This window comes from Lathamus discolor, chromosome 5, assembly GCF_037157495.1.
Source record: "Lathamus discolor isolate bLatDis1 chromosome 5, bLatDis1.hap1, whole genome shotgun sequence".
Lineage (NCBI taxonomy): Eukaryota > Metazoa > Chordata > Aves > Psittaciformes > Psittacidae > Lathamus > Lathamus discolor.
In genome coordinates, this window is record NC_088888.1 from 92,369,704 (window position 1) to 92,488,719 (window position 119,016).

General features: G+C 37.7%; 1 protein-coding gene across 2 annotated transcripts; it reads right to left on the minus strand.

Moving 5' to 3' along the window:
• Positions 1 to 7,796: 7,796 nt before the first annotated feature.
• On the minus strand, positions 7,797 to 97,825 carry PXDN (peroxidasin). 2 transcript variants are annotated; one of them, XM_065681559.1, is made up of 23 exons: positions 97,514 to 97,825; positions 68,586 to 68,657; positions 66,934 to 67,005; positions 60,316 to 60,387; positions 52,954 to 53,025; positions 52,282 to 52,353; positions 49,254 to 49,423; positions 48,041 to 48,158; positions 45,840 to 46,009; positions 44,642 to 44,914; positions 43,187 to 43,303; positions 41,709 to 41,867; positions 39,265 to 39,377; positions 38,146 to 38,302; positions 34,694 to 34,802; positions 34,100 to 34,257; positions 27,858 to 29,361; positions 26,884 to 27,018; positions 24,327 to 24,535; positions 15,228 to 15,348; positions 12,673 to 12,805; positions 11,405 to 11,518; positions 7,797 to 10,761 (listed from the first exon to the last, which is right to left on the minus strand). In XM_065681559.1, exons 1-23 carry the CDS (start codon positions 97,717 to 97,719, stop codon positions 10,639 to 10,641), a joined length of 4,449 nt encoding a protein of 1,482 aa, XP_065537631.1. In that variant the 5' UTR covers positions 97,720 to 97,825; the 3' UTR covers positions 7,797 to 10,638. The 2 variants fall into 2 exon arrangements, with proteins under 2 accessions (XP_065537631.1, XP_065537630.1); XM_065681558.1 differs by lacking the exons at positions 7,797 to 10,761; positions 11,405 to 11,518 and adding an exon at positions 11,938 to 12,583 and having other exon boundaries at positions 97,514 to 97,806.
• Positions 97,826 to 119,016: the final 21,191 nt, after the last annotated feature.

The following is a 119,016-nucleotide window of genomic DNA, read 5'->3' on the forward strand; positions in this document are numbered from 1 at the left end:
GACTCAACTTCCACTTCTGGTTAAAGTTTGTGGACATTTTGTAAATGGTAGTTTCGTCTTCCTTTGGTCAATCAAATTCCTATTCAAAGTAAAGGAAAAGATAGTAAAAATGAAAAACAAACAGGAAAAGGAAGTAACGCAGAAGAAAGAACAACAGTTAGCTTTCTCTGAGACACAACAGACCACTAGCAAGCTTGAGAAAATTTTAGAGGACTTTAGAGAGACCTGCATTATTATATGTTTTTCACAAATGGGAAATTTAAACATTGAGAGATTAAATTAATTTCCCAAGCATGCCAAAAGCTAATACAAGAATAAACTCATCCTGTATCTTATCTTCAAGGCCATCCTGCCTTCAATTATCTGTTCAAGACTTAGCCAGACAATGGTTAAGAGATGTTTTCCCCTCTTTCTGGCTTGGTCAAGAACATCTTTTAGGATCAAGACGTCAACTAGTATCAATATAGAATCCAGCAACTCTGGAGACAGGAGGGCCAGCAGCTCCGTTACCCACATGTCCTTTCTATGCATCCAGCAGCCCAGATGGTTTCTTTAGAGCACTTCTGATAAACAATCTATACAAACATGTTGCAGCCAAACCCATTTATCTTACTCATTCAAAACACAACCTGTTTGATCTGTTTAGCAGCAAAGCTGTTAACTAAATTCCATTTAACTGCTTGGGATAACTTAAAGCTTGACTGGAAGAATTGAAAAGCATTTTATCTCTTTCGAATTCTAGTTTGCACAATTCTACCTCTGACATTTACTAAAAAGAAAAGTTGAATTTTAGTTATATCATTTGTTTAAAACATATAAAATAGTTCTTCCACCATGGTATTTCTTTCACAAAGAATGGAACTTTCTAGATACTGATGAATAAATCAGCATAAAAATGTGCTTAGATAAGCTGCAATTCTTGCAAATAAGCAATATATATTTTTTATTATTTTTTGTGCATCCTGCACTTAATTTTGTGGAAATTTTACCATGAGCTGAACAGATGAATCTCTTTGGCGTACTTCAGGGATTATTCCACTCTTTGAGGAATTGAATAGAGTTGCTCAATGCTCAGTAACCCTTTTTCTTCTCCAAAACTGCATTCTAATTAAACCACATCAAACAACCTGTTCCTACCATTTTCCCAAATATTTCCTTCAAAATAATTGTGAATTGTTATCTTGTCACTTCATGATGGTCGATTTACAAAAGGTCTTTTAACCTCCCTTATGAAACCAGTCCCGGTGGTATCATAAATGTTGTTTTCCTATTAGACCCACCCCCTTAGTCAGAATACTTTGGACACAATTTTCTATCCTTTGTCTAGTTGCAGGCTCACCAGTGTCATGTAAGAGAAAGGCATGCAAGCCATAGGTGTCACTAGATAGGCATAAAAAACATCATATGCATCATAGAAATAAGTACATGTAATCACTACAGTCACAGCAGACTAACTCATAATGAAGTATTTCGTAATTAAAAGAAAATACATGTAATAAAAGAATACCATATTCAGTGGAAGTTTCCTTCCTGCCTACAGCTAGAAATTTGTGTATTCCATGGAGATATTTTAACTAATAGGTTCTCAAGCTTACAAGACAAAAGGGAAATATGGTTTTTCTGCCTGATTGCCAGATATTTTACCCAGGGTCTGAGAGAGAAATGTATTCATGTAAGTCATAATCCCGTGCATGCTTCCTCAGTGTGCTGTGCCAAGACTGATGTCACAAGCTTTGGGAATCTTCACTGAAGACCAAAATGTGTTAACTGAGATTGGAGATAGCAGTCATCATCCTGACAGTCTGGCAGGCTGCCTAGGAGAACTTGCTATATCTGCTGGGAGAGTTATGGATAGCCTCTAAAGAATGAATGATTTCCTGAAATCTAGCCAAAACCACATAAGTTATTTTTTACACAGATTTCAATTTCATTTGTAGCTAGACACTTACAGGAATTGACCTTGTGTAATAAAAATGATCTAGGAAAAAAAAAAGATCTGGGATAACATCACCAAGGCTTTTAATATAAAATAACAAACCTGATGATCGCCTGCAAAAGAAATTCCTTTAGTCCTTAGACTGTAGACACATACTGTCCCTAGCAATCTAATTAGGAGAGATTTGTAAGTAAATTGGTTATACATGTTCCTTGGGATATTTCTCTTTTCGGGAACTCCAAACCTATAAATTTTCTGTTTATCCAGCTCTGTTGTACTGGGGATGTGTAGAGACAGAAGACGGGCCTGGAAGGCTACAGGGTATAGGATTTCTTCCTAATAAAAATGTATTGTTCAGTGCTGTCATACTGACCTGAGTAGACTGAAACTGATCTCCTGATCTTGTATCTTAAAACACCATATTCCTTCTCCTTAACATACAAAATCCAGAACTACAGGGATATAATTATTTGGAGTGAACCCTTGGCCCAACAAGGGTTGATTGCAGGTCCAACAATGCAGTGTCAATGATATTACCACATTGGCTTAGCACAGACAAGATTCCAGCCCTGTTTTTATCTCCTATTAACAGATTTTTATGGGATTTCAGAAGAAAAAGAACCCCACCTGGCTGGCTGAAGATAGGAAGGCAAAATAGAAAAACGTTGCTACATTTAGGAAGCAGTTTCTATAGCACTTTCGCAAGATCATACCTTATTAAAACCTTAAGTGCCTGAATTTTCCATGATCCCATAAGAAAATTAAAGAGCATGATTTTAAAACAACTGAAATGAGCTGGCACAGTCATCGCTGTGAGACTTCTTCAGACCAGTCAGGACTACTATCTTGCTTGCTGTGCAAGTATCTGTGAAATTATAACATTTTCTGTAAAGTCTGGGATGAACACTCTTGTTTGTATTCTAGAAATGAGTAACCACTCTGTCTTTGGTTTACAAAATGAATGTGCGAATGGTGTGGTATTTGCATTTTCTTTTTCTATGTAAAATATCTTTTTTTTTTTTTACCATTTAAAGTAGTAATTAATAAAAAAATACCTTGTAGGCAACTTTTCTGTGTATAAATATATAAATATAACAATATGCCAAATAATAAATACTACAGGTTTTAAGGTGGCCAGTTAAATACTAAATACTGCTAACCTAGAAGACAGCTAAGATGGTTTGCAGAGAAGCAAAACCATTATCTGTAATTCTGCATAAAACAGAGAGATATTCCTTTCTACCCCCTTGCAAAGAAACAATTATCAAAAAACCCACCAAGAATGGTACTTACTTGCAGTGTTAGTCTCAACAGAAACACTGAGGCTTGAATGAACTCAGGTCTTCATCTGTGAATAATTTTCCAGAGCTGTGGTGGAGTTCACTGGCACTGGGAAGTTCCCACATCTGCAAACCACGGCTGTTCAGTAGGCCAACGAGGCATTTTATTTTCCAGTGGTGCAAATCCAGCACTAAAATATGCAAAATTCCTGACCACGGTTATAGCTTAATGTAGCCCAAACGCTTTAAGCTTCTAATATAAACATTTCCCCCAGCTATACTCTTCTGCTTTTTCGTTAAGTGTGAGCTATGCTTGTTCTAATTTAAGTTAAATTAAAGACAGAACTACAGGCTGCAATACAGACAAGCTTGTGGCCTGAAAGGGAAAGAAGAGACAAGATCATCACTAGGAACACACAATCTGCACAGTATGTTACTACAGTATAAATTCTGACTTTCCTTCAAAGCCTCTTTCTCAAAGCTTTCATACATTTAAATAGTGCATCAAGAGTGAAGCAAACAGCAGCAGATGGGGAAAACCAGTGACTGCCACCAGCCTTTCTCCTTTTGTGAACAACTTCTCACCACAGAAAGGAAGCAGTAGCTCAGCTTTTATTTTTCCTTTACTTTCGTGCTCTCGAGTATGGTCAGTCATACTTGGCTGATTTTTGCTATAAGGAATGTAAAAGAGGGATTTACCTACAGCTGCATCAGAATGTCTATGCCAGATTTGAAATCTTGAGTAAATTATTTTCCCTAACAAAAACTAAAACAATTACAGATTAATCTGGGTTGCTTTCTAGTCTGAGTTTAGCCGATTAGTGTAGCACAGTTAAATGTAAAATCATGCATGGGGCAATGAAGAACTTCCCCAGTAACAAAACCGGGGGCTAGAAAATACCTAAAAGCAGCTTTAGGATCTGTCTGAATATGAATAATGAATTCTTCATTCTCAATATGCAAAATCCTTGATCTTAAAAAAGGTGAAAACGGAAGTTTGGAAATCCACGGTAACATTTGCCTGCACCAGAAATAAGCTGTTATTTTCTGACCTCAAAGCACCTATTGTTTGTATTGTCTGAATTGACTGTTGATATAAAAGAAAATCCAAATAATCCCATGGCAATCTCTAAATACTCTCAGTATAAGAGAATAGCCTGGCAACAAGTAAGGCTATTCATGCAACCATGCCAAGCCACTTCAGCTAAAAGAAAACATTTATTCTGCTCCTACAGTGTCTCCAGTCTGCTGCACTGCATTCAAGAAGGCCCCTTCTACAAAGCCTAATTAAAACAAAAGTCATCTTTTTCTGTGTCAGCATGTCAGGTTTTAAATGAAAGTGTAGGTTGCAAAATAACTTAATTTCATCCAGAGGGAGAGAAAACCCGAGAGAGAAAACAGCTTGAGTATTCCTTCAACAACTGGGATTGTTCTCTATACATGAAAGCTGTCACACTTGCCTCTCACATGTAGCAAGAAGATGGCTTTCTACAGTAAGGATGACCTTAAGAAAAAATGAGCCCTCAGCTTGGTACCTCCTAGCAGAGTTTGTTGGAAATATGAAACCGGTATTATGGAAATTCATGACAGTGCCAAATCTGTCACCTAAGCACAGGAAAAGGACAGGAAGCCCAGTATGCCCTTTGGATGTTTCTAACTGGCAGACTCTGAACCCCCATCCAAGCATCCCATCTAGGTGTTTGACTAAGTCCTTGTTCATCAGCTAAGGTCCTGCCATTCTGAGGGGTTAGGCTGAGGGTCAACCCCAATAAACTTTTTAGCTTGTGGTCTTGAGATCATATTTAAGTCTTAGCTGTGAAAGCATGGAGGACAAAAAAAGAAAAAGTGATCTTCACTGCAAGAGGGGCAATGCCTCACAGTGGAGATAAGGGATTAAAAGCCTGCCTTACTCTTTTCTCTAGTAACTGGCCCAAAAAAGAGTGAAATTGGTTTCCAGTGCTTGGGGCCTCTACTGCAGTCTAGTATACGTGTTGATTCTGTATATTTAATCAGTTCCTACCTTCCTGATGAACTGCTGCATTCTGCCTGAAAAAATTCAAAGTACTCTATTTAATCTTTCATTCTTTCTCCCCACCAAAACAAAGTAATGGTTTCTTTCCCTTTCTCAGGACAATTCCCGATTCCTTTTTACTGTGTGGACACTTTTTTACTGCACTGATCCTTGGAATAGCTGTAAGCCAAGTTAACAACAGACAACATCTCATAAAGATATAACTAGGCTATGGGATTTATTTTGGCAACACAGCAACATTTTTAAAGCATGTGAACTTTGGGAATGTAAAGTTGTATCACTAAGGGAGGCATCAAAGACACAAACATCTTTAGTGAATGCAACAATTACATGTATTCCTTTATCACAGGAATTGCTGTTCTGTTCTGTTTCTGAATATAAACAGAGATACTAATTCATGGCTTTTCAGCTAAACACAGCTGGCCAGATCTTCCTGTAACTTAGACATATCTGATCTGTACTCTGCTCTGTCTGTTACCAGGCCGGAACACTAAAGCACAGTGAAAGGACCATTCATAATACTGCCAGGTGGACAGCAAATATGTTAGGTAGAAAAGTATGCTGGAGGTGCGGAAGCTTTCCTGCCATGTCACAGCAGGCTACATATGAAAAAAAGGAAACAAACTACTGCATGAAACTAAGCAGCCAGGATAATTGCAAAATAGTGTCTAAATTTTGCGGTTTCTTTTTTGTTCTTTTAACTGTAAGAAAACTTCTTGGCAATTAACCATGTTGAACCCTGGCTTTGGTCTTCTTTGGAATAACACAAACCCATTTACTGAAATAAAACCTCTTCAGGTCTCTGCCTGGTTTACTCTAAAAAAAAAATAAAAAAATAAAAGAAGTTTTAGAAATGTAAATAGTTCAGTATTATCAGATTAGCCTTAGGAATTTATGAGCTAACTATGTCTGTTAAAAGAAACATACATGCTTATCTAAGGTACTAGACAAATGTATACCAGTACTTTGCCAAATTAATTTTATCTGAATTTGGGGACAAAAAACCTAATCTGATTGACCTAAAATTTTTATAGGATAGTGACTGAATTCTACTCATCAACATTTTGGAAGAGCAACTGGATATTTCAGCTGCCTGATGGAAACACATAAATGAATCTACTGCAGCTCTGCTTTTCTAGATTTGCCTTATACAATACTGTGTTAGTTTAAACCCAGTCAGCCACAGTTTCTACTGCCCCCGCCCCTTTCTTTCCTGCTCCTCCCCCTCTTTTCATTCTGGGAGAGATGGGGAGGAGAATCGAAAGAATGTAACTCCCATGGGTTGAGATAAGAACAGCCCAGTAACTAAGGTATAACACAAATCACTACTGCTGCCACCAATGATAATAATGATAAGAGAAATAACAAGGGAAGAGAATACGATACCACTCGCCGAAATGAGCCAGACCGAGAAGAGTGAGTGCCCTTCTGGGTAACTCCCAGTTACCTCCCTGGGCATGATGTGCTGTGGTATGGAATACCTCTTTGGCTAGCTTGGGTCAGGTGTCCTGTCTCTGCTTCCTCCTGGCCTCTCCCCCTTCCTGGCAGAGCATGAGACTCACAAAGTCCTTGGTCAGAGTAAACATTACTCAGCAACAACTAAAAACATCGGTGTTATCATCGGTGTTCCCAGGCTGAAAGTCAAAACACAGCTCTGCACCAGCTACTAAGAAGGAGAAAAACTGACTGCTACTGCTAAACCCAAGACAGATATTCATATTCAAACTATAGTGAAGAACAGTTAACTGCAACCTGAAAACAATTCTTAACTCTGTGTCTTGGAGTCCATCTTTCACTTCTCCCATTTCACTGTAAGACAACTTAGAATTATAGCAATTGCAATGATATTGTATCATAAAATGCTGTGCTGTATGAAGTTGTGAAGAAAGATAAATAGGTGGCTCTAACAAAAGAACTGACCCAGTGCCCTAGAGAGCCTAACACCTCTCCAAAGGATGGGAGTAATTCATCATTTGTTCAGCAGTAATTCCTATCTTGTGATGGAGAAGCAAGATGGGAAAAAAGTAAGATCTCTTCTGCAATAAGACTTATTTTGAGCTGAGATTTCATGAACCTGGGTGTCCATTTGTGAAATAATGTGAATAAAGAATGAATGTAGAAACATGTACGTTGGAAGACAATTCATGACTGGATCTATTTGAAGATGTGGAAAAGTGAAGAAAATGTGTAAGAACAGGCTGTAAGTATTGTGACATCCCCATAAAAATGGGGAAAATGCTCAGCACTAAGAGTTTTCAAATACACATTTGTGCTAAGAAAAAAAGTATTTTTTAATATCCTTTCTGAGTTTTCTTCCCATCACCTAGAACAGAACAGTGAATGGATACCTCAATTTTATGTGTCATAATATTACAGAACTACTGAACCTACATGACTCATTAGCTTGTTGCTTATTTCTCAGAAACAGAGTCTTTATCATGACAATCCTGCATAAGTTATATGGATCTGTGATAAAAGTCTACACACTGCACTATTCAGCAAATAATCTACATAAACAATACATGTTTCAAGAAGAAATCACTTGGAATTTACTTGGAAATGTGGCCCATTTTATTTTAACTGAAAAAGCATTCATTATACAGTGCAAACAGTTCTTTGGTAAATTTACTGATTAAAATAAAAACAACAAAGATTTTGTTTTAAGTAACATTAAAAAAAGAAAATAAATATGTAAAATTTGCAACATATTACAGCAATATTCTCACAGTGGATACTGAGGAAATGGTCATCAAGCCATTGGCCACTGTTTCAGAAATGTTAAAATCAATGCTGATTCTGCAGACACTGCAATAAAACTGAATTAGTACAACCCATGACTGATTACATTTTAAACTGTGGATAAAGACTTGTTTTTCCTGAATGGTTTATAGTCGGATGGATGGCAGAATAAAACTCAATATTACAGTTTTTTAAGCATACCCAAACTCCTAAGCCGATTTTATATACCATAGGAATAAACAGTGAACAACAAAGAAAACCTCCCACTTTACTCTGGAGGCTGGAGAAAAGGAACAATCAGATACAAGGTACTACTTCATAATGCATAAATGGAAACTCTCTTCTCCTATAAGTGGAAATCTTGAGAAAGTTTATTTAATAAAAAATTGGAATAAAAGAATGCAAGTAGTAACCAGCTGGATGTATTACTGCCTTATTTAACTGTTTAGACAGTTAAATTATATTCTGTTTAGCTCCGCAGTCCTTCATCTTTGAGGAATTCCTGCTATAGGTCAATGGGAGTTCCATCTGAGTTGGAATTACAGGACGAGGCACGTGGTTTGGACTCTCAACAAAAGCCAACAAAATACCAGAGTATCAAAGAAATACAGGAATGACAACCTCTAGGAACCATATGATACTCAAACATGCTCGCCACACACAATTTCTAAAAGCATTAACATAGAAAATTACATAACTCAAAACGTCGTATATAAAATCAATTAAAATAGTCTTAAAAATATAAATTGTAGCTCCATGTGTACCACACACCTTCAACACACCACTCACATGTACATATTGCTCCTACCATAGCATGAAACAAGTTTCTGTAGTAAGCTTTAAAGATACACCAAAGTTTGAATGTGTGTCATGGTATCAGTTTATCAAATTAGAAATTATTAATGTTAGTAATCAGAGAAATTATGTGCCAAATTATTATAATGGAACTCATATTGCTGTGCTAGGTTAGTTATTAGATAGATATTTGATCTACCGTGCGATAATTAAGTATTCAGTCTGTTTACATAATCCAAATGTTTAAGATGAGAATGCTTAATTTTGTGCAGATTTCTTTGATACCCAAATCTCTGTTCCCAAATCCAAACACAAAAAAAAAAAAAAAAAAAAAATCAGAAGTCAGTGAACTATATAACTAAACAAGAGCTCTGGTTCTAGTTAGGCCTGACTTAGGACTTAAGGACAGAGCAATAAATTCTAACATATTAAGTGTTCAGGGATAGAATCAATTCTGAATAAACACAAAAAAGCTGTAAAATGAGGTATGATAGTTGTACTTCACTGAATATAATATATAATTCGTGGTAAAAAAAATGTAGTTCATATTCTAAATTGTATTCTAAATGTCACAACTTTGAAATGCTAACGTAGACATATACTCTATAACTTTAAACATTATTATTAATGGGAAATAAATCCATTGGCAGACCCTTTTTAACATGACTGATAAAAATATTGAGGTAAAAATATATATGCATTAGATGAAACTGGAAAAAAAAATCAAATACCTAGTTAGAAAAAGTAGTCAATCCACAATTAATCATGATGCTTAATTTTGATTGCTCTTTTTTTCAACAAACAGTGCCACAATATAATCAGGAACATATGTCTATTGACAGTATGCACAATGAATCAGTAGGAATCTTAGTATACAACATGGCATGTGACATTGTTTCACATTTTCAAAACAGGGCCACACAAATGAGTGAGCTGATCTGAGATCATGAGAAGAATGCTTTAAAACTGGACTGGATAGTCATGAGAATGTCATTTACAATGACTTAAAATAGATGAAACAACAACAACAAAAATAGTTGCCAAGCAATTAGATATGTTTTGGCAAAAAAGGTTATGTTCATTTAGATCAAATGCTACTCTGTCGTGTATGTCTTCCTAGAATGAGGAACACTGTCAATTACATCTGTAATACCCATTCAGCTCCCTTCTGTACCTTCCAATTACATTTATTTCTATTTCCTTACTAATTCTAGCTTTTTTGTTTGAAAATATTGATTAATTTTGCTCCTCACATTAATAAAAGGATGTTGAAAGGTGTCATGTAGGGTTTTTTTATTTTCTTGCTGGCCTGGACACAGAAACATTAGTGTGACTCAACAATTTCCATACACAGGTGTCTGCAAAACCTAACCCTCTATGGCATTACTTTGGGCACAGTGACCTCATGTTTTCCTTTTCCCTGCATTTGCTAAATAATAACAAAGAGCTAAACATCAGACTGGTACTGAAAAGGGATAGTAAACTTTCAATGTTGTTAACTAAAGATAGGAAACAAGGTGTCCATTTTAGAGTAAGTCTTAAACCCAGCCATTTTGGGTATGTAAAACTACCTGACAGTGTTCTTTTAAAGTAGCACCAGTTTGTCTGACCTGAGAAGTTTAACACACAATTAACTTTGACCTGTTTGCTCATTTCCCTTTTGTTAATTTTTGCATTGTGATTACCTTCATGGGCAGAAAAGAAAACGATACATTATGTTACACTGTTACAGCACCATTAGAATATCGTAAATCTTGATATCTTGCTGTTGTTAAGACTGTAGTTACCTGTTTTTGCCATCAGCAGGCATTGATATGATTTGAGGAGTATGCACCCTAAATTCTTAAAAAGCAGACTTATGGCTTCCTTTTATTAATATTTTGTTCTAAGCAGACTGGACAGCAATCTCCTTCAACCTTCACAGGTGCTTCGCAGTCAGTTGGTGGGCATGATTCTACAAAACAGGTTATCTGACCAGCCTGTGTCAGGAAAAGGTAACAAAACCAGAACATACTTAGTTACGTGTTCCAAACAAGAGACACATTTTTCATATCAATGAAGAACAGGTTCTCATTCATCCTCTGTAAGACCTTGGCTAGTATGATTAATTTCACATAGCTTATTTCGGCATAAACTCACCATGAGTAGGCTCTCTGTGTTATACCACCTTTCATGGAACAATACACCACTTTAGCTAACATTCAGGCATAAAACTGGGATTCTGAGTACTGACATATTTCTGTTACTACCTTTCTTGGGAAGTTTTACCATGATAAGGGAAAATTAAAAACTAGCACCAAGTTAGATGAGCATTTATTGCTTTTCATGCATTTTAATGGACTATTTCAAGAAGCCTCTCACTTTGCAGTTAATTTTGCCAGTACAACTATACATAAATGAAAATGAAAATATAATAAAAGCATATAAAGGCTGGATTGCAAACCAGTTTCAAGGGCGGGCATATCTGAAGAATTTTTTTTTTTTTCCACCAAATAAGAGAAGATCCATAAATAACTAATTGGCAACTATTACTCAAATTAGTAAGCACAAAACTGGAACTGCTGTTTTAGAAGAAAAAAAACATTACAATTTCTATCTAAAAATGGATTTTGACATACTTACTTTGCATTCACACACAGTGCAAGGGTCCCTTTTCCAGGTTTCATTGCTGGAATATGATTTACCCTTTTCATCAGTGCAATCAGTTTTACTGAGGTGTGATTCAAGTTTTTTTATCTGAAAATATTTTTTAAAGTTAACAACTGAATCAAAGAAAGCTTTTTATTTGTGCAAGATATTCCGTCTTTCTTCTCATGCTACATAACCTATGATAAACAGCTGTTGGGTTTTTCTTCTCAATACTTAGTTTTCATAATGCTAAAAGACTGGTATCAGTAGCCTTTCAAAAGGAAACTAACAGAAGATACATCTTTCCTACCACTGGCATATACAGCTAGAGCATACAAGGGGAAGCAAACTGCATATGACATATATAGAAAGACAAACCTAAACTTTCAAAAATGTCTAACTGAAAATGAGATTAAATAAACATAGAAAGAAACAAACAAAAACCACTCCACCTTAATTATAAATGTTTGGTTGGATTTTTTACTATCTCTTTTTTTTCCTTAATGATGAAAAAAAAGAAGTTATACAATTAGTTTACTTTGCAGATTGTGTGCTTCCTGCAAACAGTAATTAGGAAGACACAATTTTTAACAATCCCTGTGGTTTTTTTTTTCACATCCCCAAAAGACAGAGAAACTGAGTACAACAATGATTAAATAATACCATCAAAGATGCAATCAAGTCACTGTGCAAACAAATATATGTTTCATATCTATAAATGACATGGAAAAGCTGCTCCGGAGGAACTTAATTATGGTAGGCAAACATTGTGGCCTACTGCAGATTTGTCTGCCCTGCACTTACGGCGCATAGTTTTAAAAATGAAATCCGCTATGGCTGATTTATTCTGAATAAAGAGCTTGTTTGTGCCCCACTGTACAGTGATCTAGATCTTAACTATATTTACAACTTTCGTCTGGCAAATGACTTATTATGAAGTCTACATTTTAATCATAGTTTTAAACAGATTCTATGTATTTCAGATAGGAAGAAGATATTTTATATTAACTCTAAAGATGAATTTTTAGAAAAAGGCTGTTTCCATGTTTAGCATACAATGATTACACAAGGCTTCAGGTTCAAAAGTCAAGAAATAAAGAATAGTAACACACCATATTCTCTGTTGTGTTTTGTTTGAGATATTATGTGGTGGGTTTTGGCTGCAGTGGATGTCTAAATATTAAAAAACATAAGAGGAGTGGTGTTAGGAAAACATTATAAATTAAAGCTACAATTAGTAAATATTCATTATAGCATCTTACCTGGTTTCTGAGGCTTGAAATAGTTTTTTGCATTTCCAAAACAAATTCTTTGAAGTCATTCACTGCAGGCATGTTTGTGTTTTCATTAGAGGCTGATGTGGCATTACGAAAATATTTACTCTGTTTCACAGAACTGCAACGAACGAACACGAAGTCAGGATATGCATTTAACCCATTTTTATTTGGCTAGATATTTTAGAACACAGCAAAAATGTAAATGAAAAGCAACTAACAGATGTCGGAACTGTATGAACCACAACAACCACGAGACCCACTGGGCTGAAGACAGGCTGAGGTCAGGTGAACTGTGGATTACTGTTACTATCACTTGAAACAGGGAATTCCTTCTACTGAGAAGATATGTATTTCATACAGGGGGAGACACAAAACTGTCATCACTGACACTTGAGAGCATCACCTTAAATTCACTGGGAAACCTCTTGAGCCTCCAAATATTAAAGCAGACAGTAGTGAAAGACTTAAAAAAAATGTTACTTCCAAATATGAAATTCCCATTTTGCATTCAGATTCATAGGTTCTCCCTCTCTATGCTCATTAGAAAAATGTGCATTAATATGGCAAAGGAAAAAAGTTATTTTTAATAAATAAATTAGAAGCGTATGTGTGCATATTCCTGACATTTGAAACCGGTACTGGTTATCATACACAAAATGCAGACTTTTGTCTATAGCAATTTCCAGCTGATTTTGGTAAGAGAGGTACAACAGTAAATTGTGTTAATTAAATTGTTAATAGGAAACAGGTAGCAAAGGAACTGTCCATAACTAATAACATATTACTTGGCACCACTTAAGAAAACATGTAGTCAAAAACATGTCTAATACTAATTATTAAGTCACTTATTGTGTTAAGATCCTTGAATCAATACAAGCATTCCTACTTTGTTTGCATTTCTTCTCCAGAGCTAATGGATATGCAAAGAATGAACTAGCAAAGAAATCTTCTATCCTATAATACGGCTCACGATTTATAATCTTTCTGGACAAACTAAAACAGTACCTGGCAGTTGTTCTAGCTAGTTTCCCACAGTTTTTCATTTAAATTTAAGAAAAAGAACTCTAAAAACCATAACATGCCAGAATTCAAGTAAACCAGCTGCTGTTGTATAACAAAAGTTTCACCTTCCCCACCTGCTCATGTTACTGAAAATGAGAAGCTGAGAGGGAGGCGGAGAGGAATCTTCTCACCACAAATGCAACTTAAGCATAGTACTGGGCATGAGAACTGATAAGAACACTAAAGGACTGAGGTTGCTTTAGCTTTATTTATGCTATAAGCTATTGCAAATTTACTATTTTGTAGTCCTAATTAGTATTTGGACTCATAAATTTTTGAGCTTCATTTCTGAAACAGTCAAACGACAAGTTAATGAAAACAAGCTGGTTTTCAGATATAAGCGCTCATTTTTTTTCTTGCTTTCATTTTTATTTAATTCAACCCTCCTATAGTTTCAAAATTATGGGACTAGCATCTTTAAGAAGCGCATTTCTATTTTGTAAATTTAAAAACTTCTAACAGTTCACTTGCGAACACAGACAAAACATCCTTCTTCAAGAGGTACTTCAAAGGAATCTTTCTTTTCTTACTGTCTATAAGTAAGTTATATTTAGCTGCTGTCTTCTCTTGTCCAAAATCATACACACCTAAAAGGCCCTTTTCCTTCAGGACAGCTTCCTATCAATTAAGTGAAATATAATGATGGCATTTCTTCAGTGCTATAATATCTGCATGAGCATTTGAAATTGCTGAAATAAATTTACCTGTCTACATATCTCTCTAACTGCTTTCCTTGCAAGAGGGGGTAGAGTCTGCCCGGCCATCTTAAGTCGAGCAGATAATTTTATTTGCTAAAAGAACACATGATATATGGAAAGAGCTATAAGTCAGAATACTCCCGAATTTGCTCATTTAGAATGATCTTCACAAAAAATGCTTGCAGAACTCATTTCATTTCACTAAGTTTTTGATTCCCTGGAAACTGCAGGAAGCCTGTGTAGTTAATTTGTGACTGACATAGAGTATTTTGAGGATTAGTGAGTTATAAACCACATTTTCTGTAGGCCTACTGCTCTCCATTCAGCTCTGAGTATTTTGGTACTAGAAGCAATCCCTATCATTATAAAGTTTTGTGCTAGCATTATCAACACTTAGTTTCCTCCTATTTCTACAGGAGGACCTAGCAGCTCCAAGAAATAAAGGAAATAATTTAGTTTAGTTACTGCAGCACACTAGGAATGTGGCATTCCAAAACCCCCAAATTATACTTCATTACTGAGTTTTTTCATGAAAAGCACAGGAAGAACAAAAGCACTCTACTGCGTTACTCACAGAGGGCCTTACAGAAATTTGAGCTTGAAAAAAAGAAAAGTGGTTTGCTGCTAGCAGATACACAGAAATGTAAAAATTAAATCCATCAATCAAACTTGAGAAAGCAGACACTGGGAAAAAATGATATGCACTCACAAAGAAATCACTCAGTTTCCTTCCATTTTGAAAACAAAAGTTTCATTCTTCTTTAAAAAAAATAATCTCACCTTACTGTTTTGGACATTTTCATTTTCTTCAAGGGCTTGTCCTCTTGAAAGCTGTAATCAAGAGAACGTCTTCCCCGAAAGTGATACGAAAATGCATTAAACTGTCCTCTAGTTCTACAGTCTGAAATTAGACAAGAAATGACACAATTTAAACTACAGTATAATTCAGCAGTTATTATATTAATATGGTTTTACAGTGTCTTCTGAATTGGCTAAGGCAATTCATACATTCAGTCTGATCCCTCTGGAATCAGTTTGATGGCAGTTGAGTATGTCTCATCCATACAACTTTTAAGCCAACTGGATGCAGAGAATTTGATTATTCACAGACAAGCTATTTGGTATGAAACAAAGAAATAAAGATTATTTTCACAAGTCTATCAGTGCTACTTTAACTGTTCTTTTTACTTCTGAAATTTCCACTCTTTTGTCTTTTAATTATTTTCTGCTTTTGGAATGGGCAGTTACATATGGAGAAAACAATGACAAAAATACCAGCCTGTTGCTTCCTCACTTATTCCAGGCATTATTATTTGTTATTTTTGGCATCTGAAAGAGAATTCTTAATTAAATCCTGGAGAACATTTGCAGACATGCTTTACCAGTTGACCAGCCCCATTTCCAAATTTGAGGACTTGTAGGTATCATGAATCACTCACACCCCAAGACATCTTCCAATGCAGAATAAAAACCTCAAGCCTAAGAAATCTTCTAAGATCCTAAGACGATGTCTTCATGGGATGAGGCATGTCTTTCCTTCAGTTCACTTTATTTAGACTTCCAAACACAATGAGTATTTGGAAGGAGTCCCATTTAAAAAAGAAAAGCAAAACAAAGAAAAACTGGAACAGCACTTTGGAGAGGAGACAATGAAAAAACAGAAGTTTTCTCATTCCTGTTCATAGAAGCTTTAAAACAAAAAGTTATAACGGGCCAAGCTGCAGCAGGAACCAACAGCCTGTTCAACTGTCAGAAGCAAAGTGTTTGCTAAGAAAACAGAAGGGAAAGCTGAAATACAGAATCCCATAGACATATCTCAGCAAAGTCTGGTATGAGCATAAAGAGCCATGAAAGTAACTGAACAAGGGCAAGAAGAAAGTTTCCCTAATGTTTCTCTTAACTTGCGCTGGAACAAATTTATTCAGAAAGTCAGTAACATTTTATAAAGTATTTTTCTGGAATTTTTACCAGTAGCTAGATTAAAAACCTAACTTATTAGCACAAATTACTGCACAAGCTCCAAGTCAATAAGAGCCTCAAAACACTGATGAACTGGGCAATTCAAGAAACAAATGTAAAGTTGCCCTGTGACCAAACAAAATAAGTACACTGGATTTTTTTAATTGTATATGATTTATATTTAAATTAGATTATTACAATTTCCCTGTTAGGAAAAACTTAAGTTTGTCCATAGTTTAATATAAATAAAGATGGGGTGAGGGAAGACTGATAAAAAGTACTGATTTTCAGTTCAAAACCAATATCCAGAGATCACTGTTAATCACAGAATCATAGAATAGAGTAGGGCTGGAAAGGACCTTAAAATAATCTAGTTCCAATCCCCCTGCCGTGGGCAAGGACACCTCACACTAAACCATGTCAGCCAAAGCTTTGTTTAGCCTGGTCTCGAACACTGCCAAGGATGGAGCATAAATTGTGGAACACAATTTATCATTGTTGAACACAATTTATCCTAAATTCTCTTTCCCTTTTCTTTCCTTGGTGCTTGTCCCATTCTTGAGTAAATTTATTACCTTCCTTCTATAATAACAGCACCACCAAAGAACTAGATGATATTTACTGCCAACATGTTGTTCAATCTTCTTGTGTGTTCTGCTGTTTCTCACACAATATTCTTGCTGCCCACTCAGACACTAAGCTCTTTCAGACGGGAACAGACTGCTGTGTCTGTAAGATGCCTGGCAGAAGACTTTTTGATCACCCTTAGACACTTCTAAATTTAGTCTGGTGAGAAAAGGGGTCACACTCTGAAGGGCCACTAGAGAAAGAACTAGTTTTAGTCAGACAAATTTTTTTTCTCAAAGCAATCTGCTGCTTAAAGTGTTTCCTGAGTGCCACAGAAATATTAGTTTCTCTTGGAAGCAATTTGTGAAAAGTTTCTGTTACCCGCTTTTATTTAATGATTGCTAAAGTCATCTTGCACAACGCAGATTTTTTAATTTTTTTTTTTTTTTACAACAACGCAATGGCTCATTGTTTTTTCATTCCTAGGTTAGTTTTTAGAAAAAAAGGTCTGAAATTCTATGAAGGTTTTATCACCTTAGACTGGTAAATATGAGAACCATATGTCCAGTGGCAGCTTCAAGTACATAGACCTGACATTTCTATAGTTTTCAAAACTCAAATACATCATCGTGTCAAATGAACAACTCTTGTCCTTGCTTTCTGTTTAATGTGTGAGGAAGAGGAAAGACTGTCATAATGAGAGGTACAGGGCAGAATGTTCCAGCTTTTAGAAAGCTTGAATCAAGAAATTTCTCTCTTTCTTAATTTTTAAATGAAGAGTACCTTGTAGCAGTAATAGTAGGTGACAAAAATGAGGCTAACATTCTGCTTTTTTCAGCCTACTTAAAATTTCCCTGAATTAGCTCAACCCAGTCCAGTAATGCATTTTCTGCAGAAAAGCTGAACGTTTAAAAACAATCTGAGAATTCTTTTTCCTGTATGGAGAATGCTTTCTTCCAGAAGCTAAGTATTGTTACACTGCACATATCAAGATAATCCATTTGTATGTGGAAGCCACATTCACATCTGCAGAAAATCCTGTTTTCCAGAATGTTTTAAAAATGGGCCTATAATATAAACTGGATAGAAAACCTCCTGACAATTAGAAGTTTTGATCACTCTTAATTTTGAATCACTTCTCACATTTCAGGTCAAGGAGAATGAATCCAACAGCAGATTACATCAAAACAACTTTAGAGACTATGTTAATGTGAAGAAAAGCACATAAAATGTAACCATTGCTTCTATTTGATAACACTTCATTCTCTGACATTTGTTGTAGTGAATTAAGCTGTTGCTGCTGCAAGCATTTGCATGTATCTGAGAACTCCTAGTCATGCCAGTGGGAGCAGCAAAAGGGAGGAGAAAGACTGAATATCTGAAATGTCAGAACATTTTTTGAGTAGATGTTTTCACAGAGCAGCTATTTAAAAATCACACAACACAGGAAAGACTCTTCACCCAAATGACGCCCTAGCTCAAAATAGCTGGTTTTGTTATTGCTGGACAGGCCACATCCTTACACATTACAGTGCACCTCTTAATTTTTCCTGTTGAGTAACACTTTTAAATAAATGATAAATTAAATAGCAGCAAAAAATGTAGTACGTTGGTCTAAAATTCTAACAGCAATCTGCTGAGATTGGAACAGATGCATTTTGCATAAGCATTATTTAACAATCTGGACAAAAGTACTGCTATAGAAGGAAGAAGCTAAAAGTGAAAACCCAGACTGTAATCTCCCAGCTGATGTAGTCGGGAGTTCTAATAACAAGGATGTTCTCTGTAGTTGATCTCGAAGCTCACAGACTGATGCTATCAAAAACTAGAGGGCTCAGGCACAGTTGGGAAAGCAAATATCAAGATAATTTACATAAAACAACAATATAAATTGTTAATATATGGCTAATGATAACCTAAAGGCATTTAGAAACATATCAGGTCTTTATGATCTAAATAGGTTTTGGATGGCCTGCAGGAATATAATGAACCAGCATTAGGATCTTGACATCAAACCAAAGCAAATCCAACCACCCCAGCAGTAAAGTTGAACAGGACTAGTTAGAAAACTATGCAGATCAAAACCACGCATCTTTTGGAATATAGATATCAAATATCAGTAAGGGAAAAATAATTTCAGAGTGAAAATCCATGCAAATTTGGAAATTTGTAAAGTAAGGATGCTAGGAACTGACCTGCCCAGTGCAGGTATCAGTGTCTTTAGAAAGGCAGTAACAGTCCACAGGGAAGAAGGAAATATTCCAACTACTTAGTTTTGCAGAAATCACTGACATTTCCATTAGGACACTTCCCTATCCATGTTTCCTTTACAGTCAAGAGACATCAACACAGGAAAAAATTGCAGCCTGAATTGTCCGGCAGTGGGAGTTTGACAGGCTGGGATATTGATTCTAAGGACTTGTTCAGGAGTTTGTGTTTAAATACGGTGAATGACAGCCTATTCTTTCCCTGTCACTTTTCACTGGGTATGGCAACTACTAACGTGAGACCTGTGGTAGCAATGACAAAGTAATGCCATATATTAAGTCTCCTTATTTTCAGTTTATGAATTAGAACTGTATTTTAATGATCATGGATACCTGAAAAAGATAAAACAGTCTTGGTTTTGAAGAAATATAAATAAAAATACTGTTTCTCTCAATAAAATTTCTAATCATACAGAAATGTTGGACTGTATTAAATGTACTTCTATTCCAAGAAAAAAAAGGATGTAATACTCAAAATTGCAGACCATGGGACATTATTTTAGCAGTCAGGCATAGTCTGAATTGTTATTAAGCTAATAGATACTGTCTTTAAATATAAATCTAAATGTAAAAATATACATTTGAATGTAGAAAGCAAAAAATAAATATGATATGACAGAAGCAAACCACAAGATCTGTGTAAAGAGAAAACACGTTCAGGCATAAATTGCATCATTTTGGTATTTTGAAGAGTTTCGGTAAAAAATTTCCATTATCACAAAAGATCTTGCAGTCTCACACTGAGACTGCAATTAACATTCGAAATTGTTAGTCTCCCACAGCATTTAGTGCTCAGCTCGATGTTGTTTAATATTTTCAGTGAAAATAAAAGGCCATAATAAGAAGCACGTAGCAAGATATAATACTAGAAGTAAAAGCCAGACAGTCTCTAAATTAGAATAAACCACAATCATTAAAACAAACAGTTGATGGCTTTCTAGAAGCAATGTTTAAATTGAATGGATTAATGTGGTCAAACACAAGAGCAATAGATGCCATAATTGCTGGTCTGGTTTTAAAATGCAAGAGTTCATAAATATAGATCTATCCTACTGGAAGACCAGATCTAAATGCTCTTTGGGAATGTGTCCTAAATCTCCTAATGAAATTAAGTAGAATTTAAACACTTCTAATCATAATTCATATAATGGCGTTTTCCTGAGTTATACATGAAATAAAGACTACCTGAGACAAGAGATAAGTTGGTTGCTGAGAACCAGTTAAGAAAAATCATCTTCCGATATCAGTTCATGTGTGTGAGGATGACTTACATCTTGTCTGAATTACTTCCTCCTGATTCATTGTTTGACATAAAATAAAAAGCTAAAGAAATTTTTAATTTTAATAAAAAAAAAACACCTCATGATGGAAAACATTTCAAGTTTAATTATTTGGAGTGAAAATGTGTTCACATTTCAGCCAATATGTCCTTACACCTGATTTTGAGACTTTTTTATATAATTAATCTCACTAAAATATTTGGTATAACCATAACAGTATGTTTATGTTTGAGGGAGAAGACATTTGTCATTTCTGTGTTTTGGAATCAGAACTAAGTTATAAAGTCAGTAACAGTAATCATGGAAGCATACACTCAGTGCTTTAAAAAAAGCTAACAAACAAACCAAGCCCCCCAAACCAAAAAAGGTGGTTCCCTCCACCCCCAACCCCCAGAAAGCCTGGGAAAAAAAAAAAAAAAAAAAAAAAATTAAAAATCTAAAAGTTTCTTGCTTGGCAAATCTGAAGCTTGGATGCTCTTTGCTCAAATAAAGAGCCGCTGTAAATCTGCAATAATTCCTCCACCATCTCTGACAAGACAAAGAAAGGTAAAAAGCAAAGGAAACCAGAAGAAAAAATTGTATAGTTCAGTGGACCCCCTTTTTCCCACCATAAACTAGCAATTCTGTTGTATGATTCTTTAACTGAACTCTAAAGGTTATCTCATATTGTTATTATAAAAGGAATAATGCTCTACTTTATAAGAAATAAATACTAGCTTTACTCCAGAAATCTAAGAAGCAGATTTTTGTAACTAAGAAGTTTTTCTGTTCTGCATATGGAAAAGTATTTTGACTTGAACAAAACAGGAACGATAACAAAAACAGATGTGTTTTTTAACCAAGCTAAAACAGCTGAACATATGGGTCACTTGCTAAACATACACAAAGCGCAATGAACAGTATTTTCTGTATTCTAAATTTTAACTTAGGATAATTATACTTAGAAGTATTTTAAACGTGGAGAATGGTTTAACTTTTCTTCCTTTAAATAATAAACAATAATAAATTCAAAGAAGCAAAAGTAAATGCTGTTCCTGATTGTATGCTGTGTATGCCCACTACACCTCAGGGTAGTGATGAGTTCCTAGTGTCACAGAATTAATTTTTTTAATTAATTGATTAAATGTGGATTTCCACAGAAAGCATCACACCCATTCACCCACATGAGAAAGCAATGCAAGCTATGCATACTTCATTTTTAATTCATTAAACTCCACACAGACTACAGCAGAGTTCAGAAGAAGGGGATACAGATGGGCTTTTCTTTTTAAAGAACACTAGTTATTTGCCCTTTCTTTTGCTTTTCAGTTGTCTAACTGTGCTGCATACAGTAGTATCTGGTAGTAACATTCTCGAATGAAAATACAAGCTAGGTTGTTGAATGTCAGAATACTCTAAAGACTTTCCAAAGATAACATCTGCTCTAGAAGGCTAAGTGATAACCTAATATTTAAAGAATCAACATGTAATTTCTTAGAAGAGATTTACAATTTTTCAAATTGATATAATTAGTGTATTTGTGAAACTGTCTGTTAAGCTTTGTGAACCATACTAAAGTGAACTTATCTGAGTGATAGAGTAAGATTTATTTGTTTATGGTAAAGCATTTGAAGAGAGAATTTATTTTCTCTCAATGCTTCTGGCATAGGTCAGTGTTATTTTGATGAGACTCTGGACTTTGCATTAAAATTGCAATGCATCAACTATATCTAGAGTTTTATAAGCTATTTTCATTTATTTAGAATGGCAAATGCAGTAAATACTATTTTAAAAAATCTGAATAACTTAAAAAAAAAAAAAAAGAGACCTGAATAAAATTATTTCAGAGGGAAATTGCACAAGATTTTGTTTATTTCTCCTAGTCTCACACAGGTAACTGATGTTTTGAACCAAGTCTCCCAAGGAAGAATATACTTAGAGAGTGATTTATTATTTAAAGAATTGTTTACTGGACAAGACAATACAGCAGTCAGTTTAAAACTGAAATTGTGCAGTATCTTTGAACAGTAAATCTCTATCTACTTTTTTTTTTCCTTAATGATACCTAAGTTTCTTCTCATGGCAATACAGTCATGCTAGTTGGAGTCCTTCCTCAGTAATTACTGTATCTGTACCAGGTCGAAAGGACAACCTTGATCAGTTTACCTTTTACCTACTGCCTTCAATTCTGAGCTATATCACTAAAGGAGACTTTTGTCATCAGACACAATTATATCGTATCAAAAGTTAAAAGGACACTACTGGAAGAATGTAACCTCTTAAAAATACAATCTACGGGTTCTTTATTTATGCATATCTTTTGACAGAATATTGAATAGCCTTCTTGGCAGTAGTAAACTGAAGACAATCAGCAGTAGAAAAGATTAAAAACTCAGGTCCCAAGACCTTTCTTCAGCAAATCAGCAACTCTACAAGATACTGGTATTGAAAGTTAGGTTTTTACTAGGTAAATTGTAAGACTCTAATAATCATCAAATCAACAGTACCATTACCTTCTCTAATAAAAACAAGTTTTTCCCAGTTAGTAGTTTCACAGCAATTTCTAGATAGAGTTCTACAGAGAAGCTCCCAAAATTCCTGAATATACTTTTTCGTTTGAGTTTTGCCAAAAGAAAATGATAACAATACTGTACGGAGATCTCAACAGAGAAAGGTCATTGTCCTCTGACGTATTTTGTTGTTTATGCTGCTGCAAAGCATTCTGCAAATCTGTGTGATCCAGAAGATTCTCCTAGAGAAGGGATCTTCTAACTGTGTTGCAGATGCAGTGAAGTCTGATGTGATCATGGTTAAAGTGAGGCCCTGCAGAAAATCTGTATGTGAGATACAAGCCAACATACAGACTACCAAGGAACATGGAATACTTGGTGTCCTGAGCATCATGCAGTTAAGTAAGCCCTGTTTCTAGAGGTAAAAAGTTTATTTCTGAAGAAAAGCACATCACTCCCCTGTCTTAACTTTTGAAGGAGATGCCAATGAACACGAATACTGTCGTGGTTTAAACCCAACCACAAACCTCATTCACTCACTCCCCCCGCTTCTTGCCCTCCCCCTGCTCCTGGAGGGACGGAGAGGAGAACTGAAAAGAATGCAACTCCCATGGGTTGAGATAAGAACAGTTTAGTAACTAAGGTATAACACTAATCACTGCTGCTGCCACCAATAATAATAATGGTAAAGGAAATAACAAGAGGAAAGAATACACCACCTCAACACCAGTCAACCAATAACTCACCCCACTCCCCCCAGCCGAGCAGTGACTGATACCTTGTCCAACCCTGCAGTCCCTAGCCCTTCCGGGTAACTCCCAGTTACATCCTGGGCCTGACGTGCTGTGGTATGGAATACCTCTTTGGTCAGTTTGGGTCAGGTGCCCTGTCTCTGCTTCCTCCTGGCTTCCCCTCCTCCCTGGCAGAGCATGGGACTCAGAAAGTCCTTGGCCAGACCAAACATTTAAGCACCAACTAAAAACATCGGTGTTATCAACACTGTTCCCAGGCCAAAAAATCAAAACACAGTACTGCACTAGCTACTAAGAAGGAGAAAAATGACTGCTACTGCTGAACCCAGGACAAATACTTATTCACAGAAGTAAGAAAGCACATGCAATGCTCAAATCTCTGCTATGTTTAGAATGTGTCTATTTAATATGTGGAATGACTGCTCTCTTAACAAAGGCTGGGCTCCAGATTTGAGTTTGTAGTATCTTAGTAAAAACTGAACAAGTCAAATATCTTCTTAATATAAAATGAACAGATGTTAAACAATGCTCACATTAATACATGCAAATCCACCTGTATACAGACCTTCACAGCAATCTTGCCACATCCTGAGGTCCAGTTTAGGAATATCTTCACAGCTACTATATCCATGTGGGAATTCAGCCACCTTAAAGACATCATGTTGTACCCTGGTTATGTTGTCTCCATTGTCACACAAAACTCTGGCAAGAGATGTCTGCTTGATCTGAGTGAGCTGAGCAGGTGTGAACACACCTGGGTTCTCATACCATAACCTGTAATCTCACAGAAAAGACAAGTTTGCTAGTGAAAAAACAAAACACACAGTTTGCCAGATACTGCAATAGTGTATTTAGAATGATATTAATTATTCCATAAATCCTGTTCTCATCTTTACATTGTATCTGAGGGAGTGATCCAGACGCTTGGTGTCACTTCAGCCCTAGTTGGTGTCATGCTGGCACTCTGAAAGGGACAAAGTCCTCAATAAATCCCGTGATTTCTGTTCTAGTCCCATTTCAATGTTTTGAGTATCTTTGAACATCTAGAATGAAGCTAGACTACCAAGTGTAAGATTTTTTTAGGCAGAGCCTTAAATTACCATAGATTTCTATCTCCAGGCAACTTTCTTATGGATATCAAAAAAAATTGACAGAATTGCTGAGATTAGAAGAACGGTTAATCTAGACTTAATTTGTTATCACGATAAGTAAGATTGTTTAGTTTACTAAGGATTTTTTTTCTGTAAAACTATTTTAATAACTATACTAATTCAGGGACTTATTAGTAACTGAGCATATGCTCAATTAACTCATTACATTCAAGAAGGAAAAACTATGGTTTTGAGTAATTTATATTTCATACATAAAGGGCTAAAAGCCTGTTACCGATAGAAAATATAAATAATACATCACTATGAAAAAGAAGCCGGCCTTTGGGCAATAAAATGTTTTAAGTTACCGTCCAGGATTTGAAAAAAATTTCCATTGTATATTTTTCAACATATAAGAATTGCTCACTGTGATATCGTTTACATCTCACAAAACTTTATTTATAATTCCATATTCATACTTTTCCAACCTATTTCAACCAAAAATAAGTAGGAGGCTCTTTAAACTTTATAAAAAAAATTATAAAAATTTTATACTAAACTTAGAATGATCAATAAGTTCTACCTACTTATTGTATTATTTTCATAAGGCATTGGACAGTGCCTAATGAATTTCCACGTACTAGGATCAGAAAACAGACTCTGAAATTTCCAGCCTGACATGAAGTTAGGCTCCCTTCAAACATCACTCCTTTTCCTTGCATGAGCACATTTGTTTTGCAAACAATGCTGGCAGCTTTGATCCTCTGCCTACTATAAAGGCTTTTCAAAGAAGTGCAAGTTGCTTTCATTATGCCTAATAATATTTTACTATTTGCTGGCACGTTGGTTCAAAACATTTGTATTCTTTGGACAGCAGAATCCCATTTCTTCAAAACTCAATGTTTCCCTACAGTTTGTAAATATTGTTTCAGAAAAGGAAATGAAAAATCCCAAACCAGTATCATTACCCTGTTGTGACACAAATAGGAGGTACTTGTCTCCAACATCTGGAGCTCATACTGCATGTATTTCTCCTTTTAGTCCCTCTGCCTTCAAGCATGAGAGTTTTATGTTTCACAGCTTAATTTTTAAGCAGATTTTACGTAAGAAAGCTGATTTTTTTTTTTTTTTAAAGCATACAAAAAGGCTTGTGTTATTGATTAGGGAAATAAAAAAGCCTTTATACTATTTTAAGTAGCAACTTTATAGCTTATATAAAGCAAATAACATTAGATAAAGCGAATCAAATCCAATTTCCTAATTCTTCCTCTGTTTCCCTTTCACTATGGATGGGACTAATCAGCATAACTCTTTCTACCCTCATGCCATGCAAGATCCAAGATCTGAGGTCACAAATTATGTTAAAATGAAGGAAATGTTGATTTTCAGATTCTGGACAAGTGTCCTGAAAATATGCAAAGGAAATCCGGCTGCTGTAACAATAACAATGACTATTTTCTTATTTCAGGTACTGTAGAAACAATAAATAAGAAATTCCTCATAATGTGCATGTAAAATAATTTAAGAACAACTATCAAATTATGTTCTTTGGGATAACCTCCTGCTTTTGAATCTCCTTTGGTGCACATACTGATGTTCTCTTGGTACATATGAAACATACGTATTTCAGTTATACACACTGATAGTTTTCTTAAGTAACACAAATAGTGAAAGTGCCTCAACAGCATAGTTTCTTTGCCAATAAAATAAATAACAATTAAAAGATATGAGAAAAATCCACTTTTCAGGAAGATAAGTGACTTGAATAACTGGCAAAAAGAAACTTGGCTGTGGTGCTTTTTGCAGATCAGTATGAGAGAGTCAACCTAAAAAGTAACAGATTTTTAAAATAAATAAATCTAAAAATGTTTTAAACCTGTAATCTTCATTTATCAATTACATATTAGAACGAAATTTATATATACATAAATCAAAATAAAATGCAGTTTGGTTTGGAAACAAGACATTGCAACTGTTATTTAGCATCCTCAATTTAAAATCAATGTTGATTTCCATGGTATTTCAATTTACCTGTCTCCATTTCGAATGCGCCTAAACTGTATGCTTAACAGACACATCAAAGTTGGCCCTAGTCGGCTCCCTGGAATTAAGTCTTCTACCATTAGAGCTGGAAATAGATCTATGTTCAATGGGGAGCCATACAGCCTATAAATAGAAAATCACAAATATTTAATATCAAATATTTTACATTTACAAAATAACCGCTATATGGTAAAATTAAGGGCAAGAGACATGAACAACACACGGTAAAAATGACAGTGATAATGCTACAACTTTTGTGAACAACCTGTGGGTGTATACAAAAGAAATCCTGCAATGTAAGTTGGATATGAGTAATAGCATAGGTATCTGCAAGTCCACCCCACAATTTCCTTTCTCCTAGTAGCTTTCTTTTGATTTCTTGGAACTGCTTCTTTTTCAATAGCTTGTCTTTCCTGCCCCTCTGTAGACTTTTTATTTTACTTTAGCTACGACTAATTCTCGTCTTTGGTTTTGTGTAGATAAGCTAAGGATGGCAGGTAGCTGAAGACTTATTTTCAAACACTTGAACTAATGAAGAACAGATTACTGGTAAGGAAGGATGTCCACCTGAAAGTACAGTGAACAATATTTCCATTTGCTTTAGTGTACAGGAATGGATGGAACTAAACATGTAAATACTGGCATGAGACTGGCATTAATACGATCTAACATTGAACTAACAGTCATATCTGACAGCATCTATAAAACCAGACATTTTAAATTAACCATTTCCTGAACACATACAGTATATATTAACTTCTCATTGTTCACAGAGATGTAGAAGTGAAGAAATTATCTGCTTGTGGGAATTTTCCACATCTATTTTCTGGTTTGGATGGAAGCTTCTTAAAAAAATCCTTTATCCCTTTCTTCATAAATATTTTCTTTTAGAGAAGACATTTAGGTACTATTTTTGCATGCACATTTAGATAATTGATTGCTTTTCTTCACCTCAGGCTCACCTGCTAAGTTTCTCCCTGATTTCAGGATTCTTAATTTCATTTTTCAGATCTTCAAAAGTCTGAGCTGAAGAAAGATTACAGTAAACTCTAAAATCATGGTAGGGAGGAATTCCATGATCTCTGCCTCTCTGAATATTCATAGCTGCCAGATCTAAAGCCACAGTACGTGCCATGGAGAAGAGTCTTTCTGTTAATTCTGTATTGAGTAATTGTGATGGGACACGCATCTTACCAGCAACACCAAACAATCCCCTTAGAAGTGGATCAATGCCTCCTTCATTTACAATCCGAAATGGAGAGAAGAATGCCTTATGAAGAGGTAGATGGCCTTGTGGAATAGGTTCAAAGTTTTCATCCAGTCGGTACAGAAAAGGATTAATGAGTGTGTGACCAAACCTAAAAGCGGCAGTTGCAAACTCATTAGTTATGCCAGAATTAACACTGGGATCATAACCCTTATATTCGCCAAGCATCTTCATGCCTACCTCTCCAAAGATCTTAGGTAGCCAGTGGCTAAATGTTATGTGTTGCAATTCTGCACCAACAATTTTGCGTGTTTCGTGATATATTGTGTCACCATCCCAGTGTGGATTGAGTTTCAGTAGCTCTGTGGCAATTCTGTTGTGTTCTCTAAACCACAACGTGTGGATGCTGGTAAGACCCAGCTGTTCATTAGAACGCTGATCACCAGCTAAAAAGCAGGGAATTGGGCTCTCATTTTCATCTCTCATACATTCAGTTGGTGGGCCAGTAGCAAATGGAAGAAGGGACTTTCCAGATCTCTGTACAATGCCCTGTCTCAGAAGACCCCTTTGACTCGCCAAATCTCTGATTTCTAGTGCTTCATGATCTGAACTGCCATACACATTGGATGCATCGATGTACGAAGTTAGCTGGTTGATCTGTTCTCGTGGGTACACAGAATTCATGAGGAGAGATGTCATGCCACTTCCACAAACTGGACTGGAGCGTACAAAAAACATGCAGCGTGCACCATTTCGAACTCTGGGATCATTTGGTGGTATCATGATTGAAAAGCACGGAGGATCATTTGTACAAACTGAACTGCAATGCTGACCATCTGAAAACCTGGCCTCACTTAGGGCAGCCACAGTGAGGTCAAGATCATGGTCGAGAAATTGACCCCACTGCATAAGCATGTGAGTGTACTGGTCATCAGGAGTTATTGTTTCTGTTCCAATCAGAGTAGTTGAAACCAAGCGAGGCATTGGGAGTGGGTAGCCATTAGAGAGCCTCTTGGGTTCAATTCCCCGAGGCAAATTAAATCCATTTTCGTAGACTGACTTTAACAGACGTTCAAAGGCTGTCAGAGAAGCACCCCACATGGGATGCTGAAGGTTGTTGCATGTTCCATCATGTGTTCTGTACTTCTGGTGGAAGCACATATCTGAGCAGTTGTTCACTCGTCGATGGGCTGTACATCCTGAGAGATTAGCTATCAGATTCAAGTACTGTGGGGATACAAGATCATTATAGTGATAACCTGAAACCAGAAGACAGAGAGAAAGTCAAAGATTTTTTATAGACTCAGTGTCCAACAGATTGCAAATTTATTTGAAATGTTATTTTACTATTTTGCATTTCCTACCAGATTTAATATTCCTATTGTTTAAAAAGAACAATAACAACCCATAGGTGTACTACAGCATTATGTCATTTGAGCAACAACCACTAGTAGGTCAATTTTTACAAAATGCTCACAAAAAGAGCTCATTACTACTTTGTCATTTAAGAAACAGAGATCTTTCCAGAAATAAAAGCCTGTTACTAAGGCAAATAGGAAATTTTCCCCATGTTAGTAAAAGCATTTTAAAACTGTCAGTAACATTTACAGGAATGTCGACTTTATCATTTGAGACTTGATAATTCACTGAACATTATCGTTTTGTTACAGTGAAAGTTGCAGAATTGTAAGGAAAAATTAATAATAATGTAAAAATATATATAAAAAATAAAAAAAAAAAAAAACCAAACACAATAGAAAATAACAACAGACAACATAACTAGGCAATTTCCAGGACAAGGGGTGGGGTGTAACGCATATTCACATTATCCAGGACTAGTTTCTACAGAGAACTGGTGCTCATTTAACACCTGGCATAGGTTTCCTCTGCAATCCACGCCATTCTTCTCTGGGACTACACTTATTGTTTTCCTGTATTTTTTCTCAGTTCATAAAAAAATAATATAGAATCATAGAATAGTTAGGGTTGGAAAGGACCTTAAGATCATCTAGTTCCAACCCCCTGCCATGGGCAGGTACACCACACACTAAACCAAGGCTCTCTTCAGCCTTGCCTTGAATGTCACCAGGGATAGGGCATTCACAACTTCCCTGGGCAACCCATTCCAGTGCCTCACCACCCTAACAGTAAAGAACTTCTTCCTTATACCCAATTTAAACTTCTCCTGTTTTAACCCATTATCCCTTGTCCTAGCACTACAGTCCCTAATGAATAGTACCAAATACATACCGCAATTCATTGCAATTATGTTTTTATAACGTCTAACTAAGGCTATGTGTTACATGATTTCTGCTGTGGCATGACAGCCTGTGAAAGGATTGAAGACCATAAGGCATTCTAGTACTGTGCTGGGTGACTGCAAATAGCAGAACATCCAGGCTGCGCCTTGTCCACACTGCCTATTAGGAGACACTCTAAAAGTTATTTTTTTCCTAGAAACATTTGGGCTTCATTTCAGGAGAAAAGAAAAATTCATTAATTTCAGCTATATCTACATTATCAACTTGTTCAGACCAACAGAAATGTGTCTGCAGACTGAAATTCTTGATGCTGTGAAAGACATCCCTACAGTATCCATTGTGCAACAGGAGCAGGCTTCCTTCAGAAAAGCTTTGGTTTGCACGCCTGGACTAAATGCTGCCCTGCACCACATTTTCGCTTAATTTGAAATGAACCTACACTGTTCAAGATCATACCACAACTCACACCAAAGCACAGTAAGTGGGGACAAGTGGGAGATTCACTTCAAATGGGCCCTGCTGACCCAAGGCATAGACACACCTTGAGTGATTAATGGATATACAGTACGGATGAGTGAGGTTCCAGGATCCAGGAGAGAGCCCAGAAGTGGAATATTTGGCAATGCAGTTGTATTTTTAGCTAACTAGGAGCCATCATACACCACAGGTCTTGATCTGGAAAGCTTGCAGGCAAGAATAAAATCGAACAAGTAGAATAAAGGCAGAAGACAAAAAGGAAATGTGTGAGCGCACATTGGTCCTGTGTTCCCACTATTATCTACTTAGTCAAGAATATCAACTGAATGCTGTTTCTGCCAGAAGCTGGTGCAGGCTACTTGCACACGGTTGGGAAATGTTCCTTTCAGTCCAGAGCTCAGTCCCAGCATGCCTGCAAAGACTCTGACCTTCATCTACAGTCCACAAAATAAACCTGTGCTAAACACATTGGCTCTCTGCCAATTTCTACAATGCAGGGCAATTTCAAACAAACCACCTACAGCCCCTCTTTGTCTTTCCCTTCAAAGGGACTGGATTGCTCAGAGATGCTTAACTGGGACTGAACCTGTGCTCAGTCAAGGGATCTATGTTTTCTCGGCCTCAGGCTACATGTAGTCTGCATGGTTTACAAGTCAAAGCAAAGACATTAGAGAACCTACTGCTTGCATTAGACAAAACTAACCTGTTCTTGTAGACATATGTAAATTATTTTACAGAATGCTACAGACCAGGAAAAAGAAAAACAAACCACAGAGCAAACCCAGTAAGTGCCACTGAGTAATGGAGCAAAATACGCTTTTTAAAGATCCTACCGATTACATATTATAATATGCTGGCTACTAGGGCAATTTAATTCTTAAACTATGCCCAGAAAACATATTTTCTTTACAATAACACTCCTGTTAAAACCATCTTAAGTCATCATGGTGCTCTTGCCTTATTATTATTATTCATGTAGTCTTTACATAAATATTTGTGGTTGCCCTGGTTGCCACCCACATTTCTGAAATCAAGTTTTTTAGCAAAACTCAACCATGAATATTTTGGGTGGAATGGCCTTCATTCATTACCAATTTAAAACAAAACATTCAGCTTCTCTGTTTAGAAGTTCAGGTGGGATGCAATGTCTAATCTACATTTTAGATTGGATCACTTTCTGAGGAGAGTGGAGGCTGCCATAAATGACAGTCTCAGACCCTTAATTACCCCTTGCACTGCAGGCACAAACTCTGGCTCTGCTTTCCAAAAGGCTGGGTGATGAGCATTTCTCGTGCTTAGAAGATAGCTAGTTCAATTCACATAATACTAGCTATATTTATTTCAAACTGCAAGGAAGTTGTTTCATAGAATCACAGAAATATTAATTAGAAGGCACCTCTTACCCAGACCAAGCTCCAGCCTAAAGCAAGGCTGTCTCCAGCACTGGATCAGCTCAGCTATATCCCTGTCCAGCAGGCTTTAAACCCTTCAAAGACTGAGAATCCTCAGCCTATTAGAATAAGTTGTTCCAGTGCTGCATTGGCCTTCTGGTGATAAACTGTTTCCTAACATTCAATCTGAACCTCCCAAGCAGCATTTTGTAGCCATTCCTCTTGTTATAGAGTCTGGCTCTGCAGAGGAGAATTTGGCTTCAAGGTCTTTTTTTGGAATATTCCAAGATTTTGCATTTAAAAAAGTCTCTGAACCGGAAATTGTCAAGTTTCTCAATTGTTCCCAGTGCAGAAGTATTAACTAACACCTTTAATTGAAATTTTATTATTAGAAATAAAACTGAGTAAGGACAAATACGAGTATTAAAGTCCGAGTTAAGGTTATTTAAATAAAACCAGATTTCACTATTGAAGTTTCCCCTAAAAGACAGGTTTCTATGAATTTTGTAGGGCTGAGAAGCAAGCTCTGGTTGTGAACAGAATTTCCAGTATCACAGAAAGTTGCCTGATTTTGTGTTCATTAATTTGTATTTTTACACCTTAATGCCAATTCTTGGTAGACTTTAAGTAATTGTATTTCACTATTATAAATACTAGTGAAAAGTAGTCTAGCAATTCTCACACACCAGATTTCATATATTCCTAGTATTATATCCAATATGCTTTTGCATGTAATCAGTGAACTAAATTAAATCAGGTTGCCCTTATAAAACACAAGCCTTCAAATAATTTTGACCAAGATTTAGTGGTAGACTATTACTCACAAATTATTTATTCAGCTCTAATAATGAGTAACAAGCTTCTTTTACTAGCAAAGGTTACAGTACTCCCCAAAGCTTGCAGTTTTTGGTCTTGTAAATACTTGCCTAGGTCACAGTGAGAGTTAAAAGTTTTTTGGAAGTTACAATAAATACTCAATTATAAACATTAAAAAGAATATAATAAGTAAAAAATATTTCCTCTACATTTTCAGTGTAGCTTTTGGCTATGTCTCAAAAAGTCTATCATTATTTCCAAATGTTTCAGCCTTGTGTCTCAAGCCTATTTGCACACATCGCTACACACATTATTTTACATCCTCCAGCTGGACTTCCATGAATTTGAACTTGGACTTCTCTACTAAAAGGTAAAAATGTTAAAGCTTACATTTTTTTTCCTATTTATAAAAAGCAGCAAAATCTGTATTTCTCAATATGTCAAAAATTCCTTGATAAAGGAAACAATTAGCTTAGTTTGACATGTACTTAAAAAATGAGGAGCAAATAATTTTTTATGACTATTGTGGTAGATGCAGAAACCTTGCTTGGTAAAGTACACAAATCCTTCTTGCTACATCACCCTTCCTCCTCCCCAAGCCACACCACCACTACATGGTTTTACTTAAAGAAACAGGAAGAAAATACTGATTAATTTAATTACAGAAAAGTCTGTTCTGCTATGAAACAATGGTCCTAATGAATTAACAGCCAGGGAATTAACAAACAGGACACATTATGCCCTTCCATTATACTAAATTTGACCAGTAGAAGAATCTGAACATGATTTTTTCCCTAATATGTCAGTGTGAGATAAAAAATCTCGACTCAGAGCGCTCAAACAAACTTAGTTACACCACAATGCAGGAATGTGCAAACCAAGGACCGAATTGGGCAAACATGTACATACATTTGGTAAAGTTTTGTAAATTCAGACACACCACTTATTTCAATGTTATGGTTCTGCAGTTGGGACCCAGACTCAGAAAACAGTGTAGCGACTTAAGAAGGCAAATACACTTCAACTCAGAGAAATAACAAGAGAGTACTGACTTGTTCCATTCAGGTCAACCATTAGACCGTCTTGTACATGATCTTGAATAAGCTGCAATGTCCTTTCAAATATTTCCCCAGCTCTTGCTTGCTCAACAGTGTATGGATCCCTTGGGTATCGAAACAGGGCCAGCAAATCATTTGGAGAACGAGGACGACTGATGGATAATTAGAAAAAAGTAGTAAACGTACACAGGAGTTGTTTAAAATAACAATGCTACATAAATCGTGTAAATGTTCAGCAACAGGATTAGTACATACCTTGATTACTCATCTCAAAATGGAATGCAAACAAAAAAAAATATTGAATTAAATAATACAACATTAAACACTTAGCAGCAATTAAACAATTAGCAGCATTTTAATAAAGATTATCTCAGCAGAAAAACTGCTGCAGTGAATAGAAGTCTCAACAGGAGTGTTTAAATAATAGGAATCCTTATGTGTGAAACTGTTAGTATTCCCAAAACTAAACAGATGTCAACAATGTCATTAAAATAATAAAATGGCTTCTTGCTTAATAAATCTTCCACTACTTCTACTAGTATATACAAAATTTGACTTCTCAATATGAAAAAAAAGGGAAAGGGTTACCTGTCAAACAGATGTGTACGTGTTGAATTTATTGCTCTGTCAACAGTTGCAATTGCTTCCACAATCGATGTTTGCACAAAAGGATCTCCATTTCTGCTGACATTAGGGACTACAGAAAGAGGAATCCATATGTTATGGCAAAAATGACCACACACACAAAAAGATACTTCTATAAAACAGAGTCTAGACACGACATCATTTCATTTGTACAAAGTAAACTCCTGTTCTTTAAGCATTAGCTTGTCCAAATATAAAATTCTTACCCGTTTTGGAATTCTATTAAAGAATATCACAGTACATAAAAAATTTATAACATTTATTACATAAAATTTATAACTGACGTTAATATAAGCTTATACAACTGATTGCTTATAATTCTAAAACAAAATGAAGATAAGTACATACAATGCTTAACTGTCCACTAGTTAGTCTGAGAACTTCAAGTAGAAATTACCTAAGAAAAATTAATTATTAAGGGTTTTTTCTGGTGTGGTGTGCTACTAGCCTTCAGGCGTTGATATCAAAAGCCTGACCTATATCCGCTGAAATCAATGCAAGTATTCCAGTTGAAATCATTGCTTTCAATTAGTACTGAATTTGATGTAAGAATTTAAACGGTTTACAGAAATGTGTTACAAGTGGAAAACACTGACAGTCTTAGTCTGCCTTTTTGAACACACGCATCACATAATTTTGAAGACGTTTCACACATAAAAAAAAAAAATCCCCAAAACCCCTGAATTTAAAAAACCCACATAATTTTATATATTCCTGAATAGCTACAGTAAACTAACATTGCTCCTCTCCTGAGCTTAGTCTAGTAAGCAACACACATTAATTTTAAAGCGCTGGAAAAATTTTATTTATTTCGATCACTACTTTGTTTTCTACTTCAAAATTATCTAGCTTTTTAATACTACATTTATAATCACATGCTTAAAAGCTATTTAACAACTGTGTAACACTGGAAATTCAGTAATGCATAAGCCCGTTCATCTGCTTTTTTATGCAGTACTCAGTTGCTGCTGGATGTTTGTACAACCTATCTAGGGCTAATAACCTTCCTTTTAGTCTAAACCAAGAACTACCAGATCCAGGGGCAACAACTAACAATTTCCAGAGTGTGTTTAGATTGGAGAAGCCGCACAGGAAGTAGGGTAAAGTAGGGAAGAAGTCCAAAGCAAATACACTGGAATAAAATCAGCAGATGTACAAAATCAGCTGACGTAAAAAATGTTGTTTGCAAACTTTTCATTACTTCCTTTTTTATTGTTTTCCTAGGTAATATTTAATTATTCCTTAATAATGAGCAGCTTAGGCTGTGTCTGTATGAGTTTCAGAGTCTAGACGTGGGTAATCAAACTTAACCACGTATACCGTCAAGTAAAACAGCTCCTGGAACTCTATAGCTGTAGCTGATGCCCTTTTCTCTCCCCTGAGGCCAGCTGTCATGGGCTGCTGACAACATACTCCCATCATCCAGCAACAGCTGACCCTTTCCACAGTGCCTAAAATGGTAGCACTTGATGTGTCCTAATTACCCTCTGTCCTCCTCGCTTGTTGTTTCATAGCAACATTACAGAAACTATCAGTTAAGCTACTTAAAAATTTTAAGGAAAAATACAATTTACAGGTTTGCTACTCAGTTGTTTCAGACGACGCTTGTGTGCCATGAACCATCGTAACACTGCAACATTGCAGACTGTAAAATGTGGGGGCTGGTCACCTTTCCTATTGCTGTCTACAATAGATGTAATCTTAGTGCTCATTTTAGATATATGTTTTGCAGAGCTATCATTCTGATTAATGGTACACCTGGTCTGAATCATAAATCTGGGTCATAGAATCACAGAACTGTTAAGGGCTGGAAAGGACCTGAAGATCATCTAGTTCCACCCCTCTGCAGGGACTCGTTTCGTTAGACCAAGCTGCTCAAAGCCCCACCCAATCTAGCCTTGAACACCATGAATGTTCCAAGAATGGAGCATTCACAACTTCCTTGGACAACCTGTTCCAATTCCTCACCTCTCTCACACTAAATTTATTCCTTCTACCCAACCTAAATCTCTACTTTGAACTCACTACCCCTTGTCCTATCACTGCAGTCCCCAACGAAGAGAAAGGTGGTCAGATATTAACTGTACTGTACTTGTTTTTTGTTTAGAATATTTGCTGCCGGAAGTTCTCTTTTTAAACGGATAAATATTAAAAGTTAAAGCTCCCTGTAAACCTTTCACATGATTTTGTGGGGCAGGGCAGGGGAAGCAAAGTGGCAATTTTTTGTAAGCAGTGAAAATGGAATCCATATATATCCCACCTTACACTCAATCCAGACACTTTTACAAAACTACAGAAAAGGACAGAAGGAAATTACATAAAAAAAAGCATCTTTCAAATATTATCAAATGTGGCCAGCAAAACTTGCCCGACAGTTTCTATACACTTGCCTTTATTCCATCTCAATTTTAGGAAAAGATTTTTACGCATTAGGAACATTCATAACACATTAACTTTGTTTAAAAGAAATACTGACACGCAAGTTTCTAGGCATTTCTGGCTAATGCCATCATTGATCAAGAGAGCAACTGTCACTACTTATAATCTGTCCTTGCTCCTCTGAGAGCTTCATTTTAACAGCAACCATAGGGAACAGTTTCTGGTATCTCACTAGTTTTAAGGAGAAACATCATTTACAGTTTCAGACTGTGTCGTATTTTCTACTGAAAGACAACAACAACAAAAACTACAGAGTTTCCTTTTGAAAATGCGTCTGAAAAATCAACAGTTTTACTCAGTGAGTCAGAAAAGCATTAGTGTTAATCCTTAGCATCTTTGCATTATTACAAATTATTACATATTAATGATTAGTAACTATTATTTTCAATTATTACATTAAAATAATAGTAATAAACTCAAATACTCTCCTTTTCTTTCTGTTTTCTCCTTTAGCTTCTTACATTCATTATGACTTTCCTGAATTCTTTCACAATGGTTGCAGTCTAATTTTCAACCAACTACTGTATGTGCCCCTTTAAAGATGACTCAAGGCCTTTTGTCAAGTTATACCTAAAGATTAGGTTGTGTATTTGACTAGCAAGTTCTAATAGGTCCAGATAATATTTCAAGAGGAAAGTAGTATGACTAACTGGAGCCCAAAGCATTGTTTGTTTTGAAGCTTAACTCATAGAGACATTTTGGCTGACATATTCCCATCTTACATCTGTGCATACAGTTGCCTGAATTAAATGACGAAAAACCAAAACAAACCAAAACAAACAAAAAAAGCAACAAAAAAACAACAAACCAAACAAAAAAAGAGGAGTATGGGAGAAAAACTGAAACATGAATAAAAGAAAGACCCCAATACTTTAATAACTTTTTTGCATCTTATAAATTAAGCAATTAGAATGAAACTAATAATCTAACTCATACCTCAGATTTGTACACCTTACCATTAACAGTAAGCACCATACTAACAGAGGAGTACCCTATGGTATTCCGGGCAACACATTCATATCGACCTTCATCAGCTGTTCCGACATCACGAATGGTAAGAAATCCTTCTGGACTAACATGAAATTTTCCACTCTCAGTTACCTGCACTCCATCCTGCAGCAGAGCACAATGTCTAGTTATTCTAAATACTCTTTGTTTTCAAAACTGAATTTTTGTGATCTTTTTTCTCTTTCATTTTTTACAGAGTTTTTGTTTTCGTATTTCTATTTTGCATGCCAAGATAATCTTCAAGTAGATTTACATAAACTTACATAAAAACTCACACACAGTTGACAGAGTTGCATGTACTTCTAAATTGTACACTGTATTTATTCACTTTTAAAAGCATTAATTATTGTAAATCAAAGTACTTTAACAGTTATAGGTCCTCACGACATAAAATTTAAGACCCAAAAATAAGATAGCGCCCCTTGAGAACATTTATATGTATCAATTCTTCATGTACTTGTACATGTATTTAGAAGCTGTTTAAGGTATACTAAAGTACATTTTCTAATGCTCATTAATTCAAGATAAAAATAATCAGGAAGATCAATATCAGTAATCCATTAACTCATCATTAACTCTGCTAATAACTCTACCAGTTTGATATAATGATTATTGCACCAATGGAAATCAAAAGCCACAGACAAGTTACGAAAGAGTCACTAAAATATGTCCTGGTTGAGATGTCAACCTAATAGTTTAAAAGGGCTCAGCAATACAGTATTTTCATTGCTTTATAGCTATGATAACAGTTGAAAGTGCAAAATAGGTTATTCACACAGAATTGTCACTAAAATACATAGGCCTTTTAAGGCTTACATTATGAATTTTAGCTTGTCCATTTAATGACTTGCATAACCATATATATACACACACATATATATAAAATTCAAGTTTGGTATATATATATACACGCTCTGTGTTAAAAGAAAATTTGCTGATCAAACATCAGGTAATGCTTTCAGACACCAGAGCAAGCAATAATTTGACAGAGTGTACTTTAAAAAGCTCTTTATGAAAAGATGGAAAGGCCATTGCATTTCTGCAACAACTGAACAAATGCCTAGTACCTTATTCCAGGTAATTACTGGCTCTGGCTCCCCTTGAGCACTGCACGGGATCTGCACATTTGTGCCAACCTCCACTGTCATGTCACTGGGAATGCTGGCAAACACAGGCGTCACTGAAAAAAAGGTACATTGACAAAGTATGACATACAGCTTGTACAAAAGATGATCTAAAAACAGGTAAGCACTGTTTATTTTTCTCAGTTACCCAACATTCCTCAATCTATAATCCTATTGTCTGCAAGTTTGTAGTTGCTTATAAGTTTGTCTTATAGACAAAATTCATTAGACCTGAAGTATGCTTTAGAGTGATTTTTAACAACTCAACTTCAAACAAAGCCAGCCAAAACACTTTTTGCCAAAACCATTTAAGTTCCACAATTTAAAAGCTCTGAAAATATTTCCCTGAATAGGTAAATCTGAGTAAAGTCACCAGAATGAATATCCCATCAACTTCTGTAATTTTTTCAAGTTTTAATTTTTTAAGCAGCAACAACAGAGATTTCTTAGATGATAAAAGCAAAAGTTTCCACAAGTCATTCAACTGCGATTCCCTCAGCCCAGCTTGCTGAGGTGCTAACACTTCACAGAGCTCCTATCGCCCTGACAGTAAGCCCTAGGCATTAACATGTCAAAAAAATCACCCCTGATTTTAAGGACACAGTTATCAGTGTGAAGAAAATTAATGCACTTTTTAATCCTTTAAATCCAGATTGACATGCGGCACTCAAATATCATCATAAATTTGTATGTGCTTCTCATAAAGACATTAAAAATTGTATTTCTGCTGTAAAGTATTGGTATTTGGGGGGGGGGGGGGGAGTGGGAGAGGGCTGTGCTTTTACAGAGAAGTATTTGGCCACACGGTGTACGTTTATACTACCAACTGAATGTGCCCCTGATATTAAATTGTTTGTACACAAGAACCAGAAACCATTTCAAATAAGGCATTCAGAGGCAGACGTGCAGCGCTGGGAGGTTTGGGTTCTGTGGATGTGAGCCATGTCATGCCACCAAACAGAACTGGACCATTAATCCACATTAATTAATACAGATTTAACAACAGTGACCAGCAACCATCCCTGAGATGAACAGTTCTTTTTTTAGAAGCCCAAAAACTTTTCTCTTCTTACACAAATGAAAATAGCATGGCAGTGAATGCACAGAGAGCTCCAATTTCAGGCTGCATTATAGCCTTCAATCTTGTATTTACTATTCTTTGGTGACCGTATTTTGCAACCTGGGTCATACAAAAATAATCTTCTCAAAATCAGTGAAGTTTAACACAATTGCAAGGCTATAAAACTTTAAAAAACTGAGTTTTGTTATATGGAATTTTAGTCAACAATTTCATATAGGTGAAAAAAAAAATCCACAATACCCACCAATTTTGACAAATCCGGCTCCTCCTATTCTTATTTAAGAAAAAACAACGGAATTTTTTCTGACCAACCACTAAGCTCAAGAAGATCTTTGAGCTTGTTTCACTAAAATAATGTTTAAATGAGGTCACCAACAAGAAATACTTTGAATTAAATGTTTAATCCCTCTGAATTTAGTTAAATATCAAATTACTTAACTAAACATATTAATATGATTCTAATTGATCCTAGAATTAGATTACTTAAAATTTAGTTAAAGAAAAGCACAAGATCAATGGAGTGGGTTGTTTGTTTTTTTTCCTGTGTCTGCTGATTTTAAGTATAGGGAATGACTTTTGATTGTGAAGGTCATTCTGCTATTGTAAAATAAAGTGTTCTGCTTCTGGACATCAAAAAATTATGAGACACTGTTTATTCAACAGCACAGAGTCTTCAAGCAACTAGTCTTTGCAAAGCATTTTCCCAAGCACAGGAATACTGTCATCCTCAAAGCAAACCTCTGTTCTTTACAAAAAGGAGTAAATCAGTTAAACCTCTTTTATAGAAGACAGACTGATCTAAAGGAATGATACTCTGTACAAATACCGATAAGTATCTATACATATAATTTATTAAAAACTACCTGGAAACTAAAAATAGATATGCTCAGAAATAACAATGAGAAATGTGAAATGTTAGCAGAACTTTGAACAGCAAGTTTTTCAAACAACGAAAGATATAGCCTCATTCTAACAAGCTTTTATCAAAAAAAAGGCCATGTTTAGTTGTAAGCTTATGTGGTCTCCAAGTGACTTTGAATAAAGCCTATCAGGGCACACTGTCCCACATGTTCAATTTATAAAAACTAATAAGACACCTTAAAATTCAAAACCAGCAACTTGGAATAATGGTGAAAATGCAGTAAAAATCCTCAAGGAAAAGCCAAGCACTATTCAAGCTCTGTTTCAAAAGCTTTTTTAATTCTAAGCAAAGACAAACTACTTCAGATTATTTTAATTTTTTATTTATTTCTTTTTACATTACTTTTTTTATTTTCCTCAGCAGCAGCTTTCACGGACAACATACCTCTAGGCTGTACAGTCAGGTATACGACAATTCGTTGAGACCCAATAATGTTAACAGCTTGGCATTCATACTGTCCCTGGTCATGCAGAGCAACCCTGGAAATCCTTAGGGTTCCAGAGGATAGGACTAAGTGTCTTCTGTCAACAGACAACTGGCCTCCTGAAACACAAAGGAACAGCAGTGCAGAACAAAGTACCTTTGTGTCAGGAAAAGGGAAATCCAGAAGATTATATATTTGATGAAGCATTGGAAAAAAATGGAATATCTTTAAAAAAAGTTTAAACATTTAATTCTCAGAAGGTAAACACACAAAGCAAACAAAACATACACATGCACACAATCATAAACCTCAACTTTTTTTTCTTTGTGGTAGAAACAAATAAGTAGGAAATTCTTTCCTGTTAGGGTGGTGAGGCACTGGAATGGGTTGCCCAGGGAGGTTGTGAGTGCTCCATCCCTGGCAGTGTTCAAGGCCAGGCTGTATGAAGCCTTGGGTGGGATGTTTCAGTGTGAGGTGACCCTGCCCATGGCAGGGGGGTTGGAAATACATGATCTTGAGGTCCTTTCCAACCCTAGCTATTCTGTGATTCTGTAAAATAGTTTCATTTAAGGCGCATGATAAAGCATCCAAAAGAGAAGGCAACATAAGAACACCAGTAGGTATTACTGTTCATTTCACATGTGTGTAAGACACAATTTGTCTTATCTGCCTAAGCCATACAGAGAATCCATAAAAAAATACATATAGCCCTGAAAAAATGGAATATAATCAAAATTAAATAAAAGGCACATCAGTGTCTGTACCCTATTCTTCCTTTCTAGACATTTCATTTTATTGGAGCAATCTTTTTAACAAGGAGAAACAGGGACATTATCAGCATCAAAATGATCAAATGTTTGTTAAAAATTTGCTTTATCTACCACATTTTAGAATTTCCTAAGAGTTGTTTTGCCTGCTAGAGAATCATTTGATTCAACTGGGTTATCTACTTACTTGTAAAACACCCACTACATTATTTCTTCCCACTGGATCTCGCTTAACGCCGTTACTGCCACTACCTGATAAACTGTAAGCGGAGTGTACACCAGTGCTCCTCTCCATGCGCATTAAGTGACAGAAATGCAGTTATACTGATGCCAGTTACAGGTTGGGCTGTACCTAATTTCAGATTTCCAGTTAATGACAGTCATCTCTATTTCTTTTGCAGTAAACCAGCTGCAATAGGTATTGCCACATGTAATTTGTCTCATATTTCTTAAACATTATTGGGAATCTACTATGGAGACATATTTTAATGACTTTAATGAATAATGAAAAATGCTTGGGCAGCTAGCTTCTGTGGGACACGTTTTCCTTTCTAGCTAAAGCAGAATGAGATGAGCCATGTTTCCTTCAGAGACTGAAGCATCTAAGCAAATACACAGATCTAAACAAATACCATTTTATTAGTTTAAAAGTGAAAATAGAACATGCTTACCTCCTTTAGTCCAGGCAATAACAGGCTGGGGATAGCCTTGTGCTTCACAAGGGAAGTCAACAGTCTGTCCCTCTATCACTGTTTTGTCTTGAGGAGTGACAGTAAACTTAGGTAGAGCTAAAGAAGAGAAAATAAACAAGTTAAAACAAAACAAACCCAAACTAAAAAATGCATAACTGTCTGAAATTATTAAATTATTCCTGTATGACTTGAATAGCTCATATCAGTAGGAAAAGAGACGCTAATGGGACTGTTTTATATTGTGACCCCTATAAGGCAGAGAGTTAAGGTAGCCAACAGTGCCATAGAAACATCTCACAACCTGGCCCTGGTGCCAGTGAAGACGTCTGGGATCTACTGCCATAGATCCAAAGTAAAAGGGACAGTAAGACTTGTAGAGTCAAACATAGATTGGATTAAAAATGCCTTCTTCTCCTCTCAAACAATGGCAGGCTAAATCGTGAAGAAAATGCAGAGCAGTCAAAGCCATCCTGAGCTCCTTGTTTTCTTCTTTACACAAAAGGAAAGCAGTGAGTAGAAGTGTGGGCCAATTTCTGCAGTAACATTACAGCACTATCAGTGTAAGATGTAATTTGTTCAGCTCTCAAAACACAGTCATCCAATTGGTGGATAATGAATAAACAAAACCACAAGGACAAGTTGTTCTGTATAGCTTTAAAAAACTGAACTCGTTAACAAAGTATTTGCAACCTGAAGTGCTTGCCAACTAGAGATCTTAACATGAGAACAGAAAGTTTCTTCAAAATGCTTTGCAAATGCAAGTTCCAGCATAAAAACATTTGAAGTAAGAATGTTCTCCATATATATATATATGAGCCTTTTGACAGATTGCTCTTGAACATTTTTTATTGATATTCTTGACATACAATACCAAAATTACTGCAATCACAATAAGTTACAGTAATTTGACTTTTGTTTTGCAGAAAAGCTATGCTAACACCTCAGTTGGCAGAGTGATAACTTCCATGAAACACAGCAAAAAATGTTTCCACACCCACTGAAGTGTCTTTATGAGAAACGCAGCACAGTACTCAAAAGTCCATTTCTAGTACTCCAGGCACAAATTCTAATGCTAGGATTGTTGCCAGTTACAGAAAAAATGTAATCCCCCACAAATTTGACATTGCATGTTTACTCCTACCAGCAAACAAAACATAATAGGAAATAAGCATTTCAAAACACCAAAGATTAACTTCTGAGAATAATCAATGAAATTTAACTTTCAGAGAATTATTATATAATATCTTACTTTGAGTGAAATGTATAGCAACTTTCCTACAGATTACACTAGAATCTTGTAAGTAAAACAAAAACCTTCACGGTTCTAGTTCAGCTCTGACAATTCAGAAAAACAGACAAAACCACACAGTTCAAAGTAATATACTGTTCCTAATATGTTTTATAGATTGTCACTCTTAGCTTACGGTTACTCACCTTGGACTATGATGTATGCAGTTGCATGGATATTATCTATGCTGTTTGTTGCAAAACAGGTGTACTCGCCGCTGTCCTCCTGCTTCACATTCTGTATGTAAAGCCCTCCTGATGGGGTTATGGTGATGCGAGGGTCAACTGGTAAAGGGGTTCTGTCTGCTTTGGTCCAGGTAATTCGTGGCTGAGGGTGCCCAGTTGCACTGCACTCCAAGGTAACGCTCTCTCCAACCAGCACTTCGGTGTTTTGTGGGTGAATCACAAAACTTGGCCTGGCTGTGAGAAAAAAGCAATGCCTAAATATGACTTTCAGCTCACGTAGGTAATTTATCTGGGTACTGCAATACTCTGGGAAATCCAGAGTTTTTTAATAGTTCTGTTCCAGCATACTTCTAATCATAGTGCAAAGTCTGCCTCACTTTAAACCTAATCTAGAGGCAGACATTTATAAGTATCAGTAGATAAGAAATATAAGCTCTGGTGTTTCTTTCCTTGACTGCCATTAAAACAGTGTTCAAATGTTTCCTTCTCATTTGCTGATCTTCATAAAAGTCTCCTCAGAGGCACAAACACTGAGATCGAGAAAACAAGCTAAAATTTGCCATAAATGAATAGAAACACAAACTGGATTAAGCTACATTTTAGTATCTTTTCCCAACTATGTGTGTGCTTTGCAGTGACATTTTTAATTTACTTGATGCTGAGTGTCAAAACAAAATTTTCTCACAGCAAAGTCTGGGATTTAAAAACATTACATCCTGGAGAGGAATTTAGTGCTTGCAAACACAAAGACCTGGCAACACAGAGATGCAGGCTAAGAAGCTCCTTAATAAGGACGGCTGCACAGCTGCACAGCATGTGTCAAAGCTTCCATGAGCAGCCTGTTTGGAAGCTTGCGGTTTTCAGGTATCCACAGAGAGCACTATTGTACTGAGCAATGTTGTAATGCAACAGCCTCTTTTCCTAACCCTTAAACAGAGAGCCTGCGAGACTACCATCAGAACTGCATACTACAATAAACGTGTTAACTGGCTGATTTTTGTTCTGGGGATATAACTTCATGACCTAGTTCTTAAGATGCCCAAGCACAAAAATTGTACATGTCAAGAACATACAAAAGCCAAGGCATCTTACTTTTAGCAATCTTATTGTCAAAACAATTTGCCATCTGAATGCAAACTTCAGATTTGGTGTTCTTTACCTGGTGACTCAAAGTATCGAAGAGTAACTTCCTGAGTTTTCACTTCTCCAGCCACATTTTTTGCCATGCACTGGTAAATGCCTTGGTCTGTTTCTTTAGTATTCTGAATCATCAACGTGCCATCATCTAGCAAGTTTAGACGGGAATCTTCTTTCATACTGAGCTCATTACTGTGAGGAAAAGAATCTGCTGGAGCTAAATCTTTAAATCACAAGTACAGAAAACTGCCAAATAATGAAACCCAAAATATATTACCCAAAATAATTTGAGAGGGGGTGGGAGGGGGAGAAGAATTTTACTGTGTTAAGTAAAATAACAGAACTTTTAGCTTTCCGTTAAAAAGAAGACAAAAAACAAAAAAACCAACCAAATTTGCCTCTGCAAGCATTGTACCTTCAAAATGAAAAACCAAAATACTTTAATGAGTAAAAGCTTGCAGGAAAAAAAGTTCTAACTGGCAAACCAATTTAAAATGTTTGCACTTGAAGCATATCATATAAGTTCAACACTCAAGATACTTTCTACTAGGAGAGGGGTTACTTGCAATAAAATCATCTTTGCGCCAACCTCTATCCGGATTGCTCAAGGGCACTAATGAACCTGGTTATAATTTGCACTGGCTTGAAATATGAGTTAAGATCAGGTCTTTAGGCTATATTATGCATGCATTTCTGTGACGTTATCTAGGAACAGTTGGGGGTTATTATTAAAGGAACTGTTTCTCACTCCATCCCTCACTACATCACGAAAAAAGAACAGATGAGGAATGAGATCTTATTCCCTGTGTACAAAACCAGTCTGCTGATCTATTCACCATACTGCTCAATAGGTCAATGGCTTTTGACTGAAATCTTGCCATGTTCAACTACCTTGCAAAGGGCTTTACTCTCATTCATGCAGCCAGGAAACAAGCCAGAGTCAATAATCCCACACCCCAAGCTCAAATTTCGTCTTAAAACTCTTTCATATGTGTACTCTGAATACATGTTTTCTTTGTTTATTATAAAAAGTACATGAGCCAAAGAAAATTTTAATGTAATAATTATATCACACAAGTTCAAGGCCCTGTTCTTGACATACTCCATAAACACTGTACCCTTGCTGCATGTGGGGTTGTCACCCCCATCAGCAGAAAGCTACAGAAGCAGGACTCTGTTGTTCCATTTTATTAGCATCCAACAAACCAAAATGGTTATTTGCTAATATAAAACATAAAGGAATTTGCTTTTCAGATCCAGTTTTTCATTTGTGTAAGAGCATTATTAAGCCAGTCTGATTAAGTTTGTGGTAAACTCACAGTTCATGTGTCTATCATAAATTCACATCAGTATAAGGCGGGTGATGTGCTGGTACGTAGCTGGTTCAGCCATGCAGTGCCCAGTAGTGCTGAAGGGACCTAGGCAGAGCTTGAGCAGCCACTCTGCAGCAGGCTGGACCCTGGACTGCTGAAAGACACAGGTCCTTCATAGGCTCTTCCCTCAATTCCCTAAGCAGTTAGGAGAAGCAATGGAGCAAGCTGCCCAGATAACTTGTGCTACGTCCATCCCTTAAGCTCCAACTGGACAGAGCAACCTGGTATGATCCTGCTTTAAGCAGAAGGCTGCAGAGATCTCCACAGATGCCCTCCAACCTGAATTAACCTACAGTCCTATGATATAAGTGCTTGTCTGACCTCCATGTACCAGTTCAGGGAGCCTGGGAATTGATATATCTACCTCTGCTCTCCTGGAATGGAGCTATACCTCAAAGGAAAGCTGCCTCTGAGGAGCTGGAGCTCAAGGAAGACTTTCTCTGAAACCTAACTTATCCAGCTTTGCCTCAAAATGTATGCAAACAATAACTAACCTACAAACTGAATGTGAAACACATCCATATTGGATTGTCTGGTATTTACATATAAATCTTTAGGTTTAAGCATGTGAGCAACTTTGTAGATATAACTACAGCTGAAAATCTTACCCATAGTATTATAGTCATAAATGAATATTTTCTTAAGTTATCAGCTCTTACGTGTTTAAAATTATTTTATAAAACAGACGTGGGCCATTATTACTTCATATACTACTTTTAATTATAGTGTGTTTCTGCTGTAACTATTCCATATATGAGCACATAATGTATGTGGACATGCACCCAGAAATGTACAAACACCCAGACAAACACACTTAAATCAGGTTTCTCTCTTCCTCTTTTAAACTTACTTGTTTCGAAGCCAGATAATTTCTGGTTTAGGATTGCCTTCAGCTCTGCAAGTGAAATACACTGTATTCCCTGAGGTAACATCCACATCCTGAGGCTCTGATGTAATTCTTGGCCTCTCTGTATCAACAATAAAACTTGTAAGGCACTCTCACTTGTTTTAAACTACTAAGGAATGGTAAATAAAAAATTTTGCATACACCTTGTAGAAGAAATATATGTCATAAATGCTTTAACTTAAAATATTTATTTCTTAATCAGGATTAAACGGACTTTTCCCTACGCAAAAGTCGCTGCAGGCTTTCTGATCTTCTCCATTGTTTCTTAAGACCTTTTAGCAGACTGGAAATGCACTGTGCAAATTTGTATCAGGTTCTAAAGTAGCTGTTTTATTTATTTGAACAGAGGCTCAATTTGCTTATGAAGGAAAAACTTTAAAACAAGCACAAGTGCCATTTAAAATAACTTCCTTTAGATAAGTATCAGAGCTTAACCTGCCTCCTACAGAATAATTTGTCCAGCTTGTTTCCTGCAGTTTCCATATCCAGGCTCCTTAGATGTGCAGAGAGCTGGTAGGATGCCATGAGACTTTTCTTGCACTAATTCCCCCTTTTACTGTATTTTTCAAGAACCTTGTAGATGCTTATAGTCATAATTCTCATGATTGGAGTTATATCCAACACATAACCAAAAGGACGATTTACTTATTTTCTATGTTGGCCTCATCACATGGCTGGGCAGACAAATGCCCCCAGCTTGGTAAGAAATGTGCATTTTGATTTCGGAATAGAAGAGATGTGGGGCTGAGCCCCAGGGTGCCCAGCAAGAAGCAATTCTATACAGTCTCTTTCTTCTCTTTCCTGTCTACAGAAGGAAAGAAAGAACGCTAAACCACATTAATGTAACACCAAAGACCCTAGTTGTTTATCCTTTTATGAGCAAAACTGAAATATAAAAGGGAAAAATAAAGTCTTTCCAGATAATCACATTTAGTTCCTCAAGGACAAATGGCTATATTTGTTTCATTAAAGACACGCATAGAAGCAATCAGTCAGTCAGAAGCAGACAAAACCAGAGAAAGCGCAAATGGAGATTTCTGGAAATAACCAATATTGATCAATGTTATCAAAGTGAACAGAACAATAAGCAAACAAAAAAATACAGATTAGGTACATTTAGCATGTTAAAGAAGCCATTAGGAAGTGGCAAACCCACCACAGTTAAGTTCTTCTGGTGTAATTGTGGCCACTGATCTTCCCTGGATTCTTCGTGGATACTCACAGGTAGCTGCTGCTTGAGCATTACCCGACTCTGCGTACGTCTTCAACAGCTCCGCCAGCCACAGGATTTCACAGTCACAGTGAAGAGCATTTGAATCCAAACGCCTGCACAAAACACAGAGCAGCCACACCACTTGTCAGCAACCCTTAGACTATTCTGCTAGGATCGAAATTGTTCCTTTATATGCATTTTAACTTAAAATATTTATATGCTTAATCAGGATTAAACAGACTTTTTATGTGGATACAATGGACAATACAGAATACAGGTAACAGTCACTTGCTTATATGCATTCTGGTAGTCTTTATTACAAAAATCCGTGTTTACTGCATGAATAGGACTGTGTTCAACCTAGCAGCCCTCTAGACAACTTTTCTTTTTTAATCCAACCACTCAGTGAATAAATCAGGGTTTATTTGGATGTTATACAAACTTTGCTTAAGTAAGGAACTTAAACCAATCTCCCCACGTCACTTTCTGTTTAACATTTATCACTGCATTAGCTTCACTGCTAACCTGACATTTTTACAACTTCTCATTTTGATCATCAGGCAACTGAGACAAAGACTCATGCTTTTATTTAAGTATTAAGCTCATGTTGAATTCAGTGGGCCAGTAACCTCATAAGAACACCTGCATATTGCAGATAACAGGAACCCATAAATTCTGTTGACTTTCTTTCCAGTAGTGAAGGGCCCCATTACTACTTGGAGAACTGCACTTTCTGGCTGAAGGGGCCCTGTATAAATGTGGTGGTTTAAACCCATTAAGTACAGAAATCTACACCATTAAGTGTATCTATATACAAATTGAATATATTGTACAGCAAAGCAACCTCAGTTTGGCGTATCTTTGAGGGTAGTAAGATTTTTTATCATTTTGCCTTTTAATATTTTATTAACCACTTGTACTAATGCCCAGATATTATTTCTCCCCCGTCCTGCAAAAAACAGGCAAGAACAAGCAGAAATATCTTAAAAGTTATCATAGAGATGTCTCTCATTATATGAGATGCTATTGGTAGAATTTAAATCTAGGATACAAAAAAAATCATGATGTCACCTTTAACGGTGAGCTCTCTTAGGTCAGAAGATACGAGGTCAGTCTAGCCCAGAGCTCTCTTCCACTAATAGTCACTACTGACTTATATGAAGAAGCATCCCTTTCTGTTCACTTGAACCCCACAAGAATAGAAAGAGGTATGAATGAAGCAGCTACAACTGGAAGACACATACCTCATCAAAATTTACTTCATTCTGCCTTTAGCCACAGTTAAAGGTATGGTCCCAGAGCATTAGACGAATGTCCTACATCAGCAGAACCACCTTCTGGTTACACCCCTTGCGATCTCTTTTCCTAGTAGAGTGCTACAACTTGCTGCACAGCACGCCAACAGCAGTCCTCCCAGAAAGCAGGGTATGACTGCATGACTGCCTTTCTCAAAACAGCAGTCTTGGATAACTTAAGGAATGTTTATCCTAGATAAGTAGAGATCCAAAGTGTGGGATAGAAAACCCTCTGAAGTTCACCTTACTATGGTACTTCTACTGAGTTCAAGTTTTCAAATGTTACTGAGGGACTAAAAAGCTGCTAATTTTCCAAGTTAACAGCACTTGGAGAATCATAGAAACATAGAATAGTTAGGGTTGGAAAGGACCTTAAGATCATCTAGTTCCAACCCCCCTGCCATGGGCAGGGACACCTCACACTAAACCATCCCACACAAGGCTCTCTCCAACCTGGCCTTGAACACTGCCAGGGATGGAGCAGCCACAACTTCATTGGGCAACCCATTCCAGTGCCTAACCACCCTAACAGGAAAGAATATCTTCCTTATATCCAATCTAAACTTCCCCTGTTTAAGTTTTAACCCGTTACCCCTTGTCCTATCACTACAGTACCTAATGAACAGTCCCTTCCCAGCACCCTTATAAGCCCCCTTCAGGTACTGGAAGGCTGCTATTAGGTCTCCACGCAGCCTTCTCTTCTCCAGGCTGAACAGCCCCAACTTTCTCAGCCTGTCTTCATACGGGAGGTGCTCCAGTCCCCTGATATCCTCGTGGCCCTCCTTTGGACTTGTTCCAACAGTTCCATGTCCTTTTTATGTTGAGGACACCAGAACTGCACACAATACTCCAGGTGAGGTCTCACAAGAGCAGAGCAGAGGGGCAGGATCACCTCCTTTGACCTGCTGGTCACGTTCCTTTCGATGCAGCCCAGGATACGGTTGGCTTTCTGGGCTGCGAGCGCACACTGAAGCCGGCTCATGTTCATTTTCTCATCAACCAACACCCCCAAGTCCTTCTCTGCAGGGCTGCTCTGAATCTCTTCTCTGCCCAACCTGTAGCTGTGCCTGGGATTGCTTCGACCCAAGTGTAGGACCTTGCACTTGGCATGGTTGAACTTCATAAGGTTGGCATCAGCCCAAGAAGAAATGGCTTCTGGAGTTGCTTTTGAAAGTAACACTTATATTCTTCTTCAACCATCGAGCACCATTTCATAACTATGTTTTTTATCATCAGATATGGACAAGTATAGCAATTAAAAAAGAAAATACCAAAATAATCAAACATTGAAAGACATAATAGAAGGATTACCCAATGAGAATTAGACAAGGGGAGAAAAAAGCCAAAAAACAAAAAAGCCCCAACCAATCAAAAAAATTTAAAGAAGGATCTATCTATATTAGTTCATCTATAAAACAAGACTATCAGTACAAGTAATTCCAAGACAGGAAACAAAAGGATTTAATCAGTCACTAGAGAAAGCAGGTTAGGAACCAATGGTCTTAATCCATGTATGTAAAACAACTCAAGCACAGGTTAGGAAAAACTATTTAATATTTAAAATAATTGCACAATGAAAAGACATTTGCAAGGAATATATATATATTGCAAGATGAGATATGGTGTAATTATATTATTTAATCTTTCTTTAGTTAATAATAATTCAATTTACTTACAGTCTCTTCATAGATTCTAATTGACTAAATGTTCCAGGAATCAAATGAGCTATTCTGTTGTTATGCAAAAATCTGTTAAAAAGCACAGAAATATGCATGTAATAATTCAGAATTTGAGATGCACTCACTTCATTTACATTCTTCTGAAATTTCTGTTAAAGAAAAGTAATTTTACAAAATAAAAAATTTGAAAATTTTTCAGCAATTCATCGGCTGCTATTTCTTAAGTGGCCTCCAATGTGTATTTGGTGTGTCCATTTGGGGAAAAAGAGGCCATAAAAAGACAAAGTAACTGAAAGGAAGAGAGTTCACAAGCATTCAAATGACAAACTCAAAGAAGAAAAAAAAAGAAAGAAAGCAAACTCATACTATAAATCTTCTACTTCTTCATTACTAACGTTTATTTTAGGTGAAACATTGATCACAGCTCTTTGGGAAATCATTTTGCAATAGAAAATATACCACAAGCAATATTCATGTCTGTATGCCTTTAAGGTCAGCCTGACAGAAGTGTTCTTGGCAAAGACTGTGCAGTAGTAACAATAAAAAATTTAGACTAAAAATAATCTATGAGAATGAAAAAAATATCATTTCCGGTTTCAAATATTTGATTTAATTCACACAAAGAAGAAAGCTGACTTCTGAATCATAGCCCAAGAAAAATAAACTTACAGCCTTTCAAGTTTTGGAAGATGGGTAAAGGATTCGGGTTCCAACGTTTCTATTTGATTAAAGTGCAGATACCTGAAAATATGTTAAACAAAAGGAAAAACACTGAAACAGTTTTCTTCATGAAGCTGAAATATTATAATGCATTTGCTATAGTTTCCACACTGTTTACACATGTAAATGGTAACAGTCATGTAGCGGCTTAACTTCTATTGTCTGAATCCTCTACTTGAATCTGAGAAATACAAGACACGACAAACAAGAAGGGTTTGCATACTACTATATAGTGAGTGTGTCTGTACATGTATGTGCAAAAGAATTTTTTTAAAAAACGCATTACTTTGGAGATACAGCTTAGAACTTTTCTGCCAAATCAACTTTTTTTAGTATGCATACTTGAATACATACAGAAAAAATAATTATTCTATTTTACAGGAAGATATTGCAGGTTGTTTAGGAAATATTTAGCTTCCAACAGGATCACATTTTCAGTGGGCAATTGTTTTCACTGCTATCACATTGAGTGAAAATTTCGAAAGATACTGCTCTCATCTAAGAACACTGCTATTTAAAGCTATGAATGCTCTCAAAAGCCAAACAAATTCATAATATAAGCCCAAGTTTGACTGAGTCGCTTTTAGACAAAGAGCTTCCCAGCAACTGGTGTACAATTAACCACCACAGCTGTGTAGTTTGATACTCTGTTGATGCGAATGTAAGCTATTAATATTACACAGCAACAAATATTACACATCTATTAATCTTGTACGATAACAGAAAAAAGTCTAACATAACAATATAATTAATCAGATTAGCAATTTGTAACTGCTGTGAAAATGGACTGCAGAGGCAGGATCTTTCCACACTTCCAGTTTATGTTGTGGAGGTACTCTATAAACTTGCAGATGAGAAAACAGGAAGTAATTGACGTGACTTGCACAAGGAACTATGAAAATGATTTATAGACTTTGGATCCTGATTATATACCCAAATGTATCCAAACCTCTCAAAGTTTGCTGTGTGACCTCTGACAAACTCAGGAACATCTGAAGAATGCGCACATATAGGAATAACTGAAAAAAAATCCCACAATTTAAAATCAAGCAGAAAATCTCTGACTCCAAAATCTCTTGAAAAATCAGTCCTTCAGCACAAAAAGTAAAAGCACATGGGAACTTGCTTGTGCTGAAACGTTGCACGTGCTCTGCTCCCTGCCCTCAGCTGAATGGTCACTGCAGAGAGGGGAAAGCGGGAGCAAGCAGCAATTACAGCGGAGAGTCGGTGCAGCAAGCCCTGGAAGGCGCGTGCAGCGGGGAAGTCAGGCACGTGCCTGGCAGTCCCCCAGATCCCCCGCCAGCAGCAGCATGGCCTGAGCGTGAGCCAGCAAACGATGCCAGGGAGCAATGAATGGGGAACCACAGAAAAGCCAATAAATCAGCACGGATGTGATCAGGCACATCAGAGTGTCAAGTCTGCTTACTGCCAGTGCAACGCATGGCCACATATTGTAGTGAGCATAGAGTATGATCCTGTTTGCACAAGGAAACAAGAAGCGCATAGTCATGCTATGTCGGCCAGTCTTCAGCTCCCTTTTGAAAATACAGGCCAATTTCATCCAAACTAAAAAGAAAAACATCTCAAAGTCACATACTTCCTGCAAGGTTCAACTGAATCACCAGCAGAGAGATGAGAGACTTCAGTCAGGTCCAGCTCTGAAAAAGGACTAGCACGACAGGACTGATATCTGCCCTGTGAGCAGGAACTGGACATGAGGCGGGCACAGCTCGCCGGGAGCCAGGGTTCTGCTCGCCCACCTCTCCCTCATCAGCAGTAGGTGGGAAGAGGCAGGGCAAGGTAAAATGAAAGAGGGTGAAGAGGAAAAAAAAGGCACAACTATAGGGTTTGTTACTTTGATTTTGGAGAATATTACATACATTACTTCTGGTGCAGACAACAGGGATTTTTTTCCTTTTTAACTTTGCTAATTCTACTTGCATTTTTATGATTCATGAGCACCTTGCAAAAGTATCTGCTTATCTTCTCAAAAAATTAGTCTCTTGTACTTCTTTGTCATTGACAAGGAAAGATTTGTAGGTACAAATAATACTTCTTGCAGGAACAACAAATCAGACACTGGTTCAGGCTGCCTGAAGAAGCTGTGGCTGCCCATCCCTGGTAGCATTCAAGGCCAGGTTGGACACAGCTTTGAGCAACCTGGTCTAGCCCATGGCAGGGGACCTGGAACTGTATGATCTTTAACATCCTTTCCAATCCAAACCATTCTATGATTCCATTAAGTAACGCTGGTAAAAGCCGGCACACTGAGGCACACATCCCCTTCTTCAAGTGCAAGGATCAGAGGTGACATTAGCAAAGAAAGAAAAAGAAAGGACGCCTCTCTTGGAGTTTTAGTGATGTATACATCATTAAACTCAAAGCAGCAGCTAACTGCTGTTTAGTATTCCAGGTTACTATAATTACAGAATTTAAAGAACGTATTTGCCTGAAAACTCATCTTGTTTTTCTAAGCAAATGAATCAGTGCAATTAAAACAATACTTCTGTTAAAAACCCTGCCTTGTTTATGACTTCATATCATCACAGATACAACTACAATAATTCAGGCACTGAAGTATATCGTAACAGCTTTATGTCATCAGATTTCATGCTGCCTAGGGTAGCTCAAGAAATCAAATCATAAAGTCCAACTGGAAAATACTCTCAACTGCTTCGTACGACAAGACAGTTGGGTTTTGCAGGTCTTTTTTACATTATGACCTGAAAAAAGTCCTGAGCAACTTGCCAGGCAATACGTGAACAGAACAAGGTGTACTTGCGTGGACAAAGTAATTAGCAACAAGTACAATTCTGAAAAAAAAAAAAAAAAAGCCTACAATAAAAAGAATTTAAAATCCTTGGCTTTATGTCCTACACGTTAATCACTTTTTATCACTTAGGTCTATCACTTACATTCTTTTCTTCTATGTTTCACATTATTTTCTTTTTAAAGGATTTTTAATACTTTAATTAATAGAGAATTTCTTGGACTGGAAATTCACTTTAAAGTAATCATATTCAGGAAATAATATCACAGTGACATGCCTTTATAGACATCTTTTAAGTTCAGAGTATAAAACGCTCTTAATAGCAGGAGGATGTATTGAATTTGATATTAAAAAGACTTTCATAGTGGAAACATAAAGAAAATCATGCAAGACTGATATTAAATACCCCTGTGTCTTCCTTTTTTTAATTCTGAATTCACTATCAAGGATGAAACACAAGGAAAGGTAATATTTAAAGGGAAAAAAAAAGTCCAAACTAAACACACCTAAAGGAAGATAAAGCATTGGTCAAATAAGCAGATTTTGTTATTAATCTCAGAGTATGAACATTGACAATAAAATTCAGTCCCATTGGCATTTTTCACAGCACTAAATTTAGGATTAGATTTTCTGTAGCATAGTATTTCTATAGAGGATTATTTTTATCATATATGCCAATTGTTCATTTCTAATAGTATCTCCACATCTTTGGGGAAGTACTTAAAACCCACTAGTTGAGTATCATCTGTGTTCTGGATATTTAAATAGCATGTTTGACATTTTGATTATTCGAAAGAGAATAACAAACATATTTTTCCCACATTTATCACAGAGTTTTCCTTGTCCAGGGGTACGACAAGAAGTAACAAGCTTGAACCACAAGGAAAGAGATTTAAATAAGATTTTACAGTAGTAATATAAAATATCGCAAGCGGATTCTTAAGAAGATTATGGAATCCTCTCTTTAAAGACTTTTAAAACTACGGCTAGATAAAGATCTGATTCCAGTCATCTAAATTTGTTGTCCCTAGCTGAACTTATTTTAGAATAATACGGATGTACTTCTCAAGGCCCCTTTCATACCTTTTGAGTTTGCTTGTTTGTTTATTACTTAATTCTGTTTCATTCTCTACCACAGATGCTTTTAGCAGCAATGAGATTTTCATCAGGATCTGCTGTGTTAAATATGCATAACTGCCATACAGAATTATGCAAAAATCCAGAACACTTTGCAATACAATACCTTAAAAAATTCTTAGCAACATTTCAAAGCCACTGGAAACTGGATTGTGGGAAATGAAAGTAATAGAACAAGCTTCATCACTATATATAAAATAATCTAATCTACTCATTTCCCCCAGAATATGTACATGTGTACAAAACTACGTAACTCTGGTTATGTAGTACATAACTACACTGGTTTGCGTACATGTGTACACAACTACATAACTCTAGTAAGTTTTTGGAGCAAAATTAGCATGTTAACATGAAAGTTAAAAGAAAATGCATAATTACTAAGATTAGTTAACATTTAAGTAATTCCATTATTATTGGGAATCCCACTAGTTAAGGACAGCAGAGAATACTTTTTGTCCCTGGCACATACAGCTCCTAAGCTGAGATCTCAAAAAATATAGTAGATATTTGGAAGAAACAGAACATACACACATCTGGAAATAGATTGCACTTGGAGCTTGATCTTGGGATCCAGCAAACTCGTGACCTCCCAAGTCAGGTACTTGTGACATTTCAGGTGGGACCCAGTTGTCTAAGCACAGGCATATAGAGGCAGCTTTCATTGCTTTTCAGTGGCCTGGCTGCCTTCCAGCTGCTGCTCCAAAAAAATGCAAGAGTAGTGAAGCTTTGTGTCACATTTCCCAGACCCAAACATATGTCTTGCACATTTAGCAGGGCCTAAACTGGTACTAAGCAGCTACTTTTCATCAGCCAACTTTTGGCCTTCATGCCCTGCCATGACTGAAGAGTTAGGTGACAAAATACGTATGGCTCAATGTGCTCAAGCATCTAAAACTGCCAAGGTTTTTTTAGAATTTACTCTAGCACAAGCAAGTTTCAAGACCTGATTCAAAGACCTTATTCCCTTGGCAGAAATTTCTGAATAAAAAGGTATTTCTACTACATCAGCAGCTAAAAATTCTGCTGCGGAGGTTTAAGAAGGATCCTGACAGCCACAGTAAATACTGGGGTTTTTCTTTCTTGCAACAGGCTTCCTAAATCAAATTATATTTACAGTTTCTCTTAAATAAAAACCAACAACAAACAAACAAACAAAAACCCTAACCAAACAAAACCACAAAAATGAAAAAAACAAAACAAAACAAACAGGAAAGTGATTGCTTTGCTGTTCAGTTGTTTTGTTTTTTTAAAAAGCTACTATTCTGCTTTCATTCTGCTTCACTGAAGTGTAAGAAAATAGTACGAATCAAGTCTTTCCCTGAGATGTGGACCACAGCATCAACTTCTGAGAACTCTGCTGAGCACTGAGAAGAGCATTTGGCTGAGTCAACACATCCAGCAAAATGTGTCTGGCAACTTGAATCCACAGAAGCCTCAAATGCAGAAACATCAATGGAGTAGTTGATTCAGTCCCAAACTGAAGTTAGAGGATTTGGTTAACTTGTCCACAAAGACTAACTTCTGCCCTGCGAACAGAGTCTTTCTCCAAAGTTATCATGATAAAACAGACCCTCTAGAGTCAGAACCTATTTTTATGTTATAGATGCATAAATGACAAATCTCTCATAAACTTCAAAACTCAATTAATACCTTCCAGTAAATTTATTTCCAGGTTTGCACTGGCTTCCTGTGCTCCCATTTTCTCACCTGGCAAGGCTTCTTTTTAAGATCTGCCCAGGACAAGGGCTCTAAAAGAAATGATCTTTCGCATGTTCACCCAGCAGGGCAGTAACATCCCCAGGAGCTATACAGCCTAGAGCCACTGCTTGCAGGAACTGATGCCATGACACAGCGTCAGACACTTGAGTAGTGACTATGCCAGGCTCTGTTTCCTTACTTTACAGTCAGAGCTCAAACTCTCTTTAAAATTTGGTTTCATACAGAATAATGTCGGTGTCTGTGAATTTGATACAGTGTGATATCACCACAGGCAGAGATTTAACTGCAACGTAGCAGAAACGTACATTCAGAAGGCATTAATATTCCAAAATTATTTATGGTTTTTTTTCAGATGCAATGTAGATCAACACGAAATAGAGAAAAAGAAAAAAGGACAAATGTTGCCACTTGCAGCATACGAGGCTTGTGACATGGGGAAGAACGTTATTTCGGAAACACTAGCAATTCAATAAATGGGCCTCAAGATTTAAAATTCTACACAGAAAGTAAGAATTGCTATTAGCATGCAATTAACCCCTACCAGTTGCTGTCAATATGCTGCAGTAATCATTTCTAGAGTAGGAGTAAGAGGAAGAGAAAGGCATTAAGAAAAAAACCCACATATATATGTTTTATAGCTATCACTGTTGACTTATATAGAAGTTCTCCCTTCAAAAGAATCTACTGCTCTCTAAAATGAGCTTGTATGGTTTTGCACCCATCTGAAGTGTGATTTTATTTCAGATACACAGTGTCCACTAATATCCACTATAGGTTTATAGTAAGTAGGAAACTGGTATGTGTCATAGAAAATTTATAATACACTGCTAACTGTCATAAGTATCAAAATTTACATTGGTTTAGAAGACATTCAGCCCAAAATTTATATACAACAAAACTCACTGGTCTAGTACTGTCATTTGGCAGTCAAACTGTGAAATAGCTATGCATTTATAGCTCTTTCTATTTTTCTAAACATTACCAGAATGAATGTATAGTGAGGCTTTCTGAATATAAAACAAAATACAGTTAAACTTAATGGAATCAATACAATCAGATTTTGTCATGATAAGTACTGAATCTTTCATTGTTTATCAACAGAAACTATTCTTCATCATTATACAGGAAAAGGAGTATAATTTTGATCAATCTTTCTAGAAGACGTTACTGAAACATCTATATTACAAACAATCAACTGTCTTACTTTTAAACATCTGCATATGGCAATAGTTAACACATCAATAATATTTTTAATTTAAGAAATTTCTTCTTGTATCAAAATACAACAGACCTGGCTTAAACTTCAACAGACTAATTCAATCTAGTTACGCTGCATAAACCAAAGCAACTGCTGCACTCAAAGGAACTGCAATCTCCCTCTAAGCAATATACATTAGTTTTCAACATTTTCCACAATAAAGCTACTTCTTCATCAAAGCTATGTATCAATGTATACAGACACCGGGAATTCAAATCACAAATAAAAGACAAACATAGAAATTAGGAATTTGACACACAGATCAATTGTGTTTTTTCACATGCAAATTATTATGGGGCTCTCTGCCTAACAACCCAGGGAGTGCAGACATGCAGAGCATGCAGGCAGGATGTACGGATCAAGGCGTGCACTTTTCTTCTGCAGGGGAACCATGGAGATGACAGCACAGAAGAGAAAAGGCACTTACAGTTGTTCTAGAGAGGCAAGTCCTTTAAATGCTTGCCTGTCAATTGACTGGATTTCATTCTTGTACAAATAGCTGAAACAAGAAATAATCAGTAATATTAGTACACAAACAAGAGCTACATGAAGGTGGAAAAGAAGAATATAAGTTGACACATGAAGACAGCTTTTCAACTACACATTAGGAAAAAAAATACAAAACAAAAACTAGACACATAGACATAAAAATATTTTGTCCTTGAGAATTTATCCCAGATTTGTCAGGAAAGACAAAAAACTGGGGCCTTGTAGGCCCTGAGGCTGTCACCCAGATGGTCTTGGGCTTCCCAGTGCTCACTGTTACTACTTACTGTTTCTTTGCCCTTCAGGTTCTTGATGGGCTTGCCAAAAGTCAAAATAAATTCAGATCAACAGGACAAAATTGCATCAGAAGTGCCTTTGCCAGAAGACACTGGAAATGCCACTGGTCTCGTTTCCTTAAAATAGCTCAGCTGAATACTGGTACAAATAGTCAAATTATGATGGAATGCCTTTTTACTGGACTTGGAGAACAAACAAGTGAGAAATCTGTAACTTCGCCTGTGTCGCATTTTGAATATTTAAAAACAAAAACAAAAAAAACCAAACCAAGTTAGAATATTGGTATCACATCCATAAAACAGCATTGTAGGTTTATTTTATCACTATGTAGAAGATGGACATTAGGTCCCTGTTGATACTCTATAACATAAACAGAATGAACATATGCAGAGTACCAGTATGTACACGTTTCCATACCTCTTCTACAGAATTTGAATAAATCCCGATGGATCAGTGTATGTGCTCACATTCATCATGCTTACAACAGCAAGATTTAGTGAGAGGGTGTTGGATAAAAATCCCATAGTTTAGCTGATGATGGCAGTTTCTTCATGGAGGCAGCAAATGGAAATAGTTTGGGGTTCAGTGTCAGTCACTCTTTTTTTGTGTTAGATTAGGAGCAGGTTTGCAGTTAAGAACTTTCTCACAATTACTTGACAAATGATTTGAAGCTCAGTTAATAAGGCATGGATTTCTATGAAAAGGGATGAAGAGACTTTGGACCACAACTTGATTAGCAGGCATTTTATTAGTAGTGGTTTTGGCTTTTCTATTATTACAGTTTTCAGTAACTTACTGGAAATATTGCAAACTTCTTTTGATGCAACAAATAAAATACTGGCTCTGCTGGTGTTGGTGGCAGTTTCTATACTCATCTGACAACAGGCAACATTTCATAATAGGTCCTAACAAGGAAAAAAGTTGTAGGTATCTGATGTTCAGCTCATGGCAACTCTGGGGGACAATATGGAGTAGTATCCTTCCCTTAAATCTGAATTTAGTTATCCAATGCACTGCTTGCTGAGATTCCAGCATATTAATATACTTAACATAGATATGCATCTGAACAAAAAGCAGAGGTCCCCCAATAACAGAATAATAAGGAATATTTTTTTTTCCTAAGAGGATTTTAAAATGTACCATTTCTACCCACTCTTTAGAAAATTTTAAGGACGGAACAGCTAAAGTATTGTTTACCTTTATTAATACACTCCACTTGGCAGTGTGGAAATTCCTTTTATTTTTCCGAGTACTAAATGTCTGAACAGACCAAAGAACCAGAGCAGGCTAAGATGGTTTTAACAACCAACTTCAGTTAAGTGTCTCTTGAGGCCATTTGAATAGTTTTATTAAAAAAACATAATTATTTAATCCAAGTTTTTTTAAAAAAACATTTTACCAGAATCACTCATGTAACTTTTATTTACTTTCTGCAGACAAAGTAAGGCAGAGAGAAAAACACAGGTGGCTTAGAGGAAGACTGGGATAATGACTTTGTAAGCTTGTCAGACTTTTACCACCATATGGCAGGGAAGGGAGCAGCAGCCTTTTGTGTCCGTTTATGGAGCTCTTACCAAGCCACTGCAGTGAGACTTTATTTGCGATTCAGCTTTAAACTACACCTTCTTCTATTCTCATCAGAAAATGCTCAGCTGCAGGACTGTCAAGACCTCAGACCACCATGTCACCCTTTCACAGAGAAACCCCAGCGACCCAAAGGCTACAAAAAGAATGTGTCCTATGACTGATATGTTAACCAGGCTTTCATTTATAAAGAGACATATAAAAATATCTGCCTAATGAAGAGAGGGATGTCTGAATACAAAATACAAATAAGCAACACTCACAAAAACTATTTACGTCAGACATGCCACTGTGCCTAACGAGTAAAACTTTTTAAATACCGCAAAAATGCTTAAAAACATTCTCAAAATTCCTCCCAGTTACATTAGCAGAAAACAGGTTTAGATTATAATTAGGAAAAAAGTAATTTATCAATTAATTTAATTACAAACTCTCAAAGAAGTGAATCATTAGAATTTTACAATGAATAAATAGTGGATTAAGATGACAATGGATAGATATATTCCGATAAAACATTAAGTTAGTTTCTGGCATTTGCTACTAACTGTTTTCAGAAGAGTTAAAAAATTTAGCCTTTTTTTCAGAAATGCAAGCAAGTCTGATAGAGGCCAGAGGTACTGGGTATACTTGGGAAAAGAGCAAACAAATAGGTAACCAGTTATAAGAAAATTAGAAAATAGTATTTTTAATTTAAAAGTTTGATATTTCCACAATAAGCATATTTATCATTTTTTAATGGACCATATTAGAAGTCATGTAATTTAAGGAAAGTAAAATTCAGATACATTGTTTGGAGTGGAGAAAAGGTAAAAAGTAATAGCAGTATCAGGCATTGCAGAGTTAAACCTGACAATTAAATAAATACAGGAAAGAAAGACTTATGTAGAAACGTAAAGGAGACGGTGGAATTAGCAACATGAATTGCAAAGAAATGAGATTCGGAGTCACTGGAGACGTTCAAAGGACAATGTAAGATGACCATTACAGCAACAGCAGCAGAAGGCACAGGAGGAAACGTGACCTAATCACATTTTGAGATCAGCAGCTGTGTACTTTTGCAAATCTATAACCTGTCTTACTTCATTCACCAGAGACAAAACAAATCTTGCGTGTTCTCTTTTAGTACTTCCAGAACCCATACACTTCATACAGTCTTAATTCCATTTATCTTATGATTATCGCAAGGTTGTCATGTCAGATTCCTCAACTCTCCATTTCTTACTAAGTGAACATGTATCAATATCATTGCCAAAGTTATTTCCATTCTCTGTTTTTATTTCCTCCACTGTCTTCACACTAGCTTCTAGCTTACATGTCTGTAAATACTAAGTACCTCCTATTTATCTGGAAAATCTTTTTTAATCGTTAATCGTTAGTTTGTATTTTTTTGCATCTCCTCCCTGAAATTTTTTCTTTTTTTTTTTTATTTAACCTTTTTTTTTTCCAATGCTGATTCCAAATCTCCTAGTATCCTACTTGTTAAAACAGAAGTAAGATAATTCCCAATTATCTTCCCTTTTGGAGAAAACAATGATGACTTTCAGGATCAGGAACAATCATCCTACCAAGTTTTCACAAATCTGCCTAATCTGTATTATAAGGTTGAGATAATTTTTTTTCTTACCACTCTGTACTGCCACCTCAATTTTTTTTCTTGCCACTCTGTACTACCACCTCTAAGTAACACGAATAACTCACAGGAAGTCAACTAAATACTTTCAGTGTACCATACAAATCATGTACATATACACATCTTGTATCAGGAGCAATAAATTACAAACACGTTACCAGTTATTTTGCTCATATGAAGACAACTTTTAAAGTTTAATTTAGAAGGAGTGCTTACAGTATACTTTCCAGAAGGGGGAACACAAGACCCCGAAAACCGAACAGAATCACTGAACTTCAGAAGGAAACTATGTTATGGATGGGGTCCAAGTTGCTAAAACCTTTTTGATCCTTAGTAAGGAACCATATTGCCACCATTAAGGTATATGAAATAGACAGGCAGAAAGGCAGAAAAAAGTATTCTCTAGTTTCATAGCAAAACAAGAATAATTACATTTCTTTTTTTACAACTTTTAGTGTACGATTTCAAAGACAAATTACATAAAGAACATGGTAACAAATTTTCCTTAAAAAAAGCTTCAAAAATCATGCACACATATTTTTTATAATACAAAGACCAACTCGTACAGTGTTTAATATTTGTAATGAACAGAAAAAAGGGAAATATCATTACTCTGTTCTTCAGACAGACAATTCTGGAAGCATATACATCTCAAAATTCTCAGCTCAATTTGAAGAGAGAAATAGTACAAATAAACATTTGATAATTCTAGGGCTTCTTTGACACTTACTGGGAAAAAGTTTTGTTTGGAAGCACAAAAAACTGATCTTCAATAGAGATACAGGAAAGGGCCTTGACATCTCTCTCAGACACTAGCTTTTTTAAAAACAAATATACTGTATTATGGGTCATATGTAAATATTTTATATAAAATTATATATAATTTCCTTACAGTGAACTATATGTTACAGTGAACTATAGGTTATAACATATAGTTACATATATTTTATCTGTTATATGTAAAATATTTGATATATAAATGTTACAGGTATTTTATATATATGCATTAATATTTACTAATAGCTACACATTATATACTTACATATACTTATCTTTTCCTAAATCAAAGCCACTGAGAAATTACAGGTTTTCTAATATTACTCGGTGAACTATACATTTTCAGAACCATCTGCGATTTAGCACTTGAGTTCTTGTAAGAACACAAGTAAAGTTAGGACCAATTATCTCATTTTATGAAAAGCAACAATATAAATCAGGCATCCACAGATATCCATACAGGATCAGGCTATACAAAACCTCGATTATTCCAAATAATCTGGCTATATAATATTAAATTCTGAACAATATTTCTGACTTCTGTGCAATCTCTCCTCCCTAAATTCTACATCTGTTGATCCTGTCGGGAAAAAAAAGGTCTGTTTTGTTCCCTTTGTTCCATAGAATACAGTTACCACATACTTGCTCAGTGGAAATCTTCAAACTGAATTGAATTTATTTGGTACATTTAAGCCGCCTTTCTGTATTGATTATCTGCCGTGTACCAGCATTTTTATAACTTTAAGCTGTACACTTTAAAGCTAAACATTTATCTCACAGCCACTGAAATAGCAAGAAGATCTTAAAGCTTATTTTAACAAAACAGGATGGCTTTAAAGAGCTCTCTGCAGTCAAATACACTACCACATTGAACTTTATATCAAAATCTTTCAGGGAACAAGAGGAAAAGGGAAACGTCTTCTTCACAATATAGATATTACTACATGTACATGAAAATAAATCATAGTTCAGTCATCTCTTTTCACTATTTTTTTTGAGTGTATAGCTGAATTTTATCTCGGGTTTACTACAGCCAGGCAAAAGCAAGCACATGAAAACAAAGAGTTAACAAGAAACAAGTGGCATTTTTGCATAGTTGCTGACTATGCAAAGAAGCTTAGCCATCCTGAATTAGTAGATCTCACGCACTCCGGTACCAGATCCACCATAGAAACACATCTTGTAACAAATACATTGTGGACTTTAATAATTCATTGCAGACAGTCTGATCAATATTCTTTTTCATCCTATTGTATATAGATTAAAAAAATGTTATTACTGAAAAACAATGCACATAAAAAATGAGACCACGAAATGTAATCGAACAGCATGGAAAAGGAGGTGATGTGTATGCACAGATTTATGTGATTTTTATTTTCCTCCTCTCACTTCCTTACAGTGAACCAGGCTGCATTCTTAAAATGTAGGTGGAAAATTCAATTTCTGAATTCTTTCCGAAACAATGAAATCTCAAAGTGACCCTTTTTATCTGTACAGCATTCAAGCACTGATCAATACTCCAAGAGAACAGAGTGAAACTTTTCTGCATGACACTATATAAGGTGCACTCTAGAGACTACAGCTAAAACCCTATGAAAACTCACTATTCAGCTTTAGTCTTTTATAGAGATAAATTTTTAATGCCTTTTGTTTATTTAGTTACTTAATATACTCAATATGTTTGCTAAAAATGGGAGGAGTTAATCTTAAAATATAGAGGCTGAACTCAAGACAACAGGGTACCTGAAGACAAATAATGAAGGCAATTTTCTATTTTGTGTTTGACTTAATTTTTATCTTGCAAACTTACACTGCATTCGGTGGACAATTTAGGAGTAGTTAAATACTCATGTAATCTACATGCTTCTGCAGATACAAATCTAGGACTAGCTACTATTAAACCACTTTTCAAAACACAAACTTAAGTACCTGTATGAAGGTTTCAGTGAACCCTTAAAGACGTGACGTCCTAAACCTTCAGCATCTTCCTTTTTAAATTCTCTTTTAAGTTGCACACAGTAAAGAGCAATTAGTAAGTCCTAGGAAACAGCAACTAGTAAATCTACTGCCTACAGATACCACAGTCTTATATTAGAAATCTGACAGCACACACTTATAGGAACAAAGATTCGCAGTTGCCCCTCCACCATAAATCAGTTTAACAGATTTTCAAAGTGGTTTATCTCCTGATACAGTGAGTCAGATTAAAGTACAATCTCAGATAAAAATACTTTCCACACTGATGCAAAAAGTGACATTGATTTAACTTACAGATATTTCAGATTTTCAAGGTCTTCGAAAGCCCCACTAGGTATTCTTTTTATTTGATTGTTGTTTAGAAGTCTATAGAAAGAAATAAACAGACATTTATTTTAACATATAGAAACAGGGTGGGGGGGGGAAATGTAATAGTAATAATAATAATAAAATTAAGAGTAATAAAAGTATGGTAGCAGTAAAAAGAATACTTAAAAAATATCCAAAACAAAATGTTTTCCTCCCTAACAGTAACAGTTAGAAGGAAAAAAGTGACATGCTTTCATAGCTGCTCACTTACTACCTTGCAGGAGAAAATGCTGGAAAAATCAGACAATAAAAAAAGAAAAAAATCTAAAAGCTGAAATAATGTGGCTTTTTGCAAGTATCTGAAATGAAGATGAAAGGGAAAAAAAACCCTTGGTCTCGAGTTTATAAATTGTTTTGAAATTGATAAAAATGTTATTAACAAAGACTTGTATTAGCAGGTGCATTAAAGTGACTTTTCTTAGATGTTTCTTAGCTACATTCTGTGTACTGGGCCCTTTACATCACACAGGAACACAATTATCTATATGCATAGATTTGTACTCATCAGTCATGCACTAGTTTTATAAAGAAAAGGGAATCCAAACTTAATGAAACCTGTCTTTATTGGGGCTTACGGCTCTCATCTGAGTGATTTGGACAGTTAAAACTTGAGGCTGGATAGCACACAGAAAAATTCAAAACTGGGTATCAATTACAAACAGAGGTATGATCAAAGGTGACTGAAGTAGGGAAAGCTAGTAAAAATGTCTCAGCAGCACAGATTTGGACAATATACTAGGGAGGGAAAGTCCTACCATTTCTTCTGTGTGAATATAGAGTACGAGAAGTCTCGGTACATTTATTGTTATGTGCTTGCAGGATAAATAGATAATGATGATCCAAAGCTCACTGATATCACTACTGTATTTCAGTTCACACGCTACTTGTGTTCTAGGAAAGTAAAATTTGCAAAGTCCATCTTAATTCTTCTTCATACCTGTTCGCATATTAGATAAGAGAAACATGCACGCATTTGTTTTAAAAGTGATGTTTGAAGGAATGACAAAGAGATACTAGGTTAAAACTAAAATACGGCTTGTAAAAAGTCTTTCAGAAAATATGGTCTTTCCTTCACAAATGATAACAAAGACCTTGATAAAAGGCAGCTGAGCAGGAACAAAACCTTCCAACTTCTGCCAGTTCTGATGAACACATGAGAATACGAAACTTCAAAACATTTGATTTTGTCAAATATATTGTAACCGCAACACATTTGCGTATCTGAGCCTCTGAACAGCTTTGTTGTAAATCCATGATTTATCATGAGATATTCCAAAGTTAGCAAAATTTGGAAAAAAAATACATAGTAAAGGTCTATATTTTTCATACCTCCAAATAAAGTATGTTAATAAAATATTAGGATGTAAATAATTTCCTTTTTTATTTTAATATGCATATACCTGGTTTTGCTTCCAAGTATTTGGGCCCTAAACCCTACTTCTGTCAGCTCTGTAAGTAACACAGACGAAATTTGTAAAACTACTTACCTGTGATAAGTGAGCAAATTTGGCACATTATCAAAATAATCATATTAAATCAAAAGGGGAGAAGGGCCTTAGGGTTGAAAAAGAACTTACAGTGTATTCAGGTTTTTAAGGCGTCTAAACTCTCCAGGCTGGATTTCTTTAATCCTATTAAATCTTAGGTCTCTGTAAAAATAATGAATAAAGAAATAAGAATCATGTTATTAAAACATCTGTGTATTTTTTCATACAAAAAAATGAACTAAGCACAAGTATTTTGCAACAATGATGATAAGATTACATGCTTAAGCCACAGCTTTTGCTCAAAAGAGAAGGCAAAACCAATTCAAACACTGTCTAACAAGTTTAAGCAGCGGATTGACTAAATCTATCCTCAGCAGTCAATGTTGTAGGCTGTATCTAAGCTGAACATGTGGTCATGAAGGATGCTCTCTTCCATAATGATGCAACTTGTAATGGGATGTTGAATTGTGTTTCACTAAATTGAAATTTCTCCACATTTTAAAAGCTGATTGTAAATAATACAGTAAATAAAAATGATTTTAAATAAACAGATACAGAAAAAATTTGGATCAGTGAAAAAGCTCAGGGGAAAAAAAAAAAAAAAAGAGACAGCTTTCAAGACTTTTAAGTTACTCCACTCTTTTGGTTTGAGGCTTAAGTGCTTTATGTTGTCCTACTTTTAAAACCTGTAAATCCAGCTGCCCACAGCTATTTATTTTCCTATTTAATTTTACTTTCTCTTAGGATTTTTATATGGTTTTCCCATCATCAGTTTCCTGTTAGATCTATAGCTTAATGACAGCTTCTCCAAGAAGGAAACTGATTTATCAAGTGAGGTGGTGCACTGAGAGCAGGGACCTTAGTCTCTGGAAAGCAAACAAAAGCGAAGCAAACAGAAAGTAACTACAATCTGAAAGACTGTGATCACACAGTGCGCTGTCCTTCCTAGAACACACACTTACCAACTGCTTTCAAAAAGTGGGACATAAACATGTAATAATTTCAATCTTTACACCAAAACCCATCCTAATTAAAACATAAATACGCACTGCATTTTAACAGCTAATTAGTTTCTCTGGAATTTGGTACTTAATCAAACAAAATACAGAAAAGCAGACAAAAAGTCAGCTGCATACTAACCCCATACAACCCCACTGTCCAAGGTTGTATATAATGAGGGGTATAGTTGCCTGAAGTCTTTTTCAAAAAGCACACTTAAGCATCATTCCTCTTGAATCAGCCCACCAGGGCTTATTCAGCTCTGGAATAATGGCTTGAGAAAAACTTCTCTACATAAGTGGTTTAGGATGTGGCCTACCGTTCATTGTAAGGAAAGGATTAGACATGTGTTTGCATTACACTCCACCAAAATATTTGATGAGTAATGGCAATAAAACTGCTATCCCTTATTTAAATGTGCAGCTAAACTGCCTGTAGGCATGCAGAACAGCCCCCTAACTCAACTACCACCTGAACCTGGTATTTCCAGATTTAAAACAACAAATTGTCATAGGTTGAATTTGTTATTTACAAAAGCACCTTCCTTAATTATAGCTAAACAGTGTTATATTTTGCTTATCACTCACAAGAAATACTCACTTATAACACAGGAAACACAAATGTCCCTGGTGAGAAAGAGATGCTGCCTATGAGATACTGAATCTCAGGTGACGAGATTTTCTAAACAAGCACTGGATGTCTCAGCCTCCACTGAGACAGCTGTACAGCAGATCCCTCTGTAAGCATCACTGGACATGACATTCCATTTTATTGGGAGCTTTTTGTGTTTACTGGAAGCTTACTGTACTTCAAGGAAGCATTTTATTTTTTATTAACATAACCAAAACTGCAAACCAGAGTATTTTTTAAAAGCCTCAAAATACCATTACAACTAGCAATAATTAGCTCCTAAACAGCATGAGACTTCTCAAATTGTTTGTTTTTTGTTGTTTTTCTGTTTGTTGGTTGTTTGCTTTCAAAGTTTCACAATTACAAGTAAATCTTTACCCAAAGTAGGTATATGCAGAATGTCTTTTTAGATGTAAAAGACCATACATTTGCCCTTATGAAAAGCATGCCTATTCCTTACAGCGAACTGAAGCTGACAAATAAGTACATAACTTGGATGAATGCCATGGAGGAGCCAGGCCTCTGAGTCAGCATCAAAATGAGCACCCTTTTGATGTGTCAAATCCACTCTGCAGTAACCTACTAGGATAACTAGGGATTAGCAACACCGATCAAAATAACTTATTTTACTATCACTGCATGTAGTGATAGCTTATACCAACTCTTTTACTATTGCTTTTCTCATATGAAGTTGTCAAGACTAAATAATATCTCATGTTTGACACTCTATCCATTCATTTTTATTCTGCATAAAAGTACTAAAAAAAAGAGACATAATAAAACATAGCACCCAAATTTTCTCTAGAGCCCAACGCATTTCATATCTGTAAGTAAAATGTGTCATAGAAAGCTATGATGTCAACAATAATCTTTTTATGAAGATTAAGTCTACGTTTTGTTTAAAGCTAGTACTACAATTAAATTAAACTTGGAGAAAGAACAATGTTAATCTTACTAAAATGTAGGATATGATTTTGGTACATTCATTTAAAGGGGAGCTCTTTCTTCAAAGGAAGGAAAACTTCTAAGTGTTATATTGAAGTTTTTTCATTAATTTTTCAACATAAAATCCCCCAAAATAAAAAGTGAATCAGATCACAAATTATGCTCAAAATAACGAACACAACTTTCTTGTTCTCTAAACTAACAGAATTTTACTTCATGAGATATTTCTTGTACACAGAAGATGAAAAGTTGTTAGGTCATAACCACTGTCTGAAGAAGAAATCCTGTCAAACTGTCTTACTTTCCTTTTATAACAGGATAGTATTCCACAGAAATATACTGCATATATTAATCTGAGGGGTTTGATACAAGTAATTTACATAAACTAGAGAAATACTGTTTAAAGCAAATCTCCGTAAACCAAGTTTGTAAAGAAAATGAGAGGGGAAAAGAGGATAAGCGAAGACTACTTACTGAACTGAAAGGTTGTATCAGGTAGAATTGGGCAAAAATCTGCCACAAGGCATTAAATATTTTAAGACAAAATTGATAGAAGAAAAAAATAACCTGATGAAGTTTGCAAGTGTTGGCAATTTTGGAGTAGATGCAACTATTTCGGAAGTTGTTTGAGATCAGAGACAGGCCCGAAGTTCTAAATCCCTGAGAAGTGGAAATAACTAACTGAAGAGCAATGAGTCAGGGAAGAATAAGACAGACATCAGTTCTTTCAAAGCCAATTCAGGTTTCAGTAGGTGACCAAAATAAATCCAAACAAAAACTTAAACCCATCAGTCACCACTGCCATACAACTGTATGGAGAAAAAAGTATATTCCGTGCTAAACAGAAGCACCATTTCTCAGGCTTCAAATGTCATCCTCCCATGGTAGAGCACATGTGTCCAGCTTACGAGAACTGACTACATTTCAAGGGGATAGGAGAAGAGCTCAGAGCAAAAGTGTAACAGCAACCAGAGCACTGGGAAACATCTCCTCGGAGAGTGCATGGCAGGAGTAAGGACTGTGTTACACTGAAAAATGAGTAAGGGTAGCTCAAGCAGGCTATTATGATTGAGATCTTCAAAGACGTTTGTGTTGCTGAAATAATGCGTGGTTAATCATTATGCTGAGGTTTATTGTCCCTTTTTTCCCCGACTAGTCCTTGCTCAACCATACCACCACATGACTTTTTACTCAAAAAAAACCAAACCAGCTGTTCCCTGTCCAGTCATTTCTCTCTCACCTTTTTGTTCCCCATTCTGCTCTTACAAACTGACTGCACCCTAGCTGCAAGCGATGCTTCAGGGCTCAGCAAGCCTGACTTCCACTGACCAGCCGAGTGGTACCAAAAGGTTAAAACAGCAGACCAAGGGAGTCCACCCAGTTGCTGTTATTTTTACCCTCCCTAATCTCTAAACAATAAATGAAACAACCAATAAAAATAATGCAAGCACCTATGATGATGGCATGGGATTTCAGGGTACTTTAAGGACTTTTGTGTAATTGTCCTGGGTTCAGCAGCAGCAGTCAGTTTTTCTCCTTCTTAGTATCTGGTGCAGCACTGTGTTTTGACTTCCAGCCTGGGCAGAGAGCTGATAACACCGATGGTTTTGTTGTTGCTAAGTAATGTTTACCCTGACTAAGGACTTTGTGAGTCTCATGCTCTGCCAGGGACAAGGGGAGGCCGGAAGGAAGCAGAGACAGGACACCTGACCCAAGCTAGCCGAAAAGGTATTCCATACCACAGCACCTCATGCCCAGGGAGGTAACTGGGAATTACCCGGAAGGGCAAGGGCTCTCTTCGGGGTGTCAAACTCGTTCGGCAGTGGTATCATATTCTCTTCCCTTCATTGGTGGTAGCAGCAGTGATCTGTGTTATACCTTAGTTACTGGGTTGCTCTTATCTCAACCCGTGGGAGTTACATTCTCTCAATTCTCCTCCCCATCCCTCCGGGAGTGGGGTAGGGGAAGGAAAGAAAGAGGGAGGGAAAAAAAAGAAAAGGGGGGGGGGGGGGAGGGAGTGGATGAGCTGTGTGGCTCAGTTTGAACCATGACAGCAATGATTCAAACCTAAATGTTATGCATTCAGCTTTTCAAATAAAAAACTAGCACACCTACCTCCACACTCAGATTGTCTCCTTTATTATTTATTTCAGAGTGAAAATATTTACTCCTTAAAATTATATCTAGACAATATAAGAATACTTTTAGGGAAGAGTATGCTACTAATGCTCTCTTGTATTGAATTCTTTCAACCTATGGTCCTGTAAGCATCTTTCTTTGGGGGAAATCTGCCTGATGTCCCAAAACATTTTCTAGCACTGCTATCTCAGCTCCCGTTCTCAAACACAGCCACATGAAGACTCACAACAACAAAAATTAATGTTCCCTTCTAAAAAAGCCCTAAAACTTGTCTGTCAGTTCGCAAACAGAAACACCACTTTCCTCCTTCTTACCACCCCTCTGCAGCTTAACAATATAAATTGCAAAAATACTTCAGCCAGACTTCCACAGAAGCCAAGCCCATCACTTTGAAGCATTACATCTCCCATGAGTAACACAGAGCAACATGTCAGTGATGCCAAGTAAACTGAATACTGTCAGGATCGCTTTCCTGGCCCCACGTCAGTCATCTGTTCCACGCTAATTCATGGAGTGTGACCAGGAAATGTTCAGCAGAGCGCGAGGCTGCGTGGGCCAAGAACGTGCCAGGGAGCACGCTGACAATTTAGCGATTGGATGCCCCTGAGAGTTGCATTCCAGCGCTGGGAACGATCGGGGTCCCACAGCACTGTGCTCGGCTCTGGGTCAGGAACTGTGCCAAGCAGGACACAGCAACAGGGGTGCACATACACAGTGGCTTAGCAGGCTTTCTATGCACCATTATGTGAACACGACTTTCTGAAAATCTTTACGATCTAGATGCATGGCATACAAATAAAAACAATACTTGTATGTTTCCTTTTCTGAGACAAAGCAAACAAGAACTGTGCTGCAGACACTTTTTGTCTGGATGAAAATGAATTTTGTTCCTAATAAATTAGTTATTTGAGCTAACTGCATCCATTTTTTTCCCCCCCTTAAGACTACCTATTCTTAACAACAGTAAACTGCTTTCAATTTAGCATTGAAAACTAACCTGTAACAATCCTTTTATCTAACTAAACACAGTGAAAACTTCTAAATATGTAAATAATATAAAACATTTACACATCTTCTATTGTCCCATACAATCTAATGCTCCCAGGGCAGCTCAGGGCACTCCAGAACGCCCTATGTTTAAAGCTTGCACTGACAGTGTGCAGTAATGAAAACTGTGGGTTCTCTGTTAACACATCCTGATGGGGCATGGCAACATTTGGGGTATAAATTCACTGCAATTCTACAAAATAATAGTTTATAAAATAAATACATGCTAAAAGGCATTAATAAATATTTGGAATACGAAAATCACACAGGATACACAGAAAACAATACAGCTTTCAAATTCACCAACCTTAAACATCAAGCTACTTACAAGAAAAGTCAATTAAAAAAGTGCTATAGCCGTATTTGAAATATAGGAATCCCTTTTAGAGAAGTTACTTACTCAGAACAAACCATGCGCCGAAATTAAAACCGTAGGGCTTTCATTAAAAAAAAAAAATACATAAAGCGCAATTTTCTTTTATTCCTTTGTTTTCTAATCGCAAAAGAACACATGGAAGAAAGCTAAGGTTTCATATTTCATCACTTTTATAAAAGATTAGAATTGGTGTACTTTAATAATCTTAATTTAGATTCCTTCTTGCATATGTTTGACTTTTAAAGATTCTGTAGCTGCATCAAACTAAGAAAAATCACGAACTATTCTAAATCAAACTGATTTAGAGTATGGCTGCCTATTTGTGTGCTTCTGACATGCACCTCATGAAGTATCAGCCTATGGATCAAGTTGCGGATACTCAACATCAAAACAAGTCACCCAAATCATCACCCCATTGATGATAAGCTATTCGATGCCAAGTAATAAGCATTCACTAATCAGCAGCTAACACAAAAGGTGTTGTCCTAACCAGGGCAAATGGGCAAATTCTTCATGAAGAATTGCTGGAGCAGCAGCAGGAAGGAGGACATCAGGGCTTCTCCTCTGCTTGTTCCACCTGAGGCATGTCCTTCTCATCTCTGCCTGCTGACAAGGTACCCTGCCACTTACTACAGTTTGGATGATTTCCCTGAGATCCCTTCATTGCTATAGAAAAAGTATATAGGAAATGGCTTTCTATTTTTTCAACTTTATGTCAGAAAAACTGATCATGACACAAAAATGTTCTATTAAAATCTAATAAAAAAGGAAAACAAAAAAATAACATTATGCTACTGCTTCATTCATAGCCGTGTTTACATATACACGTAAAATTAGACAGTTCTAACATGGATATAGAAACACTGTATAATGCGATGATTTAATTTAAAACATTCATCTTGTGACATAATATAAATATGCAAACCATACCATCAGCGCATTAGTGAAGAGTCTTATGTGACACACTATCTGACAGAAATGCTGCAGTCACAGAGATTTCAAATCTAGTACCACAACTACAAGTATTCTTATCATTTTTAAAGGTTAGGCAAGATTTTTATTATGCACAGTCTTCTATGAATTTATTCTGGCGCTCTTAAAACTGAATATAAAAGCTTTCAGATTATTAATTTTAGATAAAATATTCCTAATAGAAAAGACAGCTGAAAATAGTCAGAATTTTGGTTACCCATCTGCCATCTTCCTGGCAACTGACTGGAAATTAAATCAAAAATAAAACTGAAGGCTCATTTGCTGGGGTGTAACAATAAGATTTACAAAATGTAACATGAGGAAATTGTTTCCAGCTTTATCAGCTAGAATCACCAACATACTTCCCAAATAATATGTGCAAATTCTTAAAGTAAGGCAGAAAACTTCAGTTGCTTTGAACAATTTTTGTTCTGTTATTAAAAAAATCCTTGTGAAGAGATCTCTATGTGCAAATAGAAATTTTAGGCATGATGTGTAATTTCATCTTCTGTTCGTAGCCCATCTGAGTTTGATAAAGATCAGTGCAAAAATAGGCTATCGTTCCTGTTTCCCTCTTAGTTTAAATCTTAAGTAATTCCTTCATTAGTTACTGTTTTCACTGTCGAGACTGAGGTGGACAACTGGCTAGTCTAACCAAGCATTCATTGCTTCTACTGACCCCAAATAATACTGTGACATGAGACTATGTCTTTCTTAACACTTTTGGTGTAGACCTGGTGTTCCACATCACATATGTTTCCAAACTTTAGAAGGTCCCTTTAAGCATTTGGTAATCTCCCAGCACTTATCCGAAGTTCTTCTTATCCAAAAATGAAAATATTCTGTTGCTTTGTTAATAATGTTAGATGCAATCAACAGAATAATCTAAACACCAAAGTTACACTTTTTAAATTTGCTGTGAAGGACTATTTTTCAGAGTACCGCTCTCAGATGTAATAGACTATGTATCATATTGATATGTACAGGCTAAGGAACACTACATTAAAATCAGACTAAGGGAAACAAACAAAACTAATTCCGACTTCCAAGTTTCTCCAAATATGGTATCGATAAGACTGAGTACAGCCAAAGCATCAAATTTGCTATTGGTAAACTAGAACAATGCATTTAAACTCAAGTTTATAAGATCTGCACTTATATTAGCCTATAATATTGAAAGCATCTTATTTTATACTTTACATCAAAAATATTTGTGTATGTTTTAGCAATCAACAAGAAAAAGGCCATGTGCATGAAATCAGCGTAGTGTTATAATACACTGATGTTTGAAACATGATGTCGACACATTACTGGCTTCTATTATATCTTAGTTAAAAAGAAAAATACTGAAGCATTCACCAATGAGATGAAATCTTGGTTTTTACTAACAGTGAAGTATCACATTAACTTCCTTCAAGGGTTAACCAGTACTTCAGCATTGATTTAGGACATAAACTTAAATTCAGAGATACTTCCTTAGATAAGCAAAATCATCACAGCAGCAAAATGGAAATATCTGAAAGGATACTACTGTCTTAAGTATCTTCAAAACTTAAAGGTTCTCAAATATGAAGTGTGTATCATAAAAGAACAACCCTTGTGCCCAACACCCTGCCTCAACAATAGACACTTTCAAAAGGTTCAGTGAAAATTATTTAAAGCTTAACTTTTCATCTGTATGTGATTGTAAACTGTATGATAATATGATCTTTATTACTTTGACATTAAAGGAGGTGGCTTTGGTTTGGTAAGAATCGGCAGGAATAATGCAAACTACTTTCAAAGGATGGATTTCTCATTTTTACAACTTTCTGATACTGAGAGATATAAAAAGTAGAAAAGATGCATATGTGAAAGACAATGCACTCTTACTCATCTTATTTACCGGTAAGGCTAATAATAAAATGCTGACTGGCAACAAGAAGTGACCAACCAGAAAACATATTAATTCCTTCAGCTGTGTGATATATACTGAATCTGGAAAAAAGTACAAACTAGTTAATCTCCTTTTCCTTTAAAAAGAGGGAGCAATTTAACAGATAATTATTAGATCTGTAGATCTATTAGACTGAATAGTTTAAATTAATAATCTAAGATGAAGAATGACAACTGCATTTATCTCTTGTTTAGCTCTCTTCAGATGTTTCAATAAGGTCGGAATCATCACTGGCAAATTCAAAAGAACAAAATAAGAGAAAAACTTTTTTTTTTTTTCTGTTGAAGATTAATTACTAACCAGCAGAAATAACCTATACCATAAATGCCAAACTACTATGTTTCTCAACACAGAACAAAGGATCTGCAAATGCCAGCAAGACTACATTGCTTATGTCTACTTTACTCTTACTCTTTTTTTATTCAAGGTCATCCCAGCAGGAAATGAAAAACAGCCATCAGCATAGTAAAAACATTCAAACAGAGCAGAGCATGAAAATTGCACAAAAGAGGTTATATAATCAAGTCAGTGCAGTAACTGGATGATGTCAATGGCACTTTAATGCTGCTTTAACTACTGCCCTGTAAAAAAATGTGTCACTTTGTTGAACAAACAAAGAGAAAGCCACCACTTTAAAAAAATAAAACCAAACTCCACTTTCAGCTGTATCACTACCTATACTAATCCTCACTGCTAGCAGCATAACATTTTCTAGAATACCAGAGGAACCAAGATATCTTTTTTCCCCTGGTTTTAAGATTTAGCCCTAGTGATTCTTTTGTAAATAAAATTACATTGTTCTCCTTTTTCTTGATTTGGATTAATTCTTCCCCAGTCTAGATTATTAGATACAATATGCTATTTTTTCTAGTTTACATTGTGAAACGTTTTATTATGTGTACATTAGCCTCAGCACATAAAATGAAGTGAATGCATTTTTAGATGGCAAATTAAAATATAATTCTTGCATAATGAATGGGTATCATAGCCAATAATATTTAGTATACCATAATTTTAGTAAAAAAAGTAAATTGTAGGATCAGAAAAAATATTGAAATCTGTAAAAAAGGATGTAGGACATTTGGCAGTACTCACCTTGATCATAAAATCATGCTTATAAAAATATGAAGAATTCAATCTGGATGACTTATCAATTATCTAATAAAAATGATACCTATTTGCACAAATATGTAAGATTCACTGGAAGAGACTGATAGTTTAGAAATCTTTAAAAATATATTTATCAGTCACAACTTTGATGAATGGAGAGCTTATAGTTTAGCCTTCTCCAAGAGCTAAGGATTTGTTTTAACTAACAATTATTTTGCCATTAGAGTTGAAAGGAAAACATTTAAATGTGAACTCAATGAAAGCAACACAGTATTGTCTTACTAAGTCTGTAGATCCCTCTGCTGCCCTTGTTGCCAATTTTTCCAACCAGCTATGCAGTACCATTAATAGGACTCAAGTGGGATTTGCTCATTCAAAGTTTTCGGCATGCAGGCTTAATTGTCAAGACATAATACATGGAAATTTTACTCTGGCATGATTATGGCTCTTTGTCTCATCCAGCCTTAGAGCCTTCCAAAATCCATTCACTAAATACCGCATTTTGCAATCAGAAATTTCATGTTATAACTGTTTCTAATTCTCATGCTATATTAAAAAAAAAAAAATTAAAAAAACCCTAAAAAACGTCGATGACAAAACCAAAACACAAAAAAAGAAACCTCCCCTTGTAACAGTATGGGTAGAATTCAAAGAGATGTAATGCTATTTCTGCAGTCTGAAGTAATAACAAGGAAAGGCAAAATCTGTTGTCATTCCTCTTAGGGGGATCTATTTCTAAAACCAAATAAAGAAAAGGTTGTTGACAGTACAGCCATATGATTAATTACTGATTATTTTTGACAGAAATATCCTTGGGAATGGGTTGCCTTCTTGTCCTGCATTTGTGCCATGCCCAATAAAACAGGGCAGGCATGATAGCTGCGCGTGAGTGCTGTGCTAACACAGACACAGGACAATTAATGTCTTGGATCAGCCAAAGAGTTAACTAACGGTTCGCACAGTCTTTATTGCCAAGAGCTAGTGATACATCAAAATATTTTTAGAGGATTAGCAACAGGTGGAGATGCAACCTCTTCTCAGTTTCCTTTTCAATATTTATTATTTCAACTGTACATTTCAATTAAAATAAAAAAAAAAAAACAAACAAACAACAAAGATACCAAACAGGGAAGCTGAGTAGCTTGCGGCATACCATGAACCACTGAAAAAAACGCAGTAACAGTTTTATTTGGTTTTGTAGTTAACAGTTGTGTGAATTACTGTTGTGAAACCCTCCACAGAAATATTGCTTTTATGCTATAGTAATAAATTAGTCTTTCCCCCTCCACCACCTACCATTTTGCAAAATAAACACTGTTTCTGCACTTCTCTGTCTCACAGGGATGCCTGAATCTAAGCTCTATATCCATGAAACATTGATATTCTCAGAAGAAAGAACTGAAAGCCAGAAAGAAACATTATCATCCCATGACCTCCCACACAAGACAAATCACGTAACAGTAGAGAAGTTCCTGTCTTAAGGCAATTATTGCTGTCAGAGCTGAATGATCCCTTTGAGAAAAATATAAAACTGTGATTCAAAAAGACCATGAATCAAGCACAACCTAATGACTTGCTATTCATTCTAGTAGTTAACTATATTTGCTGTTAAAAATTGGATAGTCTCACTGTGCTTCCAGGGTCAGTGCGTTTATCTTCAGTCTTTGCTGACTAGAAGTAAACAGCTGTAAGTGAGATGCAGCATTGACCATTTTTCTTAAAACAGGTCCAGAGCAGTAAGGTACTGAAATTCATACTTTTTTTTTATTTTCAGCAGTTCTTAAAGATTTAGAAATGAACAAATAAGTACTAAAACTTCAAATAGGAAGGCAAGCGGGAAAATATACTCACAAATCATTGCAATTTTTCCCATTTTGTTCCATGGCAGATTAGTTCTTTCATTCTTTACTGTCAGAAGAACAGATGCAGGTGCAATGCAAGTAAATGAGTGTGCATATTCATAAAAGAAAATCCACACTGATATAAAAAGAGTCACTTGCATTTTACCAGAGTGAGTGCCAGAGGTTAGATCGCTTCTTAAGCCTCCTTGTATCTCTGACACATCAGCCTCTCTCCTATAGGAGTACCCAGCTGTGTACCTGCCAGCCCTGGTCAAGTATCAGTGGAGAGCTGAGGGCAATGAGCTCTACAGAAGATCCTACACCTGAAAACAGGGATATGAGTGAGGGTAGCAAAAGAAGTAACAAACTGTGCAGGTAGGTAAACTATCCTAGTATGGAAGTATGATTTCCTCACCAATGCAGTTTTGGGGGCTTTTCTTTCTTCAGGGCAGACAGCCTCTCTGATCCACCATATGTTAATTTGCATCATATTTATTATACTATTATACTATTTATATTTATTATATACTATTTATATACTATTTATTATACCCAGCATCTACAACGCCAATGACCTTAATGAAGAATGCCCATTTTCTCTTTCAATTCAAAAAGAAGTTTTGCAATACAAGATCAACATCAAGCCAAAGGATGTGGAAATTTGAAGGAATTACTGCATCTAAAAATAACATCTAAATTTGACTCAAAAGCCTTTATTCATTGTAAATCTGTGTGCCAGTCTTCCCTTTCTACTAGGCAGATTTTATCAGAATGTATTTCCAGCCACTACCTACTATCCAGCTATTTCCAATACAGTAATTGCCATTAGATTCAGACTCAGAGGTGGGTTTAGAATTTATGCGGATACTTGTTCTTACAGAATGTCAAGGACATTCACCTATTAATATGAAAAGCACTGCTTTTTTTTGTTTTGTGAAAACAAAAATCCAGGTACTCTAACACTTGGATGCAGACCAGCTTCCCGGTTACATCCAAAGTAACAGCTCTTCCTTCCACTTCATGGAAAATCCCAGGTCACCTCACTGGAAAAGCTGCAGCCCTGGGAACTGTATTTTCTGCTTCCTGAGGTTAGTATCAGGCCTGCCAGAGCATTTAAGTTAGATATTTTCTTGCTCTGCCTCCAGCTCCTCCTGCTTCTGGCAGAGCAAACTCAGAAGAACTGGGAGCAACAGTGCTGCATTAGAACTCCCCTGATACTTTACCTCATTCCTCATCAGTGCAGATGGCCTCAGCACAAGCATCTGTGCATTCCTGTCTCTTGGGAGAAAGAAGCTGCCTTTTGACTATGAAAAGCAACAGAAGCAGCTACTAGAAGACATCCAACCTTAAAAGTAGCCAACTAAATTACATTTAAGGAGGGAATCTCTGGGAACAGAGATTGTTCCTTCCTTTTCCTTCTTGCTATGTACATCCTAACATTAATATCAAAATTACAAGAAAAAAAAAACAATTAAAGCAAATATTAGAGCTACTACTCATTTCCAACTCCTCCTTCCTAGTAGCTGGGGAACAGGTTACCTTACTGAATGCATGAAGAGAGTAAATAAAAGATTAATAATAAATATTATGCTTTCATCATTTTTATCATATTCCATAACTTGAATCAATCAGCACCCATCTCACTTTACCTCATATTGCGAAAGTAGAACTGAACTAAATGATATGCCTACAGCTTCAATTCTATGGTTCTTTCCCTGCACATTTCTATTCTCTTTTCACTACCAAAATTAGATCTGGATTGACCAGATTAAGAAAACTTGGAAAATAATGCTGCAAAATATAGATGTGTCTGAAATTTCCACGTTACCAGTCTTGCCTGTGCTAGTTATTTCAAACTCCAGTGGCCTCAGGAGATCATATATATTTTACTTTAAATTATGCACCATCTTCCTAGCAGTTCTTATATTGGCAGTAGTAAGTCAATAATTCATTAGAAAGCACTTTTTTATATGTCTGTAATTATCTTATCATGTTAACAAAGTACTAAAAAGTAGCAGGAAAAAAAAAAGCATAAAACACTTTTAGATGGAAAAGTTTTTACACACATATTGTTCCTAAGGCCAGAAAGTTCATTTCTGAGTATAAGCAAAGAGAATTCTGTATTACTTCAGCCTTCACAGTTTAATGCCATTTTTGAAGTCACAAATCAATCTGATTTTTTCCACTTTGAATCCACTTCAACCTTCATCCTTGTTTTACCCTCTACCAGTTACAAACTATCACTCAGGCCATATAAACATCATCTGAGCTACATGGGGAGCAACTTCAGGTGCTTGCCAGTAACATATCATAGCGAAAGTGGACTCTCAAGGGGTATTTCCTAGTGTTCAGATGGAATGAAAAATGCTTTCAGTCACATGCATATGCAAAAAAAACAAGGGGGAAAAATTAAAACATTTGATTAATGTCACCAAAGGAGAATGAAAAGAAAATACTAGAAATACCTTTTACAGATTATAGACAAACATGCCTTTAGGAAAATCATATCATTATCATCTAATATCACATAATAAATACCTAGTCTGGCAACTCAATAGATGGGAAGCTAATTAAAAATTAATTTGTGGAAGCTAAAACTGTAAACATTTCCAATGTAAGACATCCACTTCGGCTGCCAGGCTGGAGCAACAGGCTCAGGGAAGCATGGAGCGGGGATAGGTGGCTCTCACTTCCCCAGCAAGGAGGGAAATTAGCAGAGGACTTCTGCAAGGAGGGCTCAGGGGCATTTACAGTCCTTTGTGCGCATTGAACCTGGCCCTTCAACTTGTATCACAAATTTGGCTTATTTTTACGGTTTTCCCTGACAGCAAGCTTAGTTCAGTGAGGCTCCAGGGCAGTTTTAACAGGCTCCCTCAGGAAACAGTTCCTCCCTCCTAAAGCCTGCCAGGCCACATCTTCAACAGGGCTAACATGAGTGACCACAGACATCACAGGCCACAAAATCAGGGAAATGATTCAGAGTGAAACCAAATGTTTTCGCAATGTTTATTATTCAGCTAACTCTGCGAACTGACTGTGAAGATGAATAAGCTACTATTGCCGGTACCCAGCAGCCAAAACAAACCTTAAGTACCACTCACAGGGCGTTTCTGGGTTGTCTTTTTTTAACTGTCAAGAGGTACAATCTCTATGTGGCAACAGAAAACTAGAACAAAACAAGTAGGTGCATACTAGCATTGAGATACTAAATAGACCAGCTACTTAAATACATTAGACTCCCTATTTTCTTTTAATATACACCTGTTCTTTTAATTTCTTTTATACACCTTTTCTTTTAAGTTGCCTCTAAAGGAATAAGTTTGAGTACTATTTGCAGCCAAAAACTAAAAAAGTCTTAGTTCCACAAGCAGATGTATCTACTAATTACTTTTCATCTTTGAATAATAGATTCTTAGAATGTTCTTACTACCCAAAAACATATATTTACATATCTTGGAAACATACAAATTATTAGTACTCTGCTTGACTAAGAGAACTGCTCAAAAGCTAGTGAAAAAATTCTTTCCCTCATATATTATTCACCAAATTCACCTGAAGAATCCTCTTGACCCACAGCTAAACCATCAGTGTTGGAAGACTGGTTAGTTATACAAATATACCCTCTGATCTAGAGGCATACAAATGCCAATTTATGGCTGGGATTTCCACAAATACTTAAGATACCTTAAGTAGAAGTTAAGAAGCTGAAGAGTGCAAGCCACAGACCCAGCAGTTAACCTCTTAAACCAAGGAATTTCTACTGGTGAAGTTTCTTCAGGCATCAGATCTGCTACCAGAGTCATGGCTGAAATCTCACCTGATATTTTGTACTTGCTCTGGTCTCTGGAGGGACAAATCCTTCCCATGTCCAAACCACAGGGTTAAAGAAAAGGCTGAGCTGAACGGACATTTTACTTCACACCCTCTTTGAAGCTTTGTCACTATGCAGTTAAAAACAACAGATTTATGGAATGAAAGAGACACCAACCAAGAGAGAAAGGAAAAGCAAACTTTAAATCCACAAACGCATTCAACAATTTTTTTTCAAATCCTGGCACAATTGGAGATTTCTTACATCTGGGTCCAGATCTTAAAAAGAATTTATTTTATGAACACCTACCATCATGTCCAACTATCTCCGAAGTTCAAAGTTAAAAAATAAAATCTATTAATTCCACTTTAATCACCTGCCTGTTTTAAAATGATTGGTTTGCTTATACTGTTCAGAAGATTGGCTCTTGAAAAAGTAAAATATCCCTTCAAATATATAAGGATATTTTCAAAGTAAAGTCAACCTACAAAAGCCAGCAAGTAAATAAAAGATATTTTAATATTCAAGGATCCTATAAATGCAAATTCTACTTCAGGTAACAGACTACGATGTGTTTATTATTATAGGCTAATGATGCGATTTAAACATCTGACAAACATTTTACCAATATTGAAAAATAGTTTTAATTGAACTTGATATTGTTGAATTGCGAATGCCAAACAACAACTAGCTCTTTCTTTGATGAATAAGGGATTACGAACACATGCCACAGAGTTAAAAACTGACCTACATAATATACCTGAGTACCTGAGTGTATGCGTTGTACAGGAGTTATTTGCCTACATCTTATACCTGTTCTCTAAGTGTTGTTCATGTTGCAAGTCCATAAAAAATGGAAAACTTAACCTGTACTATCTAATGTGTTTGGTATACCCACAAAATTCTTCAAAAGATAATTATATTTTACATCAATCGACAGATACCTTCCATGCAGATATGACTGGTATAAAGATTGACATTGATAAGACAATGTTCTTATTTTATTATAAGCCTTGCTTTCTGCCATTTCATTAATGTGCCAAACTGTTCAACTGGAAATCGCCAATAACTACTATGTCTCAGACTATTTTTAAATTTTAATTTCTTACATTTCCACTTTTTTTATGAAATTCTTCACATGCAAGATATATCCAGAAATCACAGAATCACAGAATAGTTTGGGTTAGAAGAGACCTTAAAGATAATTCAGTTTCAGACCCCCCTGCCACGGGCAGGGACCCCTTCCACTAGACCAAGTTGCTCAAAGTCCCATCCAACCTGGTACTGAACACTTCCAGGGATGGGGCAGCCACAGATCCCTTGGGCAGCCTGTTCCAGTGCCTCACCAGCCTCATACTGAAAAATTTCTAACATCTAATCTAAATGTTCCCTGTGTCAGTTTAAAGCCATTCTCCCTTGACCTATCACTACATGCACTTGTAAAACAGCCCTTTCCAGCTTTTATGGGGGTCCCCTTTAGTTACTAGAAGGCTGCTCTAATGTCACCCTAGATTCTTATACTCTCCAGGCTGAACAAGCCCAACTCTCTCAGCCTGTCTTCATAGAAGTGCTCCCGCCCTCTGATCATCTTCATGGCCCTCCTCTGGACTCCTTCCAACAGGTCCATCTTTATGGAACATAAAAGGCATCAAAAAGAAAACGTCCACTCCAGTAAGAACACAAAGTTGACACACTATAAAACATCTCAGAAAATACATAATGGAAGAATTACAGGGATTTTTGTCTATGTTTTCAAAACTGTTGTTTACTGAATCAAGAAACGTGTCAACACGTATCAAAATTTTAGAAATTTGAAGTAATTTAGCTCACTGATAGAATATTCAGGAAAAATAATTTCCTGAGTTTTAAAAGTTGCATTAAATACAGTATAGGAAAAGCTTCTATGCTGAGAAAGGTCTTTGGAAACCTTTAATAATTGCCTAGTAGCAATTATTTACACACCTGACAGCTATGTCCTCAATCTTCATGTAAAACCTGCCTATCTATACATAAAGTCTAACTAGCAATCATTTTAATTGATTTATTTTAGCTGATTCTACCCCCTACATGGGTGCTGTTACACTTACTAACTTTCTGATTTAATTTTATTGGTCTGAGCAACGCTTGAATGAGTTGAATCTGGCCAGAGCAAACCCCCTATTCTTGCAGTCCTGTCGCAGCTCTGCAGTTCTTCTTGCTCACTGGAAGTTTGCCCTTTTTTTTGGCACTTAAAACCACTTTGCAATTAGATGTTGAGAATGTTACCTAAGTCAAAGATCTGACTTTTTTGATTCAGTTTTTGTCTTAAAAAATAAACAAAATAAACAAAAACTATCATAAAATACTCTCAAATTTTTAGGGAGATGATTATCAAAATGCCATCAAACAAAAACTATTTTCTTGAACTCAAATTAGTTTTCCCAAAGAGTAACAAAATAGCCTTAAAAGGAATCCTGCTTTCATAGGCAGCTTTACAGCAGCAAATCAATTACTGTGGGGTTTTTATATACATATGCCACACCATCACGCTGCTGTTCCAGCTTCTTACATTATCTTAGCAAAGTAATATGGCATTTATTCGTGTTTAAGTTTTGAATGGCTCACTAGTTATCTGCGCACCAGAACATACACTGCCTCACATTTTTTCCAAAATATTTTTGAAAAATTAAAACATAAATTAAAATTCAAAACATAAGACATCGATTCAGACACGCTTTAAAGATCTGAATGTTGATGACAAATGGCATCTGATTATAAGGAAATTTGTCTTGTTAACATGATAATCAGGCATTAAATGACCACAAGCTATCAAAGAGCGAGATTTTATATTGAAGTGGCTTAATAAAACCAGATAAAACCAAAATATTTATCTTCTCTAGAGCATGGTGGGCATTGGACAGAGGCTATAAGCCTCTGAATTTAACTGTTTTGAGAAGTCTGAACTGAATTTCATGCTGCACCAGCTATGATGCTCACACTGCCTGGATGTAAGTTGAAGCAAGCATGGACTCATTAATTCTGTAGTTTTCCCCTATGAAGGTAACCAGCCGCCATATGGCCAATAAATGGATAATAAATCCATCAGTCTGGTTAACTCAAGGCAAATAGCTTGACACTTAACAGTCATCATCCTGCTCACCAGAAACAGCCATTAGGTACGGTAATGCTGTGTACAAAGTAATATTCTTTTCCTTTTTTAAACCAGCCAGGCAAGGAGCAGACTGTTGTAACAAGTGATTTAGGGGGAAAGAATGCTGAAAGAAAATGTTTCCGAAAAGATTCGGGAGTGGCAATTGGAAAAATAATAAAAGATCTGAAAATCTGACCAACAACAGATCACAACAAAAAAAAGGGTACAATGTCACAGTCCTTTGGATTTAAAAAGATATGCTCATTGTTTTGCTTAGTAAAACAACTCAGAAAAAACAAAACAAAAACAAAAAAAAGCAAGTAAGAGAGAACACCACATTGCACCAAACTTCACAGTTTTCATTCTAACAACTTTCACAATGTTCAGGAAGCCATGCCAGGCACTGCAGAAATGCCTCAAGGTCCTAATCTTTACTATCTTTGTAAACAAAAATTCACAAAGCAGATAAAGCTGACACTCCACATTGGTCTCTCATGTGTTTCTCCGGAAGTTTGAGAATCTTTGATTCTTTGCAATAAATTAAACATACATTTTCTTTTTAAAACAACCACTTGATTCTCATTAGCAACAGTAATAATTCCATACCAAAAAGAATTCAAATTTGGCAGCCTGATAAGCAAAGGAAGGAAAAGGAAATACTTGAGTCATTCCATTCCAGCTCAGCCAGCTCTCATTGCACCATCTCTTTGGATTGTCTTGAAACTTTGCCCATGTTTGCAATAATGAAGCCTGTAAAACTATTTTTGTAATGTTTGGGGATTTTTCCATCAAATCCAAATGGAAGAAATTATAAAATTGTTGTTGATAAATAGAAACAACTATAGGACTTAACTTAGTTTTTTCTATTTTACTGTATATAGATACACACACACGCAGAGGCACAGAACGTATAGCATATGTGTATATAAACACAAGCTAACACACAAGTACTTAAAATACTAACTTATTTTTATATATAAACTTCTCCAGAAATACAAACAACTATAACTATTTAGCTTGTGTGATAATAGATTTTAAACGTCACATAAATGGAAATTTTCTGTAAGTGAAGTCTTAGCTTGTAAGGCTTCCTGGAAAGAGACTCAGCCAATGTCCAAGCCCAGGAAGAATCAGAAGCCTGGGGATTACTCATGTGTACAAAAGTAAGCATAAGTTCACATTTGTGAGATCTAAAGTGTACAAAATATTAAATATTTGATCACAAAATAATATACAAAGTGGGAAAAAATACTGATGAATCAAAACAGGTGAAATTTACAGTTTGTTTTTCAATTGATAAAATAGAACTGGGGCCTGAAAACAATACAGCGTTTTATTCTACCCATTATGAGCAGTAAAATATTCCTGTAAAAGGACATTTTGTAATTTAAAAAAAAATTATGCAATTCTACATATCATGCACTATTTATTTTCTTTTTTTTGTTGTGTTCTAAATAACTGACACTTTTTCATGTCATAATAGCATTTTTTTCTATTGCGTTGGTTTCCTTCTACAGCTTCCTTCTATCTTACCCTGAGATCTGTGCTCTTCTTTACTGACTATACTTTCTACCTCTCTGCTAAACTTTTAATCTCTTAATTTAAATTTAGTTTACTCACAAGCCAATCCATAAACACGTGTGGACAGCCTAATATTTATTTAATATCTACATCACCAAGTTTTCTGCTGGCTTAATGACATGGCCACCTCATCTCTTAATGAGCACTGACCCCATCTGGGGGAGAAGCCAGTAAGAGCTACTCAGAAAAAGGGAGGAGATGGGAATATTTATTAGCAATATTTTTCTCTTAGGCATATGTTTACACAATGTTAGATGAGACACTCCTCCCCTTGTATCTCAGATCCAGACCTTCTGGATGATGCAAGGGATAGGCATCTTTCTGTTATTTTTCCACCAGCCTTCTTTGGGAGTTAGAAGAAAGAGTGTATTTACCCATGTCCAAGCATCTATTTCTTACTCTTTCCAGTGAGTAATCCCATGTTTGTCTCTGTTGCTCACCAATTTACTATTTGATGTCACTCATGCGCCTAAATTCCCCAAAGTAATTATGAAAATAGATGTAACTCATCACTTTCAATTTTGCTGCTGTTTGGGACAACTGAGCAACAGTAAAGACACTGAAGCTATCTGTTAGCAAAATCAGAAAGACAGAATATTTAAAACTGTGATTTTCAACTGGGAACCTAGACAACAATACCAAACAATCCACTCATCTATATAATCGCCATGGATTTCCAAAATGTTTCCAAATAAAAAAATCTTGTGCTAGTCCCAGTCCAACCTCCCAAAGCTTTGGGAATTAGAAGGTACTCCTGAAACAGCAAGAAAGCGAATATTCTAGACAATCCAGCTGAGCATAAAGAGACAATGGTAGTAAACGGTGAATTCTTACACTGCTGGAAGGTAACTAGCAGAGTTTCACAGGGAGCTTTGCTGGGTTCAATTTATTCATAAGTGGAAAAGGAATGAACAACAGCGAGCACGAAGTTTTGCTTCTGAAGAACAGCAGAAGGGCACACCAGCATTCCATGAATGGCCATTGAAATGTAGACCTAATGCATGTTAATAATACAAAGTAATGTACACAGAGAAGACCAAACCTTACAAATAAAATGGTGGGCCTAGAACTGATCGTTACAACTTACAGACAAGATCTTAAGCTACCCTTGATAATTCCATGAAAACGACAGTTCAAGAGATAGAAATATGTTGGGAATTATTAGGAAAGGAACAGAAAATAAAAACAGAGACAATCCTAATCATAGAATGGTTAAGGTTGGAAGGGACCTTAAAGATCATCTAGTTCCAATTCCCCTGCCGCAGGTAGTAATGCCTTCCACTAGACCAAGTTGCTCAAAGCCCCGTCCAACCTGGCCTTGAACGCTTCCAGGGATGGTATCCAACAGCTTCTCTGGACAACACGTTCCAGCGTCTCACCACCCTTGTAGCAAAGAATTTCTTCTATTTCTTCTTCATATCTAATCTAAATCTACCCTCTGTCATCTTAAAGCCATTCCCCCTTGTCCTGTCAGATAGCCTGTCCTTTTCAGATATCCTGTAGGCACCCTTTAAGTATTGAAGACTGTTACAAGGTCTCCCCTGAGCCTTCTCTTCTCAAGGCTGAACAATCTGCTCTAATGCTGCTTTATAAACCCCTAGTTAGCCCATAAACCAGATTAGTCTGTCCAGACACTGGGGAAAGTTATCATTTCCGCACCTCAGACCACAGCAGAGAGGGGAGGAGCAGTTCAGGTGTTAAGAACACAAATCTTTCAGTAAGAAGACTTTTAAACTTTAAAAAGAATGGAGAAGCTTAGATTCAAAGGTCTTAAAATCGAGAGGGATTGAGTATGCACTGCCTCTTCCAATAGAAGAAATGGGGGACATCAAGTGAAGCTGGCAACTTGCATGCTTCAAACAAAAGATGAGAGCAACTTAGACTATGCAGTTTGTATAGTACTCCTCACTGAAAGTTATGAGTGCAAGTAGCAGCTAAATTAATTGAAAAAAGATTTGTGGAGGAGAAATCCATCAAGATTTACATATAATGGGGAAATGGTCTTTAGCTCAGAAAATCCCTAAACTGAAAATTACAGGGATGAATCACTACATGCTGCTCAATTCTACTTGTTTATACGCTACACTTTCAGTCACTCTCAAAGAACAGATAGTAGGTCAAATGGATCTTTGGTTTTACTCATTACAGATATCTTAATTTAAATAAATACATATTTAGCATTTTGACACTCAAATGTTAAGTATTTACTTGTCAAAAATATATCTTTGTAGAGACAGATAAAAATCAGAAATTATATTTACTAACTGTAACAATACAACATATTCCTCTGATGACAGTGTGTTAAATATACAGTAGGATACTTGCAGGAAACAACGGGTATGATTTTGCTCCACATGTTTTCCCATTCTTCAACAAAGGATCTGATGAGGGTAAGCTTGCTGTTGAGATAACAAAAATACTTTCCTACTAATGATCTAATGATATGCAGATACGTTCTGTAAATGAAGACTGTTTTGGGCCTTCTGCCGCATCCCTCAGCAGCTTTGCCTAATGTGTCCCAGTAAATGCCAAACACTCCATAAATGCTGTGCCCTTCTGTCCCTGCTAATGACCAAGCGCACCCTACAAGCTCTACGTCTCCTTAACACACTCATGCCTTGGCCCTGGCTTGTTCCATCAGCAGTACAGACAGATTGTCTGGGAATGGCATTAGAGGGTTCCCATCCTACACACCCTCCCCAAGCTGTTTTGCTGGGGAGGTTTGGTTATCTTTTGTGGTATCTGTTTGATTTGCTGGTCCTCAGAGAACAGGGCTTAGTGGAGGAGAATACTCTCCTCTTAAAAACAATTAACATACTTGACTCACAATTTTTGCAAGCAGCTTCTTTCTGATGAAAATACTATGAAAACATTATCTTCTGAAAAATATTTTTGACAAAAAATATCAACATCTACATACAGATGTTTGAACTCCTATTGTTAACAGAAAACTAGTCAACACTTTCGTGCTGGAGAATGCATGAATAAATTCCTAAATTGCTCAGACATAGCAGCTTAATTCAGTTGTCCAAACAGCAGTGCCTGCTGTTGGTTTAGATGTCCAAGGCTGGGACATCTGTTGTGAGCAAGCAGATATGACTGATGGATACCTGTGTCCTTTTTGGAAAGGCAGCAAGACTAGAAATAATTTTCTCATGGAAATTCAAATAATGCTAGATAATATAGTTAGTAAACGATAATTGACGATAAGAGGACTCAAGCACCTCCCATCTGAAGTCAAGCTGAGAAAGCTGGGGCTGTCCAGCCTGGAGAAGAGAAGGTATCTGAAGAGGGCCTATAAGGATGCTGGGGAGGGACTCTTCATTAGGGATTGTAGTGACAGGACAAAGGGTAATGGGTTCAAACAAACGGGAAGTTCAGGTTAGATATAAGGAAGAAGTTCTTTACTGTAAGGGTGGTGAGGCACTGGAACAGGTTGCCCAAAAAACGCTCCATCTCTGGCAGTGTTCAAGGCCAGGTTGGATGGAGTATTGGGTGATCCTTTCCAACCCTAATTATTCTATGACTGATTCTAAATGAAAGTGTCCCCTTTTGGGTGGGCTGGGTCCTGCTCCAGGGCTACGGGCTGTATTGACTACGTTGCCACTCACAAGAAGGGAAGCTCAGACACCAAATATGGCTGTAGACTCCAGTATACAGACCTACATCACTATACATAGAGATATATATTGTAGCCACTTTAATTTGTGTTTTAATCTCAAATTGAATTCTGTACTTCGACACAAAATTTCCATGAAGGAAAATCATGAAGTAAGAGTATTTCTAATTGAAATAATCTTATGTTTTCCCCCTGGTTTTTGTAATTCAAGTAAATCATCACTGGTGCCTAATGCAGCTTGCTGCCCAGTCAAGAGTCTGTCAAGATCTGGGTTGGTATTCAGTTATTCTCAAACACTTCAAAGAAACCTTCAGCACCTTTCCCTTCTTTCTTGAACACTAAGCAGGTATAAATCTCTGTCTTACCTAAAATCTTACACCAGTGTCGTATCTCTCGGCTACCTCCTATACGTAAACTGATGCCCAGCAGTGATCAAGCTTACTCATAGTCCAGATTTGACAGTTACAATCCTTATACTTTCACACTGTTGAGATGTATTTATTTGCTGTCCTAATTGCTTCATCTACTGGAATTTTTCTAAAAGGGTTTCAAAGATCTGAAAGGAAGCAACAACCCTGCATTTTCCGATGAGAATGGGATGGTGGTTTGCTGACTGATAATGTATCATTTGCAAATCATAGATCTGCAAATAGCATGCATCCTTTTTCTATAATAGCTGACTACTGCGCTGATAGAATTCATACATACACCCATTTCTTTTCCCTAAATGCCCGTTCAGAGGCGTAATGTTATCCAAATAAATGTGTGATTTGTGTAATTCAGTTGTTTTGTTGGAGATTTTTTTAATTGTATTAAGATAGATGTCTTTGAAAAGCATCAGCAATGTTTTTCCCTGGCATTGTGAGTGTACATTAGATTCCACAAAAATTCTCATGGAGCTATGAAAAAAATGTTAAGTACTTCTAATGCAGCTATCCAGAAACTCATAGAATTAAACAACTAACACTCTCCCCTTTCCCTTTGGATGGATCCTTGACATTTGCACTACAAACCAGAAATTAAAATAGAGAAGTAAAAAGGTATGCACTGTAAACTATCAAATTTTCAGAATATGCTGCAATCATGTAAACAAAAGCAGTAACAAGCAACACTGAGACTGTTGCCTTCAATTTAATTTCAGTGACTACTTTCAAAAACTACTCACCCACAATGACTGCAATTTCAGAAGTCCTGTTAGGTCTAATCACTTAAAATTACACTCATTTAAAAGGTGCTTTACTCACAAAAGACACGCAGGATAGCTAAAGTAATAGCTACCCATAGCAGATACTATTATGAGTAACTCATTTTGACATAAAATTTTCTCCTCAATGATTTCCATGCCATTCTTAGTGCAAATCAAGTCCACTTTCTTTTGTCAGTATTTGTCAATATTTCTTTTGACAATATTTTTAGTCAATGTTTACATTTTGTGCTTTTAAAAGAACATTAGTGTCTATTCTTGTTCAGTCTGTGAGATCCAACTGCAGTGTATGCAATTATGCTTGTACAGCTAGCAAAAAGCCAGAGCATCCAGGTGTTGCCAAGAAAAACTGTGAACAAATTGTAGTATTGGTCTGAGCATGTGTACCTAGTCTTGTAGACAGGTTTGGATTTTGGTTATGCTTTAGCAAAATACAAATAGTAACATATTGTATCAATGCTCAAAGGACCCCAATCAGAATTACAAAGACTATGAACTAAAAATTGCTGTAAAAACACAGAAATCCCCCAAATAAACGCAAGATGGAATACAATTCTGCAAAAAGAGGACAGCAATAGTACTGTGTCCAGAATTTTACATTCCTCAACCATTTCAATGGTCTAATATAAATATGTTTCAGCAATTTCCATGAATACATGAACACTCTGTATTTAGTCAGAGATGAAAGGAAACTTCCACAACGGTACTTGAGTCATTAAGTGGTTTTGCAAACCGCTTTGGAGACGGGCTTCCATTCTTAAGGGAAGTCAGCAAGGACCTGTGGGCTGGGATGCCAGCCCTACTCCTACAAAGAGTCTGAGCAATCATCTCATCTTGGGTGAAATCACACGCCCCCTCAAGGCTCCAGGAGCACTTTGAATGCTGGCAGAATCCACCCTGCAGAAGAAATGTATGCTGCGGATCCTTGCCGGCAGCAGGGAAGCGGAAAGTGCCAGAAAGTAGGGGAAGCAGGAGAGAGTGAGAAAATGTACAGCCAGAAGTAGCACTGGCAAGGTCAGAAACTAGTAATGTTATGAGCAGTTTTCTCAAAAGAGAAACTGTCATTAGGAGTAGGCATTTTTGATATGTGGGGAAAACATTTGGCTCGCATTGTTGGTCTGGGCCTCATGCTGTTTTAATCCATGTAACAAATTATATGTGAAGTAGAGCAAAGTCAACTCAGCTGCCAAAATGGGACAGTTTTCAGAACCAGTGCTCAGCAAAAATCAGTACAACTATGTACTTAAAAATGAAGAAAAATTTATGATTTTTTTTTTTTTTTTTTTTCAAAATTACTTTGCAGGGTCAATCTGTGCCCTAAGGATGAAACAAACTAAACAAGAATGTGGAATTTACCAATGCCAGTAAAAATGGGCTTAACCCATCAGCAACACATTTTGCAGGATTTCATGAGCCCATGTTTTAAAGGGGAAGGCATTCAATTGAAATTGATTTATTATTTCTAATTATCTAGATATCAACACCACTGCTAAACAATCTAATACATAAGCTCCACATGAAAGACAAACTGCCAGGGTCAAACCAGAGATGAAATAACTGCTTCCTATTTTCATGCTGAAAAAAGTAACTATTCTTGTGTGTAGAAAGCCCTCTGTGCGTGATGGGCTACCTCCACGAAGCGTAACACTGCTGTGTAGAACTGCACTTTTACATAGCAGAAAAGAAGAAAAAAACCTAGTGGTAATTCAGTGAGTACTCAGACCTGTAATAAGGTGTAGGCCATTCATACACAATAGGTAAACTATTTATGTATAACTGGTACCTTCAAACTACTTATTATTAAATAAACTGTAACATTGTTCTTTGTCCCAGAGATTCATATTGACTATCTTCTGGCCCATCTCCTCACTCACAGTCTGCAGCAGAAGGAATAGAACTGTAGCAGAACTGTAGCAAAAGGAGTAATTGTGCATTTATAGATGTAATTTAGATGTAGATTACTTATTTTATTTATAACAGTCCCCTAGCGCACTGGTGAATAAGGAGAATATCCATCACTAGATGCCAAGCAAGGCCGCAGTTTTGTTTTGAAGAATGCTGGTCATCCACAGGCATATTCTGAGAATCACTGTTCAAGCCGAAAAAATGTTTTTAACGTCTTTAGCATTACCACTGCTACATTGCAGCTTGCATTATACTAGAATGATAATTCAGATTTGGGATACTAGACAATTTGATATATTAGTGGGGTTAGACGAGAATAATGCTTGCATTGTTCACACTCCTCTGACTCACTGCAAGATTATAAATACCCACCATAAGGGGAGCTCCACCCCTGCTAGGTTTAACCTAACACTTTCTGCTGTTTCAGGCCGTTCTACCTATAACATGAAACCAAGCCATTAAAACTTAACTCCATACTCTAAAGATTTTATTTATTTATTACATTTAAGATGATTCACAAAACTAGCTTTACACAGTTTCCTGTAATCTCCAGGCAAAAGGTGTTCTGTAAATGTACTCTGTTTCAAATGTAAGAAACATTAACCACACACTTCCTGTACTGTTCCCTAAAAGGTTTACAAGTACTGCAGGACTAATCCCATTCTGCCAAAAGGCTGTGCTTCTTGCCAAAGAGGGACTCAGTTAATGTTAAATGACTGTACTCTTCACATTAAATAATACTTGGAAGCTGAAACAAACCAAGGCTTTATAGATCCCCTTTGAAAATATCTGACAAAGTCACAAGTCAATTTATTACAAGAGGCCCAGCAGAAAATTCCCAGGGCCAAGCTCTGCTCTGCTTCCATGGCTGTGTGTGTGTAAGGGAAGCACAGGGCCGGTGCCAAGAGTTTTCTGAGCCCAAATAACATATAAACGGGTGAGTGGAACAAATCCGTTCCTCAAGTAAGCCTCGAAAAATAATAGTGTGGTGTTTGTTTAGAACTTTGCATTTCTTACCGGCAAATGCGGCTGAAAAGTAATTTTCACTAACATCGTGAATAAAACAAATGACAATCATTGTCAATACTGAATTTTATCGCCCATTCAGGCCAGACCCTGCAGAAGAACGACTGGGCACTTACACTGACACATTAGTGCATGGATTAGAAGAGCATCAAATAATGATCACAAGTCTCCGCAGGGATTTGAACCAGGTAAATTTCCAATAAGCCCAGGGCTTGGTTCCCGGTTAGCTCGTTCATCCCCACACCACGCCTCAGAACTGAACAGAAAGTGCTGCATCTATCCCCGTCTATTCTCCTGCCAACTGAACATGCTTTTAAGGAGGATACTAAGCAGCAAATCCTTCTCGGGGAGACACAGTGCCCACAGTTTAACCAGAATATCCACCTCTGACCGCTCCTGGAAAACCAGGGCCTCCGGCCAGACCCCCACTTCCAGCCGCCTAACCAGGACAGGGGACGGCAGGACGACAGGTTACCGCCACCCCGGCACCGGCCGCGGGGCCGCGCAGGGAGCGCGGGGGGGCGCGTCGGAGAGTGCAGCCCAGCCCCGGGCCGACCCGCAGCCCCTCGCCGAGGAGCTCCACCAGTGGCGGAGGGGGCGCCAGGGGCCGCTCGGGCAGAGCCACATCTGCGGTTCTAAGCCCCCTCCCCTGACCGCAGACAAAGGGCTGAGGTTCCACCGCCACCCAAAGTGCCTCCCACCCCAGGTATTCCCTCCTCCCCGGTCCCTGCCCGCCCGGCTACTCACAGGATGGTCGTTTGGGGGGACACGGCGGGGACGCTCTCCAGCATCAGATGCATGCAGCGCACCGTGGTGCGGAAGCAGAGGCAGCGGCTGGGGCACCACACGCTCCCACGCTGCGGCGGAGGGGGCTGCGCGGCGGCGGAGGGAGCGAGCAGCACCAGGAGCAGGAGGCAGAGGCCGGGAGCGGCCGCCGCTTCGCGCCGGGCCATGCTGCGGGGCGCGGGGCAGGAAGAGGAGGAGAGGGGCTCCGGCGGATCGGCGTCGCACCCACTCCGCTCCCCGCCCGCGGCTGCCGCTCTGGTCGGCGGCGGGGCAGTCCCGGCCCCCCGTGCACGCTGGAGGAGGGGACGGCGGTGGGCCCGCCCCGCCCCGGCCGGCTGCGGGCTGGGCGGCCGCCACGCCGCGGAGGCTCCGCACCGCCCTGCGCGCACACCGCGGGGCAACGCAGCGGGGCTCGGGTGACGTTCGCTGCTGCCCGGCCCTCGCCTTCATCCCGAGGAAAGGGAGGGGTGAGGGTACCCGCTGAGGCGGGAGAGTGCGTGAGCCTCGCAACGGGAGAGAGGAGAAGCAAAATGAAGTGGAGGAGGGAAAGGAGAGTAAAAACGAGAACAAAAAGCGGAGAAATTAGAAGAGGAAAAAAATAATAAGGGAAAGAGAAACCCGTATGGAAAGAAGCAAGTTCAACACATCAAGTCTTTTCTGCCGTGGTCTGAAAGACACGTACACAACCCTCGGACTACCCCTCTTAATGCTGCAACTTTCACTGCTGAACCAGGAAAATCTGTCGGGTTTGCCTTCAATTACACTTAGCTGACAGTTTTGGGTAGGTGTATACACCAGCAAGGACATGAAGAGGACCACCAGAATGTCACTGTACTTAACAAGAATAAAGGCTGCAACCTTATCTCCCATGATCTCACCACTTCCTCAAATCTTGTGTGATAACGCAAACTTAGATAGCTTTTGAGATTCCTGACATTGCTCTGAATCTGTTGTTCTTATATGATGTCGGGTCTTAAGTAGACAGATGCCTCATCTCCAACCCTCTCCATGCTTTGACTATCCCAGGTGAAAACACTGGAACTTCAGTTTTGAAATTACAATAACAGTGATCACAACTAGCCTATGCAGTGTAACAACAGCATATTCTCTTACATATGATGCGTGTCAGCACCCCCATTTCCACCCCAGAAATAAGTAATGGCACTACTGAAAGGTTGCCTGCATGCCTTTTTCTTCAAGGAACAATGTAGAAGCCGTTCTTGAAAAAAAACTATAACAGTTTTTACTCCAATTTTCACTGTGAAAACTTGGGTTTAGCATGAGCCAGGGAATTACTATTTTTAATGCCAAGTCAAACAACTCATGTAGGAAGTCAAAGTCTGGAAGTATGCTACAAGTGCTGGAGATCACTGGTGGGCCCAGAATCAAAGTATGATTATATGAGTCATTATCTGTAACTGTCTTTCTGAAGAAGTACTATTTGACTACATTCTTCCTTGAGTCACTGTGTTTCTCTACAGTGAGACACAGCTGCCTGTATCTTAAAAAGGAGTTAGCTAGTGGAAGCATAGAAGTGTTTTTCTTGTTCTAAGAAGTCCTGAATCCTTTAAAACATCCTTCAACTTTGCAGTGAGCTGGAGGCTGGCTAACTGGGAGCCTGTGGGAGCCGGTGGGCAGAATCTCTGGCTGGAGGTAAAGGAGGCTTGTTGATGTGTAACTACTGATTTTCTAGGGTAGTCAGAGACTCTCCTAAGACTCTTACCATTTAGATACACTTCTAAATTGGGTACATTTCTAAATGCTATTTCAACACATACAAGTTGCTTGGAAAATCATATACATGGATACCAGCTGCTCGGCACTGGAGGATACCAGTCTGAAGTAGAAGAGAGTTTACAGAAGAAGAAGGTTAAAATGTTCATCACCTCAATGTCAATTAAGCAAGCAGCTGCTATGAGTATCACCCTCTCTCCATTTGCAATCAGTTTTGGCATATATGCATATCTTGATCTGAAAATTAAATTTGTTTCCTGGTCCAGGAAAAAAACCTCAAGCACTTTTGACCTACAACATGCAGGTGTTGGCACAAGTAAGTTCTTGTGTTGGAAATGCCACTCACATTGGAACATCTTGGTGGTTGTAAATCTGTCATCCTGCAGTGCCCACACTAAAAGCGGCAGAACATCTGAGGTTAGATAATTAAACACGGTAATACAGAGATATCGCTAAATTGGGATATTTGTAGCATTTAGGAAAATATGATTATTAGGAAAAATTATTATGTTGTGGCATTTTGGTCCTTTATGGTGATCTCTTTCAAAAGTAAACACATAGTCAAGACTGATCATGTTTTCTATAACAAATTAAACTTGTTCTGAAAAGATTTTAACATCTGGGGCTTTTCTAGACTTTGTACTGTGCATTGGAAGTATCTATGCTACACATACGTAATTCTGGGAGTGAGATTAAAAGTGCATAGATATATTTTTATTCTCATTAGGCAATTTACCCTTAACATGCCATATAGCATTCTTGCCATATGCTTATATGTAAACTCTAGGCGCTTGGTTAATATGTTATTAATGCTTCATAAGTAGACTATTTTCATACCCAGAGTATGAGGTGTAGGGTTTATGGTTGGACTTAATGCTCTTAAAGGTCTTTTCCAACCTAAACAATGCTATGATTCTGTGTTTCTATGATTTTAATATTTGTTGCATGCTCTTCTAAATTTATGACAGGGAAGGTTTCTGATAAATAAGGTTTCCATATGGTTTTGATATATCTTTCTATTCTTAGCCAGTTTTCATAGAAGAATTTTTATAAAATGTGTAGGGTCATTTTTGTTGACCTTACATATAAATATCCATGGGAAATTTGTCTCATGTTTCTAATTTCTGTAGCTGAGAAGCTAACTGAAAAAAAAAAATAATAATGTATTTATGTTGGAAATTAGATATCTTTCTTTCCGAATGCTAGGAGAAATACTTACCTTGTAGTTCAATATAGGGTAAATCTCCTTTGGCTTCTAAAACTTTCCTGCTTACCTCTCAGATTTTTGTCAAATACTGCCACTTGCTGGTCTTATTCCATACCAGTAATTTAGTTTTATAGCTTTTGCTTTGCTGAAGTACTAAAAAAAAACACTTTCTAAAAGATGCATCAGTTAATACTTTTATCTTTTGTTTTGCTAAAACCTCAGATATAAGAAATACAAGCTGAAATCCTCTTGAGTTCAGTTTATATCTCCACATTAACATTGTATCTCTGGATACAAAATGAGGCATTTAAGATATTTCAATTTGTCTTCAGATACCTGACAGTGGAAATGCTTTGCATTGACTTTGGCAGACAAAGAATCATCACCGAATTTATTATTTAGGGCCATTTTGGTCAACAATAACAGCAACAGTCAAGAGGAACAGATTGTTAAAAAAATGATGAAAAAGCACCACAGAAATTTATATTTAAAGTGGTTTTATCATGATATACTGGCACAGGACCCTAAAGTTTAAACATATTCAACCTTTTTTGTTTGTGTTTTGTTTTGGGTTTTTTTGTTTAATAAGGCACAAGCAAAACTTAGAGTGATTTTGAAAGCATGTAATCTTGCCTTTTATTTCCATTACATTTGCAAAGTGAATGTCATGGGGCAACTGGATGGCATGTCAGCAAGTGTGCTAAACTCAGGGTACCAGATAAATCAGTTATTTAAATTCATGAATGCTTGTTCATAAGCTTTTCCTAAAGCTTTTCTCCTTTTTCAAGAGTACTTCTTGAAATAACCTCATGCTTCTTCATAGTCAGATCAGTCAGAGGCAGTGTAACTTCTCTGACCATGGGCATTCAATAGTTTATTATATCTACTGGCCCAGCAAAGAATAAAGATGTTGTCTCCACAGAAGCCAGACTCACGTATCCTTCATATCCTTCTTCCTGTTAGTTGTGAAAATGGTGTTGTTGATATCTTTAAAAGCTGACATTCTCCTTTCCTGAATATATCATGAATTTCTCAGGAAAATTATTCTTTCACTGGTTACATTATTAAAAGATTCCCTCCAAGTTCAAACAAAAGTGTGCCTAGCACTGGAATGCTCTAGGATATGTGTACTTGCCTCATATCTTGCAGATTAGATTACCTACGTGAGCATTGTTTCTTTATACAAAGAAATTCCTGGGACAGGTTTTATATAAACTGTCAAAAAAAAAAAAGAAAAGATTGTCTTCCAAATTATCATTGAATGTTCACTTAAACCAGGCTACTTGGTGCTAGTGTATGTGCCTAACGAAAGATGCTTACTGTATCTTAAATCAGCCAGTATAACTTATATTTGCCAAATAATTCTGTTCTTTCAGATAATGTGTTTTAATGTGGCCTCCCTTTCAAAGAGACAGTTAAAGTGTAGCTATAGGAAATGGACCTTGCTAACCCATTATCTGACATTTAGAAAAATGCCCAAAAGCTTGGGGTTTTTACTAACTGTACAATATGGATCTATTAGATCTAATTGTTAAGGAGTTTTTTGATCACACAGCACTATCACAAGTAACACAAGTGGGGGTAAAACACTTATGAACCTGCATTGGCTAGTGAAGTCAGACTTGAAAAGTCAACAGTGCAATACCGTAACATACTTTTATTGTTCTGGCTTTTTAAATCATATGCTAAGGAAAAAATATTAAATAAATATGAAAAATAATATTAAGCCCAGTTTTGGCAAGCTGCTTAAAATGCAGAAAACATAGGCCCTTACTCAATAGCCAGCTGATGTACTTAGTGGAAGAGTTGGCCTATAATGATAAACAAAAGTAAGAAAAATCCCCTGAAGAGACTTTCCCAAAGGAAAATGTACTCAAATCAGTGAACTCCTGGTTTCCCACAGAGTCATTTTCCTTAATATCAGCATAACGGGAAATTGGGTGTTATTAGTTTAATCCCTTGCCTACACTGAGGAAATACCTCACCAGAAGAGATTCCAGCTTATTATTTGTACTACAGTTGTGCCTGGAGGCCTTAGCCAGGATCAGAGCAACCCGGACACATATTTTATAGACATAAATGAAAAGCAGCACCTTCTCTGAGGAGAGACAAATGCAGTAGGACCGTGGCTATTCACCAGACTGGTACTGTTGGGATCCTTTGGCACAGGGTCCTGGCCACTGGGGTGCAGGGCCAGCCTGGGAAGAGTAGACTTCATCCCTGAGGAGAAGGAACTGCTGTGGGGAAAGCCAGGGCCCACTCTGAAGGCAAGCAGCCCTACTTTTAACCTAACTTAATTCGCATCCTGACCTCAGCTCATTCCCGTGTGCTGTATTGGACTTTGCGTGTGATGCCCAGCCACCCCGATGTTATATTGGACCCTAGTTTCCCCAGTGGGCCTGATCCCAGCTCCAACCCACAGGTCAAAATCCTAACCTAGTTTTGGCTCATCACAGTCCCCAGGGAGGTGTGTAATGCCCAGGGCTGGGGCTGTCCCAGTGCTCCCCAGCTGTCCTGTTTCAGGCTTGGGGGGTCCTGGCTGTCAAGTCCTGCCCTGCTGTCCCAGGGAACCCCTACCGCTCCTGGCCATGGGGATACCAAATCCTAGGAAGGGTCCAGGAGGCAGTGTTGAATAAATCCTGTTGAACTCTCCAAAGCAGTGTAAGTATTTTCTGTTCTTAATTTTAAAAGAATGAGCATCATCAGGAGATTCATAGTCAGCAGATCAAGGGAAGCTGCTTTCTTCCTCAGCTGGTGCATGTTGAGGTCCCACCTGTCAGGACACATCCCGCTCTGGGCTCTCCAGATCAAAGGGGATGATGAGAAACTGGAAGGAGGACCAACATGTCCAAGGGCCTTGAATACATGACCTATGAGCATATGGGAATAGGCTGAGGCTATGCTAGTTTAATCTGGTGAAGTGGGGCAAGGTTGTGATCCAACAGCAGTTTTTGACACCTTGAAGAAAAACTATAAAAAATTGATAAAGCAAAACAATTCTTTGCAGTGGTAGATGATATATACAGCAATGTGCAATAGTTGTAACTTGAAGAGCTGAGGTTGGGTATGGTGTCAAAACATTTTTTACCAGGATGGTAGTGTGACACTGGCATGGGTTACATAGAAATGCTGGGAAACCTCTTTCTGAGAGATTCTCAAGATTTGCTTAGACAAAGCCATGGCTGATAGGAGACAGTAGTGACAATAATCATTGCCTGAGCAGGAGGCTTACCAAGATGCCTTTAGGGATCCCCTGCAGCCAACATCTCTGTGGTTTTGAAATCAGCTGACTTGAGCTTTAGAAATGCCCATCTCTGCTAACAATAGGGTGAATCTAGGTAACTAGCTTGGGCAAGATGCAAGCCTGAAATACACAAGCCTGAAAGGTGAGTCATTAGCAACTTTACCAATATGACACAATCTGGGACAGGAATGGTCTGCTCTAGTCATTATGGCCTCGGCTTCCAATGAGATGCAACAGTTCTTCTGGAGCAAAATCAATTTACCATAGTTTGATTAGAGTAATAATTGAACAAAAGTCTGAAAAAAACCCAAACCAGAAGTGGTGTGATACTTTAACAGGGCATTAAGAAGAAAAATTGCTTATTTTTCCACGTAGATTTTTGTGTTTAAAAACAGTGAAACAAAAAGATACAGCTCCTCAAGCTTTCAGGTCAAATACCACAGTATGCAAAGAGGCAAGAGGGTGTGTTCAGCTAGGTTGTCTGAGATCTGGGCTATCAATAGTCTTCCCTCAACCCATCCATGTTTTCCTAGCTGTGCAGTCAGTAGGACTGTTCAGCTAGGGTGGGCTAGCTCAATCATGTTCTCTCCCTCAGGGTAGTCTCGATGTCCTCTAGTTGCTCCCTAGATTGCCTAATTCCTGTCTGATCTTCCTCCTTTAGTCACCTTTGATGTTCTGTTGTTGTTTGTTAAGGGATCTCTAAGTTATTAAATTGAACACAGACAAACAACTACGAAAAAGAGAACAAAACAAAAATCTTTGCTCCAAGTGGACAACTTTGATTTATAGTAGCAGTGAAATCAGGGTCTTAATTTGTAACTCAGGTTATTGTATCATGACCAAAATTTCATGACCATTCATGCTCTTCTCCTGTTGGCCTTTGGATTTTAGAATGACCTGTCAGTGAGCAAAACAGCCTTAACAGATGCAAGGTTTAAGTAAGAGTGAGCAAAACAAAGCCTGCTTAAGAACCAAATGGAAAAAAAACCAACAAAAAAATCCCCAAAAAAAGCCCACAAAAAAAAAAAAACACAAAAAACTGCAAACCAAAATACTGTTAAAACTTGTAGCAATACCAGTACCTTTTGCATGCAAATCAATGTAATGTACATTTCTCTTCAGCTGCAAAGACCAATTATATCCTCAACAATGCTTGCTGTACATCCTTCACTCTCCTCCACTAATCATGGTGTCCTACGCTTACCCACAAAATGGACATTTGGATGCTTTGGTATTCTTTATTTTTGCATAGCCTGTGGAAAGCAAAATTATTCCCATCCAGAACTGGCTGGAAGCAACGATATCTTTAAAATATGGCTGAGTTACATGAGTTCAGGTTCTATTATTTCTCCTTATAATATGAAACTTTAATTAGTTGGAAGAATTTTAGAAAAAAACAGCAGATTTTTTTTTCTGTTGAATTTTCTGGTTTTCTTTTGTTTTTCTTTCACTGTCAGTTCTCACTGTATTCTCACAGTCTCTTTTTTCCTAGCAGAATAACAACAGCTAAAAAAAGCTGTCAGGAAGTAATGAGAGTAAAGAAGGAAGTTTGGATTTTGTTATTTTATTACTTTTTTGTTTTAGCTGAAAAGAAAATATTTTAAAAATCCAGTTCGCATGAAATATTCCATTGATTTGGAATGTTTTGTAATAAAGATAGAATTCAATCTGACATTTTAGTTCATGTCTTCTCTCACCACTGAAAAAATGAAAATATTTTTATTGTAAATATAGAATCATAGAATAATTAGGGTTGGAAAAGACCTTAAGATCATTTACTCAACCCCTCTGCCATGGGCAGGGACCCCTCACACTTGACCATGTCACCCAAGGCTCTCTCCAACCTGGCCTTGAACACCGCCAGGGATGGAGCATTCACAGCTTCCCTGGGCAATCCATTCCAGTGCCTCCCCACCCTAACAGTAAAGAACTTCTTCCTTATATCCAATCTAAACTTCCCCTGTTTAAGTTTCAACCCGTTACCCCTGTCCTGTCACTACAGTCCCTAATGAACAGTCCCTCCCCAGCATCTCTATAGGCCCCCTTCAGATACTGGAAGGCTGCTATGAGGTCTCCATGCAGCCTTCTCTTCTCCAAGCTGAACAGCCCCAACTTTCTCAGCCTATCTTCACATGCACCAAATGTCACTTACCTTACAAATATATATTGAACCAGTAATAAAATGGCATATCATAATTTCAGTATCATTTGTAAGATCATTATGAACAAGGCACTTCTAGAATTTTAGTTTGTAATTTTTGGAGAGACACCAGAATTAAAATGACACAGCCATTAATTCTTCATTTCAGACTTTCTTTTTCATCCTTCTTAATGTTTTCCCTGCTTTTTTTTTCTCAAGGAAACAACTTTTTAGGCCTTAGATTTAAAAAACAGAATGTTAGAAGGTGCTTCCATGATACCTAATTCTGTTTTCTATTTTTGGGTCGCTGTGTTAGTTTTATTTGATTGTTATAAATTTGTGTTACTAAAAATGTACTGAGGAACCCAGTGGTACAAGCAGAAGGTTTCCTCCTTCATGCAGATGCTGGGGCCTGAAGCAGTTGGTGTTAAAGAGGGTCATAGCATAGAGCTGGAAGTCACATCTAGGAGAGGGTTCAAAGAGCCAGCTGGGAGCAAGTGGCCTAAGTAAGGGCTGGGTCAGTGACTCAGGAAGTCATTGGTTAGCTTGGGAGTAAGGATTATGTATGAAAGGAGCACATGGGAACATCTGTTTTGTCTTCTAGCTGCTCGGAGCATTCCCTTTTTAAAAAAATAAAACTCCTATCTTTGTTCAAAACCTCCCTTTTTGTGTTTAAAATCCTTTTGGTCTTCTTTGGAGAGCTTACTGTCGGGAGAACACCTAGTCAGATCCTCTTCAAAAACGGCTCTGCACCTTGTCCTACTCATATTTTGAAGTCCTGCTCATTAAAGTCAGAGTTTCTCTTGACTTCAGTGAGATTTTGAGGGAGTGCATTCAAAACATTTAAAACAGATAATTTAATAGACAGCTTTTTGCAATAATAGGTAGCATTTATATTTTGCCATTTATCTATGGATTAATTTGTAATCAGCATTTAAATATGCCTATCAGATTCCTTAGGAAATAGTGGATAGATTCGAATTACAGCGTGAAAAATCAAGTTTTAACCAGGATTTTCAAACTGCTGCATGTAAGAACAGTAGTTTTCCAGCATGCTGAGCACCTCTGTTCAGACAGCTTCTGATAAGTGTGTAGATCTGATAGTGTGTAGACAAGATGCACTATGGGATGGTTTGCATGAGCCCTCTCCGTAGATAAGATCACATCATATGCAATTCTAGCAGCCTCACCTGAATCAGCATGCCCAATTAGAGGTGCAACCTTTGCCATGAATATTTCTATCACTTCATGCTTATTTACACATCTAGTCTGAAAAAGAATCTCTTCTTATCCCAGGCAGTTCAAACCACTTTATAATCATACACAGTCACATAAGTTATGACTACAAAACCCTAGCATTTCAGCTGATGATGCAGTATCTGTTTTGAGTCGTACCACAATTTTGCTCCTTATTTTAAATACTGTGCATCAGCTGTCCAACAGTAAATGTAACTGCTTAAAAAGAAGATTACTTCTTTCTTCCTTCTGGAATTAATTATTCTTCCAGACAGTGTATTCCAGACCTGCCTAGTAGGATAGAAATCCAGCTAAAGTTATTTTCAGAAATTGTTCTCACATGCATTCTGATAACCACAGATGATGCAAAGGAGAAAGGGTGGGATAACGGGAAGTGAACATTAAAAAAAACTTTTTTTTTTTTCTCTTTAGGGGAAGTAGTTCAGTAGGTTATAAGTAAAGAGGTGAGAATAAGGGAAATTTACACCTGACAAATAAATTTCTCCTGAACAGGCTTGAAGTAGTTCGATTTGCTGCTATTGATGTTGACATGCTGGTTTCCTGGGTGGAGTAACAAGCGTAGTAACCTTTTGTGATAGTAATACTGTGACCTTTTCTTTTTCGGTTTACTGAGAGTGTTTGTGAAATGTGAGCTAAAAGATAAAGTTCTTTCTTGGTCAGAGAGGCATACCACAGAAAGGCTCTCCTGCTCCATCTTTTCTTAGGAAGCATGAAGTTTTGGGAGATCAGAGTTTTTAACCTAAAATTTTAGATTAAATTTTAACTCTAAAAATGTTTCTGGGTACATATACATGAGAGGTGAATAGGTATCATGCCATGTGTAATCAGAAAAACTGGAATGTCTATTTTAGCAGTAAGGTTTAGATACTACACATGTTGCTGAGGTGAGTAGCTCGAGAGAGGACGCCTTCAGCACCCGAGCGGGGAGAAGCTCCGCGTCCAGGAGCCTCAGCTCAGAGTGGCAACAGCCACCGGGGGAGCCTCAAGGCCTCGACAGGCCCTGCCCAGGAGCCGGCAGCTCCGCGGACGCGAGAAACAGCCTTCTTTGTTTCTTTTTTTTTTTTTTACTGTGTCTTTGAAGCACCGGCTTAGTTAACATTACAACACATAGCAATCATCCTGTCCTTCTACTTATCAGTTAGTTTCACTGTGCCCACCCTGGACATCTGCTAGTCCCTGATACTCCCCATCCCCAGGTCCTGTTTTTCTATTCTGCTTTTCATACACTCTTTGTACTAGGGTCCTAAGGACCTGAAACTGTCAACTACCTTCAAGCACCGCAGTTATTTTCCATTACAAAGCCATCAAACTTAACTTTACTTAGAACTGATTACATTGTGCTTTTGTGCCCCCGTCTCCAGGGGCACGAGATCAGGGATGTTGCAGAGAGGCTGCCTGGTGTAGTAAGTCCCACTGACTATTACCCACTTCTAGTGATCCATGTGGGTGCTAGTGATATAGAGAGCAGTAGCCTGCAGAACATAAAGGACTCAGAGCCCTGGGAGAGGTGATTAGGGGCTCAGGTGGTCTTTTCATCAATACTCCAGGATAAAGCGGAGGATGTTGAAAAGGGAAGGTGGATTTGCCAGGTTAGTAAATGGTTAGAACAGTGGTGCTATAGTCAGGGGTTTGGGTATCTACAACATGGGACTCAATTTAGGAGGCCAGGTGCCCTGGAGGCTGGTGGAGCTGGTCTGACAATGAAGGGGAAGAGCGGTTTTGGTAGGAGGCTTTCCAGACTGGTCAAGGATGATTTAAACTAGATGTGTTGGGGCCGGGTGGGGGGGCATCATTCCATCCCAGCACACCCAGTCAGTTGCCAGCACCTATAATAAATGCTCAGAGCAATGTAAAGATACTCCAGCCGCTCCAGCCAATGAGCTGGCTTCATTTGGAGCTCGCTTTAGATGCCTCTATGCAAACACCCATAGCATGGGGGACAAACAAGAGGAATTAGAGATGTGTGCATGTCGACAGGGGTATGATATAATAGGCATCACAGAAACATGATGGAATGCTCCTATGACTGGAGTGTTGGAATGGAAGGTTTGAGACAAGGGGGACAGAAAATCACAAAATGGAATATATAAACCTTTAGAATCAGTTTTAAGTAATGTTAAGTTTGATGGCTTTGTAACAGTAGCAATGGAAAATTACTGAAGTGCATGATGCGTAGAAAAAAAAATAGAATGCAGCTAGAGAACACACTGAGAATTCTTGTACAAGATAAATTGTTATAGTTGACAGAGTTTTAAGAAAAACAGTCTTGAAGAACAGGACACAGGGATAAGGAGTATCTGGGAATGGCAGGTGTCCAGGATGGGCTACAGTTAAACTAACTGATAAGTAGGAGGATAGGAGGATTATTTTCTCTGGGGCTAACGAACCAATTAAACTGGTATGAGCATCTACTGCGCGTGCTCCAAAGGCTGCCAGAAGTGATGAAGATTGTTGGAAGAAGTAAACGACCCTCAGAGACCACCACCACAATTCTGTACGCACGCAAGGAACTTTCTGGAAAATGACGTAATGTATGCATGCCCAGGGACTATATAAGGATGTCTTGCTTAGCAACAGAGAGACACACGTTAGGAGGAGCTATCCCCCATGTCTCCCGGCACCGCAATAAAGAGTACCTGCTTGTCAGCTTGAAAACTTTGTTGGCAAGTTTGTTCCTGGAGTTTTCTCCGAATCAGGTTACAGGCTCTTTAGAAAAGACAGGCCCAGCAGGCGGGGAGGGGGAGTTGCTGTTTATGTTAGGGATAGGCTGGAGAGTATGGAACTCTGTCTGGGGGCAGGTGAGCAGTTTACAGAGAGTTTGTGGGTCAGGGTTAAAGGGAAAACAGCCATGGGAGACATTACTGTGGGGATCTGTTACAGACCGCCTGATCAAGAAGACTGTGGATGAAGCACTCTACAGACAGATAGGAAAAGCCTCACGCTCACAGGCCCTTGTTCTCATGGGGGACTTCAACCACCCTGATATCTGTTGGAAAGATGGTACGGCCCGGCACAGGCAATCCAGGAGGTTCCTTGATTGTGTGGAAGACAACTTCCTTCTGCAAGTAATAGAGGAGCTGACAAGGAGGGGCACCATGCTTGACCTCGTGCTCACCAACAAGGAAGGACTGTTTGGAAATGTGACACTCCAGGGCAGCCTTGGTTGTAGTGATCATGAGATGTTCGAGTTCGAGATCCTCAGGACAATGAGAAGAGTGTGCAGCAAGCTCACTGCCCTGGACTTCAAAAGAGCAGACTTTGGCCTCTTCAGGAACCTGCTTAGTAAGGTTCCATGGGATAGAGCCCTAGAGAGCAGGGGGGCCCAAGATTGCTGGTTGATATTCAAGGATCACCTGCTACAAGCTCAGGAGTGCTGCATCCCAACTAGAAGGAAGTGCAGCAGGAGGGCCAGGAGGCCTCCTTGAATGGATAAGGAGCTGCTGAGGAAACTTAGAGGGGGAAAAAGAGGCTTATAAAAGGTGGAAGCAAGGACAGGCAGACTGGGAAGAATACAGGGATGTTGTCTGGGACGCTAGGGACCAGGTTAGGAAAGCTAAGATCCAGTTAGAATTAAACTTGGCCAGGGATGTGAAAGATAATAGGAAGGGATTCTATATACATTGCAAATAAAAGACAGAGTAGGGACAACGTGGGCCCTCTCTGGAAGCTTTCGTGAGAACTGGCTACCCTGGGTTTGGAGAAGGCTGAGGTTATGAATGACTTCTTTGCCTCAGTCTTCACTGCCAAATGCTCTGACCACACCACCCAAGTCTTGGAAAGCAGATGCAGGGACTGTGAGAATGAAGACCTTGGGCCCACTGTAGGAGAGGATCTGGTTCGAGACCATATTCAAAATCTGAACGTGCACAAGTCCATGGGACCTGATGAAATCCATCCGCGGGTCCTGAAGGAGCTGGCGAATGAAGTTGCTAAGCCACTGGCCATCATATCTGAAAAATCATGGCAGTCAGGTGAAGTTCCCGATGACTGGAAAAAGGGAAATATAACCCCCATTTTCAAGAAGGGAAAAATGGATGACCCAGGGAATTACGGACCAATCTCACCTCTGTGCCTGGCAATATCTTGGAGCACATTCTCCTGGAAGGCATGCTAAGGCACATGAAAAATAACAGGGTGCTTGGTGTCAGCCAGCATGGCTTCACTAAGGGGAAATCCTGCCTGACCAATTTGGTGGCCTTCTTATGATGGGGCTATGGAACTGATGGACAGGGGCAGAGGGATTGAGAGCACCCTCAGCAAGTTTGCCGATGACACCAAGCTGTGTGTTCCGGTTGATACACTGGAGGGAAGGAATGCCATCCAGAGGGACCTCAACACACTTGTGAGGTGGGCTGATGGCAACATCAGTAAGGTTTAGAAGGAGAAGTGCAAGGTCCTACACCTGTGTCGGAGCAATCCCAGGCACAGCTACAGGTTGGGCAGAGAAGAGATTCAGAGCAGCCCTGCAGAGAAAGACTTGGGGGTGTTGGTCGATGAGAAAATGAACATGAGCCTGCTTCAGTGTGCTCTTGCAGCCCAGAAAGCCAACCGTATCCTGGGCTGCATCAAAAGGAGTGTGACCAGCAGGTCGAAGGAGGGGATCCTGCCCCTCTACTCTGCTCTCATGGGACCTCACTTGCAGTATTATGTACAGTTCTGGTGTCCTCAACAAAAAAAGAACATGGAACTGTTGAAACAAGTCCAGAGGAGGGCATTAAGGATGATCAGGGGGCTGAAGCACCTCCCATATGAAGACAGGCTGAGGAAGTTGGGGCTGTTCAGCCTGGAGAAGAGAAGGCTGCGTGGAGACCTCATAGCAGCCTTCCAGTATCTGAAGAGGGGCTATAAGAATGCTGGGGAGGGACTCTTCGTCAGGGACTGTAGTGATAGGGCAAAGGGTAATGGGTTAAAACTTAAACGGGAAGTTTAGATTGGATATAAGGAAGAAGTTCTTTCCTGTTAGGGCGGTGAGGCACTGGAATCGGTTGCCCAAGGAAGTTGTGAATGCTCCACCCCGACGGTATTCAAGGCCAGGTTAGAGAGAGCCTTGGGTGACATGGTCAAGTGTGAGATGTCCCTGCCCATGGCAGGGGGGTTGGGAGTAAATGATCTTAAGGTCCTTTCCAACCCTAACTATTCTATGATTCTCTGTATTATATAATAATGATTCTATATTAGAATTGAGACCTGACTTCTACCTAGGCTTACATATTTCTGTTGGTAGAGGTGTTAACGTTGCTCTGATTAAATAAAAGTGCGCTCAGACATCTTGGACATCCATCTGGGCAGAGCCTGAGGGCTCTGGGACATGGCCAGTGATTTTGTGAGGCTGCATACTTCACAAATTAAGGTTATATGAAGGCATGCACATATTAGCCTTTTTTGTTACTGTTACAAGAAAAAGATAAATTAAAAGTTTCATGCCTGTGGAGAATAAATCTCTTTAGGAACAAAGTCTCCTGCAAGGATAGCATGGCCCATACAGAGAAAGGTTTAAATATGTGAAAATCTCAAAACCTGTTTTCATTTTGTTACATCTCCTTAGTTTATAAATCTGGTAATGACTTGCACACTTCTGTTCTCTCTTTATAAAAGCCATGGTCATTGAAGAATTGAGTAGAAGCAATTATTATGTTAGGAGGGTCTCTGAATAGCTCAGTCTTTATAAACCATATTATTTACTAACAGGACATTGCTCAGATGCTGTTGAATATAACACATTTACTTATATTAATTCAAGTAACAAGCCCATTTAAAATAACCGCAGCCAGCTCATTATAACCACAAAAATGGAAAAAACATGCAGCTACTTGTATTGTTCCCATTATGAGTAACCAGGCACATAAATTGATGCCACATTTTCATGACTTATAACTACAGAAAGGACCTAAACTAAGTGTGTTCTGTAAAGCATAATTTGAAGCAGTCTGTGCTGTGGTCACGGCAGTGACCTCTCTGCTGGAGCTGCTGGTCTTCTTGAAGCTGTTGCAGGTATCACTGGCTCTGGGGCCACTGTGCCTGTAACCCCAGAGCTACTGGTGAGACATAGCAGGACAAGCATCACAAGAGGTGTCAGAAGTGAAGGACATTCTCATGTGGGGCGACAAAATCTGACAAGATATCTTGGCCCAAAAGCTCTGTTCTTCAGGGGGATATTCACCCCTTCTTTAAGTGTCAAAATGAAAATTGGGTGCTTGAGCAAAATTATGTATGCCCACAAATACAGGTGATACAAGACAGACAGTTTTTTGGGGCTGGAGAAAGAAACTTGATCAGTAATCTCCAACAGTACAGTTGGTTGTTCCTTAAACATGCTCAATGGGAAGTGCATGGCCCTAATGTTTGGTGTGCAGTAGGAGACACAATTTTGGTTTGGTTTGTTTTCAGTGAAGCACTGTTTGACTTTTCAGTGTTAAGAATTTCTTATTTTCAGCAGGACACATTGGATGCTAATTTAAGATTGAAGCTTCTCTTATTAGCATCCTAAATCATGTAGCAAAAGGATCTAAACTTTCAGATAGGGCAGAGCCCAGACCCTAATGCAAAACTAAGAAACCAAGGAATAAGTGCAAGGGCTAATTCAGGAATATCATTAAAAAAAAAAAAAAAAGGGCTTCTGAGCAACTTCCACTGTGCATACCTGCATCCTCCAGCTCACTGTATCATGCAGTGTTTTTCTTCTTGAATAGTTGTGTTACCTCAGCACAAGTGTTCCTGTCTTTTTTGTTACTTTCTGTATTTTATATGCCTACATGTTTGGTGGCCTGACTTCGTCCTGTTTCTTTTGCCTTTTACTGACTCAGTGTACTTGTTCTGCAGCTTTTTATTCTTCTGTGTCAGTCCTTTCCACAGACAATTGGATGATCATTCTCTTTGGAAGTGATTTGCAAGGGGAGTGATTTTCAGTGTACAGTCAGTAAACCCTGCAGAATCCACAAATTATTCCTAACAGTTCATGAGAGCTAGTTAAGAAAGCCAATCTACTACTGCCAAGGTTTAATGTTCTGTTCAGAGATCAATGCCCCCATTGAAAAAGTACTGCAATGAAAATTTTTGTTCTAGACTTAGATCTGGTTTTCTCCACAGAAAGTGTTAAATGAGTAATTGATTGCACATGACCCATTCCACATTATCCCTTCCTTTATGATGGAAGTAAAACTTTTCTCTATATTGAAGTGAGAAGATAGCTCGAAGTTATTTGTGAATACACTTTCTGCTATAGTTTTTCTCTTTTTGGTACTACTGAGGCAAATAATTTTATTACTGATCTTAAATAACAAACCATAAATGGGTAAAGAAGGGAAGATTGATTAGCATAGAACTAAAAAGATTTGATGATGTGATGGACTAAATAGAAAAGCAAGGTTAGAGATTAATGATGATTTTTTTCTTTTGTATTTAAAAACTTAAAATGGAACAGTTGGTCACAGGTCTAAGAGCCATCAGTGAATGGGCAAGAAAAATGTAATATGAGGACGTAATGAAAGACCTGCAAAATATTTTGGTCATTAGCAACAGAGAGACGTAATGTTATTTGTGAAGGCATTGCTTGGGATATGGGGCAAAGTAGGCTCAAGAAGCATCACAGAATCACAGAATCACAGAATCCCAAGGGTTGGAAGGGACCTCAAAAGATCATCTAGTCCAACCCCCCTGCAAGAGCAGGGTAACCTACAGTACATCACACAGGAACTTGTCCAGGCGGGCCTTGAATATCTCCAGTGTAGGAGACTCCACAACCCCCCTGGGCAACCTGTTCCAGTGCTCTGTCACTCTTACAGTAAAGAAGTTCTTCCTGATGTTAACGTGGAACTTCCTATGCTCCAGTTTACACCCATTGCCCCTTGTCCTATCACTGGATATCACTGAAAAAAGCCTAGCTCCATCATCCTGACACCTACCCTTTACATATTTGTAAACATTGATGAGGTCACCCCTCAGTCTCCTCTTCTCCAAGCTAAAGAGACCCAGCTCCCTCAGCCTCTCCTCATAAGGGAGATGTTCCACTCCCTTAATCATCTTTGTGGCTCTGCGCTGGACTCCTTCAAGCAATTCCCTGTCCTTCTTGAACAGAGGGGCCCAGAACTGGACGCAATATTCCTGATGTGGCCTCACCAAGGCTGAGTAGAGGGGGAGGAGAACCTCTCTTGACCTACTAACCACTCCCTTTCTAATGCACCCTAAGATGCCATTTGCCTTCTTGGCCACAAGAGCACATTGCTGGCTCATGGTCATCCTCCTATCCACCAGGACCCCCAGGTCCCTTTCCCCTTCACTACTTTCCAGCAGGTCAACACCCAACCTGTACTGGTACATGGGGTTGTTCTTCCCCAGATGCAAGACTTTACACTTGCCCTTGTTAAATTTCATCAAGTTTCTCCCCGCCCAACTCTCCAACCTGTCCAGGTCTCGCTGAATGGCAGCACAGTCCTCTGGTGTGTCAGCCACTCCTCCCAGTTTTGTGTCATCAGCAAACTTGCTGAGGGTGCACTCAGTTCCCTCATCCAGGTCATTGATGAAAATATTAAACAGCACCGGTCCCAGCACCGACCCCTGAGGAACTCCACTAGTCACAGACCTCCAGCTAGATTCTGCGCCATTGACCACAACTCTCTGCCTTCTTCCTTTCAACCAGTTCTCGATCCACCTCACTACTTGATCGTCAAGCCCACACTTCTTTAGCTTATCTATGAGGATGCTGTGGGAGACAGTATCAAATGCCTTACTGAAATCAAGAAAAACTACATCTACCGCTCTACCATCATCCCTCCACCTAGTCACTTCCTCATAGAAGGCTATAAGGTTGGTCATACATGACTTCCCCCTCATAAAACCATGTTGGCTGTTCTTAATGACCCCCTCATCCTTGATATGCCTAGTGATGGAGTCAAGAATAAGTTGTTCCATCATCTTTCCAGGGATGGAGGTAAGGCTGACCGGTCTATAATTACCTGGGTCCTCCTTCTTGCCCTTCTTATAGATTGGTGTGACCTTTGCCATCCGCCAATCCTCAGGCACCTCGCCCGTTTCCCACGACTTACCAAAGATGATGGAAAGTGGCCTAGCAATGACCTCCGCCAGCTCCCTCAGCACCCGTGGGTGCATTCCATCCGGACCCATCGATTTACAGATGTCCAGATTGCATAGCTGATCCCTAACCCAATCCTCATCTACCAAAGCAAACTCCTCCTTTGTCCTGACTCCTTCTGGGGCTATAGAAATCCGGGGCCCTCGGGGAGAGTCTGCAGGAGTAAAGACAGAGGCAAAGAAGGCATTCAGCACCTCTGCCTTCTTTATATCCTCTGTCTCCAGGGTACCCACTTCGTTCAGCAGTGGGCCTATATTGCCTCTTGTGTTAGTTTTATTTGCTATGTATTTGAAGAAGCCCTTTCTATTGTCTTTAACCCGACTAGCAAGACTGAGTTCCAAGGAGGCCTTAGCTGTCCTAATTGCCTCCCTACATCCTCTAACAACTGTCCTATATTCCTCCCAAGCGGCCAGCCCCTCCTTCCATAATCCATAGATTCTCCTTTTCCACTTGAGTTTGCCCAGCAGCTCCTTGTTTAACCACGCCGGTCTCCTAGATCCCTTACTTGACTTCCTACTCATTGGGACACTCCGATCCTGAGCTTGGAAGAAGCGGTCCTTGAATGCTAACCAACTATCTTGAGCCCCTTTACCGCCTAGTACACTTTCCCATGAGACTTCCCTTAGCAGTTGACTGAAGAGGCCAAAGTTGGCCCTTCGGAAATCCAGAACTGTGGCTTTGCTAGGTATTCTATTCCTCCCACACAGGATCCTAAACTCCACCATCTCATGGTCACTGCAGCCAAGGCTGCCATTGACCGTCACCACTTCGACCAAACCTTCCTTGTTGGCGAGTACTAAATCTAGCAGCGCTGCTCTCCTAGTTGGTACGTCCACCATTTGCATTAAGAAATTATCATCAATGCACTCGAGGAACCTCCTAGACTGTGAATGACTGGCTGTGTGAGTCTTCCAGCAAATATCGGGGTAGTTAAAGTCCCCCACGACGACTAAGGCATGTAGTCGCGAGGCTACTTCCAGTTGCCTGTAGAAAGCCTCATCAACTCCTTCGTCCTGATCAGGAGGTCTGTAATAGACCCCCACAACTGTATCACCCGTGCCAGTCTGCCCCTTGATTCGTACCCACAGACATTCCACTTGCTCCTCATCCGACCCCGGACAGAACTCAATACATTCCAGTTGCTCTCTCACGTAAAGAGCAACTCCACCACCTCGCTTCGCTGACCTATCTTTCCTAAAAAGGACATAGCCATCCATGACCACATTCCAGTCATGTTCAAGAAGGGTTAAATCCACTGGCACAGAGAAGGGCCAGTTGATCATAAGTGTGGAAAAATAGTCTTATGAGGCCAGAGGAGTTGGCTTATATCCTTTGGCAAAAAGATTTATCAGAAGAAATACTAATGCATGCAGGAAACAGGAGCAGGGAATGAGCATTAACTACTTCAGCTACTGCTGATCAGCTCACTACTAACATAGAGAATGTGACGATTTTTTTATTCTGCATTGTACTAGCCTACTGGTGTACTGATCCAGGTCTAGTGGGATGCACTTGTTTCCTGGTCACAGTGATCCATTTTACTGGACATGAGGCGACAGAATTATTGGCTTACATTTATAATATACATTTTTATATCTGATATACAGTGATTTGCCTGCTTATCAGGATTGAACACTGTCATATTTAATCCTTTTGTCCTGTAGCTTTGGACTGTATACAAATGTATTTTAATACTACAAGAACATTTAGTCATGCATCAGCAGCAAAATCCTGGTACTGGGAACTAATATCAGAAAAACATCAATTATATGCATATATGTAGTGCAAAAATGTATTGTTGACTTTCTCATGAGAGCTACTGAAGGATACTATGACTGAAAACATCTGAGCAAGAAAAATCCAGAATTTTACTAATAAATACATAAAATAAAGCAAAAGCACAAAATCTCACGTGATCCTCAAAAGGAGATGAGATTTTCTGAAATGTTACCTGTCTTACCTAAAAATAATGAGGTAGTTGGTGACAGCCAACATGGTTTCACTAACGGCAAATCATCCCTGACCCATTTGGTGGCCTTCTATGATGAGGCTACAGAACTAATGGATAGGGGCAGAGCAGTTGGCATCATCTACCTGGACTTGTGCAAAGTGTTTGACACTGTCCCACATGACATCCTTGCCTCTAAACAGGAGAGACATCAATTTGATAGATGGATCACACAATGGATAAAGAATTGGCTGGATGGCCACACGCAAAGTGTTGTGGTCAACTGCTCAATGTCCAGTTGGAGACTGGTAACAACAGTGTCCCTCAAGGGTCAGTGTTGGGACCTGTCTTGTTCAACATCTTTGTCAGTGACATGGACAGTGGGATTGAGTGCGCCCTCAGCAAGTTTGCCGATGACACCAAGCTGTGTGGTTTGGTTGATATGGTGGAAGGAAGGAATGTCATCCAGAAGGACCATGACACACTTGTGAGGTGGGCTGATGACAACCTCAGGAAGTTCAACAACAAGAAGTGCAACGTCCTACACCTGGGTTGGGGCTAACCATATCCTGGGCCATGTAAAAAGGAGCATGACCAGCAGGTCAAATGAGGTAATCCTGCCCCTCTACTCTGCTCTCATGAGAACCCACTTGGAGTACAGTGTTCAGTTCTCGTGTCCTCAGCATAAGAAGGATATGGAACTGTTGGAACAAGTCCAGAGGAGGGCTACGAAGACGATCAGGGGGCTGGAGCACCTCCCATATGAAGACAGGCTGAGGAAGTTGGGGCTGTTCAGCCTGGAGAAGAGAAGGCTGCATGGAGACCTCATAGCAGCCTTCCAGTATC

Coding starts and splice junctions, on each gene's coding strand:
- PXDN (XM_065681559.1), bottom strand. CDS start 97,719: ATGGCCCGGCGCGAAGCGGCGGCCGCTCCCGGCCTCTGCCTCCTGCTC. Junction 52,354..52,953: donor CTTCCAAAACTTGAAAGGCT/GTAAGTTTATTT, acceptor GCTTTTTAACAG/ATTTTTGCATAACAACAGAA. Junction 10,762..11,404: donor GCACTGTGTGTGAATGCAAA/GTAAGTATGTCA, acceptor TTCCTGACACAG/GCTGGTCAGATAACCTGTTT.